This window comes from Cavia porcellus, unplaced genomic scaffold (genome assembly GCF_034190915.1).
Source record: "Cavia porcellus strain 051 isolate PalLab524CR breed Dunkin Hartley unplaced genomic scaffold, mCavPor4.1 scaffold_16, whole genome shotgun sequence".
NCBI lineage: Eukaryota > Metazoa > Chordata > Mammalia > Rodentia > Caviidae > Cavia > Cavia porcellus.
In genome coordinates, this window is record NW_026947499.1 from 88515 (window position 1) to 232693 (window position 144179).

The 144179-nt window shown below is 38.3% G+C and overlaps 4 protein-coding genes and 1 non-coding gene across 20 annotated transcripts; 2 read left to right on the plus strand and 3 right to left on the minus strand.

The window, feature by feature from the left end:
- Window positions 1-21785: 21785 nt before the first annotated feature.
- LOC111755705 (small nucleolar RNA SNORA1) lies at window positions 21786-21916 on the plus strand. The gene has a single exon (XR_002790253.1). It is a non-coding gene; the product is annotated as a small nucleolar RNA SNORA1 (small nucleolar RNA).
- Window positions 21917-22223: 307 nt separating this feature from the next.
- On the minus strand, window positions 22224-71329 carry Znf10 (zinc finger protein 10). Of its 3 annotated transcripts, XM_003461127.4 has the most exons (6): window positions 71105-71326; window positions 68104-68180; window positions 47743-47818; window positions 36233-36359; window positions 35813-35908; window positions 22224-24688 (listed from the first exon to the last, which is right to left on the minus strand). In XM_003461127.4, exons 3-6 carry the CDS (start codon window positions 47773-47775, stop codon window positions 23223-23225), a joined length of 1722 nt encoding a protein of 573 aa, XP_003461175.2. In that variant the 5' UTR covers window positions 47776-47818; window positions 68104-68180; window positions 71105-71326; the 3' UTR covers window positions 22224-23222. The 3 variants fall into 3 exon arrangements, with proteins under 3 accessions (XP_003461175.2, XP_063081457.1, XP_063081456.1); XM_063225387.1 differs by lacking the exon at window positions 47743-47818 and having other exon boundaries at window positions 71105-71329; XM_063225386.1 differs by lacking the exons at window positions 68104-68180; window positions 71105-71326 and adding an exon at window positions 65296-68082.
- Window positions 71330-71334: 5 nt separating this feature from the next.
- Window positions 71335-84941, plus strand: Znf891 (zinc finger protein 891). 2 transcript variants are annotated; one of them, XM_013148543.3, is made up of 2 exons: window positions 71335-71518; window positions 80715-84941. In XM_013148543.3, exon 2 carries the CDS (start codon window positions 80741-80743, stop codon window positions 82337-82339), a length of 1599 nt encoding a protein of 532 aa, XP_013003997.2. In that variant the 5' UTR covers window positions 71335-71518; window positions 80715-80740; the 3' UTR covers window positions 82340-84941. The 2 variants fall into 2 exon arrangements, with proteins under 2 accessions (XP_013003997.2, XP_004999425.2); XM_004999368.4 differs by lacking the exon at window positions 71335-71518 and adding an exon at window positions 71526-71750.
- A 4156-nt stretch (window positions 84942-89097) lies between these two features.
- Window positions 89098-104444, minus strand: Znf140 (zinc finger protein 140). The gene is given in 7 exon segments (XM_063227056.1): window positions 89098-90290; window positions 90293-91324; window positions 101886-101972; window positions 102334-102460; window positions 103166-103205; window positions 103917-104146; window positions 104361-104444. Coding segments are annotated over 7 exon segments (1716 nt in total). The 3' UTR covers window positions 89098-90174.
- A 12122-nt stretch (window positions 104445-116566) lies between these two features.
- Window positions 116567-139295, minus strand: LOC101789267 (zinc finger protein 84). 13 transcript variants are annotated; one of them, XM_023563398.2, is made up of 6 exons: window positions 138239-138831; window positions 137737-137842; window positions 132427-132624; window positions 127581-127707; window positions 126554-126646; window positions 116567-122700 (listed from the first exon to the last, which is right to left on the minus strand). In XM_023563398.2, the coding sequence occupies exons 3-6, from the start codon at window positions 132439-132441 to the stop codon at window positions 120719-120721; spliced, it is 2217 nt and encodes a 738-aa protein (XP_023419166.2). In that variant the 5' UTR covers window positions 132442-132624; window positions 137737-137842; window positions 138239-138831; the 3' UTR covers window positions 116567-120718. The 13 variants fall into 13 exon arrangements, with proteins under 13 accessions (XP_023419166.2, XP_063081451.1, XP_063081449.1 ...); XM_063225381.1 differs by having other exon boundaries at window positions 132427-134832; XM_063225379.1 differs by having other exon boundaries at window positions 132427-134842.
- Between the last annotated feature and the right edge of the window lie 4884 nt (window positions 139296-144179).

Sequence of the window (144179 nt, forward strand, 5' to 3'; positions counted from 1 at the left end):
CTTGTCATTGAGAAAAGTGGAGGCAAATACCATAAGAAAGAATTAAGAGACATCAGTGGCTGATTCTAAGGGCAATGGAAAATAGAGGGCACACAATGGACAGGCTTTTAATGGCTTTACTAGAAATACAGACAAAAAGCATGTAAAGGGCTGTTTGTGTAGCTCAGTGGTGTAGTATCTAAAACATAAATCAATAGAGAATAAAACAGATCAATGGAAGACAATAGAGTTATAAACCCCAACCACACAGGTACTGTTCACAAATATAAACTCAATCCCAAATGCATGATCAATCTAAATAGCAATAAAATACCAAAGGCAATTTTTATGGAGTTTAATATAAGAAAAACTTATTCACCTGGACAAAAATTCATTAGCAATAAAAGAACAAGTTATAAACCAGAGTAAGTTAATGTTAGAAATATGTCCTCATCAAGCTGGGTGTGGTGGCACACACTGGAATCCCAGCACTCTGGAGGCTAACACAGGAGGATCACTGAGTTTGAGGCCAGCCTGTGCTATATAGTGAATTCAAGGCCAGCCTCAACTGCAGGGCGAGACCCTGTCTCCAAAAAAGCAAAAAAAGGATAAATATCTTCTCATCAAAAGTAAGCCTTACTGAAGTAGGAGTATCATGAGTTTTAGGCCTGCCTGGGCAATTTAACAAGACTATTTTAAGATAAAGATGGCTGGTGGTGTAGTTCAGTGGCAAAATGTCACTGGGTTTGATATCCCCAGTACTTAACAAAAATAAAAGCAACCAGTATGCTGGGAATGGTGGCACATGCCTATAATCCCAGAACTCAGGAGGCTGAGTCAGGATGACTGCCATGAGTTTGATGCCAGCCCGAACTGCATAGTAAGACACTCACAAAAAAAGCAACAATAACAACAAAAAATAAGAAAATAAGCATTAAAAGGGACTAGGGTGTAACTCAGTAGTAAAGTACTTGCCTAGTGTGCACAAAGCCTTGATTTCAACTCCCAGTACTAAAATAAGGAAGAAAGAAAAAAGTAAACATTAACAGAGTGGAAAAGCTAAGGCAAAAAAATGAATAGAAAATTACAAATACTGAACACTAGTTAATGTTACACATACTGAACTATTTAAAGAAGGATGTTCTGATGTCTAAAGTATATTATGAAATTTTAAAAATTATAAAGTATACCAAAAATAAGATTGACTACTGTATGCACAGAGGGAGCGATAATGTGGTAAAACGAGGGTAGTAAAATGCTAATAGTAAATACTAGGTGGTAGACAAACAGATGTGCACTGATAAAAATCCTTTCAGTTCTACCCTGTACATCAAAACTTTCACAACAAAAAAAGTTTACACTAGAAGAAGCACCCCAGGTAAAATCTAAATATGAACTTTGCACCCATGAATGAAAGACTTTCATATCCACATATATAAGAATCTCATAAAGATAATCTGATATTAACTCTTGTTAAAATGAAGAGTCTAACATGTTAGAGCAGTAAGCAGCAGAGAAAACAGCCTCTCCAAGAATCACTGCCCAAGAACCTCAAGAGCCATGCCTCATAGCAGACCTGGAGGGAGAATAAGGGGATGGGGAGGAAAAGGCATTGAGATAAATTGGTACAGGTACAAAGTCCCATGATGAAAATGACCATTACGTATATTTAAAATATACCAATAAACAATCAAAAGAATGGACTAGCTCACTTATGGATTCATAGCTTAATGGGTTTAGGGGAGGCACTTTGTTACAGATGCCGTCTCTGATTCGTGGCCTCCAAGATGTGAGGCACCCTCTCCCCCATCATCCTTTCACTACGATTTGCTGCCTCACCATAGCCTGAAAGCAGTGAGGCCAACAAGCTGTTGACTAAGACTCCTGGAACTGAGTCAAAATAAATCTTCTGTCCTTTTCTCCTGTGTTTTTTTGTTTTACAGTGATACAAAGCTAACACAACCCTTTAGGCAAACTCTTGCCTGCTCTGCAGTTCTCCTTTTTCTTTAATGACCATTAAACTCTCCACTCACCTCTATCTCAAGCTATCTGGAAAGCTGGCCTCTTAAAACTTACCTGTCATCAAGGCCTGGCAGCACACACCTGTAATCCCAGCACTGAGGAGGCTGAAGCAGGAGACTCTTGAGTTCCAGGATAGCCTGGGCTATGTAGCAAGTTCAAGGTTCACCTGGATGACACAAGGGGACTCTGTCTCAAACAAAACAAAATAGAGGGAAAGAACCCACATTGATACTATCCCATCGATCTGAAGAGTTAACCTTTTCTTCTTTCTCTTCTATTTTTCAAAAAAAAAATGTATTTTTTGTAGTACTGGGGGTCAAACCTACAGGGTCACTATGCCACTGGGTTAGGTATCCAACACCTTGATTTTTAGTTTGAAATAGGGGCTTGTTAATTTTCCCAAGTGTTGAATGAATTTGAAATCCTGCTGCCACAGCCTTCCAAAGTGCTAGGATTACAGGAAAGTACTCATATATCTAGCTCAAATATGTACTTTTGATTGTAACATGCAAGACATTACAGAAGTATAAGTAAATAAAATTCTTTCAATAAGTGAACAACAAAATAATCTTTTCCCCTGGGATGCACAAAAGACTTGAACAAAAGAAGATAATTGAATGGCTAGCAAATATATGAAATTTTTCTATGTATCTGTAGTCATCAAGAAAATGCAACTTAAAGCTACAAGATATACTTCATAATCACTAGAATAACTAAAATTTAAAAAGAAACCTAATACTATGTAGGTTAAGGTCAGAAGCAAGTGACACTTTCATTCTTGCTGGCAGAATGTGCAATGATACAACCAATTTGCAGAATGACTTGGCCATTTCTAAAAAAGTTAAAGTGTATGATATAGTAATGTCACTCTTAAGCATATACCCAGGAAAATTAAAAGGTACATACACAAAACTTGTAGAATGTCTGAAGTAGCCTTATAAATAGAAAAGTACTGAAAACAGCCCAGGTGTTTCCCTAGGAAGATAAATGTTATTATCTTGATAATATGTAGCACTCACAATGAACAGGGTAAAAACCACTGATAGATGCACCAAGAAAGGCAAAGAAGCTAATGTCAATGTTAAATTAAAAAGATAAATCTGAAATAAGATGGTTTATTCTGAGCCAACTCATACGGAGAGGAGTGTGTGGAAGATGTTCCTGTTGTTCTCTTTGTAACTCCATATTGTTTTGCAATACTACAGATTTATTCCAAGGCCTTGAATATCCTAGGTGTGAACACTGTTGGGTCCTGACCTAGATATCATCTCCCAAATGAGTGTACAACAGAGGTTCAAATAAAATAAGACAAGTGGTATGGTTTTAGGGCTCTACGAGGGTCAAAACCCTTTAGCTGAGCATGAGACTCTGAGGGCTAAGATAAAGACTTCTTTGGACCAGCCCACTTTTATTAGGTCCAACAATAAGGGGTGGGGAAACTGAGGAAAGCATGGGAAATGAACAGGACCTTTGGAGTTACTTCAAAGACTTCTCCAAGTAGTAAATTATGCCAATTTAGGAGAACCATCTTATCTCCAAGATGACATTTATGGTAGGATTCAGACTATAGGAATGAAATTCCTTCAGCAGAAGTCTCAACTTACGTAATTAGTGTTGGAGCCAAGGTGTCTTCAGCTGTGGCCTTATCTTGACTTTTGAGGTATCTGGCCTCACGGGCCACTATAGGCCTCAGGCAGGACCAGTGATTCCTAAGAGGTTCACTTACTATGAATCAGCTCCCATTGCCAGACAAGGGGCCGAGGCCTAGGACAGACTCACAGATAAACATAGAAAGCCAATTTGTTAATTTTAAATCCTGCCTTGAGCCACTGGATACTGGTCTCCAAGAAACTCTACCACTAACTTACACCAAGATACATTCCCGATGTAGACATTTTTGAGATAGGGTCTCACTAAATTGCCCATACTAGCTTCAAATTTGCAATCCTCTTGGCTCAGTCTCCCAGGTACCTGGGAATACTGATGTATACCACTGTGCCCAGATTCTGTGTACAGAATTTTAATGTCTTTATATATTCCATTACATAATTATGCCACAAATAATAATCATTCTAGTGTAAATTCTGCTTTGTACAACATGCACTATTATGAGTAATTCTTCAGTGATCATCCAAGTATCTCTCTGCCTGCATTGCAGATAAAGGCCTCAGAGTATTAACAGTTCACAGCTCATGCACATAGCACCGTGTTCCAGCACTGCTTTAGGTGCTTCATATGTATCATTAACCTAACTACACCGTAAGCCTCTGAGCTAGACATTAATGTTACTCTCTTTGAGCAGTTAATGAAAATGTGCTAAAACTTACTAAAAATTTTGAGTTCTACTTTTATAAGGGGGCACTGCTGAGCCTGGCTCAGTGACCCATACCTGTGATCCCAGCAATGAAAGAAGCTATGACAATAAAGTTCCAAGTCCAAATTCCACCTGGGTGATTTGGTAAGAACTTGTCTCAAAATTTAAAAATTAAAAAATTACCAGAGATTTAGCTCAGTGGTAGAATTTCTCTAGGCTTGATCCTCAGTACTGAAAAAACAGCTAATAATGAAAACTATCTCAAAAAAACTACATGATATCTGTGAATAGCATGATCCCTAGATCTTCATAGATATCAAGATCTCTGTCTCAACAGTATTCATTTATCATTCAGCAATCACCAATAAGAACTTTCTGTATTATAAAATGGCACATTTCTGATGTTGAAACACAAAAGAGAAATCCAGGGACCTGGGGCTGTGCAAGGTGAGTTCCAGAACACCTGCAGAGGCCTGAGGAGAGTTTAAGATCATCACTCTCAGTGATTAAGTGCCCACCCAGCTTCCAACCACACTAGACTAGGCTCAGCAGGTTTTGCGGGCCTAAATGTACTATCCCTAGCAACCTTCTTTCAACCCAGGAGCTGAGGCTGTGCAAGGTAAGTTCCAGTGCAGTGGTGTGGACCCAGAGAGAGTCTAAGACCATCGCTTCCAGCAGTTAAGTGCCTTCCCAGCTTCCAGACACACTGGACTAAGCTCAGGAGGTTTTGTGGGCCCAACTAGACCATGCCCACCAACCTTCTTCAATCGGAAGATGAGGGCACATGAGATGAGTTCCAGTGCATCTGTGCTATCGCGGGGAGAGCTTTGGACCATCACCCACAGTGGTTAGGAGCCTTCCCAGCTTCGTGGAACACCGGAGGTGGTACGGGAGGTCCTGTGGACCTGACTGGACCACGTTTAGCAACCTCCTTTCAGTCCCAGGAGCTGAAGGCATAGGAAGCAATTTCCAAAATGCCCAGGGGAAGCTTTGGAAAATCACTTGAAACATGGAAATATATGAAAATGACAAGACAGAACAGCAAAATACAATCACAAACCTCCAGCCCAACCCAAGAAAGCCTAGGAGTCATGTACATAGAAGAAAATATATGCCATACACTTGAAATACCTGAAATGATAGCAACTTAAATAAAGAAGCAACTCCAAGAAGCTGTAAAGGAATTCAAGTTAGAATTCATAGCAAGGATTCATAGTAAGTGAACCTCTTAGGAATCACTGGTCCTGCCTGAGGCCTATAGTGGCCCATGAGGCCAGATACCTCAAAAGTCAAGATAAGGCCACAGCTGAAGAATTCCTTCTCCCAAGTAAAAGAAGAAATGATAGATGTAATGAAATAAATGCTGTTGGACTTCTGGGAGAACACAGTGGACAGATAACAGCAGCTACGGAGGCTCTCTGAGATTGCCAGCTTAGAATCCAGGAATGGTGCAGTGTGAGGAGTCCTAAGCAAGGGGAGATATATCCAGCCGACCTAAGAACAAACTAAGCTGAGAGAAACCAACTGGAAATGCAATCACAGTGCTATAACAGGAACAGATAAAATCTCAGTGCGGAAGCTGGAACCCACGCCACTGGAAGCCACCATTTGAATTTCCTGCCACCGCTACTGCGTCTGAATCAGCACAGCAGGGAGAGAGACATGCAAAAGCTCTGAGAGTGGGAATCAGCGAACAGAGTTGAGAACAGGACGAGCGGAGAGCCCTGCATTGACCTGCGGTGAGTGAGAGGAATGGGTACGCTTCCATAACTAGGAGGCTCCAACAGAGGACATTCTGGGACAGGGCAGACTAGCCGAAACAGGATGCTGCAGTGACTTTAGTTGCATATTCCTCTCTCAAGCGGGATTGGTGGGGAGTGCTTGGCCTGGGTGATGCCGCGGACTAAGATCCAGTAGGCTAGCCCAAACTAGGTCCCAGCACCTGGCGGTGCACCCTAGCAGTGAAGCCTCCAGTAGACTGACCTGGAGGGGTGGGCCCAGCATAGGCTGCCCAGGTCTGTGTCTCCCTACTACACTGCAGTGGGCGGGAACACTTAGCCAGGGTGATTCAAACAAACTGTAACCGACAAAGAAATAAAAACTGGGCCTCCTATATATGTTTGTATGGAAGGAACAAAAAGTATGGGAAGAGCAATAAGAAAGGGTCCTCAGTACCCAATCCTGAGAACACTGATCCGGGAAAGGTAAATGCAAAGGAAAATGAGGACAGAAAATATGCAATATCAGGCACGGCACCAATAGACACAAAGCGATATTTCCAGAGCCTCATAGACGAGTTCAAAAGTGAAGTATTTAATGAAATAAAGCAAGATTTAAGTAGAATAGTTAGAGAAATGCTAAGCACTGCCCAAGAAAAAAACAGATGGTGGAATGAAAGAACAGAAAAAAAAGGGAGAATTGTTTGATGGAGAAAATAGAGAAAACATAGAATACGTGAAGCAGATTCAAAGAGATTACCAGGAAACTAAAAACTCTATTGAAAGCTGGCATAACAGCTTGAAAGAAACTAAGGATAGATTATCTGAACTGGAAGACAAATATGTAAGGTGGGAGCATGAAATGAAAAACTTCTTAAAAATAACAAAGAAACAAACAGCAATAATACAAAGGCTAGAAGATGATAACAGGGTCTATAACTTAACAGAATTAAGAATGTAAAGGAAGAAGCAGGGATACAAACAAACAAACTGCAAAGAAATGAGGCAGAGAAGGTTAGATGGTAGGAACAGCTATTTTGGAGAAAACAAGACATCATAATAGTTAGTGCTGATTCAATATCATCTTGAATCCCATCAAGCTTTTGTTCTTCTGTTTCCATCGGTCTTAACATGTTGTATCTTACTGGATTTTATTGTGATAATATAAACAAAACTTTTATAGACAAGATTATACAGAAGCCATTACTTATTCATTTTCTATTAGTTGATTCTAAATACCCTGTAATACTGTCATTCCCTTGAACAGTTTTACATTGTCTTGATATGTTTTATGCTACAGTATACAAAGTTATACTCAAAGATTTCAAGGAAAGAGACACTATGGTAACTACTTTTATGTCAAGATTATCTTGTGGTGAAACACTATTTTGCTTAAATGGTTATGTTTTGACCTGTACTGTTTTGTTGTTAGGCCCTCTTTTATCTCAATCTCTTTTATTATTTTTTTTATTTTTATCCTAAGGGAAAAATAAATTAAAAATAGCAGGATATATTATAGTAACCCACTTTGATTTCCTATTAACTTGATTTTGAAACCCTGTATTGCTCTCACCATCTTGTTTTGACTGATTTTTCTCTATTCTGTTTTGCTTGATAGTACCAAGTTCAAAAGTATAGGCAACAGCTGTGAAGACAGTAAGATTCATTATGATGCCCATACTGGTTGACTATTATTTTCTTCTGAAGACCTGTAATGTCTCCAATGTTTTGGTTTTATTGGTTTTGTTCTTTACGGTTTTATTCAATTTTATTATAACTGATAATATAGGCAATTCTTTTTAAGATAGTAAGAGGCATTATGGTAACCATTGTTGATCACCTTGTATTATGTTTTTACATTATATATTATGTCCATCCTTTTGATTTGACTGACTCTGTTACATTTGCTTTTACTCTCTTCAAAAAAAAGTAATAACTGTGGGAGTAATAAAACCCAAAATGTGTAATTGTCATTGTACAAAAGAGAGGAAAAGAAAGGGCTCTAAAGGATATAACTGCATGAATATTTAAGTGTATAAGATAGATAATCATATTACTGAGTTTTGTTGGATCATTGAACAGAACTGTTTGCAGTCTGTTTGAATGTCCACTTTATATGCTTTAATTTTGTAACTTGAACAACTATTTCTAAGATGACAATATATAATCTATTAGTGATTTCCTACTGTTTATTTTTTCTGAAATTCTGTATAACTTGTACCCTTTTTCTGCTTTTTTTTCTCCTTAAATAAAATAAAAAGTGCTAAACACATCTAAAGAAGACACAGTTAAAAAAATTAGACGGAGAATACAAAAACGTAGAATCCCTGGATGAACAATTTAAGAAACAAACAATACATGAAACAGATTCGAAGAGATATACAGGTAATCAAAAATTCCATTGAAAGTTGGCAAAACTGCCTCAAAAAAAGTGTAGATTTCAGACGACATGATTGCAGCTAGTGAACAGAAAAGGAAAGCTCTTTTAAAAATAACAAGGAACCAGGAAATTACAATTCAACAGCTGCAAGATGATGAAAAGAAAAACAACGTAAGATTGATAGGGATAAATGAAAAAGAAGGGGACAACACAAATGGTATCAAGAGGCTATTTATAGAAGTAATACCTGAAAATTTCCCAAACATGAGAATGGAAACTAACATACAGATTAGTGAAGCATATAGAACTCCAAATAACCATAACAAAAATAAAACTACACCCAGACATATAATAATCACCATCCCAGAAATAAAACATAAGAATAGAATATTAAAAGCTGCAAGAGAAAAGGGACAGATCGCCGATAAAGGAAAGCCTATCAGAATTACAGCAGGCTTCTCAACACAAACAATGAAGTCAAGAAGAGCATGGAGTGAAGTATTTCAGATCTTAAAGGAAAATGACTTCCAACCCAGAGAGATGTACCCTATAAAACTGTCCTTCAAAATGAATGGAGAAATAAGATACTTCCATGACAAAGAACAGCTGAAGAACTTCATGATCACCAAACCAACCCAGCAAAGAATACTGAAAAACATTCTAGATACACACAGGAAAAAACCACTAAGCAAGGCAGACAATTAAACAGAATGGAAAAGTAAAGATGTAACAGCAGAAAGATAATATGTCAACCATAAACCAATGTATAACAGTTATAACCATTAATGTAAATGGTCCCAATTCACTACTTAAAAGAAACAGACAGGCAGAATGGATCAAGAAAGAACATCCAACCATATGATATCTACAAGAAACCAATCTAATCCAAAAGGAAACTCAATAGACTGAAAGTAAAAGGATGGAAAAACAATACTTCATGCAACAGGAACACCCCCCCACAAAAAAGTGGGGTAGATATTGTGTTTAAATGTGAACTTCAAACCAAGAATGATCTGAACAGATAAAGAAGATCATTACATGCTAGTTAGGGGAAAACTTCCAAGAGGGAAGAGATAACAACCTTAAATATACATGCACCAAATTCCAGAGCACCCAGCTATACAAAGCAAATATTAACAGAAATGAAAAATCAAATAAGCAATAATTGTAACAGGAAATCTTAACACACCATTAATACAAAGGAACAGATCAACCAGACAGAAAATCAGCAAAGAAATCAGAAAACTGAATCACACCTGTGAACAATGGACTTGATAGATATATACAGTGTTCCATCCAACATCAGAATATACATTCTTCTCAGCAGTAAATGAGACATTCTCTAAAACAGACCATATCTTAGCCCACAGAACATATTTAAGTAAATGCAAAAGAACTGAAACTTTCCCATTCATGTTATTGGATCATAGCATGATAAAACTAGAAATTAATGATAAAAACTGCAAAAACCCCACAAAGACATGTAAATTAAATAATGCACTCTTCAACAATCAGTGGTTCACAGAGGAAATTAAAGAAGAAATTAGCAATAGCTATAAGCAAATGAAAATATAAATACAACTTACTGGAATCTGTGAGATGCAATGAAAGCAGTCCTCAGAGGAAAATTTATTGCACTGAGTTCCCGCATCAGGAAAACAGAACAAAATCAAATAAACAACTTGATGCTACACCTCAAACATCTAGAAAAAGAACAGGAAGTCAAGCCCAAAGCCAAAAGAAGGGAGTAAATTATAAAAATCAGAGCAGAAATTAATGTAATACAGGCTAAGAAAACAATCCAAAGAATCAATAAATCAAAGAGTTGGTACTTTGAAAGAATAAAAAAATTGGGGCTGGGGATTTAGCTCAGTGGCAAAAGCACCTGCCTTGCAAGCAGGCAGTCATGAGTTTGATCCCTAGTACTGATAAAAAGACAAAAAAAGAGTAAAAAAATTGATAAGCCCCTAAGCAACCTTATTTAAAAAAGGAAAGTAAAAGTTCAAATTCATGTAATAAGGAATGAAAAAGCTGAAATCACTACAGACTGTGTGTAAATACAGAAGATCATCAACACCTAGTTCAACAACTTCTACTCTCATAGGTTTGATAACATGAAGAAATGGACAGGTTCCTAGAAACATATGAACTACCAAAGCTGGGTTAAGAAGATGTAAAACTGCTGAATAATCCAATTTCTATTAAAAAATTTGAAAATGTAATTGTCCTTACCTACAAAGAAGAGCCCAGGCCCAGACGGATTCACTGAGGAATTCTACAAGAAATACAAAGAAGACTTAATGCTGACAGTCCTCAAACTCTTCAATGAAATCAAAATGGAAAAAATTCTTCCTAAGTCATTCCTGGAGGCAAATATTACTCTAGTACCAAACTTGAGAAAGACACAACTAAAAAAGAGAATTACAGGCCAATCTCCATAATGAACACAGATGCAAAAATTCTCAATAAAATATTGGCAAACAGGATGCAGTAACTCAAGAAGATTATATACCACGACCAAATAGGATTCATCCCAGGCATACAGGTATGGTTCAACGTATATAAAGTAATAAATGTAATCCACCATATCAATAGAGCCAAAATTAAGAATCACATGAAAATTTCTATAGATGCAGAAAAAAGCTTTTGATATGGTCCAACAGTCACTCATAAGAACCTTACAGAAAACTGGAATAGATCATCTTCACCTCAATATAATAAAGGCCATCTACAACAAACCAACAGCCAGCATCATATTAAATGGCCAAAAACTGAAAGCCTTTACTTTAAAATCAGGTACAAGACAAGGATGTCCCTTATCACGGTTCCTATTTAACATAGTACTGGAAATACTAGCCAGAGAAATTAGACGGGAGAGAAATAAAAGGAGTAAAGATAGGAAAAGAGAAAGTTAAACTATCATTATTTGCAGAAGACATGATACTCTTCATAGAAGACCCCCAAACTCCATTGAAAGACTCCTAGGTGTAATAAATAAATTCAGCAATGTAGCTGGATACAAAGTCAATACTCAAAAAAACCAATAGCATTCCTATACACTAACAATAACATCACTGAGGGAGAAATAAGAGAAGCCACACCCTTCACACTAGCACCCAAAACTTGAAATACTTAGGAATAATCTCACAAAAGGAGTAAAGGATCTATACAGGGAAAATTTCGTACCCTGAAAAAAGAAATCAAAGAGAATCTCAGAAAATGGAAAGACACCCCTTGTTCATGGATAGGAAGAATAAATATTGTGAAAATGGCTATTCTCCCAAAACTGTTACACAGATTCAATGCCATCCCAATGAAAATACCATTAACATACCTCATAGATCTAGAGAAATCACTCCTAAAATTCATCTGGAACCAAAAGAGACCTAAAATAGCAAAGACAATTCTGAGCAACAAAGGCAAGGCAGGAGTTGAATCATGACTTGAAGTTGTAGTATAACTTCTACTGTAATAAAATCTAAGCTGCAATAAAATACAAAGCTACTGTAATAAAATCAAAATGGTACTGGAATAAAAACAGATCTGAAGATCAATGGAATAGTTAGAGGATACAATCACAACTACAAACACACTCACCAACCTTACCTTGATAAAGGGGCCAAATATGTTCACTGGAAGAACGATAGTCTGTTTAATAAATGTGCTGGAAAAACTGGCTCTCCATATGCCAAAAACTAAAATTAGACCCATGCCTGTCACCATGTATCAAACTAAAATCTAAATGGATCAAAGATCTGAATATTAAAACAGAAACATTAAATCTTTTGAAAGACAAATTAGGTAGAAATCTCGAAGACATAGGGGTAGGTAGAGCATTCACGTAAAGGAATCAAACTGCACAGGAAATACTTCCCAGAATCAATAACTGGGATCACGTCTTATTAAAGAGTTTCTGCATGTCAAAAGAAATCTCCAGCATAGTGAAAAGAAAACCTACAAACTGGGAAAAAAACTTAGTGAACTCTCCCTCAGACAAAAGACTTCTCTCTAAAACAAAGAATTAAAAAAGATCATACCCCTGAAATTCAAAGACCCAATCCAAAAATGGGCATCTGAAATGAATACACACTTCTCAGATGAAGAAATACAAATGGCAAATAAATACATAAAAAAATTTCATCATCACTAGTCATTAGAGAAATGCAAATTAAAACAGTACTGAGATTCCATCTCAACTCCAGAAAGAATGACCAAGATCAAGAAAACTACCAACAACAAATGCTGGAGAGGCTGTGGGGAAAAGGAACTCTTCTACACTGTTGCTGGGAGTGTAGACTGGTGCAACCAGTGTGGTCAGTCTGAAGAGTCCTCAAAAAAGCTGGGATTGGAAGTCCCATTTGACCCAACTATTCCACTTCTAGGCATATTCCCTGAAAACCATACCACAGTGATATATGTGTACCCATGTTTTTTTTTAATTTTTAATTTTTTTTGCACCCATGTTTATAGCAGCACAATTTGTAATAGCCAGACCATGGAAACAAGTAAGTGTCCATCAACTGAGGAATGGATAAAAAAGTTGTGGTATTTTTATACAGTGGAGTACTACTCAGCTCAGATCACATTGAGATGTTTATAAATAAACGGGTTCAACTTGAGACTATACTCATAAGTGAAATAAACTCACATGTATAAATACCATATAGTATCCATATGTAAGAAATGATGAGTACATAAGATTTTATGGTAATCATGATTCCCCATTACATTGCTTTGAAGCCTTATTTTCATTCATTAGTTGGAATTTTATTGCTTTGTTTGATTTTATTATGTGTGATGGTATAAACAGCTATTTTGAAGAAAACAAGACATTACGGCAGCCATTGATGATTTAATATCATCTTGCTTTGAAGTCCTGCCCTGCTTTTTTTCTGTTTCCATTGGTTCTATCATGTTATATCTTAGTGGATTTTAATATGTGATAGTATAAACAAAATTTATGGAAAATGAGACAAGATAGTAGCCATTGTTCATTTTCTGTTATTTGGTTCTGAGTGCCCTGTAATACTTTCATTCTCTTGAATGGTTTTATACTATTTTGTTATACTTTCTTTGAAATAGTTGAGCATACCTTCACATACAATAAATCATTGTATGTGAAGGTATGCTCAACTATTTCAAAGATACCTTCACATACAATAAATCATTGTATGTGAAGGTATGCTCAACTATTTCAAAGAAAGACATTATGGTAGCTACTGTTAATATCCAGTTGTCTTGTGGTGAAGTGCTGTGTTGCTTACATTGTTCTGTTCTGATCTGCTTTGTTCTGTCCTCTTTTGTCTTAGTCTCTTTAAAATAAAATTTGAAAATTAAAAAAAAAACACAAAAGAGGTTATAACTGAAGCGAAATCAACTTTGATTTCCCACAGAATCACAATAAGAATAGTGTAGCATTCTGATGGAAACTTGTAAACTATGGACCAATTCAAAGAGGTGGAGACGGGGGAGTTTTTATAAGCTAAAATGAGGAACACTCTGTCAGATTATTTTGATGACCCTCAGCCATAATGATGACAAGGGTGATATCAGTGTAAGTTTGAGCAGACAGTTGCTGAGCAGATTGCATCTACAAAAGCACAGCTGTACAGTCTGCAGTGTCTTTGTGTAAACTGTGTTTTTCGCAGTCTTCTATGGCAGTTACTCTCAGGCAATCATGCCTGATATACCATGATATACCTTTATATACTATGGCTTTTTTTTGTTGAAGTTGACACAAACTACTCCATTTTATTTTGACAATTTACACATTACACACTCAATTAGAGAATGAAACAAACCTGAAAAATATCCTCTTCTTGAATCATTTTTGAATCATTTTGGATCTAAGGGTTGAGATCTTCTCTAGACGGGAAGACCCTTGTACAAATAAAGTAATTTTCTACACAGCATGGAAAATTATTTACTGATCTTCAGATATGCAACCATATGCTCACTATTTGCTATTAATTTTCCCATGCTATACTCCAACTGAGATAAAAGAAAAATGTGTATGATTAGAAAGCAAGAACTCAGTAAACACAAGCAGATTTGAGATAAAGGACAGACTTCAGGGTGGACAAGAATATGAATAATCTCAGCTAATAATGATAAGGAATTTGACAGCCAAGCTGTTTATGCTTACACATTTGACACTGGCCACAATCATATAACATAAATGCTACCATTACCTCTAATGCTCAGAGGAGCTTATCTCCAATTCAGGACAGACAGAGAAGCCTAGCAGATGTGCATGATCACTTGGCTACCAAGTTATCAAAGTAATATTTCCACTGGGTGGTCAAGCTCAGATCTATGTTCTAAGCTGCAAAATTTTCTTTATAAAGATCAAAGACCGATAGGTCTGCAGAGGAGGAGCTGGGCAGATCTGGGGTGCCCACACCGGCCTCTCTGCGTGTCTGGAGGACTCTGGATATCTCCACCCAGACTGCTGGAGTTCCCCCAGGCTTCCAGGTGCAGTAAAGGGGTGAGGTGGGTTTGAGGCTTTCACATCAGCCTCCCCATTCCGGCTTCACTTGGAGACCTGCTGAGCTGCCGACGGATGGGCGGGCCCACACTATCAGCCTAGCCCAGCCTGTTTAGCTGCCGCACCTGGCCATAGGTCTGCAGAGGAGGAGCTGGGCAGATCTGGGGTGCCCTCACCGGCCTCTCTAGGTGTCTGGAGGACTCTGGATATCTCCGCCCAGACTGCTGGAGTTCCCCCAGGCTTCCAGGTGCAGTGAAGGAGAGAGGTGGTTTTGAGGCTTCCACATCAGCCTCCCCATTCCGCCTTCACTTGGAGACCTGCTGAGCTGCCGACGGATGGGCGGGCCCACACTATCAGCCTAGCCCAGCCTGTTTAGCTGCCGCACCTGGCCATAGGTCTGCAGAGGAGGAGCTGGGCAGATCTGGGGTGCCCTCACCGGCCTCTCTGCGTGTCTGGAGGACTCTGGATATCTCTGCAACCAGGGAGGGTCCACAGGTTCCTGAAGCACTGCGGCCTGTGGTGAGTACCCTAACCCGGCTGCGATTGAAGAACTGTGGAGCTTCCAAGGGGCAGGTGGGCGCACAGTGTCCCTGAGGCCCAGCTTGTCTGGAACTGCGGAGTTCTGAGCAGGCAGAGGAGAGACACCGGTTCTGTAGGCCCAATGACTTGGGGTAGCGCGGTGCCAGAGTCTCAGTAGCTCCAAACATAGAAGGGGATTTTCAACAGATCCTGAGGAAGCTTTCAAATAACACTTGAAACACAGAAATATAGGAAAATGACAAAACGAAAGACCAAATTACAACCTCAAACCTCCAGCCCATCTCAAGAAACCCTAGGAGCGATGTATATAGAAGAAAATATATACCATCCACCGCATATATCGGACATAATAGCCACTGAAATTGACAAGCAACTTCAGGAAGCTTTAAAGAAATTCAAACTCGAAATAATCTCCCAGATAAAAGAAGAAATGATAAAAGAAATGAAAGAGATTCTAAATATATCTAAAGAAAACACAGATAAAAAATTGGAGGAACTAAACAAAAAGATAGAATACCTAGACGAGCAATATAAGAAACAAACAGAATACATAATGCAGATGCACAGAGATATACAGGAAATAAAAAACTCCACTGAAAGTTGTAAAAACCGCCTTAATGAAAGTGAAGATAGAATTTCAGACCTTGAAGACAGGATTGCAGCTAGTGAACAGGAAAGGAAAGATCTTTTGAAAATAACAAGGAATCAGGAAACAACAATTCAACAACTGCAAGACGATGCAAAGAAGAATAACATAAGAATGATAGGGATTAATGAAAGAGAGGGAGACAACATGAAGGATGTCAGGAGGATATTTAGAGAAGTAATAGCTGAAAATTTCCCAAGCATGAGATCAGAAACTGACATCAGGATCAGTGAAGCATATAGAACTCCAAACAGTCATAACCAAAATAAAACTACACCCAGACATATAATAATCACCATCCCAGAAATCCAACACAAGAATAGATTATTAAAAGCTTTCAGAGAGAAAAGACAGATCACTTATAAAGGAAAACCTATCAGAATCACAGCAGACTTCTCAGCACAAACGATAAAGTCAAGAAGAGCATGGAGTGAAGTATTCCAGATCCTAAAGCAAAATGATTTCCAACCAAGACTGATATATCCTGCAAAACTATCATTCAAAATAGACGGTGCAATATGATACTTCCATGACAAAGAACAGCTGAAGAACTTCATGAACACCAAACCAACCCTGCAAAAAATATTGAAAGACAGTTTAGATACACAAAGGAAAAAACCACTAAGCAAAGCAAATAATTAAACAGAACAGAAAGATAAAGATGCAACAGCAGAGAGATAACATTCCTACAATTAACCAGCATTTAACAGTAATAACCATTAATGTAAATGGTCTCAATGCACCAATCAAAAGAAACAGACTAGCAGAATGGATCAAGAAACAAAATCCAACCATATGCTGTTTACAGGAAACCCATCTAACCCAGAAGGATACTCACAGACTGAAAGTCAAAGGATAGAAAACAATTCTCCATGCAGCAGGAATCCAAAAAAAGGCAGGAGTAGCCATTCTGTTTGCAGACAATGTGAACTTTAAACCAACAATGACCATAAAGGACAAAGAAGGTCACTACATACTCGTAAGGGGAAAACTCCAAGAGGAAGAGATAACCATCTTAAATATATACGCACCAAACTCCAGAGCACCCAGTTATATAAAACAATTATTAACAGAAATGAAAACTCAAATTATCAGTAACACAATTGTAACAGGAGACCTTAATACACCACTGACACCAAGGGACAGATCAACCAGACAGAAAATGAGCAAAGAAATAACAGAACTGAATCACACCTGTGAACAAATGGGTTTGACAGACATATACAGAATGTTCCACCCAACAACATCAGAATACACATTCTTCTCAGCAGTACATGGATCATTTTCTAAAATAGACCATATATTAGCTCACAGAACATATTTAAGCAAATGCAAAAAAGTTGAAATCATCCCTTGCATATTATCGGATCATAGCGCTCTGAAATTAGAAATTAATGACAAAAGATACTGCAAAAATTCCACAAACACATGGAAACTAACACACTCTTGAGTAATCAGTGGGTCACAGAAGAAATTAAAGAAGAAATTAAACAATACCTAAAAGAAAATGAAAATGCAGATACAACTTACCGGAATCTGTGGGATGCAATGAAAGCCGTTCTGAGAGGAAAATTTATTGCACTGAGTTCCCACATCAGGAAAACAGAACGAATACAAATAAATAACTTGATGCTACACCTCAAACAGCTAGAAAAAGAAGAGCAAGTCAAGCCCAAAGCCAAAAGAAGAGAGGAAATTATAAAAATCAGAGCAGAAATCAATGCAATAGAGACTAAGAAAACAATCCAAAGAATCAACGAATCAAAGAGTTGGTTTTTTGAAAGAATAAATAAAATCGATATGCCCCTAGCCAACCTTATTAAAAAAAGGGAAGAAAAAGCTCAAATTCATGCAATAAGAAATGAAAAAGGAGAAAACACTACAGACCCAATAGAAATACAGAGGATCATCAACACCTATTTCGAAAACCTCTACTCTCAAAAGTTTGATAACACAGAAGAAATAGACAGATTCTTAGAAGCATATGAAGTACCAAAGCTAGATCAAGAGGATATAAAACTGTTGAATAACCCAATCTCTGCTAATGAACTTGAAAATGTAATTAAGGCCTTACCCACCAAGAAGAGCCCAGGCCCAGATGGATTCACTGCAGAATTCTACAAGAAATATAAAGAAGACCTAATGCCGACACTCCTCAAACTATTCAATGAAATTGAAAGGGAAGCAATCCTTCCTAAGTCATTCCTGGAAGCAAATATTACTCTAGTACCAAAACCTGAGAAAGACCCAACTATAAAAGAGAACTATAGACCGATCTCCCTAATGAACACATATGCAAAAATCCTCAATAAAATTTTGGTAAATAGGATCCAGCAAATCATCAAGAAGATTATACACCATGACCAAGTGGGATTCATCCCAGGAATGCAAGGATGGTTCAACATACGCAAATCAATAAATGTAATCCACCATATCATTAAAGCCAAAAATAAGAATCACATGATCATTTCTATAGATGCAGAAAAAGCCTTCGATAAGGTCCAACACTTATTCATGATAAGAACTTTACAGAAAATTGGAATAAATGGTCTTTACCTCAATATAATAAAGGCCATTTATGACAAACCAACAGCCAGCATCATACTAAATGGCCAAAAGTTGAAAGCCTTTACTTTAAAATCAGGCACAAGACAAGGATGTCCTTTATCACCACTCCTATTTAATATAGTACTGGAAGTACTAGCCAGAGCAATTAGGCAAGAAAGAGAAATAAAAGGGGTAAAGATAGGAAAAGAAGAAGTTAAATTATCATTGTTTGCAGATGACATGATACTCTACATAGAAGACCCCCTAAACTCCATTGAAATACTCTTAGATACAATAAATAAATTCAGTAATGTGGCTGGATACAAAATCAATACTCAGAAATCAATAGCATTCCTATACACGAACAACAAAATTACAGAGAGGGAAGTAAGAGAAACTGGACTATTCACATTAGCAAGCAAAAAAATGAAATATTTAGGAATTACTCTTACAAAAGAAGTGAAAGACTTATACAGTGAAAATTATAATACACTGAAAAAGGAAATTGAAGATGATCTCAGAAAATGGAAAGACATCCCTTGCTCATGGATAGGAAGAACAAACATTGTGAAAATGGCCATTCTCCCAAAACTGTTATACAGATTCAATGCAATCCCAATAGAAATTCCATCAACATACCTTATAGATCTAGAGAAATCACTCCTAAATTTCATCTGGAACCAGAAGAGACCTAGAATCGCAAAGGCAATTCTAAGCAGCAAAGACAAAGCAGGAGGCATCACAATCCCTGACTTGAAGTTATACTACAAAGCAACAGTAGTAAAATCAACATGGTATTGGAATCAAAACAGAGCCGAAGATCAGTGGAATAGATTAGAAGATACAACCACAACTACGAACACACTCAACCACCTTATCTTTGATAAAGGAGCCAAGCAGGTTCACTGGAAGAACGACAGTCTCTTTAATAAATGGTGCTGGAAAAACTGGCTCTCCATTTGTCGAAAACTAAAGCTAGACCCATGTCTATCACCATGTACTAAATTAAAATCTAAATGGGTCAAAGATCTGAATATTAAAACAGAAACACTAAATCTATTGGAAGACAAATTAGGTAGAAACCTTGGAGACATAGGAGTAGGTAAAGAATTCATGAACAGGACTCAAACCGCACGGGAAATACTTCCCAGAATCAATAACTGGGACCACTTCTTATTAAAAAGTTTCTGCATGTCAAAAGAAATCTCTAGCATAGTGAAAAGAAAACCCACAAACTGGGAAAAGATTTTAGTGAACTCTCTCTCAGACAAGGGCCTCTTGTCTAAAACATATAAAGAATTAAAGAAACTCAGACCTCCAAAATGCAAAGATCCAATCCAAAAATGGGCATCTGAGATGAATACGCAATTCTCAGATGAAGAAATGCAAACGGCAAATAAATACATGAAAAAATGCTCATCATCATTGGTCATTAGAGAAATGCAAATGAAAACCACACTGAGATACCATCTCACTCCTGAAAGAATGGCCAGGATCAAGAAAACCGACAACAAATGCTGGAGAGGTTGTGGGGAAAAAGGAACTCTCCTGCACTGCTGGTGGGAGTGTAGACTGGTACAGCCTTTGTGGAGATCTGTCTGGAGATTTCTCAAAAAGTTGGGACTGGAAATCCCATTTATTCCAGCTATTCCACTTCTAGGCATATTCCCAGAAGAAATGAAAGCATCATACCACAGTGATATATGTGCACCTATGTTTATAGCAGCACAATTTGTAATCGCCAGATCTTGGAAACAACCCAAGTGTCCATCAACTGAGGAATGGATAAAAAAGTTGTGGTATTTCTATACAATGGAGTATTATTCAGCTATAAAGAAGGATCACATTGAGATATTTATCAATAAATGGGCGCAGCTTGAGACCATACTCATAAGTGAAATAAATCAATCTCGCATGTGTGAATACCGAATAGTTTCCCTAATGTAAGTAATGAATCAAATATATAAAAATATGTGGTAATCATGATTCCCCATTAGGTGGCCTTGGAGCCTTATAAAGTTTTCACTCATTAATTAGAAAGGCTTTATTCTGGGCTTCTTGATTTGAAAATATTTGAAGCTAGACTATATGAAGTTTTATCCAAATATTTCAAGGAAAAAGACACTATGGTAACTACTATTAAGTCAGGTTATATGGTGGTGAAGTACTAGGTTGTTAAAACAGTCATGCTGGGACCTCTATTGTTATATTGTTATGTCCTGTTTTATCTCAATCTCCCCCTTATTGTTTTTAAAAAAATTATTTAGTCATTTCTTATGTTTGTCTTAAAGAAAAAATTCAAAAAATTAGGATATATAAATAGTAACTCTTTTTGATTTCCTATTAACTTGTTTTGAAGTCCTGTAGTACTCCCACAATCTTGTTTTGACTGATTAGACTCTGTTCCATTCTATATGGTAGTATCAAGTTTGAAGACATAGGCAACTACTTTGAAGACAATAAGATTCACTAAGATACCCATTCTGGTTTGACTATTGTCTTCTTTGGAAGTCCTGTAATGTTTACAATGCCTAAGTTTTATTGGTCTTGTTCTCTACTGTTTTGTCCAACTTTATAATATCTAATGAGATAGACAATTCTTTTTAAGGAAACAAGGGACAACGTTGATAACCATTGTTGATAAACTTGTACTCTGTTCTACACCATGTGCTATGTCTATCCTTGGTATTGACTGACAGCTTTGTTTTGCCATATTTGACTGTATTCTTCCCCCCCCCCCAAAAAAAGTAATAAGCACTAAGGAGTAATGAAATTTAAAGTGTGTGAATTTTGTTGTAAAAAAGAGAGGGAAAAAAAAAAAAGAAAAAGAGCTCTAACGGATATAACAGCAAGTGTGTTTAAGGGTGTTAAATAGCTGACTGTATCAATGTTTTTGGATCATTGAACACAGCTGTTTGCAGTCTACCTGTTTGAATGTCCACCTTGTATTCTTTGATACTGTGATTTGAGGAACTATTTTCAAGATGATAATATGTAATATACTAACAGGTGATTTCTTACTGTTATGTTTTGTTTTGTTTTGTTTTGTTTTGTAGTTCTGTATTACGTGTACCCTTACACCGCTTTGGTTTGTTTTGTGTTTTTCTCTTTTTCCTCTTAAATTAAAAAAAAAAAAAAAGATCAAAGACCACTGCCTCATTCTAGATTAGAATGGGCACTGTTGATTGGTGTCCAAAACTGGTCAATGTGGCTGAAATTGTCACAGGTCATGCTTCCATCACAGTAAATGTTTACAGTAGTGACAAAGAGACCTGTAACATCTTTCCTACTACTGAAAAATACTTTCAATATTATAAATGAATGGTTATAGCATCTAGATCCTGTGACAAAATACCAATACTATGTATACTTCAAATTTTAGACTCCTAAAATACAGATTGTCAGCAGACATTGGATGATAAGATCCCAGGAGTTCTGATGTTGTCACTGTCCATAATTCAACTGGAGATAAAAGAATTGTGGACAGATGGAATGAGTGGATTAAGCAGTAAATGCCTTTAAAAAGGGTTATCTTAAAGATGACAATTTCATTGAGTGATCTTAAGGAATATTACAGAAATCACCTGAAATTTCCTAAATAAAAATTTATTTAATGTCCAAAAAAAAAAAAATCAAAGACCATCCTAAGAAGATACTGTCCTTGGATAGTGCTGTGTTAACTCATGAGCATATGTGTTCCAAATACAACACAAGGTCCTGGTCTCAAATGGATCCCATCCAACCATGTGTCCAAATGCCCAACATTTCCCTTATTTTCCACTTACAGAGAACTTTATTTTCAAATTCTCTTTAGCCTCATCTCTCAAAAGTAGAACTCTATGACACCAAACAATTTTCTTTGAAAGTAGGAAAGAGAAACCAAGCATTCTTGTTGAGCATTTTAAAATATCTGAATTGTTTTATCAACACTAAATATGCTTGAAAACTCACAGTCCCATTCTCTACCAGTTTGATTTATCTATACTTTCTAGTTATTCTTCAATTCTTGCCCACATGCAAATATACTTTAAAAATGAGTATTACTAGTAGTTTAGATGTGTGAAGGGTTTTACATTATTAAGATTATCCTTGTAGCTGACCAAAATGTGGTTTATATAAGAAACAAAGAACACACTAAACTCCATAAAGTGTCTAGAAGACAAGTACAATCAACTAGACAATGACATATTAACTCACTGGAATATTATTATCTCTTGTTGCTGTTTTATTCTCAGCAACAAATTTGATTTCAGTGTCATATTCATTTAACTCTATAATAAAGCTGCATTATTTCTCAACAACTCACCTACTTAACAATTCCTTCTCAGAATCTAGCATTTAAGGCTTAGTCAAGAATGCATTCAGGCCAATTACTTTTGTAAGTATTTGTGGAAAGACAATCTTATATTTCTGTACAGGAATGAAATGTGTGTGCCCACCCCCAGCTAATTCAATAGCGTACAATAGAGTAGCAAGACTGAAAGCATTTCCACACTGATTCCATTTGCACAGCTTCTCTCCATGAGTTCTCCAATGTAAAATTATTATTCTTAGTGAAGCATTCTTACATTACATTAGTATTCCTTACATTAATAAGTGGCCTCTCTCATGTGATTTGCCTGGTATCTAATAAGGGAGGGACTACTAACCAATTCTGTCCCACACTGATTACACATGAGAAATTGCTCCCCAGTATGTGCAACCTGATGGACAATAAATGGAGATTGCTCGCTAAAGGTAATATCACACTGATTACACTTATAGATTTCCTCTCCAATATGAATTCTCTGGTGCTTAATGAGGTCATTCTTCCGAATGAAGGCTTTCGCACACTGACAACACCCATAGGGCTTCTCTCCAGTATGAATTCTCTGATGCACAATGAGGGCAGAGCTCTGGCTGAAGGATTTCCCACAATCATGACATTCATATGGTTTTTCTCCAGTGTGGATTCTCTGATGTGAGAAAAGATGAGAGCTTCGACTAAAACATTTTCCACAATCTTTACACTCAAAAGGCTTCAGTCCAGTGTGAATTCTGTGGTGCACAACAAGGTGAGACCTCTGGCTATAAGACTTCCCACACTGATTACATTCATATGGCCTCACCCTGACATGTGTTCTCTGATGCAGAATGAGATGTGTGCTCTGTCGGAAAGACTTCCCACACTCAGGACACTCATAGGGTTTCTCTCCAGTGTGAGTCCTCTGATGTCGTATAAGTCGAGAGCTATGAACAAAGGCTTTCCCACACTGATTGCATGTGTACAGTTTGTCTCCTGTGTGAGTTCTCTGATGGGTAACAAGATGGGAGAACCAGCTGAAGGACTTCCCACAGTCTTTGCATTCATATGGCTCCTCACCAGTGTGAGTCTTTTGATGTCCAATGAGGTGGGAACTCCGGCTGAAAGATTTTCCACATTCCTTACATTCATAGGGCTTTTCTCCGGTGTGAATAAGTTGATGCCTGGTAAGATTAGAGCGCCAACTAAAGAATTTTCCACATTCCTTACATTCATAGGGTTTCTCTCTGTGTATACCCTTTGATGCATCAAGGGATGCACCAGGAAGAAGAGAAATGTCATTATCAGGGCACTTGTAGGATTTATCTCCAATGTGAGTTTGTGCAAATTGAATAAGATGAATATTTTGACAGAAAGTTTGGCCACATTCATTACTGCTACCTGTACCACTTTCCTGGTGCCCCGTGAACAATAAATCATGCTTTAAACTTTTAGAATGTGAGCTTCGCCTATGGAAATACTCTCTCAGTACTAGCTGAGCAGGGAGAAAACAGCTTTCCTCATATTTAGCACTTTCACAAGCCTTCTCTTGAATAAGCACTTTCTTCTGGGTGAAAGTCACTTGCCTCATACGTCTTTCTTGGCTGTCATGATATTTGCCCAACTGGTTGTCGCATTTCCAGATGTCTTCCAGTGACAAATACCAAAGATCATTCCTCGACATTCCTTCTATTTTAATGCCAAAGGATTGTCTGTCTTTAGAAATGCTTTTTCTGGAAACTGATGATTTAATTTCAGCTGCAGTCTCTAAATCTAAAAGAAAGGAAAAAGCTTTGTATAACTAAACAAACAATTAAGGTAAGCATGACAAAATGTATGTGTCTAAAGTCTAAAAGTCTAAAAAACCCATGCAGGGTTGCTTTCAAATACGTTTGATAATCTCAGTAGGTAAGGATAAAGGAAAAGATGAAAGAGTAAAAGTAAGTGCATAAAGCTATGTACACAGAAGGAACAAAAATAGTAAACAGAGGACACAGTGCTGAGCATGACCAAAGAGATCAAAAGAACCAATGAAGGGTAACAATAAGGGATATCTCACAGAAAGGCTGCACTCTCATTTCCAAATCCCAAACAGGAACGATGTGAGATGCTAACTTGTATATTTGTTGCCAGGCCTTCCCTCACATATATTCTTCAGACTATTGCCAATTTAAAATTCTTAATCATGACTGGCCACATGCGAGGCAATGTCTTCTGTCCGTACCACCAAAGCATTACAAATGAAGCTCAGCCAGATGGCTGATACAAAGCCCTCTAAGGAAGCTGCATAAGATGGAAGAACAACATGAAACTGAGCTGTTACAGGTTCTCACCTAAACTCTGTTACTACTAGTCATAAATTTAAACAAGTTCCCTAAAATTCATTTTGCTATCCAGAGTCCAAGATCCTAGTTACTACTGTGTAACATTATTATAATCATTATATAAAGTATGAAGCTATTATACTCTGTCACATATATAGCACAAGCTATTATAGTCTGTCACTTCACAGACTCTTATGATATGGCCTTTGGAAGTAAAGTTACTGTAGATGCTGTAGGTAGCCCTAAAGTCCAACAGGATTGGTGTCCTTATAATAAAAGAAAAGATACGGAAACAGACATACGTGGTGCCACCTGAAGATGGGGGCTGAGACATGTGATACATCAACAAGCCAAGAGTGTGGGTCACCAGACACTCTCCTAGAGACTTAGCATGGCCTTAGTTTTGAACTTTTAGCCTCCAGAAATATGAGACAATGAATTTCTATTATTTTAAACTATCTGTTTTCTGTCCTGGTTGAATATGCCTTACCCAAAATCATTGAGGCTGGAAATTTCTGATAAATTTTTTATGTTTTGAAATATGTGCATATAATAATAAGATTATCTTGGAAATGGGAACAAAAATCTAAACACAAAACTCACTGATGTCTCATTTATATGTTTTATATATATATATATATATATATATAGCCTTAATAAAACTTTACAGTGCATTTTTACTAATTCTATACTTGACAAAGATTGCATCTACTAAACCATGAGAAAGCAAAGTGTGACACTCAGCCATTTATGCAGGCTATTGATCCATGTTGCCCTGTATTCTTGATTGTGAATTTATAAGCTTCTGAAAAGCAATCATTTTCTTGCACGTAAGCACTTAGCAGTATACATTACTACGTTGAAAAACAGCACAAAAAGTTGGGATTTAGCTCAGTGGCATAAGCACCTGGCAAGCAGGAGGTTATTAGTTTGATCCCCAGTAACAACAACAACAAAAAACAGCATATAAAAAAACCCAGCATATATCATTTTGTCCAAATCCTCTGAAAACATTCTACACCCATATGTCTAATCATTATTGATGGTCTGCTGCTTGAGAGTCGTTTTATAAATACTCTTCAGTAATGGTAGATTACCCTGCTCACATAACTGAGTTAATGAACTGGACATGAGGAAAGTACATGGCATAAACACTATTGCTGATGAGTTTCAGCTGGAGGGTGAACTGATCACCTTCCGCCAACGTCTGGTCCAGCTTTCCTGTAGTGACTCAAGCCACTGGTACAAAATGTGGGTGAAGCCAATTAGCAAAGATGTTCCTGGCAATCTATGTTCTTTAACATAGCAATAATCTGGCAAGAAATATACTCCTTTAAAATAGGGAAGGCTGGGGCTGGGGATTTAGCTCAGCAGCATAAGCACCTGCCTTGCAAGCAGGCAGTCATGAGTTCGATCCCCCGTACCGATAAAAATGAAAAAGACAAAAAAAAAATGACTAAAATAGGGAAGGCTCAAACTCTTGCCTGTCAGAGCAAGTTTACACTTTCACAAGCCTATCCCAGCAATTGTTGTCTTTAGAACCTTAATTCCTGCACAGGCCTCTCATCAGCTCTAGTTAGTGTCTTTCTGGGGCAAAGATGCCAAAATAGTGATGTTCCTTTAACCAGTAACACAGACATACTCTGCCATCAGATTTTCATCTTCTTCAATTGACAAGATCTTCAGTGTATTTCTTCACAATCAGTTTTCCATGATCAGCAAACCATTTAGTGGCACATGTTCAGTGAGGGTGATTCATCCTTTTGATATGCCATGGTACTCTTCATTTTTAGCTTTTCTACTTTTCATTAACTTTTGTCCACTACTTCAACAGTTAAACCTTGTGTTTCTACAGGTCATTTCAACTCCAGACTTTTGTGTAAGATGTTTCATACTTACATTTTCATTCGGTTTCTTATTCAGCTTGACTTTATGTGTTGTAGGTACATGTGCTTCCTCTTTTCTTCCTCTTTCTCACCATCATCCACAGGGGTATCTGCAGGCTTTTTTTTTTTTGTATATATTTTCAGTATCGTGTACCACAGAACAAAAAATAAGCAAAAACACAGGAACTTACATAGGTCTTGGTGGCCCCATGTGGAGAAGAATTCTCTTCTACACCCTAACCAAAGTAACTTCAACTTGTGATACATATCTAGCTATTTAGGGGACCGCTGGGCCTCTATCAGGTGCTGAAACAGTTTGCCAGACTGCAGCACAAGGTTATTCACCAGTGCCTCTTGACACAACTTACTAAGACTAAGAGGGTTCCTACTAGGCCAGGACAGGAGCACAGAACAAACAACTTTCCCCAAGGACCCCTCTTGCTTTTGCTTCCAGTTTTGCTGTTTTAATAAGGGGTCTATAAGGGTACACATCTATCACAGGGGAGTTGGCGGCCTCAGCAGTGCTTCAACCTAAAAGTGCACCACTGCACTCTGTATGTCACACCTGATGAACCAAATCATTTGCCAAGTCAAACCTTGTCTGAGTCATTTTGTACTGTCAGCACCTTCTCGGATTGGAGAAAAATATTTACTTTAAGTCTCTCCAGGAAAATATATGCCACACTGCTATCAGTGTACACAGAGTGGATTATCATTATGAGTGTATCGGTGAAGGGCAATATGGGCATGTGTAGAAAAGACATTATCACAGCTGAAGGGGCCTGGGTCTTCTTTTTCCATTGGAGATGGAAAAAATGTGTGTTGTGCACCTTCATTTAGACTTCAACCTGTCACATGAAGTCAGGTGTGAACTTCTCCACTTGCGGCATAACAGTGCTCAGTTTCAGATTTTGTAGCATTCTGGATTTCAGATTTTCCATAGAGATGCTCAATACTTTTTTCTTTTTTTGGTACCAGGAATCAAACTCAGGATCTTGTACTAGCCAGGCAGGTGCTGTGCCCAGTACTTATGGCAGCTCCAGGAAATCAATACATCTGATGACTAAGCTCTTTGCCAGGCCAGGTTCCTGACTTCGTGGTACAATTGGACCCCAGGAGCCCTAATTTTTATTCCTAAATTTGTTAGTTCCTTTTTTCTACAATATTCTAATGATTTTCCCCCTTTTCTCTTCTGTCCTAAGGAACAGAGAATTCCATAAAGAAGTTTTTGAGCTACAAATCCAATGTAGAAAATTTAAAATAACTATGATAAGGAGAGGTTGTGCAAGTTCTAGAGGCATGAGTGGGTGCTTTCCTTCAATAGAATCCAAAAATCTCCATTTGCCATAAAACACAAACAGAAAAATATGCTGTTGTTAAACTACAGCACCCATCAATCAACTCATTGCCTTTCTCCTGTTCATTCAGAAGTTCACAGGGACTTGTGAATTTCTTTAAACTCCATAGATTTAAACACTTGGGGTTTCATTATGTTTTTTGACCACAAAGCTTCAGTAAAAATATAAACTGCTAGATCTAGTTAATGATTGTTACTTTTAAAGACTAGTCATCTGACATCCAGGAAAGTCTGCTGAATGAATAAAACACAAAATAGAAAAAAGGAAGGAAAGGAGGGAGGAACAAAGGGAGAGAGAGAGGGAGGAAGGGAAGGAGGGAGGGAGGGAAAGAGGGAGGGAGGAAGGAAGGAAGGAAAAATAAAACAATCTTTTCTCAGGATTTAAAGCAGTCGACAGACCATGTTCTCATTAGTATACTGAAAGACCTGTTCTTGAGACAAAATTTTAATACAATCTCCCATCTGCAAATCAAATGTAAAAATATCAAAAATGTTCTATGATATTTCAAAGTAGAAACACCCAAAGTAGAAGCTCTGAAAAGGAAGCTCTGAAGGCCTGCATTTGAGGTGATAAAAGGCAGCTGGCAGGGGCCTGAACTGAGTCCCAGGTCCAGACTGCACGTGCCTTGAAACCCAACACATAGGGAAGCCTTAGAACATTGTTCCCAGGCGGTTAAGACCACACCCTGAGTCTGAAATCACAGGAGATGCCACAGGAGTCCCAGGAAGCCTAACTGGCCCACGCCCAGAGAACTCCAAGCAGCAAGCTGTGCCTGCTATCTGCTCTGGGAGACAAACATGGGCCAGGTGATTCTTAGGACATGGCGGAAGCCTTGAAACATTGCAAAAAAACCCAGAAATATAGGAAAGTGACAAAACAAAAGAGCAAATGTAATCTCAACCTTCCAGCCCAGACACAGAAAAAAATATAAGTCATACACCTGAAATGCCTGAAATGATATCAACTGAAGTAAAGAAACAACTCCAGGAAGCTATAAAAGAACTCAAATCAGGAAGAATCTCCCAGGTAAAAGAAGAAATGATAAATGTAATGAAAGAAATGTGAATACATCTAAAGAAGACACAGTTAAAAAATTAGAGGAACAATGCAAAAAGATGGAAACTCTGAATGAAAAATATAAGAAACAGAATGCATGAAACAGATTCAAAGAGATATATAGGTAATCAAAAATTCCATCGAAAGTTGGCAAAACCGCCTCAACAAAAGTGAAGATAGAATTTCAGACCTTGATGACATGATTGCAGCTAGTGAACAGAAAAGGAAAGATCTTTTAAAAATAACAAGGAACCAGGAAATTACAATTCAACAACTGCAAGATGATGCAAAGAAAAATACCAAAGGATTAATAGGGATAAACAAAAAGGAAGGTGACAACACAAAGGATATGAAGAGGTTATTTACAGAAGTAATAGCTGAAAATTTCCCAAACATAAGAATGGAAACTGATATACACATCAGTGATGCATACAGCACTCCAAATAACCATAACCAAAATAAAACTATGCCCAGATATATAATAATCACCATCCCATAAATCCAACATAAGAACAATATTAAAAGCTGCAAGAGAAAAGGGACAGATCACCGAAAAAGGAAAGCCTATCAGAATTACAGCAGACTTCTCAACACAGCAGACTTCTCAACACAAACAATGAGGTCAAGAAGAGAATGGAGTGAAGTATTTCAGATCCTAAAGGAAAATGACTTCCAACCCATAGAGATGTACCCTATAAAACTGTCCTGCAAAATCGATGGAGAAATAAAATACTTCTATGACAAAGAACAGTTAAAGAACTTCATGACCACCAAACCAACCCTAGAAAGAATACTGAAAAACATTCTAGACAGACATAGGAAAAAACCACTAAACAAGGCAAACAATTAAACAGAGTAGAAAGGTAAAAAATCAACAGCAGAAAGATAACATGTCAAAAGTAAACCAATATGTATCAGTTATAACCATTAATATAAGTGGCCTCAATTCACCAATTAAAAGAAACAGACTGGCTGAATGGATCGAGAAACAACATCCAACCATATGCTGCATACAGAAAACCCATCTAACCCAAAAGGAAGCTCACAGACTGAAACTCAAAGGATGGAAAACAATACTCCATGCAATAGGATCCAAAAAAAAAAAAAAAAAAAAAAAAAAAAAAAAAAAAACCATGGGAAGCTATTCTGTTTGCAGACAATATGAACTTCAAACCAAGAATGATCCAAAGAGATAAAGAAGGCCACTACATACTAGTTAGAGGAAAACTTCAAGAGGAAGAGATAAAAATCTTACATATATATGCACCAAGTTTGGGAGTACCTTCTATACAAAACAAATATTAACAAAAATGAAAAATCAAATAAGCAATAATACAATTATAGCAGGAGACCTTAACATGCCATTGACACAAAGGGACAGATCAACCAGACAGAAATAAGAGAACTGAATCACACCTGTGAACAAATGTACTTAGTAGATGTATACAGAGTGTTCCAACCAACAACATCGAATATACATTCTTCTCAGCAGCACATGGAACATTCTCTAAAACAGACCATATACTAGCCCACAGAATATGCTTAAGTAAATGCAAAACAATTGAAATTATCCCCTTCATGTTATCAGATCATAGCGCCATGAAACTAGAAATTAATGACAAAAGAAACTGCAAAAATCCCACAAACACATGGAAATTGAATAATACACTCTTGAGCAATCAGTGGGTCACAGAGGAAATTAAAGAAGAAATTAAACAGCATTTGCAGGCAAACAAAAATACAAATACATCTTACTGGAACCTGTGGGATACAATGAAAGCAGTCCTCAATTGTGATGAATAACCATATCAGGAAAACAGAACAAACACAAATAAGCAACCTGATGCTATTCCTCAAACATCTAAAAAAAGAAGAGCAAGCCAAGCCCAAAGCTAAAAGAAGGGGGAAATTATAAAGTTCAGAGCAGAATTCAATGCAACAGACATTAAGAAAACAATGCAAAAATCAATGAATTAAAAAGTTGGTTCTTTGAAAGAATAAATAAAATTGATAGGCCTCTAGCCAACCTTATTTTAAAATGGAAAGAAAAAACTCAAATTCATGCAATAAGGAATGAAAAGGGTGAAATCATTACAAACCCTGTGGAAATACAGAATATCATCAACACCTATTTTGAAAACTTCTACTCTCATAAGCTTGATAACACAGAAGAAATAGAAACATATGAATTACCAAAGCTGGGTCAAGAAGATGTAAAACTGCTGAATAACCAAATTTCAATTAACAAAACGGAAAATGTAATTAAATCCCAACCAACAAAGAAAAGCCCAGGTCCAGATGGATTCACTGCAGAATTCTACAAGAAATTCAAAGATTTAATGCCAACACTCCTCAAACTCTTCAATGAAATTGAAAGGGAAACAATTCTCCCTAACACATTCCTGGAAGCAAACATTACTCTAATGCCAAAACCTGAGAAAGACCCAACCAAAAAGAACTACAGGCCAATCTCTCTAATAAATATAGATGCAAAAATTCTCAATAAAATTTTGTCAAATAGAATGTAGCAAATCAGCAAGAAGATTACACACCATGACCAAGTGGGATTCATCCCAGGAATGCAGGGATGGTTCAATATACACAAATCAATAAATGTAATACACCGTATCAACAGAGCCAAAAATAAGAATCACATGATCATTTCTATAGATGCAGAAAAAGCTTTTGATAAGGTTCAACACTTATTCATGATAAAAACCTTACAGAAAACTGGAATAGATGGTCTTTACCTCAATACAATAAAACCCATCTATGACAAACCAACAGCCAGCATCATATTAAACAGCCAAAAACTGAAAGCTTTTATCTTAAAATCAGGAATAAGACAAGGATGTCCATTATCACCACTCCTATTCAATATAGTGCTAGAAATACTAACCAGAGCTATTAGACAAGAGAGAGAAATAAAAAGAATAAGGATAGGAAAAGTAGAAGTTAAATTATCATTATTTGCAGATGACATGATACTCTACATAGAAGACCCCCAAAAATCCACTGAAAGACTCCTAGGTATAATAAATAAATTCAGAATGTAGCTGGATACAAAGTCAACACTCAAAAATCAATAGCATTCCTATACACTAACAACAAAACCACTGAGAGAGAAATACAAGAAATCACACCCTTTACAATAGCATCTAACAAAATGAAATACTTAGGAATTAATTTAACAAAAGAAGTAAAAGATCTATTCAGGGAAAAGTGTAATATTCTGAAAAAAGAAATTGAAGAGGACTGCAGAAAATGGAAAGACATCCCTTGTTCATGGATAGGAAAAACAAACGTGAAAATGGCTATTCTTCCAAAATTCTAGACTTAATGCAATCCTAATCAAAATACCACTAGCATACCTCACATATCTAAAGAAATCACTCCTAAAAATCATCTGGAACCAGAAGAGCCAGAATAGCAATTCTAAGCAACAAAGGCAAGGCAGGAGGCATCACAATCCCTGACTTGAAGTTTTACTACAAAGCTACTGTAATAAAATCAACATGGTACTGGAATAAAAACAGATCTGAAGATCAATGGAATAGTCAGAGATACAACCACAACTACAAACACACTCACCCACCTTACCTTGATAAAGGGGCCAAGTATGTTCACTGGAAGAACGATAGTCTGTTTAACAAATGGTGCTGGAAAAACTGGCTCTCCATATGCCAAAAACTAAAACTAGACCTATACCTATCACCATATACTAAACTAAAATCTAAATGGATCAAAGATCTGAATATTAAAACAGAAACATTAAATCTTTTGAAAGACAAATTAGGTAGAAATCTTGAAGACATAGGGGCAGGTTGAGAATTCATAAACAAGAATCAAACCGCACGTGAAATACAGAATCAGTAACTGGGATTGTGTCCTATTTAGAGTTTCTGCATGTCAAGAGAAATCTCTAGCATAGCCAAAAGAAAACTCACAAATTGGGAAAAAATCTTAGTCTCTCAGACAAAGGACTTCTGTCCAGGATATATAAAGAATTTTAGAAAATCAGATCCCTAAAATGGGCTTCTGAGATGAATACACAGTTCTCAGATAAAGAAATGCAAATGGCAAATAAATACATGACAAAATGTTCAGCATCATTGGTCATTAGAGAAATGCATACTAAGAAAACACTGAAGTTCCATCTTACTCCAGAAAGAATGGCCAGGATAAAGAAAACTACCAATAACAAATGCTGGAGAGGCTGCGGGGAAAAAGGAACTCTTCTGCACGTTTTGTGGGAGTGTAGACTGATGCAACCACTGTGGAGGTCAGTCTGGAGGTTCCTCAAAAAGCTGGGTTTGGAAGTCCTATTTGACCCAGCTATTCCACTTCTGGGCATATTCCCAGAACTGAAAACATCATACCACAGTGATATATGTGCACCCATGTTTATAGCAGCACAATTTGTAATAGCCAGATCTTGGAAACAACCTAAATGCCCATCTAACTGAGGAATGGGTAAAAAAAATGTGGTATTTTTATACAATGGAGTGCTATTCTGCTATAAAGAATGATCACATTCAGATATTTATAAGTAAATGGAAGGAACTCGAGACCATACTCATAAGTGAAATAAATTAAACTTACATATGTAAATACCATATAGTCTCCCTAGTGTAAGAAATGGTAAAGTACGTAAGATACAAAAAACTCAATAATTACAGTGAAAGGATAAGAATCTGCTTAAAGGGAAAAAAATAATATCTCAGGGAAAATGAGGAAAAAGAAAAAGGAAGGGAAATAAAAAAATGTTCAAAATTATGTAAACACACTTAGGATAAGTAATATGATTACGCTACAAATTCTGTAAGTTCTTGAAACAAAATAGTTAACATTCATAGGACTGGAACAATTGTGCATACTATCTTATAGTGATCTGAGGAACTCTTGAAGATCATTATATAAAATAACCACGCTAGTTATGCTCATACCACCATGTTTTGATATTGTTAAGTATTCCGGCCTCTTTGCTATTGTTGTTTATACGTCTTTTTCATTTCCTGTTTTTCTAGGAATTTGTTTTGTTTTGTCTTGGTTTGTTTTTCCCTCTAATACAGAAAGGATAGGTAAACATGTAGAGACTCATGCATGTGTAGAACTTCTAAAAAGTTTATGAGAATTGATAATATAATGCACAATGAAATGACCAGTTTCTTTGAAGAAAAAGAGACACTAAGGAACCCAGTGCTGATTCCACAGCATCATGATATGAAATCCAGCAATACTATTATTCTTTGTTCAGAGTGATTTCAGTCTGTTTTGTTTTCTTTAATTTCAACATATATGAAAGTATGGACAGCTATTTCGAAGAGAATGAGAGACATTATGGCAGCCATTGTTAACTTCCTTATTGTCTGGTCTTGAAGACCTAAAATGCCTTCATCATCCTGTTCTGGTCAGTTCTATACTATTTTGTTTTGTATGAATTCACTGTATGTGAAGATGTGGACAACTATTTGGAAGAAAACAAGAGACAACATGATAGACAGTGAAGATCTCCAGTTGTCTTGCTTTGAAATCTTTGTCTCTTACACTGTTATCTTATGATGTTCTGTTCTGTTTTATTAGGTTTAATTTTACCCTCTTTAAAAAAAATATATAAAAAAAAAGAAACCAAAAACAAAGACAGGAAAGTAATAAATATCAGAAAACACAATCTCTTACCAAACTGCCAACATCATTGTTCAAGGATGTAATATTAAAAAGAAATACGAATAGTGAAAAAATATTAAATGAAGAGCTACAGTGGGAAAGCAGGTATTTTTGAGAGTTACAATTCTAGAATAGAAGAATTCAGCCAATAGGAACCTGCAGACTGCGGTTTTACAAAGAACAGAGCAAGTGGTACAAGTTCCACTGCTGAACTTCCAGGAATGAGCTGAGCTATGGGAAAGGGACACCTGAAAACGAAAGAGAAGCAAAGACACCAGAATTGACTCTCTTAAGTACTCTTCATAAATGAGACAGTGAGGATGCTAAAATTCATAGTAATAATCAGGGATGAAATAATGCTAGCAAAGCATATCAACAGAAAGACAATTTTAATAAAGAGGTAAAATATATTTGTCTCTGCATGCAAATATGTTACAAGAATGCAGAAAGGAGACTGGTGACCCAGAAACAGAAGATAGATAAGCTCACCTCTCCGTCAGAAACAAGGAACTATGAGAAGAGCTGTAATCCTGTCACCAGAGACTCTAGCCAGCCCATCATGGTCCATGTGGGCCACTCCCCAGGGTAGCTCCTATCTGGTCTCACCTGGATGTGTCCTGTGGTAAAACCCTTTCTGCATCAGCCAGGGCTCCTCCCCTTTCTCCAGCCGCAGGATCACATCTGGCTTAGGAAGCTGATGCCCTGTTCACAATGAAAGACCATGGTTAAGAGCAGGAGCGGTTTCAGGAAACATCCAATCCCTCCCAACCCTTTGCAACACAGGGATTACTCAGAAAGTGGACAATGTGAGGATGCAGAGTATCAAAAAGCAGCACATATTTTTAAAAATTCAACGAATTTTCCCCAGAAGCAGGAGTATCAAAACCCTGCTCTATACCCAAATAAACTAAATCACTAAACCCCATGCCCATACTCTGATACATGCTTCAAGATCTATACCTGCTGAGCCATGAAGAGCCCAAGTTCCATAGTAAGCACAGCTACAAAAACAAATGTTAGTCTTACCCAAGGAAACCAGGTTCTTATAGTTCTCCAACATAACATCTTTGTACATGATCTGCTGAGCAGCATCTAGCAGCTTCCATTCCTCCCTGGTGAAGTCCACGAGCACATCCTTGAAGGTCACACGTATCTGCAATACCAAACACACATGCACCATGCCAGATGCACATCTCTGCCCTCCCTTTCCCAGATCCCAACAGGAAAGACTGGAGACAGAGCACAAACCAGAACTTACTGAAAAAGTAAGGAGTATCCTCCTTGATGGCCAAACCTTAAGTACCTATTACCCAAAACTGAGGTCTACATTGTGCTTTAGGTTCAGAAGTGCCAGATGCATTTTTACTCAAATCAAGCTTATTTTAAACTGCCCCGGTAAGGAAAACAGATACCAAAATTTACTCCATGTTTATAGCACACCTCATTCAAGGCAGGAAAATTGGGGGGAAGTTGATAAGTACTACTTAAAATTTAAGACTTTACACTGAAGCAGGTATTATGACAAGATAATTAAAAACATTTTCTCTCAAAAATGGAGAAATCAGAAGATTATACTTTAGTACAACACAACAATTTGATAAAGAAACAAGATACAGATGTAAGGCCTTTATATGCTATTATCAAAATGGACTGATCATACATAGAAGAAAACCTTTTTGGGTGATGAGGGTATCTCATCAAAGACCACGAAGGTCTTTGGTATACTTGTTTTACCGTGGGAAAATGTATACTTGTTTCTAAATGCTGAAATGTAGAAGATGAGGAGTCACTTTGAGGCCCTGGCCCCTTTGTGACCTACAGTAAACAATAGCCCCCAATATACAAAACAGAGAAGACAAAAATGCCCAATCCCCAGCGGGGAAAATGTTCCCCCCTCTAAACCCATGCTGTGTGACTTGGCTTTGTTTACAGAGTCATAAGGAGGTGGCCGACCACCATTGTGACACTAAAAAACAAATAAAACTATAAACATTCTTGGGCTAATAAAGTTCCTCCTGGGTTAGTGGGGCTAAAAAAACTGGTTTTGCTTGTTTGCTTAACTTAGATAGTTTAGATAAACATTATAGTTTGTCACAAAGCTTGTCACAAAAAATACTTTTTCAAGATAATCGTCTATGCTCTGTAAGTTGATCTGGTTTACTATATAAAAACCCTAAAATAAAGACTTGACATACAATACAGTACAATACAGTTACAATTGCCGTGTCTGCTGTTTCTTTTCTTCGCGCTACACCCCCCGTGTCCTGATTTGGTGTGTGTGTGCCTCTTCCCGGGGTTCAGAGTACACTAGACACTCACAACAAGTGGCGCCCGAACAGGGACCCCGACGGTCGCTTAGGAGAGGTGAGTGTATATATTTATTATGGGGAAATGGGACAATCTTTCTCTTCTCCTTTCTTAAAAATTCTTAAACATTTACTTTCTATGTATGGCATATCGCTCAGGTCGGCTGACTTGGATATGTCTGTTCATACAATTAAAAAATATAATCCTTGGTTCCCAGATGAAGAAACTTTAGATATAAAATTATGGAGGAGGGCGAGAGCTAATATAGAGAAGGCTATGCGACAGGATAAAAAAATTCCTTTACGTTTTTGGGCTATCTGGTCGGTTGTGTACTCTTTATTAAAAGCTATGGAAGATAAACATATTGTAAAAAATTTCCAATAAGAAATTAAACCAGTTATTCAGAAATTACCCCTCACAGAGGAGGAGCAAACTATAGTCCAAAATGATGCTATCGCTTTAACTAGTGAAAAAGCGTCCAAACCGAAAGTGAAACTCGCCGCGGCTGATTCGGCTTTAGCTGCCGCAACAATGTCAACTTCTAATGATTGCCCACTATTACAGGCTATACAACGCCTAACACAGGCGATGGAACAGCTCTCCATTAAGCAGAGCCTTCCTATATGTCCCTCCACGCCTCCCCCATCTAACCCTGACTAAAAAAAGGCTAAACTAGCTTTGGCCGATATGCCAGGAACAGGGGATTCTAAAGACGATAAAACGTCTGTCTTTGCTTTCCCTATTATTAGGCCACAACATGTGGATGGAGTGGCACTTCCCCCTAGATGGAAAGGATTTAATATAGATGATTTAGCAAAATTAAAAAAGGCCGTGACACTTTATGGCCCTCAAGCTCATTATACTAAAAAATTGTTATTAGCGATGTCAGATCATTATAAAAATTTTGCTCATGACTGGGGAACGTTATACTCTAAAAAAATAGCTTCGTTATATGTGTATTATAACAAACCTGTAAAGTAGCTTACTAAATGTGTTTGTTTTACCCTTTTTCCCTAACTGATATGTTAAACAACACTCTCCTCTGTAAAAAATTACAAAAATCTCACCTAATTAATATGTTAACCATTGTTGCCTTCTACAAACTACAAAAGCTGTGCTAAAACAAGCTAACAAGGGCTGTTAATCACTGCTAAGTGCCTCTGTTCTCCGCTAAAGAGCTAAAAAAAAAAAAAAAACTAAAATGACAATTAATTTACATTTGTTTAAAATAACCTGGTTGTGTACAGAGAGATTTGCGTGTGAGTTTGGCCCTTTACCCTAACCATTCAAAGAGATAAATTATCTACTTTAAATGATTTTCAACGTTTACTAGGGGACATTAATTGGCTCCGTCCCAAACTAGATATTCCTACTCATACATTACAACATTTGTTTGCTACTTTACAGGGCTCTTCAGACCCATCTAGCCCTCATACATTAACAACAAAAACAGAACAAAAATTACAATTTATAAAACAACAAATTAAGGATGCCTTTTTAATTAGGATTGATCCTCAATTGCCTCTAACTTTATATATTATTAATACTTTTCAATATCCCTCTACAGTTTTGGGTCAAAATGCTATGCCAATAAAATGGGTATTCGCTAAAACTAAGCAATCTAAAAATGTTATGCCTTATATTGATATGGTTGCCTCTTTAATTATGAATGGTAGGGCTCATTCTATAACTTTAATAAAAAAAGATATAAACAATATATTTATCCCGTTAACTAAAAAACAATAAAAATATTTGTTATTAATTACTAAAACCTTACAAATTGCCTTAACAGATTTCATAAAAACCTTTTCATATCATTTTCGTAAAAGTAAATTATAAAACTTTTTTAGACGTCAACAATTTGTGGTTAATACTTCATTAGCTATACAACCAATTCCACAAGCTTTAACTATATTTACAAATAGATCTAAAAATAAAGTTACATATTAAACTCAAAAATCCTATTGGGTACGTCAGACAAATTTTAATTCTATACAACAAAATAAACTTTTTGCTATATTACAAGTGTTTTTAGATTTTCCTGATCAACCTATTAATATTATAGCTGATTCAGCCTATTCTGTTAGAATAGTGACAAATATCTATTCAGCTGTGTTATATTCTAATAAACCTACCTTACTGTCTTTATTTCAAAAATTACAAATACATGTTCAAAAAAAAATCATTCCAGGGGGCTGGGGATTTAGCTCAGCAGCATAAGCACCTGCCTTGTAAGCAGGCGGTCGTGAGTTCGATCCCTGGTACCAGTAAAAATGAAAAAGACAAGAAAAAAAAATCATTCTTATTTCATTACTCATTTACGTTCTCATTCTCAGTTACCTAGACCATTAATATCAGGTAATAAAACAATATATTCTTTAGTTATGTTTACTACACCTGTTAAAAAACATCAATTTAATCATGCTAATGCTAGACATTTACATTTTAAATATAAGATACCCTTCACAAAAGCTAAACAAATTATAAAAGCCTGCCCTATTTATAGGCCATTACATTTAAAAATCATTCCCTCTGATGTTAATCCTAGAGGAACTCAACCCAATGAGTTATGACAAATAGATGTTACACATTTGCCCTCTTTTGGCCGGCTTTCTTATATACATATAACTATTAATACTTATTCTTCATTTCTATGGGCCACTGCCCAACAAAAAAAATCCACTAAAAATGTTATTATACATTTATTAGAGACTTTTACAGTTACAAAAATTCCCTCTAAAATCAAAACAGATAATAAACCCGCTTATATTAACAAAACATTTAAATAATTTTGTGATCTCCATAATATCACAGAGATTAAATATAATCCCCAGGGTCAAGCTATTGTTAAAAGGGCACATGACACTCTTAAATTACAAATTAAAAAATTAAAAAGGAGGAGTCAGGAAGATATTCAGATACCAATACTGTTTAAATTGCAAAACAGTCCAAAAACATTGCTACATCAGATACTGTTTATTTTAAATTTTCTCAATTTACCACAAAGTAAAATATTAACAAGGGCTAAAAGACATTTCAAACAGCAACAACAACCATAAGTGATTAATAAGCCTATTTAGACTAAAACAGCCCCAGAGACAAAATGAGAAAAGGGCACATTGCTTTATAAGGGGAGAGGTTTTGGTTATATCTCCACAAAACATAAAATTCAACAATGGGTCCCTAGACAATAAATCAAGATCCACGCCTCAAGGCCCTCTTCGCCAATCCCAGAGACAACTCCCCAAAAAACCATATCTTCCGAGGCGAGCTCAAAACCAGCTAAAAGATAAAGATAATAAACCTGTCCCTATTGCCGCCATGGCCAGATTACAACTAAAAAATTCCCGCCGCCATTCACGGCAACCAAATTTAAACCCTCTCCCTACATGGGGACAAATAAAAAAAATTGACTCAAAAAGGACAACGGCTTGTCCTTCAAGCAGGGAAGCCTTTAAACCCTAAAAATTTGTTTTTAGCTTTATGTGCCTTGCTCACCGTAACATCGGGGACTGAGGTACCCCAACATTCTTATTGGGCTTATATTCCAAATCCCCCTTTACTAAAACCTGTAGTATGGAAAACTATTGATATATCACTATATACAACACCAAAAAAAAAAATTTTTGTCAACACCATGGGCCGATTTAACCCCCCATAATCAAGATAATAAAACATTGTTCAATTTTACTTATTATGACAATCAACGGCCTATTTGTATTGGGGAACCGCCTTGCATCCCTCTGGGATGACAATATTAGATTCAACATAAAATAAAAGCAGGCAACAAAAGGACAAGGCTTCAAGCTTTGGCTGCTCAAACTTTTAATGTTACCTAAAAAAATTTAACAGCTCCTAATAAAAACACATATCCTGTATGCCCTGATTTCACTTATAATAATATTTCTTATAATCCCATAATTTGACAACAATATATGGAAAAGTTTGCTAAAAATATTGATAGATATATTATTTGGGGACCATTTAAAAAATTTGTTAATAGATGTGCTAAATAAAATAAGACAAGATATAATCTCTCTGTTATATATAGTCTTCCAGATCCAAAAAACATAACTGATAGAGCTCCCATCTTCCCTCAAAAGACACATCTCCTGTGGTGGGGAGACGATAAAATCGCCAATCCTGCTGTTACAGCTAAAAAATATCCTCATAATCTCCAAAATCACATTTAAAAGATTCCAGCAGCTATAAAACCTATAACCTTATACAATGTTTCCTATTCAAAAACTAGTCAATCTATATCTACTACTTATAATTTTACTAAGTTTATAATATATAATATTACTGTTTGTACACCTCTGCCTTATATCTTTTTAGTGAAAACTTTTAATTTTACACACTTTTCTTATACTTGTTTAAATTGTCAATTGTTTACCTGTTTAAATAACACATTAAGTTTCACTAAACCTTATACAGTTATGCTTTTACAACAAAAAACTCATATTTAGTTACCTATAAATCTAACTCGACCATGGTCTCAAGACCCAATAATTTCTGTTACTACTAAATTTTTTCAACATCTGTTAAAACATACAAAAAGATTTATTAAAATAGTGGTCGCTATATTGTTAAGTCTGATAACTATGACATCTTTAACAACAGTCTCAAAAATAACTTTACAAACCTCTTCACAAAAAAAACATGTTATAAAACAATGACATAAAAATTCTCATAAACTTTGGTTAACCCAATGACAAATAAATGCTAAACTACAACAACAAATAAACCTTCTTAAACAAACAGTTAAATAGATAAAAAATATTGGCTCTTCAACATCAAGTGTTTTTAAAATGTGATTAAAATTCAACTACTTTCTATATAACACAACAACCATATAATCAAACAAAACATAAATAAAAAATGATTAAAATATATCTAAATAAAAACACTTCTGCCCAAAAAAAAAATAAAATCTTTACATAATCAAATTAACAAAGATTTTACAAAACATAATAATGATAAATCCCTGACACAATTTGCTCAATTACTTGCTCAATCCTTAAAAGGGCTAGACCCTAAAAAAATTTAACAAAGCTTTACCCACACTTTAAGCAACATGAGACTTAACTTAATTATAGCTCTCATTGCCATAGTTCTTATATATTTTTACTATATAAAACAAAATACTACAAATAATCTGGTCTTATAAAAACTGTTCTTAAAAAATAAAAAGGAAGGAAATGTAGAAGATGAGGAGTCACTTTGAGGCCCTGGCCCCTTCGTGACCTACAGTAAACAATAGCCCCCGGTATACAGGACAGAGACGGGGCGAGAATGCCTGATCCCCAGCGAGAAAAATGTTCCCCCCTCTAAACCCATGCTGTGTGACTTGGCTTTGTTTACAGAGTCATTAAGAGGTGGCCAACCACCACTGTGACACTAAAAAACAAACAAAACTATAAACATTCTTGGGCTAATAAAGTTCCTCCTGGGTTAGTGGGGCTAAAAAAACTAGTTTTACTTATTTGCTTAACTTAGATAGTTTAGATAAACATTATACAAAAAATACTTTTTCAAGATAATCGTCTATGCTCTATAAGTTGATCTAATTTACTATATAAAAACCCTAAAATAAAGACTTGACATACAATACAATACAATACAGTTACAATTACCATGTCTGCTGTATCTTTTCTTCGCGCTACACCCCCCGTGTCCCAATTTGATATATATATATACCTCTTCCCAAGGTTCAAAATACACTAGACACTCACAACACTGAAATAAAACAACTTTCAAGCCAGGATAGCTTTATTCAGTGAGAATATCCTTCAAAACTGATACAAAGTGAAACTGACACTTTGCTGTAAGATTTGGTCTGAAATATCAGCTATAGGAAGTTCCTGAGGCAGAAGGGAAAGAATCTAAAAAGAAGTTGAAATCTTAGGAATGAAGGAAGAACAGCAAAAGAGCCGAAATTTGGGGAAGTATAATGGCACAGTATTCTCTTGAACTCTTCAAAATTATACAGTACATAGGAGCAAGAAGCTCTGGAGCACGACTGCACAACAGAGTAACTACAGACAATGATACGTACCGTACATCCAAAAAGCTAGAAGGAATTAGTTTGCAGGTTTTCACCATAAGGAATGATGTTTCAAGAGACAAATATGTTGAACCTCATTTAAGAATCAAACATTACATGGCACTTCAATTAATATATACTTTTAAGTTTTATGTATCAATTTTAAATTAGTTAAAGACACATTAAACTTATAGAACAGCTAAAAGTAAACACTGACACATTTTCTGGTGGAGCTTTTCAATATATGCACATACACGTAATATATGTGTATACCTGTAGGGCAGAAAAGGGTTCCAGATTTTACCTACCCTAACCCCTGAAGCAACCATTTAAAATGCAAAAATGTGTATCTAAAAAGCCAAGATATAACTTTAAATGAAATAAAAATTAACACGAAGCTAATACAGTGAGAACAGAAGCTGAGGATGGGGCACATATAGAAACATAGAGTAAAATGACACATTCAATTCTAATCATATAATTAATTACATTCTAATCTACATTCACCTAAAAGAAAAAGACTGCCAAACTAGATTTAGGAGACACAAACCACAAACCTGAATTATCTGCTGCCTAAAAGAAAACCATGCTGTATAAAACAAACCAGAGGTTAAAAATAAAATGACAGAACCAGATATACAATGGAAACACTAATTATATAAATTTACTGTGAAATATGATTTGATTTGACACATTAGAAAGTATAAACTTTTAAATCAAACACTCAAGATACAGAATAAATACTACTCATGTTCACTACTATGGGAATACAAAAGCTACAGTCACTCTGGAACATACTGCGTGTTTTTCAAAAAATTAAGTATAGTTTTACCATATGACTCACGTTGGTCAGTTTTTTGTTACTAAGACAAAATACCTAGTAATAACATTAAAAATAGAAAAGTTTATTTGCTCATAGTTTTAGAGGCTTCAGTCCATGGTAAGTTAGCCCTGTTGCTTTTGGGCCTGTGCAGCACAGTGTGTGCTGGAACAGTACATCATGGAGTGTGTGAAGGGATGCTATTCACCTTTCGGCTGGTTCCCAAATGTAAAAGGCCAGGGTCCTATAGTCCCCGTAAGGACACAGCCTCAATGACCTAAGGATCTTCCACCATCCTTCCTCTCTTCAAAGTTCACTGCCTCCCAAAAGTGCCAAACTGGAGATCATGCCTTGAATATATGAGTCTTGAGGGATACTGCAGCAGGACCTGACATTCCTTTGCAAAACATCTGAGAGTCTGAAAACTTATGTTCATACCAAAACTGGTAGGCAAGTGTATAAAACTGATAAGGGGCCTTAACTGTAGCTGCCCAAACTAGAGGGAACCCAAAGATCTTTCAGCACAGAATGCAAAACAAGTGTGCTACATCACACAATAGAAGTTTACTTAGCCATGGAAAGTACAGGCTACTGACCAGCATGACACATGGATTACAAAGACATTATGCTATATGAAAAGCTGTAGGCTGCATAACATGCAACTCTGATCAGGGGACATTCTGAAAAGGAAAATTCCAGGAATGGAGACTAACCACCAGTTGCAAGGGGCTGCGGAAGAGGGGAAAGCAAACAAGGCTGGGGTGATGGATCTGTTCTGCACCTTGAATGAAGTGGTGCTTATACAACTATTTGCATTTGTCAAAATGAGAATTGAGTCTAATGTGGAGGTGTCTGTCTGTAATCTTAGCACGCTGGGAGGTTAAGGCAGGAGGATTGCAAGTTCTAGTACTGCCTTGGCAACTTACCAGGATCCTGTCTCAAAAAAAAGTTTTTAAAGGGTTAGGGATATAGCTCAGTGTGAAGGCCCTGGGTTCAGTCCCCAAGACTGTGTAAGAAAAGGAGAGGATTTTACTGTATAGAAGTTTGAAAATCAATGCAAAGCCCTTTAAGGAATGCTCTGTGAGGTTTTATGTGCTGAATGTCTCTTTTTCCCTTTGGGTCCCTCTCATTCCGTCATTCCCAGGCACAGAGAAAGGTTCTGGAAACCAGACTAGATCTATAGAGGCTATGACTGTCAAGGAGACACACACCACCACCATGCTGGCAACTTTCTTTCAGTTTCCAGTTGGCTATCTCCATTGGAAATAAATGAGAGAGGCAAAGAACAGCCAACTTCTGATGGCAAACATTGTATCAGCTGAAAAATAGTTTGTGAAAGGAGAAATCAATGTTTTCACCCATTCAGGCCCAAAGGTAATGATGCCCTTCCCCACCTCACTCTCACAAGGTGCTCTCTCTGAGTCCTTGACTTGTTTGCTAGTGCCAGCTGTTCCTAAGACACTTGACCATGTTTCATGTAACTCATCTGATCTTTACCTCTTGTGCGTTCCCCTGAAGAGGCACTGTATTTCTCTGACAGCACAGGTGGTAGGACATCACTGAAAGGAAACATGTCTGAAAGGGGAGTTGAAAACTGCATTTGAAACCAGACAGGCCCGAGCTCCGACTTGGATATCTTTAATTTGGAGTTGGTTAATCCTTGTTTGGTTTAACTTCAAAAAATTCATTTCCTTAGCTGTAAAGTATACCGTAGAGCATATTTACTCCCAAACAATACAGTAATGTGTTAAAGATAGCAGAGGTAAAAAGCAGTCAGTGTGTAGAGACACAAAGATGGGTATAATGTAATGTTACTCTGAAGCATGACTTCAATAGCATTGCAGCAATCTCTTCAGTGTATCTCCCCTCCCTGGAAGATTATAGGTCATGTTGTTTATTGACTTTTTAAAAATATTTTTATATCATATATGAACATACCTATAAAACAATGCAATTTGAATTTAATCTGTTCCTGATGTTTTCTTATATTTTGTGGTACTAGGGATTGAACCCAAGGCCTACATGCTGGGCAAGAGCTCTACCACTAAGCCTTATACCCAGTGCTTTTTATTGCTTTTATTTTGAGACAGTCTTAAATTGCCCAGGGTAATCTTGAACTTGTAATCATCCCACCTCAGCCTCCTTGGTAGCTGAAATTATAGGCATGTGCCAGTGTGCCCAGCTGTCTCTGAACATTTTCATCAGCAGACATTGCTCATTTACTGTAGGTATTAGACTTAATCCACTTTAGATATATTATTTATCTCCTTCTACTCTGACATATCAAACTACTTTTACAATTTTGTGTATCTTTGAGAATTTCCATAATGAAACAGTAGTAAAGACTAAAGCCTAGTGATTTCTGATGAACTCACCTTTTAGCCATTACAGCCTGACTTCTCAGCAGCACCCAGTTTATACTCTTGCCTCCCAGGAGCTCTGCTTGCCTCCTTTGCAATCTCCTAGTCTTTACTGACGTCGTCAGTTACAGCTGTTTCATTTCTGCTGCCTGTTACCCTATCTACCCTGTGGGACACTTTACTAAGCCCACAGATACAGCACTCAAGCTGCAGTCAGTCAAACCTGCTGAGGAATCCTGTGCTGCCCACACCTCCCCTCCCTTCTGATGGAATTGCCTTAATTCTTCAAACACACTATGCTCTCTCAGAAATCTAGTTCTCTCATGTTTATTTGGACAACCACAAGTTATCCTTAATATCCTTGCACAAATGTCATTTTGTGCAAGTTCTCTCCTGAACTTTAAAATTAAGTCTCCTGGTTTTCAATGCAAAAACATAACAGCTGCCTGAACCATCCTGGTGTGGAGTTGGGCCCTGAAGACAGCAGTAACATTTGCTCTGCTCGCAGTCAGCCTCCCTGGGTCACTTGCATGCAAGACTCTCCTGAGGAAGAGCTTGGGCAGCGTATACATCCTTGGCACTACAGGTCACCCTGCCACTAAACAACCTGTCCTCAGAGCTCTCTGCTTTGGTTGCAATCACCCTTGGATAGCTTTCCAAATTTTTCCCACACTCCTCCAAACCAGAGCTCTCTATGGAGGAATTCACACAACCAGCACCACACCAAGGACAACCAAGGCCAAGGCAGCCCATGAGATGCACCAGCACTTCCAATTCCCACATCCCTTGTTCTGGGTTAACTGCCTTAGTACAGATGCAACTCATTCATCAGGATCTTGAGCTGGCCACCCAACTTCCCTGCAGTACTGATAAAGAAACTACTATTACAAATGAAGAAACATTATAGACTGCTCTTCTGGAACACCCCTGAGGCACAATTTCTTAAGTTCCTCTGGCCAGCAAAAAAAGATTCCCAGTTGGATAACAAGAACAGCCAATGTACCTGGGACCTGGCCATCAGCACCACAGCTTCCATGGCCACCTCCTTCTCAGGACACTTCCTCGAGTAACAGACAGTCCTGAGAAGCAAAGTTGCAAAAGAGAAACAAAGTTACAAAATTGTACTTTCATATCCTACATCTCTGGTATTCCTGCTAAATGTCATTTGGAATTCTCCTGCATTGGTGGGAATGCAAACTAGAACCACCATTATGGAAGTCAGCATGCAAAGTTCTCAAAGAAATGAAATTAAAACTCCATGTGATGCAGCTATCCCCTTGCTAGGTAACTTCCCCAAAGAGCTTAAGTCATCACACTACATCAGTATTTGGGTACCATGTTTACAGCAGCAATTATGAATTATAATGCACAACAGGTAAATCCTGAAAGCAGTCTACCTATCAACAGATAATTGGATAAACAAAATGTGGTAACCACGTATCTTAGTTACTTTTTCTCATTGCTGAGACAAAATACCTGACACCCAAAGTTAAATGGGAAGAGGTTTATTTAGATCACATTTTGTAGATGTTTCAGTCCTCTAAGGCTGGGTAACTAGGCAAAGAATCATTCATGGCAGGCAGACAGTAGGAAAACAAGCAAGAGAAGGGAGAAAAAAAAGCCTCTTTCTGTCCCTTAGGTCATACCCAGGCTATGAGGATTAGGGCAGTACTTAACCAATCAGTGGACTAATTGAGTAATCATCCACCCTTAATCCTAGTGAGGCAGAAATCCTGACCTAACTACAGCCATTTTATTCAACAAAACCGCAGTTATTCTGTTCTGCCACTGAACTCAGCTAAATCATATTTGTCATCAAACTTGTTTCCTATATGCAACAATGCTCACCATAAAATATCCATTGTACCATAACCTTCAGCTAAAAGCTTATCTCGTTCCTGTAACTTCCATTTGCCACCCTATAAATATATAATCAGGGCCTCAGACTTTGGAGATTAACTCTTCTTGGATCTGCTAAAATTTCCTTTTTTCTCCTGAATCCCCAGCCACTGTTGGCTCAATTTTTCCCTCAAGATTAGCTCCTTTAGTCCTAGCAGAATACCATCACACACTCTAGAATCAGCTGTCTCTCAATAAGCCCCAATTATGACTGCACGAGGCTTTGGGGGCGGGGACATCTTGACAGAACCATAACACTAAATATAATGAAATACTACTCAGCAATAAAGAAAGTCAAACATGAGGCATTTAGGAAAATGGAAAATATAATGTGAAATAAGTCAGATACACAAGTTTAAATATTACATGATATTTCTCATTTGAATGAAGTATGAATAAAGAAAATGATGAGACAAAAATGGATAGAAAGGAATAAGGGGATGTATCTCATTCAACAGGAAAGGGGTTCAAGGAAAGGGATGAGGAGGAAGGGAAGAGGAAGAGGAAATGAGAGGAATAAAGATGCGCCATGTATGAGATCCTAATAACTCCAATCAATAACACCATATGCCATAACATAAGCTAAGACAAATAATACCAACAAGTGCAAAAACAAAAAAAAAAGTGATAGTGATGGGAAGAAGAAAGGAAAGGAAGGAAAGGGAATTAGAAAAAAAGCTGTAGCATGTATGTTTAGCTTCTCCCTGACTGTACATTGCATGACTTGCAAACATGTACTAATAACATAAATTTTTAGAAGCCTACTAAAATTGGCCTTAAGAAGTTCAATTGTTCTCCATGTTCAACTGTTCCTGATGGGCTTTTTATCCCTAATCTGCCTGACAGGACTAAGACAAGCCTAGGCCATGTCCGATACCAACTATAACTAAAAAAATGACAGAAGCTTAGCTTTTTGGATCTCTTAGTAGAAAGTTTATGACCACTGCAGTCTTTGTTCCTGTAATTCATGTATTTGGACCATGTATAATAAACTGTCTCCTAAACTTTAAAAAAAAAAAAAAAACAGCTACCATGTAGGTATGGAATGATAGTTCATTGTTTTATATTTGCATTCTCCTAATTACTAACAATACTGAGTATATTTTTGTATGCTTACTGGTCATTTGCAAACCTTTAGTTGTTTATTGTTTTGACCATTTTCTAAATTGGGTTATCTGTATTACTGTTCGAGTTGAATCCTCTATATCTTCTACCTACTAAACCTTTACCAGACCTATGATTTATAGATATTTTCTCCCATACTAGGTTGTCATCATTTTTGAATGATCTTTTGCTAAATATAAAATTTATAAGGTTTTTAGCATCTCATAAATGTAATTCCACTTTTATTTGTATTATTTAAGAAAAATAGTATCACCCTTTCTCCTCTGTACATAGCATGTACTTTTCCTCTGGCTGCTTTTAGGATTTTCTCTTTTAACATAATCTGATTTTAATTCTCCTTGGTCTAGTTTTATGTATTTAGGTTTCCTCTTGTTTCTTGATGTGTGGGATTAGTTTCATGGAATTTTGTGTTTTCAGCATATGTATGTATGTGTATATATACATACATATATACATAGATATATATGTATATACATATATATGTTTGTGTATATATGTACATATACACATCCTTCAAAATTCCATATATACACCACATATATATACTTTTACTCTTCTCTTCTGCTATTTCAGTTACCACCATGCACGTGTCACTTATCAACGGGGATTAGGGATTGGTCTAAGAACTGCATCACTAGGTGATTTCATTGCTGTGGGAACCCGTTTACTTAGGCAAAACTTAACGGTACTGATCAATCTTCACCACTGCCTCTGATACCACTGAGATGTGGTAAACAAGATGAATGAGGTTGTTGCCAGTTTACCATGGGATACTGTTTAACAGGAAACCTTTTTATAGGGAGTACTCTCTATACTACGATTAAAAATAAACTAGTAATGCAGCCATTTATTAACAAGTGTTATACACTGTTCATAACTGTACTTGCTATTACACTTTTTATGTGATGCTATGGATCAAACCCAAGGCCATCTGCATTCTAGGCAAATGCTCTAGGATACAGGCCACTCAGCTAAGCACCAATCTTCTTTTTATTTTGATATAGGGTCTCAGTAAACTGCCCAGGCTGGTTTCAAACTTGCAATCTCCCAGGCTCAACCTCAACATTGCTGAGATATCAGGTGTGCATCACTATACTCAGCTATAACATACTTTTATATGACTGGCATTACATGTTTGTTTTATGTAATGCACTGTGCAATAATAGTATAATGGTTACATATTTAGATCACCAATAGGGGCTGTTCAGCTCCATCATTTTATGAGACCATTGTGATATGTTCAGTCTGTCAATGATCAAAATGTTTATGCAGAACAGGACTGTACTAATATGGTAAGGACCTGAAGTTGTCCACAACTCACTACAGCTCTATTTCTTACTTTTGTAAAGTTTTATTTTCTTCTGGAAGGGTAATCTGCCGTTAATCCAGTGTATTTTCATTTCAGACATGTTTTTCTCTCTAGAATTTCAATTTTGTTCTATTTCCTATTCCTTTACTTGACAATATGAAATAATTTTTATTGTCCTCCTCTGTAAATTCTGGTACTATTGTTCTCACTGTGGGTCATATTCTCTGGCCTCTTTGCATATCTGTAAGGTCTGACTGACCAGTTGCTCAGTATAGTGATTTTTATCATGTTGATGGATATGTTTGTATTCCTATATACCTTGACCTTGGAAAAAGCTTCATCTTTTTGGCCTTATTCTTATAACTTATTAAGTGGACTTACAAGTACTTAGCTAATGGGGCAGGAAACTTCTGGTCACTAGTACATTTTCTTTTTTTTTTTTTTTTTTTTTTTTTTTTTTTGTCTTTTTCCTTTTTATCGGTACCGGGGATTGAACTCATGACGGCCTGCTTGCAAGGCAGGCGCTTATGCCACTGAGCTAAATCCCCAGCCCGACTAGTACATTTTCAATAGGTCTTACTCTAAAACCTGCACTCTATTAAACTGCCTTTAAAAGACAAGCAAGGTACATCTCAATGCCTCTCCCACTTTTATTTAAAATAAAAATTAGCTTGCAGCAGGCCTGACTTCATCCTAATTTCCCTGGACAGCCACTTCTGGGTAAATGAGACCATTATCTAATCCAGTAGTTCTCAACCCTGGCTGCACATGGGAACTGCCAGGTGTTTGTTTGTCCCACACTGAGACCTATTTCATGCGGAGAGGCGGGATATTTTCACAAGTGCCCCATTATTCAAATGTGTAGCTACTGATGAGAACCACTGATCTAAGCCATTATTCTCTTAATCTTTACTTTCTACCACTTCTTGGGAGTAATGAGATCCAGTTACCAGTTACACAGGAATCCTTTTATTCAGGTGGCCAGTGCAGACTCTCTGGAGTTCTGAGACTCATCCAAGGACAGAGGCACTGGGGGAAGTTGTTTGCTCCTGGGGGAACCATTGGCATGTTGATAATTATCTCAATGTTAGAAATCTGAATAGTCCTCTCCCATTTTAATAAATAATTACTAGATACTATATGCCTCGATGTGTACCAGAACTTGAGGATAAAAATGTGAAAACTGACATATGCCTTTGTAGGAGGCCCAACTAGAACACAGAGACACAAGACAGCTGGTCCAGGTCTTGCCACACACACACACACTCCTTTGGTAGGTGGAGTAATTAGAGAAGAGCAAGGTGGAACTGCCTGAAGCCACAGCAGGGAGAAAGCCAGCTGTTGTGCTCTGGAAAACAGTGGACTACCAGTCACAGCCCCCAAAATCCAGAGGCCAACACTAGCTCCATCTCCAGAACCTTTCTGGATTCTAACATAGACACTATCACAGAACTCTAAACACCAGAGGTATTTTATTACTTTTATTCTCCTCCACTTCTCTGATTGGGTTTTTCCTATCTGGGTGGATGTCAATCTGGTTTTCTTTGTATTTTGTGGGATTGGGTTTTTTTTTAAGTTTTGCTTTGTTTCTCCTCTCCTTTCTCTGGTCTTTTTCTTTTCTTCTTTTCATTCCCTTTCTTTGTTCCTTCTTTTTTCACTGTTTAGGTATGTTACCTTTCTTTTTCATTTCCTTCTATTGATCCTCTTTCTTTCCTTGACCAATTCTTGAATTTAAACTTTCAAGTGAGTAAACACGGTCTCTCACTTTCTAATTTACTCCTTCGTATTCTATTTCATTCTTTCCTTCCTGCGTCCTCAAGTTTCCCAAAACTCAGGTGATCATCCTTGGACCTCCACCTTTGACTCTACTATACTTGACCTCATTCATCACTTTATCCTGTCCCCTATCCATCTTAAGCTCTCTCCCTAAACAAAAGAGAGAAATCACACCACTACAGGGAAAAATCACTGCATTCAAGTGCATGGTAAGTATTTGATTTTGTTATATAATTTTAGAGTTTGCTCCTGTGGTTGGAGGTAGCAGGTTAATGGTTACCATAGTTTCTCGGTAGCTAAGCTGTACTTGAAATTACTGTTATTACTAACTGTACTACTTTAGCCAGGATGTAATATATGTTTTAATCATTTTTCCCCTGTATGATAAGACTGTGATTATATGGGACCATAATCATCACCACAGCCCAATACCAAAGGACTGGGTGATGAGGCAAATAGTAACTTTGCATCCCTTCCAAATTGGGAAGGTAGGTTCTTGGGATACTTATAAAGAACCACCTATATCTAGAGGACATCCCTGAAGAACAGACATCACCTAGGGAAACCTCAATACTAGTGATAAAGTTATTTATTGTAAGAAATTGGCAAGCAACAACATAGAAAATGAAATAAAATTTAAAAATAGAAAATAGAAAATAACAAGATGCAGAAGTAAAATACAACTTCAGATCCACAGCCCACCCAGGACAAGCCTGTAACACAATAAGGAAGATGAAACTGGAAGCCAAACAGAGGAACTTTCTGAACTGATAGCAACACAAGTGGAAAAACAAGTGGAAAACCCTACAGAGAAAACAACCTCTCAGGAACAAGAAGAAATCATGCTTAAAATCAAAGCTATTAGAGAAGACACAGATAACAGAATAGATGAGCTTGTAAAAATGATGGAAACAAAAACGCCCAACATAGGAAGGAAATGGTATCCATGAAACAGATCCAAAAAGAAATCCAAGACAATATATGCAACAGACTGAAGGAAGAAGAGGATAGAGTATCAGATATTAAACACAGAATTGTAGCTAATGATCATGAAAAGAAAGATATCTTAAAATAGCAAGATACTATGAAAGATCAACCCAACAGCTACAAGATGAAGCAAAGAAAAACAATGTAAGATTGACTGGCATCATTGAGAAAGGCCTTCAAATACCATTGAACACAACAACAACAACAACAAATAACTTCACAGAAATAATGACAGAAAAATCCCAAGTGTGTAAAAAGAATCTGACATACAAATAAATGAAGCATAAGAAATCCAAACAGTCATGACCAAAATAAAACTACACCAAGATATATAATAATCAAGATTCCAGAAATTCAGCACAAGAACAGAATATTAAAAGCTATTAGAGAAAAGAAACAGGTCACCTACAAAGGAAAGCATATCAGAATCACGGCAGACTTCTCAACACAAACCCTCTCATTAAGAAGAGCTTGAAGATTTCAAGGCCTGAAAGAAAAATAATTTTCAAGCCAGATTGCTGTGCCCTATAAAACTATCTTTCAAAACTAATGGAGAAATAAAATACTTCCATAACAAAGAACTGAAGAAATTTATGACCCCCAAACAAATCCTACAAAGAGTACTGCAAGATATTCTAGACAGAAATAAAAATGACAATTCCAAGACAATTCCAACAACAGAAACAAGGCAGGGAAAGCAATTAAAAAGAGGGGAAAAGCCAGGAACCAACAACAGGAAAATAATCATGAAAAAAGATAAGCCAATACATATCAGTTATAACCAACAATGTAAATGGTCTCAGTCCACCAATCAAAAGACAGACAAGAAGAATGGATCAAGAAACAAGATCCAAGATGCTGTATACAAGAAACACATTTAACTCAAAAGGAAGTTCATTGACTGATAGTCAAAGGATGGAAAACAATCTCCCATGCAACAGGAACCCAGGAAAAAGCAGGGGAAACTACTCTAGTTTTAAATAGTGTAAACATCAACTAAGAATTATCAAAAGACATAAAGAAGGTCACTACATACTTGTTAGCAAAAAACTTTCAAAAGGAAGAGATAATAATCATAAATATATATGCACCAAATATGGAGCACCCAACTATTTAAGACAATTATTAGTAGACATGAAAAATCAAATAAGTAATAAAAATTGTAATGGAGACCTTAATACTCCATTGTCACAAAAAGATAGATCAACTAGACCAAAATTTCAGCAAAGAAGTATCAGAACTGAACCAAACCTGCGAACAAATGAACTTAGTAGGTGTTTTCAGTGTTCCACCCAATATCATCAGAATACACATTCTTCTCAGCTGCACATAGTACATTCTCTAAAAAAGATCATGTACTAGCCCACAAAATATGCGTAAGTAAATACAAAGGAGTTGAAATTATCCCATGCATATTATCTGATCATAGTCCAATGAAATTGGAAATTAATGGCAAAAGACATTGCAAAAAATCCATAAGTACATGGAAATTAAATAACACTCTTCTAAACAACCAATGGGTCACAGGTGAAATTAAAGAAGAAATTAAATAATATTTACAACTAAATAAGAATGCAGATACAACATACCAGAAGTTATGGGACATAATGAAAGCAGTCCTAAGAGGGAAATTTATAGCAGTAAATTGTCACATCAGGAAAACAGAATGATCACAAGTAACCTTATACTGCACCTCAAGCTTGGAAAAGAAGGAACAAGACAAGCCCAAAGCACATACAAGAGGAAAAAATAATGAAGATCAGAGCAGAAATTAACACAATGGACAATAAGAAAACAATACAAAGAATTAATGAGTTGAAGAATTGGTTCTTTGTAAGAATGGATAAAACTGATAAACACTTAGCTGACCTTATCAAAAAACAGAGATTCAAATTCATGCATTGAGAAATAAAAAGAATGAAATTACTACAAATATTATGGAAATTCATAAGGTCATCAACACCTACTTCAAAAGTCTTTACTTTTGGCGCATCTAGCTGAGCGGAGGCCAGCCCTGCTGCCGCCTCTCCCGCCCGGGACCCATACTACCACCGCTGGGGACTGGAAGGTGCACATCCAGCTGAGCAGAGGCCGGCCCTGCTGCCACCTCTCCCGCCCGGGACCCATACTACCACCGCTGGGGACTGGAAGGTGCGCATCCAGCTGAGCAGAGGCCGGCCCTGCTGCCGCCTCTCCTGCCAGGGACCCATACTACCACCGCTGGGGACTGGAAGGTGCGCATCCAGCTGAGCAGAGGCCGGCCCTGCTGCCGCCTCTCCGGCCCGGGACCCATACTACCACCGCTGGGGACTGGAAGGTGTGCATCAGCTGAGCAGAGGCCGGCCCTGCTGCCGCCTCTCCCACCCGGGACCCATACTACCACCGCTGGGGACTGGAAGGTGCGCATCCAGCTGAGCGGAGGCCAGCCCTGCTGCCGCCTCTCCCGCCCGGGACCCATACTACCACCTACCACCGCTGGGGACTGGAAGGTGCGCATCCAGCTGAGCAGAGGCCGGCCCTGCTGCCGCCTCTCCCGCCAGGGGCCCATACTACCACCGCTGGGGACTGGAAGGTGCCCATCCAGCTGAGCGGAGGCCAGCCCTGCTGCCGCCTCTCCCGCCCGGGGACCATACTACCACCTCTGGAGACCGGAAGGTGCACATCCAGCTGAGCAGAGGCGACTCCGGTCCCGCCCTGAAACTGTGCAAATTAAGGTAGCTTTAGGTCTACCTGAGAGGAGCCTGGCAAGCCTCTTTTAATCCAGGGGCTCCGCTGCCAAAGGAGGGAGCTACTACAAGAGGAGTTCCAAGAGCCCAGGGCATGAGTCAACTTACAACACGACCAGGGGAAACTCTGGAACACTTGAAACACAGTAATATAGGAAAATGACAAAATGAAAGACCAAAATGCAATCTCAAACATCCAACCCATCCCAAGAAAGCCTAGGAGTCATGTACATAGAAGAAAATACATGCCATATACCTGAAATACCTGAAACAATAGTAACAGAAATAAAGAAGCAGCTCCGGGAAGCTTTGAAGAAATTCAAACTAGAAATAATATATCAGGTAAAAGAAGAAATAATAAAAGAAATGAAGGAGATGCTGAACATATCTAAAGAAGACACAGCTAAAAAATTGGAGGAACTAAACAAAAGGATAGAATCTCTGGGTGAACAATATAAGAAACAAACAGAATATATAAAACAGATGCAAAGAGATATACAGGAAATCAAAAGCAACACTGAAAGTTGTAAGAACCGCCTGAATGAATGCGAAGATAGAGTTTCGGACCTCAAAGACAAGATTGCAGCTAGTGAACAGGAAAGGAAAGATCTTTTAAAAATAACAAGAAATCAAGAAATAACAATACAACACCTGCAAGATGACACAAAGAAAAACAACATAAGGTTGATAGGGATATATCAACCTTGATAGGGATAAAAAAGGAGACAATACAAAGGATGTCAAGAGGATATTTAGAGAAGTAATTACTGAAAACTTCCCAAACATGAAATTGGAAACTGATATCAGGATCAATGAGGCATATAGAACTCCAAATAGCCATAACCAAAATAAAACTACACCCAGACATATAATAATCACCATTCCAGAAATCGAACAAAAGAATAGAATATTAAAAGCTGTCAGAGAGAAAAGACAGATCACCTATAAAGGAAAACCTATCAGAATCACAGCAGACTTCTCAACACAAACAATAAAGGCAAGAAGAGCATGGAGTGAAGTATTTCAGACCCTAAAGGAAAATGATTTCCAACCTAGACTGATGTACCCTGAAAAACTGTCCTTCAAAATTGATGGAGAAATAAGATACTTGTATGACAAAGAACAGGTGAAGAACTTCATGACCACCAAGCCAACCTTGCAAAGAATACTGAAAGACAGTCTAATACACTTAAGAAAAAACCACTTAACAAAGCAGACAATTAAATAGAACAGAAAGATAAAGATGCAACACCAGAAATATAACATGTCACTAATAAACCAATATATAACACTTATAACCATTAACGTAAATGGTCTCAATGCACTAATTAGAAGAAATAGACTAGCAGAATGGATCAAGAAACAAAGTTTAATCATATGCTGTCTACAAGAAACCCATCTAACCCAAAAAGATACTCACAGACTGAAAGTCAAAGGATGGAAAACAATACTTCATACAACAGGAACCCAAAAAAAAAAAAGTGGGGGTAGCTATTCTGTTTGCAGACAATGTGAACTTCAAACCAATAACCATCAGAAGAGACAAAGCAGGTCACTACATACTGGTTATGGGAAAACTTCAAGAGGAAGAGATAACTATCTTAAATATATATGCACCAAATTCCAAAGCACCCAGTTATATAAAACAAGTAATATCAGAAATGAAAAACCAGATTAGCAGTAATACAATTATAACAGGAGATTTTAACACACCATTGAAACCAATGGACAGATCAACAGGACAGAAAATCAGCAAAGAGATAAAAGAACTGAATCACACCTGTGAACAAATGGAATTGATAGACATATAGAGCATTCCGCCCAACAACAACAGAATACACATTTTTCTCAGCAGTACATGGGTCATTCTCTAAAACAGACCATATATTAACTCATAGAACATATTTAAAGAAATGCAAAAGAGTTGAAATCATCCCCTGCATGTTATCAGATCGTAGCGCTATGAAATTAGTAATTAATGATAAAAGATACTGCAAAAATCCCATAAACACATGGAAACTGAATAACATACTCTTGAGTAATCAGTGGGTCACAGAGGAAATTAAAGAAGAAATTAAACAATACCTACAAACAAATGAAAACACAAATACAACTTACCGGAATCTGTGGTATGCAATGAAAGCTGTCCTCAGAGGGAAATTTATTGCACTGAGTTCCCACATCGGGAAAACAGAACAAATACAAATAAATAACTTGATGCTACACCTCAAACATCTAGAAAAACAAGAGCAAGTCAAGCCCAAAGCCAAAACAAGAGAGGAAATAATAAAAATCAGAGCAGAAATCAATGCAATAGAGACTAAGAAGACAATACAAAGAATCAATGAATCCAAGAGTTGGTTCTTTGAAAGAATAAATAAAACTGATAAGCCCCTAGCCAACCTTATTTTAAAAAGGGAAGAAAAAGCTCAAATTCATGCAATAAGGAATGAAAAAGGTGAAATCACTACAGACCCAATAGAAATACAGATATCATCAACACCTATATCAAAAACATCTACTCTCAAAGGTTAGATAACAAAGAAATAGACAGATTTCTAGAAGCATATGAAGTACCAAAGCTGGGTCAAGAAGAAGTAAAACTGCTGAATAACCCAATTTCTATTCATGAAATCGAAAATGTAATTAAGTCATTACCTACAAAGAAGAGCCCAGGCCCAGATGGATTCACTGCAGAATTCTACAAGAAATACAAAGAGGACCTAATGCTGACACTCCTCAAACTCTTCAATGACATTGAAAGGGAAGCAATCCTTCCTAAGTCATTCCTGGAAGCAAATATTACTCTAGTACCAAAACCTGAGAAAGACCTAACTGAAAAAGAGAACTACAGACGAATCTCCCTAATGAACACAGATGCAAAGATCCTCAATAAAATATTGGCAAATAGGATGCAGCAAGTCATCAAGAAGATTATACACCATGACCAAGTGGGATCCATTCCAGGTATGCAGGGATGGTTCAATATACGTAAATCAATAAATGTAATCCACCATATCAATAGAGTCAAAAGTAAGAATCACATGATCATTTCTATAGATGCAGAAAAAGCTTTTGATAAGGTACAACATTCATTTATGATAAGAACCTTACAGAAAATTGGAATAGATGGTCTTTACCTCAACATAATAAAAGCCATCTATGACAAACCAACAGTCAGTATCATACTAAATGGCCAAAAATTGAAGGCCTTTACTTTAAAATCAGGCACAAGACAAGGATGTCACCTGTCACCGCTCCTATTTAATATAGTACTGGAAATACTAGCCAGAGCAATTAGACATGAAAGAAAAATAAAAGGCATAAAGATAGGAAAAGAAGAAGTTAAATTATCACTATTTGCAGACGATATGATACTCTACATAGAAGACTCCCAAAACTCCATTGAAAGACTAGATATAATAAATAAATTCAGCAATGTGGCTGGATACAAAATCAATACTCAAAAATCAATAGCACTCTTATATACTAACAACAAAATCACAGAGAGAGAAATAAGAGAAGCCACACCCTTCACACTAGCAACCAAGAAAATGAAATATTTAGGAATTACTCTCACGAAAGAAGTGAAAGACCTATACAGGGAAAATTATAATATACTGAAAAATGAAATTGAAGATGATCTCAGGAAATGGAAAGACATCCCTTGCTCATGGATAGGAAGAATAAATATTGTGAAAATGGCCATTCTCCCAAAACTGTTATACAGATTCAATGCAATCCCGATAAAAATACCGTCAACATACCTCATAGATCTCGAGAAATCAATCCTAAAATTCATCTAGAACCAGAAGAGACCTAGAATAGCAAGGACAGTTCTAAGCAGCAAAGGCAAGGCAGGAGGCATTACAATCCCTGACTTGAAGTTATACTACAAAGCAACTGTAGTAAAATCAACATGGTATTGGAATCAAACAGAGCCGAAGACCAATGGAATAGATTAGAAGATACAACCACAACTACAAACACACTCAACCACCTCATCTTTGATAAAGGGGCCAAACAGGTTCACTGGAAGAATGATAGTCTCTTTAATAAATGGTGTTGGAAAAACTGGCTCTCCATATGCCGAAAACTAAAACTAGACCCATGCCTGTCATCATATACTAAAATAAAATCTAAATGGATCGAAGATCTAAATATTAAAATAGAAACACTGAATCTATTGGAAGACAAATTGGGTAAAAACCTTGAAGACATAGGGGTAGGTAGAGAATTCATGAACAAGACCCAAACCGCACGGGAAATACTTCCCAGAATCAATAACTGAGATCACATCTTATTAAAAAGTTTCTGCACATCAAAAGAAATCTCTAACATAGTGAAAAGAAGACCCACAAACTGGGAAAAAATCCTAGTGAACTGTCCTCAGACAAAGGACTTCTGTCTAACACATACAAAGAATTAAAAAAATCAGACCCCCAAAATTCAAAGACCCCATCCAAAAATGGGCATCGGAGATGAATAAACAATTTTCAGATGAAGAAATATGAACGGCAAATAAATATATGAAAAAATGTTCAGCATCACTAGTCATTAGAGAAATGCAAATTAAAACCACATTGAGATTTCATCTCACTCCTGAAAGAATGGCCAAGATCAAGAAAACCACCAACAACAAATGCTGGAGAGGTTGTGGGGAAAAAGGAACTCTCCTGCACTGTTGGTGGGAATGTAGACTGGTGCAACCATTGTGGAGGTCAGTCTGGAGATTTCTCAGAAAGCTGGGACTGGAAGCACCATTTGACCCAGCTATTCCACTCCTAGGCATATTCCCAGAAGAACTGAAAGCATCATACCAGTGATATATGTGCACCCATGTTTACAGCAGCACAATTTGTAATAGCCAGATCTTGGAAACAACCTAAGTGTCCATCAACTGAGGAATGGATAAAAAAAGTTGTGGTATTTTTATACAATGGAGTATTACTCAGCTATAAAGAATGATCACATTGAGACATTTATAAATAAATGGACACAGCTCGAGACCATACTTATAAGTGAAATAAATCAAACTCACCTGTATAAATACCAAATAGTTTCCCTAGTGTAAGAAACGATAAGAATACATCAAAGTACATGGTAATCATGATTCCCAGTCACACTGGTTTGAAGCCATATAATGTTTTCACTCATTACTCGGAATGGTTTTAATTTGGGTGGTTTTATTTTATTGTCTGTGATACTACAAATAACTATTTTGAAGAGAATAAGAGCGTAATAGCTAGCGCTGATTTAATATCATCCTGTTTTGAAGCCCCATCAAGTTTTTGTTCATTTGTTTCCATTGGTTCTAACATGTGGTACCTTATTATATCTTAATGTATGCAATAGTATAATCAAGTTTTTTATAGACAAAGAGATAATATAGAAATTGATGTTTGGTTTCTGCTGGCTGGTTCTAAATACCCTGAAATAATTTCATTCTCTTAAACGGTCTCACACTGTCTTGATAAATTTGATGCTATAGTATACGAAGTTAGACTCAAATATTTCAAGGAAAGAGTCACTATGGTAACTACTATTAATGTCAAGCTATCTGGGGGTAAAACACAATGATGGTTAAATTTTTTTATTCTGACCGGTGTTGTTATATTGATATGTTTTTTTTTATTAATCTCAGTCTCCCCCCCTTTTTCTTTCCTTTTTTTTAAAAATTAATTTATTTCTTAGTATCTTTTAACTAAGGGAAAACTAAATTAAAAATAGTGTGATAGATTATAGTAATTTTTTTTGTTTCCCTATTAACCTGATTTGAACCCCTGTAGTGTTCTCCATATGTTGTTCTGACTGATTTTATTATATTCTGTTTCACTTAATAGTATCAAGTTTGAGGGTATAGGCAACCATTTGGAAGGCAACCAGATATTCTATGATGCCCGTTATTATTTGACTATTATCTTCTTTGGAATCCTGTAAGCTCTCCAATGTGGTTTTATTGGTCTTATGTATAGTTTTGTTCAATTCTTTTATACTAGCTGATATAGGCTACTCTTTTTAGAATAACAAGAGGCATAATGGTAACCACTGTTGATCACCTAGTAATCCCCCCCCCTTTTTTTTTTTCATTTTATGCTATGTCCATCCTCCTCATCTAAATGACTCTGTTTTGCTTTGTCACATTGGGTTTTTCTTTGGTCCGTCTTGGTTTTTTTTTTTTTTTTTTTTTTTTTTTGGACTTTTTTTCAATCTTTTTTCTTTTCCTCTTCAAAGACAAAGTTTAAAAAAAGTGTGGAAGTAATGGAAACTAAAATGCGCGATTGTTAGTGTAAAAACGAGAGGAAGGAAAGTGATCTCAAGGATATAACTGCAAGTTTATTTAAATGTGTAGGAAAGAGAACCATATTGCTGAATTTTTCTTGGATCATTGAACAGAACTGACTGCAATCTCACTGTATTAATCTCCACTTTGTATGCTTTAATTTTGTAATCTGGGCAGCTGTTTGTAAGCTGACAATGTGTGATCTGTTAACTGGTGAATGCTTACTGTATGTTTTTTCTCTTGAAATTCTGTGTTGCTTCTAGCCTTTTAATGTCTTGCTTCATTTAGTTTTGTCTCTTTAAATTAAAAAAAAATCTTTACTACTTTTATAGATGGAAAACACAGAAAAAATGGACAGATACCTACATACATATGAATTACTAAAGCTAAATCACAAGACATTAGACTTCTGAAGAGCCCATTATCAGTTAATGAGATTTAAAATGTAATTAAAAACAAAACAACAAAGAGAAACCCAGGTCCTAATGGATTCACTGCTGAATTCTATAAGCAATTTAGAGACAATTTAATTCCAATACTCCTCAAACTCTTTAATGAAATTGAAGTGAAGCAGTATTTCCTAACTCATTCTTGGAGACAAGTATTATCCCGATACCAAAACCAGAGAAAGACCCAACCAATAAAGAGAACTACTGGCCAATGTCTCTAATCAACATAGATGTAAAAATTCTCAGTAAGATGCTGGCAAACAGAATGCAGAAAATCACTAAGATTATATACCATGACCAAGTGGGAATTCATCCCAGGAATGCAGAGATGGTTCAATATACACAAATCAATAAATGTGATACACCATATCAACAAAGCCAAAGACAAAAATCACATGATCATTTCACCAGATGCAGAAAAAGCTTCCTAAAAAGTCCAACACTTATTCATAAAAACCCGACAGAAAATTGGAACAGATGGTCTTTTATCTCAACTTAATAAAAGCCATCTACAACAAAACAACAGCCAGCATCATTAATAAATGGACAAAAAGTGAAAGTTTTCAGTCTAAATCAGGAACAGGACAAGCATGTCCACTAGCATTATTCCTATTCAATATAGCTCTGGAAACATTAGCCAGAGTAATTAGACAAGAAAAAAAGGAGTAAGAATAGGAAAGAAAAAGTTAAATTATCATTATCTGCAGATGACATGATACTTTACGTAGAAGACTCCAAAAACTCCACCAAAAGACTTCTAGATTTATTTATTATTTTTTTGGTACCGAGGATCGAACTCATGACCTTACGCTTGCCAAGCAGGCACTTATGCCATTGAGCTAAATCCCCATGACTTCTAGATTTAATAACCAAATTCAGTAACATAGCTAGATACAAAGTCTATGCTCAAAAATCAATAGAATTCCTGTACACCAACAATAAACTCACTGAGAGAGAAATTAGGGAAACCACATCTTTCACAACAGCATCCAAGAAAATGAAATATTTAGGAATCAATCTAACAAAGGAAGCAAAAGATACATGCATTGAAAATTAAAGTACTCTAAAAAAGGAGACTGAAAAGGGTATCAGAAAATGAAAAGGCATTCCTTGCTCATAGATAGAAGAACCAACATAGTGAAAATGACCATACTTAGAAATCATTATACAGATTTAATGCAATCCCTATCAAAATACCATTAGCATACCTCACAGACTAAAGGAAACATTCCTAAAATTCATTTGGAACCAGACAAGACCTAGAATAGCAAAGGCAACCCTGGGCAACAAAGACAAGACAGAGGGCATCACAATCCTGACTTGAAATTACACTACAAAGCTACTGTGATAAAAATAGCATGGTACTGACAAAAAAAGACCCAAAGATCAATGGAACAGATTAGAAGATGCAGAAGCAACTTCAGACACACTAAGCCACCTTATCTTTGACAAAAGTGCCAAACACATTCACTGGAAGAAAGATAGCCTCTTTAATAAACGGTGTTTGAAAAACTGGCTTTACATGCTTAAGACTAAAACTAGACCTATGTCTATTACCATGCACTAAACTTAAGTCAAAATGGATCAAAGATATTTAAAATAAAACACTAAACCTACTAGAAGGGAAAGTTGGTAGAAATCTTGAAGACGTAGATGTAGGCAGACTACATGAACAAAACCCAAAGTGCATATGAAATATTGCAAAAAAATCAGTAACTGGGATGTCATCTTATTAAAAACTTTTGCACATCAAAAGAAATCACTAACGGAGTGAAAACACAACCCACAGAGTGGGAAAAAATTTTACCCTATGTCCCTCAGACAAAGGACATCTAGAACATACAAACAATTGAAAAAAATCAACCCCCTAAATTCAAAGATCAAATCCAAAAATGGGCATCTAAGATGAAGAAATACAAACAGTAAATAAATATATGAAAAAATGTTCATCATTGGTATTTCAAGAGATGCAAATTAAAACAATACTGAGATTCCATCTCACCCTGGAAAGAAAGGCTACCATCAAGAAATCAACCAGTCACTGGATTGATGTGCTTTGAAATTATGTTGTAGTTTTTTCTTCTTCTTCTTCTTCTTCTTCTTCTTCTTCTTCTTCTTCTTCTTCTTCTTCTTTTTCTACTTATTTTTGAATAAAATAGATTGGGGAAAAAAAAAACAAGTAAAAAAAAAAGAAATTAATCAGTAACAAATGCTGGAGGGGCTGCAGGAAAAAAGGAACTCCTCTCCATTACTAGTGGTAGTGCAGACTGGTGCAACCACTGTGGAAATCAGTGTAGAGACTCCTCAAAAAACTAAGATCAGAGGTTCCATTAAGCTCAGCTAGTCCCCTTCTGGGTATTTTTCCACAAGAATTAAAAACATACAATGACATATGTGCACCCATGTTTATACAGCAACGCAATTTGTAACAGTTAAATCTTAGAAACAACCCAAATGCCCACCAACTGAGGAATGGATAAAAAGATGTAGTATTTTTAAATAATGGAGTACTACCCAGCTGTAAAGAAGGATAAATGGATGCAATTTGAGAACATATTCATAAGTGCCATAAATCAGATTCACATGTGTAAACATCATATTGTCTCCCTAGTGAAGAAGCTGAAAGAGGAAATAGGATCCAAAATGCACAGAAAATATTGGAAAATGGAAAGAAATTGTTCAAAAGGAAAGAGAAACTGAGATGAGGATAAGGAGAAGAGAAAAAAAAATATATATATACACACACACAAACAACACAGTTAAGATAGTTATACTACTAATTTCTACTAGTTCATTGAAAAGAAAGGTTTGTGCTTATATTATCTGATCAATTTTTCATCCTATTATCCTGTAATGTGAGCAACTACTTTGAAGATAACAATGCACAATATATTAACCATTATTACTCTCTTACTATCTTGCTTTGATTGGTTTTTTCCTCTTTAAAATAAAAAAATAAAAAAGGGGAAATTTATCCCTGCCCTCAAGCAGCAGAGTAGAAACTGAGAATAGACACCAAAGAACAAATCACTGCTATTACAGCTCCACACCGGAGCAGCCACAGCAGTACACAAGATGCCCAGCAGACTAATGCTTTATAGGACCAGCCCACATCTCGGCGCTGGCTGGGTAGGTGAAGCTGCCTGGTAACCACTGTGAGCAAAGACACCACCCAGAAGATGTGTCAGGGGAAGAGGCTCAATGCTGCAGCAGCGTGGAGCACAGACACGAAACAGCAAGAAAACAAAGACAGAGGTGTGTACAGCCAGACACAGGCTTTGGGCATGAAGCCTAACAGGGCATTCTCAGAAGTGGGACTCTTCTTGATGAGAACAACAGTACAGTCCTAAAAATGCCATTCTAGGGATAGTTGAGTGGCAGGCTACAGGAAAACATAAGGCAGCAAAGAAGCTAGGCAGGAGCCTGACAGTCATCCAAAAGATGGGCACAAAGGGTTATCGCAGGGGCCAGGAGCAGCGCTTCTAGGAGGCAAGTATATCCTAGACACTGACGCATAGGGCTGTGGGGAAGGGCCAGTGGCTTCCACATGACAAAGAATAGCCTATGGGAAGGAGTTAGCATGACAGGAACTATGAGATGGGCCTGGCAACTAGGGGTACACACAGAGAGGGCACAGCCAGGAATGTCACTTGGATATGAAGTTACCAAACTGTGCCATCTCCTTCCTGGTTTCTCTTGTCTGTACCCACTCACACTGCTTTTCAACAGATGCACATAGGCCCACCTTTTCCAGACTCTTGTCACAGATTTAAGAGACACAGGTGAAGCAGACGGATAGAGAAGACCCTAAAGGAGACCATATAATCTCACCAACAACCCCACAACATCATTCACATAAGCCTCCTAAAAATCAGTGCTTATTTAATAAAGCTAGAAAACAGCCCTATCAGATAAAAATATGGCAAAGATAACTTGAAAAATAAATTAAACTATAAGGCCAGGATTAGATTGTTGAGAAAATCAATATGGAGGAAAAAAGACCAGATGCTAGCATAAAATCAACAGACAAGAACAAGATCCACAAGAGGGACTTTCTAGAAGGGCAGCATCAAAACAGAGCAGATGAATACCATGGTAAGTATGAAGCTGGAGATGGCAAAGAAAAAGAACAGAGCTAGAAGAGATGATAGACTCCAATGGAGAAAAGCATGTCTGTGCACAGCAAGGAATGGCACCAGTGGAGACTCAGGGGGAGGCTGGGGTGCAGAAATAGGCTTGTGAAGGAGAAGGAAATGCCTCGTTTGCTCCTGCACTGTACAAATCAGGATAGGTGGAATCCTGACAGTTCAATAAAAATGTCAGTGAAGGCTGGCCATCAGCTCCAAGGACAGTATGGGTCTGCATACCAAATAACTGACTGAGAAGATGTGACAAAACACAGGTCAAGATTACAGAGGGTACACTCCTCACATCCATCTGCTCGCTATGTTCTCCTCTGGCAGCATTTGCTGCTTAGCACAGGTAAAGGGAATGAACCTGGATTGGAGTTTGTGTTTACGTTATGGACATCCTTCATAGTTTTCCCTATCTTGCTGGGAAAGTTACTGGATACCAGAACACCTGTCACCTATCTTTTGTTTCCTAAACTACAGTGACCAAATAGGAAGATGGGCTCCAAGCTCTCTGCTATGACCCAGGAAACGAGTCAGGAGACAGGGCAAACTATGAAGGACGTCCATAATGTAAACAGGCTCCAGACAGTAAAGGAAGAGAAGGCACTAGAATGACAGAATCAACTGATAATCTGGCACAAATATAAGAGGATCCAGCTAGGTTTGACAGTACGCACCTGTAATCCCAGTACTCTGAGACGCTGATGCAGGAGAATCACAAGTTCAGGCACATCTTCAACAACTTAGCAAAACCCTGTATAAAAATAAAAAATAAAAGGGCTGGGGGTTATAGCTCAATATGAACAAGCTAGGTTCAATCACCAGTACTAGAGAGACAGTGACAGAAAGGGAGGGAGACAGACAGAGAGAACAAATAAAAATATGAACTGAGGAAGGAGCTAGACTTAAGAGAAGCATCAAAGCACAAATACAGTGACAACCAAGGTACAAAGGAGCCAGGAGCCCAGAGGCAACAGTCAAGAGGAAGGACACTGGGAGAGGTGAACTGAAGGATGCTTTACAACCACACAGCTGGAAATCTGTTTAAATAACAAACTATATGTTATAAGGCTTTGGTGCTTAAATTACTTGATGAAAATCAAGGAAATCAAGCTGGGCATTGTGGTGCACACCTCAGATTTCAGCATGCTGAGGCTGAGGTAGAAGTATCACAAGTTCATCCAAATCTGGACAATTCAGTAACTTAGACTTGTCTTCAATATAAAAAATTAAAAAGGGGTGGAGGATGTAGCTCAGTGTAAAGGCCCTGGGTTCAATCCTCAGTACCACCCCAAAAAGGAAATCTATTATTTCTATTTCTCCCTAACAGACTGTTTTCCAGTCAAACTGGAAAGAATGAACCACTTCCAGAGCCAGACATAGTGGTGCATGTCTGTAATCCTAGCACTCAAGAGACTGAGGTAGGAGGATTATTGCAAGTTCGAGACCAGCCTGAGCCACAAAGTGATTTCAAGGTCAGCCCAAACTGCATAGGGAGACCCTGTCTGAAAAAGATCAAAAGAAAAAAAAAAAAAAAAAAAACCAAGAACCACTTCCAAATAATTTTACAAGGCATGAATATAGGGTGCACTGGAGTTCTTTAAAAAATTGTTGGATTCACTTGACAACTGAAAACCAAACTTACTTATCCTTTATTCTTATTTTACATCTTCTAGAAAGGCTTTTAAGTGCTTTCATAAAATTCACACATATATGCCGAGAGAGGCAGTGGACACCTATAATCTTAGCACCTGGAAGGCTGAGGCAAGAGGTTTGCCTGAGTTCAAGGCCAGCCTGAACTACAGAATGACCTTGTGTCAAATAAACAAAAATAAGTAAGTAAATATAAACACACAGAGTCAAATTCACACAAATATCTCATTAAAATTAATATTTGGGGGCTGGGGATTTAGCTCAGCGGCATAAGTACCTGCCTTGCAAGCAGGCGGTCGTGAGTTCAATCCCTGGTTCTGATAAAAATGATAAAGACCAAAAAAAATTAATATTTGGCATCTCCCTATTGTGAATAAACATTTTCATAAAGGTATGTGCTAACATCATTGAGGACAGTAAGGAAATCTGTATCATCTATCAGTCACTTCTCTGAAAAACTTTACAACTGTTAACTCTTACACAAGTTAGTGACTTAATAAACTTAATAAAAAGGCAGTTTTATAATCTCTGTTCCAGAAGGTTAAGTCTCATATCTAAATATTATTCTAAACAGAACTTTGAGGTAATGCTTACGTACAATACTGACAAGCAGATACCCTGCTTTAATTTGTCCATTGTATTGTGACTCCTTGCCCTTACATCTGGCAAATGGGAAGAGCTCAAGAAACTGCCACTAAGAGGAAGAACGAAAGAACGGAAGGGCATTTTTTGAAGAGGCAGAAACCTCACGGTTAAGGAGGCTCTGCAAAATGGAGTAACAATTCTCAAACAGAAGAGGAGTTCTGTCATAAAAATAGTTCACTGCTGAGGCGGTTAAAAAGTGGGTGGAAGTTGTGCGGTGTAATTCTCAGTTTACCAGCCACAGTGAACATCTCTAACGCTTACTGACTGGCATTCTGTATGACACATTTTCTCTCTCTCGCCTCTTTCTGCTATTTATAGATCTGAGATTCTTTACCTCCATACATACAATGGTACACATCATTGGTACTAAGTTTATCTTGGACACATTCGATGTTAGATGACATAATAATCGTGTCATTATTAACGAACCTAGTATCAAAATATAAAAATTAAACTTACAAGCTGTCCCTGAAAGTAAAAGCAGTTCAAGCACACACGTTCAGTAAATCTGTTTATAAAAAGCTGAAGATGAGGCAGCTAATAACTACAGACACGAACTTTTTTTAAGATCATATAACCCTGCTTGACATTACCTGAAAGTATTAATGAGGTCAATTTTGAGGAGATTCGTGTAAATACAATAAAAAGCAAAAAAGACCTTTAAAATATGTTTTTTAAGATTAAACCAAGAAATAGAAATCCATCCTTCCCGTTTCTGCAATCAAACTTATTAAAAGTAGAACTGTTTAAAGCAACGTAATACGCAACTACAAACAATCTGATAATGTATTTTCTTTTACTTTTTGTCTTTGGCTTAGTGGGACTGAACCCAAAATCTTTGCACTGAGCTGTATCTTCAGCACTTTTTTATTTTCAAACGAAGTCTCCCTAAGTCTGGGTTCTAACTTGCGACCCTCCTGCCTCTGCCTGAGGCCCAGTGTGGGCTCTAACTTAAGATCCTACTGACTCAGCGTGCATTAGCCTTCCAGAGGGCTGGGATTCCCGCGTGCCCCACCATGCTCAGTCAATAATGTGTATTTTTCTAAAACCACATTGGACTTCTTCCAGCAACGTGACTCTCACTATTAAGAAATGTCCTATTCTAACAAAGAGACCATCCTTTCAATTGATACTAGCGAGGCCTTTTAGAAACTTCAAGGTCAGCTCGCAGTGGGACGCAAGCCTGGGAGGAAAGCGGGACCTCAAAGTAAGCTCAGCCCATGCCTGCCACCGACCGCACGGCCCCGTCCCCGCCCGCAGCACCCAGGAGAGCTCGGGGACAGCCGCCCAGATACGCCTGCCCCGGTGGAGCACAGCCGCCCAAGAACACCATCGCCTGTGTGACAGCTAACCCGTAACAGCGCTGGGCCACGCGTGTACCTGCAGCGCGCTCCACGAGGTCTGGCGAATGGCCCGGGACCGAGGCAGCCGCCGCGGCGAAGCCGGCGAAAACCACGATAACGCCCAGGATGCGCGCAGCTCGCCAGGGCCACGCCAGGTCGCCACAAGGGGCGCACAAAACCCCAACACACGTCAAGCCCGCTACCCATTCCGTCCAGGCGGCGCGCAGTGACGTCACCACGCACTGCCCCTACCGCTTACGCACTCACGCGTGCACTAACGCCGTCTCGCCCCCGCGCACCTCTCCCAGCTGCGGATCACGGGTCCCGCCTACTGAGGGTCCCGGTACGCAAACCTGCGCGCCTCACGAGGCATCTTGGGAAATGTAGTACCGCCTGCGCCGTCCTCCTTCTGCCGCACAGTTAATAGCGTTCGGGCGCGGGCTGTTTACTGGTGAGTCCGTGTTTGTCTTGCCCTGGAGGGGGCCGCGCGGAAGGGTAGCGACTCGCCCTGGCGAAGCAGAAGAACCGATGGGCTGGAACGGGCGGAGGGTTGACTGAGGCTCGGGCTCTGGGAGGAGCTAGTCGCCCCTCGGTTTCCACGACCACGCCTGGTGGGTACGCTGTGTGCCTGCTGCTGCCTTCAGCTCCGCTGGTGTCCCGGTTGCACTGCTTCAGCACCATCGGTATTGTTTCTTTCATTCTCTTCTGTACTCAGGTGTCATCGCTGGCTTTGGATTCTGCGGGTGGTAAGGGAATTCGCTCAAAGTCAACGTGGGGAAGCGAAGCGCTCCTTGCCCTGCGGGAACGCCGCGTCTTAGGGAGGGCTGGGGGTTAGGTTTGGTGTCAGCAGGGGAGGGCTTCTGAGCGTAGCCTAGGACACTGTCCCGGGCCAAGTGGCCCGATCGACCTCTTAAGGCTAAGGACGCCAAGTGCTGTTGTAGACGACATTGATGGCCTTGTTCTACAGGCCCAGTGCCATTGGCGCTGCCAGAAACTGGCATTTCGGGCAAAATGAATGAACAAATATGTAAGATTAATGTTAATGGTCAAGGGGATCAGATAAAATACATGTATGTTGGGTTTTTTCCCTTGAAAGAGACTTCTGAGGAATTTTCTTTAGGATGTGTCAAGCAGTTTGGTGATGTATGCTGTTTTCTGTGCAAAACTCACAGGGATTTATTAGATAGATAATGTTATACCACAGGCTCACCACCCAACTGTAGTGTGGCTTTTAAGAAACTGAAGGAAGATAACCATAACTTAACAGTTTTTTTATTTATGCTGAAAATAAAGATAGCATTTTACTCTTTCTTTGTACCATTCAGCCGAGTTACACCAATAAGATTCTATAACATTCAAAAGTAATTTGGAGCCAGACAGCGATGCACACTTGTAATCCCAGCACTCTGGGAGGCTGAAAAAAAGGATAGTAATTTTGAGTCCCACCCTGGGCAATTTAGCGAGATCCTGTCTCAAAATAAAAAATGAGAGTATAGCTCAGTGTAAAAGCTCTGGGTTCAATCCTCAGACTGGTATAAAAGTAAAAAAAAAAAAAAAAAAAATTAGACGGCATAGTGTTTTTCTTTACTCAGGAAGACAGTTTTTCCCTTGAAAGTTTATACAGTCGGCATTCAAAACCTTTGGTCTCAAAATCTCCAGTACATAGTTAACCTGAGACTCAATCTTTTTAAACGTGTTGGTTAAGTTAGGCTTTGTAGTTCTTACAGAGACAGTTTTGGACACCTGTATTTTTCTACTTTTAAAAATATTTTTATCTCAATTTTAAATTTGTCAGCAAAAGTTCACAGTGATCACACTAAGTAATTTTATGGTGATTTAAAAATCATTGCTCTTCTTTGTGTGAGACAAGGTCTCACTGTACATTTCAGACTGGCCTTGAACCCCCTACAGAACCCAGGCTGTCCTCCAACTCACAGTGATCCTCCTGCCTCAGTGTCCCAACTGCTAGGGTTACAGGCGTTTGCCACCATGCCCAGGATATCATTGCTTTTGTTTTTTTGTTGTTGTTGTTTTTTTTTTTTTAAGGAGAAAAAGGAAAAAAACAGAAAAAGGGTACAAGTAATACAAAATTTAAAAAATAAAAAGCAAGAAATCACTAGTTAATAGATTACATATTCTCATCTTAGAAATAGTTGTTCAAGTTACAAAATTGAAGCATATAAAGTGGACTTTCAGACAGTGAGAGTGCAAACAGTTTTGTTCAATAATCCAAAAAACACTCAGTAATATGGTTATCTATCTTATACACTTAAACATATATGCAGTTATAACCTTTAGAGAACTTTCTTTTCTTTTCTTTTGTACAATGACAATTACAAATTTTGGGTTTTATTACTCCCACAGTTCTTATTACTTTTTTTGAAGAGAGTAAAACCAAATGTGACATATCAGAACAGAGTCAGTCAAATCAAAAGGATGGACATAAGAGATAATGTAAAAACAAAATACTAGGTGATCAACAATGGTTACCATACTGCCTCTTGCTATTTTAAGAAGAATTGTCAGTTATAATAAAATTGAACTAAATAGTAAAGAATAAAGCCAAAGCATTGGAGACATTACAGGATTTTAAAAGAAAATAATAGTCAACTGGAATGGGCGTCATAATGATTCTTATTGTCTTCACAGTTATGCCTATACTTTTGAATTTGGTACTATCAAGCAAAGCAGAATAGAGGAAAATCAGTCAAAACAAGATGGTGAGGGCAATACAGGATTTCAAATCAAGTTAATAGGAAATCAAAGTAGGTTACTATAATGTATCCTGCTATTTTTTATTTATTTTTCCCTTAATTAAAAAAAGAAAAAGAAAAAAGTAAATAATTTTTAAAAAGGGGATTGAGATAAAAGAGGGCATAACAACAGAACAGCGCAGGTCAAAACAAAACCATTTAAGCAAAATAGTGTTTCACCACAAGATATCCTGACATAAAAATAGTTACCATAGTGTCTCTTTCCTTGAAATCTTTGAGTATAACTTCGTATACTATAGCACCAAACATATTAAGACACTATAAAACCATTCAAAAGAATGACATTATTACAGGGTATTTAGAACCAATTAACAGAAAATGAACAATGGTTTCTATAGAAAATCCTTGTCTATAAAAGTTTTTGCTTATATTATATATAATAAAATCCAATAAGATACAACCTTTTAAGACCAATGGAGACAGAAGAATACAAGTTTGATGGGACTTCAAAACAAGATGATACTAAATGAGCACTAGCTATTATGATGTCTTGTTTTCTCCAAAATAGCTGTTCCTACCTTCCAATCTTCTCTGCCTCATTTCTGTTGAGCTCTTTTTCTGTCGTTTGTTGTCAGTTTGTCTTCTTCATTTTGTTTTCTGCTCCATTCATTGTGGCCTCTCTGCCACTATTTCCAGAATCTTGGTATTTTCCTTTTTTAGACTATCCCTGTAGAGTTGAATTAGTGGTTACAAATTCCCCTAGTTCCTCTTTATCCTGGGAGCACCTTGTTTTTCCATCAATTTCTAGGGACAGTTGTGCAGGATATATCAATCTTGGCTGGAGGTTATTATCTTTCAAAGCTTGAATTATTTCCCCCCACGCTCTTCATGATTTGATGGTTTGTGCTGAGAAGTCTGCTGTAATTTTGATGGGTGTTCCCTTATAAGTGATCTGTTTCTGGTCTCTGATGGCTTTTAATATTCTGTTCTTATATTGGATTTCTGGAATTTTGATTATTATATGCCTGGGTGTAGCTCTGTTTGGGTTGTAAGTGGCTGGAGTCCTGTATGCCTCATACATCTGAGTTTCTTTACCATTTGCTAAATTAGGGAATTCTCTTGGATTATTTCTGTGAATAGCTTTTGTAGTCCATTTGTTTGTGTCCCCACTTCTTCTTTTATGTTCTTAATTCTTAAGTTATAGATCCTCTTATCATCTTAGCTTTTGTATTGTTGCTGTTTGTTTTTTTGTTATTTTTAAGAAGTTTTTCATTTCATGCTCCCATATTACAAATCTGCCCTCCAGTTCAGATAATCTATCCTTAATTTCTTTCAAGCTGTTATGCCAGTTTTCTATAGAGTTTTTAGTTTCCTGGTAATCTCTTTGAATCTGCTTCATGTATTCTATGTTTTCTCTATCTTCTCCATGAAACAATTCTCCCCTTTTTTTTCTGTTCTTCATTCCACCATCTGTTTATTCTTGGGCGGTACTTAGCATTTCTCTAACTATTCTGCTTATGTCTTGCTTCAGGTCATTAATAACTTAATTCCTGAACTCGTCTATGAGGCTCTGGAGATAGCGCTTTATGTCTATTGGTGCCATGTCTGCTATTGCATGTTTCTCAGGATTGGGGGCCGAGGACCCTTTCTTGTTGCTTCCTCTTCCCATATTCTTTGTTCCTTATATATAAGCATATATAGAAGGCCCAGCTTCCTTCCTGTTGGCCACAGTCTGTTTGAATTGCGCCGGCTAGGTGTTCCCGCCCACCACAGCACACCAGGGAGACCCAGACCTGGGCAGTCTATGCTGGGCCCCTCCAGGTCAACCTACCGAAGGCTTCACCGCTAGGGTGCACCTCCAGGCGCTGGGACCTGGGTTGGGCTAGCCTATTAAATCTCAGCCACGGGGTCTCGCAGGCCAGGCACTTCCCACCAGTCCCACTTGAGAGGGGGATATGTGACTGAAGTCATGGCAGCATCTAGTTCCGGGTAGTCTGCCCAGTCCGAGTATGTCCTCTGCTGAAGCCTCCTTCTCTATCGAAGGGTCCCAATCCGCTCACTCACCGCGGGTCAATGCAGGGCACCCAGCCAGTCCTGCTCCCAACTCCATTCAATGCTTCCCACTCTCCGAGCTTTCATGCCTCTCTCCCCGCTGTCAAATCTTTGCTTTTGTAATAGTATTTTAAATCACTGCTAAAGTTATACTTATTTTTTTCTTTTTTAAACCCCATACTCATCCATTCACACATTTTTTTCTTTTTAGTCCTGCAAGATGCCTAATGAGACTAGTCTCCAAAAATGCAGATTTGGGTGGTTTATCTTTTTTCTTTACTTTGCTGTTTTTTAAAATTTCTTGATTATGTAATTTGCTCATTTCCCATCTAGTTTCCAAGAAATGTGTACATATTTTTTAAAAAGTCAAAAATACTATTGTTACAAAGCTCTAAATAACAATAAGAAACCTCTTTTTCTCTTGACAGCAGTGGCTGCCACTTTTAAATATTTGAGCACTTCTGACTTTTGATTGCCTTTGATATTTTTTATTCATCCATTTAAGACATTATTTTTAAACTTATTATGTTCATTGAAAATTTTTGCTTCCTTCCCACATTAATGAATCACAATACAGTTATATTACATTTCTCTCTCAAATTTTGGTTACATTGGGGCCAGGATTTTAGCTCAGCGGTGTAAGTGCCTGCTTGGCAAACACAAGATCATGAGTTTGATGAATTTGATCCCCAGTACAAAAAAAAAATTTCTGGTTACATTGTTCTCATTGTGATAACTATGTAGTCTTTATTGCTGAGCCAGAATCAGTTTCTTATATAAATTTTACCTTTTTTAGGTAATTGTCTTGTATGATTTGGTTTTCCCTAAGTCTGTGTAAAATGCCCCTGAATCCTGTTTTCCTCTAAATCTAATCTGTCACGCAATGTATTTTTGTCTGATCCTGGACATCTACACTCTAGAGCAGGGATGTCAAATCTTTTAGAGGTGAGTCCCCAAACTGCAACCCAAAAGCGACTTATTTATTGCAGACTGCCAACACTGCAAGTAAACCTGAATATTGAGGTCTCAGTTTAGAAAAAACAACTCATACATTGTCTTTTGTCTCAAAAGAAAAAAACACACTGCCCACTGATCTAGACAAATAATCAGATATCCTGTAGGCAAACAGCACACCAGTATGCTGAGACATCCCTCTACCCTCATCAATTTCCTCTTCTCTGTTAGTGCTCCAATTTCCTGGAAACTTCCATTCCTTTTTGGAAGTTTTTAATTATACTACTTTCCTGGAAATGGGTCTATATGATTAATATATATTAAGATTGTATGTGATGATAAGTTATTTTGTCCTCGCATTTACATGGTATTGGCCATGTATAGAGGCTCCTGGTAAAAATATTGTCTGTTAGAACTTTGAAACACTGCAAAGCCAAGAAAGAAATGCAGCAATGTTAATGTGGAAGTTTTGTTTCATACCCCTTACTGATCCCTTGTATGTAACCTTTTTATCATTTCTTTAGGCTCATCAGCTTTTTTTGGCAAAATTTTATGGTGTTATGCTTTAGTTCCAGTCATGTTAAAACATTACCTACTTTAATAGATCAATCCTGAGATATTCTATCATTTCTAGGAATTTTTCTCTGTATCTATTTGAGTCTCTCTCTCCCGTTTTCTCTGTTTAGTCCTCCAAATAATCAGGATTTGGACCTTTGACACTTATTACATAATTGTCTTAATTGTATAAAATCTTGTATCTTTTCAAAAAGGTTTCCTTAATTTTAGCTTTGAATTCTTTTACGTTTTGGGGAGTCATGAGTGAAGGAAGAGTTATAGTTTTTAATTTCCTAAGACCGCCTATTTTAGTTAATAAATATACAAAAAACCCCAAATACATTCTTCTTGTGAGGGTAAAATATCCCTCTGATGGTTTTTAAATTTTATTATGAAAATTTCAAACACATACAAAATCAAGTATAATAACATTCTTATGTCATCACTATTTTGAAGCCAATGTCAGATATTTCTTATATTTCAGAATTTATCTCTGAATGATTAGGATTCCTTTAAAAATCCTAACCAGAATATTATATCCACAAAGTTAACTTTAAATTTTTCATCTCAGATGTATGGGCCATGTTCACATTGTCCTGTTTTCCTATATGTTTTTAAATTTATGTTCCATATAAGGTTCATACAATTTCAAGACTCTTATTCTAACGTTTCTCTTAGAGAAACTACCTCAGTATTGTCTCAATTTAGTTTTCTTTACTATAAGCACCTTTTAAGATGTTATTGTTGCCTTGCTTGAATTTTTCCGTTTCATTACATAAACAGAATTTTTCTGTTTCATTCCTCATTTAATGACCTACCTGTTAAATGACTGTTTGGACTTAATGATGAAGGTGTGCTGTTTGGACTTATAATCTGCTTCTCAGACTTACAGCCTATCTTTTTCTTGATATAATTCTGTACATCTTCTTGATAGAGCCACAATGTCCTTTTTTTTATACAGTATACCTTGACTAGACTTGAATTGTTATACATTACAGTACCACATGTAAGAGTTATGCAATTAAAACACAAAGACAAAACTGGAGTTTCCTTTGATCATTTCTTCATTCTGTATATACAGTTCCTCATTTGGTGACTAATTCATTTAACAGTCTAGTCTCAGGAACTGAACTTGGTTGTTAAATAAGGAATGTGTGTATTACTCTTTAACGCCTCCTGTTTTTTAGTTTTACATACTACTGCTTTCTTTGGAGTTCATTCTTCTTATTTTTTTAGAGCTGGGTGTGGTGGTGCACACCTGTAATCATAGCACTCAGGAGGCTGAGGCAGGAGGATTGTTGCAAGTTCAAGGCCGTCCTGAGCTACAAAGTGAGTTGAACTGAACTTCATAGTGAGACCCTGTCTCAAAAAGACAAAAAAGAAATAAAGAACATTCTTTTAGTAGTTCTTTTAGGAACTAGAACTGGTGGATTACATATAGGATTACAGATATGTACCTTAATCCCATCACTCAGGAGGCTGAGGTAGAATTGCCACAAGCTGAAAGCCAGGCCTAAGCTACAAGACCCTGTCTCAAAAAAAAGTTCCTTTAAGAACTGAGTGGTAAACACTCATATATGTCATTGTCTGTTATACTGGTCTTGCTTCACTCTGTAACATACTACTGAATTCTAGATTCATGTTTTTCCTTAATATTTTTAAGATTTCATTGTATATCTTCCAGTGTCTCATTTTATAGCTGAGAAGTTTGGTTAGTACAACCGATCTTCCTTTGAGGATAACTGCCTTTTTTACCTCTATTATCCTTGATATTGTAGAGTTCCCCTTCACAGTATCTCATAGATTTAAAATTATTCTCTATGAAATGTGGTATATATACTTTTAGATCAAGGATTTATGTATCTTGCTTTGAGCTAGAGGTAAAAACAATAATATCTAACATTTGTTTTCCTCTACCCACTTCTGGAATTCCTGCTAAACACACTTTGTTGTCTTTATCTGAAATGTGTGAATAATGTGTAGGTAGGATTTATATTTTTCACAATGCTATAATACCATTTATTGACTTAAAGAGCAGATGGGGGACAGTAGTAGGAATTGAATATGGGGGCATTTTGCCACTGAGTTATATTGCCAGTTCTTTTCTATTCTGAGATGGGGTCCTATAAGTTTGCCCAGATTGGCATCAAATTTATGATCCTCCTGCCTCAATCTCCTACATAGCTCAGGTATAGGTGTGTGCCTGATCTGGTCCTTGTTTTTCTTGGGGATACCTAATTTTTCTTTTTCTTTTCCTGCTTTAAAAAAAGTATGAGTATGAAAAAATACACCCCCATCATAAAATCATTCTGATTACTGAGTTTCTGCTGTAAACTGGGGGCTATTCTAAGTACCATAAATATATCAGTGAACAAATCAGACAAAAATTTATATGAATTCTGTCAAAGTGACATATATACTCAGATATATACTTCTAGGTTAAAAACATAAAATCTGTTTGTCAAAGATCTTTGTCTAAAATGCCAATTCTATAATTTAGTCCATTAAAATTGAGCTCCATTGAAGCCCAGAACTGACAGAAAAGCTTTGCATTTGACAGTTATTAGCTAAAAAAGTGAGACCTTAAATAACTGTTAGTGTAATACATTGTCTTGTCATGTGTTGATCTTTAACATTGCCATATATTGTCTTTGTATTCACAGTAAATGCTGTTACTTCTATTAAAGCCATTGTAAGAATTAGTCAACAAAGAATAATACCATTGTTAACATTGGTAAGATGTCGCTTTTAGGTTTTAGGTGGTATACCTTTTCATTGTGAAATACAGACTTTGGGAGGAATCGATGAGTTACATTCCTTAGAATCATCTGTCCTATTCATATATGGAAGATTATACAGGTAAACACAAAGCTGTAGAACAAATAAGTTTTCATGAAACCTTTGTGTTTAAAATAAATGAGACAGTGATATTTACCAAGAAAACTATTTTTTCCATTCCAGTTAACTAACAAAAGTAGTAAAATTTGTATGACATTTAGTTAAACAAATTTGGTTATTGTTCAGTGGTTCTTGCTGGCATTAACTTTTTTGAATAAGGCATGCTCCTTTCCTGCAGGGCTGAGAAATAATCTACATGAAAGGCCAGAACAGACGGATGGTAGTTCTAGAAGGGGGTCTTCCTACTGCATGTAGTATACCAATCCTGATAAAGATTTTGAGCTGGTTAGACTTTGTGGAGAGATGGGGGAAGGGTCCACAGATTTGTTTGTTCACCTTGCCCATAATGAGTCCCCATTTCCACTTCTTTTACTGGAATCTGTCTTGTTGGCTGGAAAAAGAATATGTGGTGAAATACAGCCATGCTCTGAATGGACCAAAGAAACATCCTGATCCCTGTACCTTGTTTTACAGGTTTATATTACTTTCAGACTCAAAAGATGGCAGTCACTGACCTATACTCCACATCAGCTCTACCTGTACAGGATTTTACCTGCTTCTGTATGAGAAAAATGGAGGAAGAAAGAATAGTTGCTGAACTGCTGACAATCTGGTTACAAGAACCAGTGACCATCAGGGATATAATTGTGGAATTCACCCCAGAGGAGTGGTTGATGCTGGACTCTGCTCAGAGAAATCTGTACAAAGATGTAATGTTTGAAAACTATAGAAATCTTACTGCAGTGGAGGATCAGTTGTGCACACTTTCTGTGAACTCCTTCTTAGATCAAGAAGAGATAAGTATGAAAAGAATTTCCCAAGCTCTCTGTCCAGACTGGATGATTGAATTTAAAACCAAAGAGTCAATTCCTACACATAATATCTCTGGGGAGAAATCATCCACTGGAGTAAAAATACGATTCATAATGAACAGCAGGTTCTCCACATTAAGAGAAAACTGGGAATGCCATAAGATACGAACGCAGCACAAAATCCCAAAGAGATGTTTCAGGCAAGTGACACATACACAAAAGAAAACAGCATCTGAGGAGAATGTCTCTAACTATCATGAATTACAGGAAAGCTCTAAACTTAGGTCAGAACTTACATTTTCACAGAGAGTTTCCACCAGTAAACATAAATGTAACTCAGCACTAAACAGTTACAAGAAAAATTCTATGAATGAAAAGACCTGTGAAAGTCATGAATATGATCATTCTCTATGGCATCGTGCAAGAACTTCAGCAACACAAAAACATGCATGCTGTCAATATGGTATGCCCTTCAAATACAATAGTATGCTTCCTATACATAATAATCTTCATGTAGTGGGAAGTTCCTGTAAATATGTTAAAAATAAGCCCTTTTTTCATCATTCATCTCTTAAGCAACGAGAGCAAATTCATACTGAAGACAAAGAGTATGAATGTAATCAATGTGGAAAAGCCTGCAGAAGGATCTCTAATTTTATTTTGCACAAAAAAAGTCATACGGGTGAGAAACAATATGAGTGTAAAGAATGTGGGAAAATATTCGGTGATTCCTCAACTTTAAGAAGACATGAAAGAACTCACACTGGAGAAAAACCCTATGAATGCAATCTGTGTGGAAAAGCTTTCAGTCAAAAAACAACTCTTAAAGCTCATATGAGAACTCACACTGGAGAGAAACCTTATCAGTGTAATCAGTGTGGAAAGTCCTTTGGCACGGGCTCTTACCTTATAGTGCACAAGCGAATACACACTGGAGAGAAACTCTATGACTGTAGTGACTGTGGAAAAGCCTTCAACACAAGCTCCCACCTTAAGGCTCATAAGAAAATACACACTAGAGAGAATCTTTTTGACTGCAGCAACTATGGGAGGGCTTTTAGTGGTCTCTCTTCCCTTAGAATGCACATCAGAACTCACACTGGAGAAAAGCCTTATGAATGTATGGAATGTAGGAAAGCTTTCCGCGTTTCCTCTTCCCTTAGGAGACATGTGAGAATTCACACTGGAGAGAAGCCCTATGAATGTATTCAATGTGGAAAGGCTTTCATTCAGAGCTCTTCACTTACTATACACAAGAGAATTCATAAAGGGCCAGAAACTGTATAAGTGCTATAAATGTAGAATTGACTTTTTCAATATCTTATAGGTACCTTCAAGTTTTTTTTTATTTCCACTTAAGGGTATTAATGGCCTTGAAAAACATTCATGTAGTTTTCTTCTATGGTAATTTATATTTAGTTCTGAGTACTGTCTTTTGTCATTTGATTCTGGCTATTATTGAATATGTGTGATAAGATTTTCAGTTGCCTTCTGATTAAGAATTTTGTTTGTTGCATTGTTTTCATGGCACCTAGCCTGGTACTATATTGGTACTGTATTTTCCTCAGAGTTTTGTTATATCCCAGTGAGGTGGATACTGTAACTAAGCTAACAACACTCAGCCTTCCTTACTAGTAAGTCCTGTTTTAGTTAAGTGTACTGATTTGCCTAGTTATAAAAGCTTTCTCAGATTCTTTGTTCACAAGGATGGCCATCTCCGTAACTCCTTACCAGTCAAAAATAGACTAATATCATTGGGAACTGAATTGTTTATTCTTTCTGCCTTTCACACAGTGCCTTTCTACCTTGTCCATTCTTCTCTCCCTTGGAATTTTCCAGTCTTGGAGCTGAAAGTTCCACCTTGGGACATAAAAAGGACAATCTTTGCCTAAGGATAATATACAAGAGATCCTAGTCCCCAAAGACACCTTTAAAGAGCTCTGTTAGCTTTCCACTGCTTGTTTCAAGATTTCTTTTTATGTGCAACAACAACAAAAGCTTACTGTTTTTACAGCACTACACAAGTACAGTCAATACTTAGACCTTAACTTTTAAAAACCATGGGAAAATGGAGTTAAGTGTGTTAAAGATACGCATTTGAAAAGGAACCTATAAACCGAGTTTAGGAGTGCTAACAGCATTTTTTTGCTTATGCGGGAGATGAAGATAGCTGGCATTACTGGAAACAGCTCATCAGAGAAGCAAGAAAGAAATCTCAGCGTTTTAGCACCAGAAATGCTGAAAGTTTTAGATAGAAGGGAAATTACTAACTTGAAAAAGTGGAGCTTGAGATTTCACCTCCTGGCCTTTCAGACACTGCCCAGAGATTGGCTCTAATATATAGTTTGAAACAAAATGTGGAAAAACGCATATGACAGGATAGTAGTTGTATGTTTAGTCATGTTAATTTTGTAGCACAGAGACATTAAACAGCTAAATAATACAGCTCTAGACTTGACGAAGTATCTAGAATAAAGGTGCATTTTAATGATCCTTGGGATAGACTAATAGCATTTGTGAAAGTGACTAAGATTGGCCAGGGGAAATGGAGTGAAGAGAGGGTATCTGCCATCGACCATGAGGAATATTTAAAAGAAAAGGAATAAACCACAGTAGACAATGGGGAAACCAGAGATAGGAGCAGTTCACCAAAGCAAGACAAATCAAATGAATGTGAAGTTAACTGTTTTCAGTGTTACATACGGGTCCAATTGGATGAAGTCTTAAAAAGTGAACCCAAATGGAGTATAAAGAAGGTAGAAAAATTTGAATATTCACTTAAAACAACTTTCATTTCTGAAACACTAGTTTGTCTTGGTGAAACTCTATTCCTCTTAAGAAAGAAACTACAACATTCTGGGAAGCTGAGACAGAAAGATCACAAGTTGGAGTACACCCTCAGTAGCAGCAGCTTAGCAAGACCCTGTCCCAGAAAGGGATATGGAGTAGATTCATTCCCTAGTACCACCAAAAAAAAAAAAAAAAGCTGTTTGAGGTGGAGGTAGTAGAGGCCACAACCCCACCGCTTTGTAACCTTAGTGAGACTTGGGTCTTACTGAGTCACTGAGTTGCCAGGCTGGGCCTTAAACTTCCAACTGTCCTGCCTTAGCCTCCCAGAGCTCTGAAATTACAGTGGTGCACTACACAGCCACCCTTTATACCTCTAGTCTCTCCCTACCTGAACCTGGCATATTCATCCTTATGCATTGTATCCTTTGCTGTAACCGCTTGTGTACCTTGGTTCTGTCAATTTTGGTGAGGTAGAAATTCACTGTTTTACTACTTATTTTGTGGCCCAAAGTGTTCTGTATTCAACAAACTTTATAGCTTTTATTTTATTTTGTTTCTCAGTAGAAGTTTAACTTAAGGGTATTTAAGTGATTGTTCAAGGCAGCAATCACTGAATCAGTATCTTATTTTCTCCAAGCACTGGAATCACCTCTCCCAGAGCAGGTGTTGCAGCAGTACCTATGGAAAGATAATGACCGTTCAGAGAACAGCAGCTCAGTGTTTGTTTGGTCTCACCCCTCACCCAACATACGGATTATTTTCAGCGTGGTCATTGTTCATGTCACTCTACTGTGTATTACATTAAAAAACAGGGGGCTGGGGATTTAGCTCAGCGGCATAAGCGCCTGCTTTGTAAGCAGGCAGTCGTGAGTTCGATCCCTGGTACCGATAAAAAGGAAAAAGGCAAAATAAAAAATAAAAAACAGATTGACCCAGAATAGGTGAGCAGCAGTGTCCTCCATTAAACTAGCAATATAAGTACAGATTAATGGAACGGCCCTCCTTTGTCTGCAGTTTTGCTTTCCATTATTTTAGTTACCCACATGAGCTGGAAATATTAAATGGAAAATTACAAAAATAAAGAACTCTTTAAGTTTTGTTTTTTGTTTTGTCTTGAGACAGGATCTCACTGTATAGTTCAGGCTACCTTTGAACTCAGCATGTAGCCCAGACTGGCCTCAAACTTAAGGTGACACTCCTGCCTCAGCCTCCAAAGTATTACGATTATGGGCATTGCCATCACACCTGGCTTTAAGTTTTGAATCAGTAATGATTCAACACTGTTCTGTGCAGCCTAATGAAGTCTGCAGCACCTACCCTGGGAAGTAAACCATCCTGTTGTGCATGATATCCATGCAGAGTATGCTGTCCATGTACTAATCAGCCTTCCCAGTCATCAAATCGTAACATTTAACCTAGAAAAACTTTCCTGAACATTTTTGAAACAATTCTTTATACAAGCCTGTATAATACCATTCACCTCAGTTTCACACTAGGAAATAATTGGAAATTCCTAAATTTCCAGTAACAGCTAATTGGTTTCTTATAAATGTTAATAAAATGCAGTCATTAGACAGTGATTGTATATGATTGACATCCGGAGACAGATGTTTTGGGCTCTGTTTTGCTTCCTTTTTATATTTATAATTTTAAAATGTTATAACATTTTACATTCACCTTAGGGGAGGGGTACATATACATGATATAGCTTCTTTTTTAATTCCCTTCACATTTACCTTTCTGGTTGTAAATTCCCTCCCCAATATACATTCTTGATGTCACTAATCTTAGCTCATGTTCATGACATATGCTTACATTCATCAAGGTTATCAGATTCCTGTACATAGCATCTCTTCTGGTTCCTCTGCTCCCTTCCTTAGCCCTCCTGTACCCTATTTGCAAGAGTTCTATCCCTTTGGTTTCTATTCATCCTTTATTGTGCTCTTCATACTCTGCCTTACTCAGATGAGACGTACTATATGGTATTTAGGTTTGTGTCTGATCAGCATATTTCCCAGGAACATGCAGTCTCCTACAGATGTCTCACGTCTGTCCTTTACAGCTAAGTAGTGTTCCATTATATATAGATAGCACACTTTCTTTATTCATTAGTCTAGTGATGGAGATACAGGCTGCTCCCAAAATTCAGAAATTATAAATTGGGGTGCTGTAAACACTAGTATGCATGTATTGCTATACTATGAGGTCTTTAGCACTTTGGGGAAGATACCTACCAACAGAAGAGAAATAGGTGGGTGTTTCTTTTTGGTTTTTTGTACTGAGATTTGAATTCATTCAACTATAGTAATAATCTACCTCAGTTCATATCTGAACCATTTGGTTCACAAACAGAAGTGTTCCATAAAATTTTGCTTCCTTCACAAACTTAGGGGATAAACAACTGTGACCATCTTCCCCAGAATTGTGAAACAAATTGAGTTCATGAACCCAGACAGTACTGCCTTTTCAAAGGGACCTTAGCTTTTCCTCAACTGAGGAACTTTAGGGCTGTGAGCTGGCTTTACTCTGGAAATTGAGCCAAGGATGTGAACATTACTTACAGTGATTTTAGTTTCATTTCTGTCTCAAAGGTGTAGCTACCTATATATGATATAGGACTTTGGAAACACACACATCTATTTTATCTCTGGGACTACTGTGATTATTTATCTGTTGACACAGAAATACATGATTAAAACTTTTTAAAATCAGATTGTATTGGTACATTTTAGATATAATCATCACATTCATCAGAGTATATATGACTTTTTTTCCACCAAGCCCCTACCCACCTTTCATTCCCTCTTCCCCTTCGCATTTACAAGAGCTTACTTTTCCTGATTTCCTTCTCTTCTCATTTCTTTACTTCTTTATCCTTTCCCTCTCCATTGTTCCCCTTCCCATTTGAACATTTTCTTCCTATTTCACAATATTGATTATATATTTGGTCTTTAAACTGTTTTTCATACCAGAGAATATATGTCCAGTTTATTTCAGTTAAGAGTATTGACTCCAGGTGCATCTAATTCCCTAGAAATGTCTTAAGCAATATGCTTTATGGCAGAGTAGTACTCCACGGTATTAAAAAAAAACACATCTTTTTATCCATTTAACAACTAATGGACACATTGGTTGTTTCAAGATTGAGCTATTACAAAACAAACTATGTCCCTAAAAACATGGGTGTGCCTATATTGCTGTTATGCTTTTAATTCTTTGGGGAAGATACCTGGGAGGGAAATAGCTAAATCAACTGGAAACTCTGGTCCTAGTTTTTGGAAGAATCTGTACACAAATTTCCAGTGGTTGCACCAGTCAACACTCCCACCAAACAGTCTCACAGTACCTCCAGTGTTTATTACTGGTTGAACTCTTGATAACAGCCCTTCTTTTCAGGGTGAGATACAATCTCAGTGTTGTTTTAATTTGCATCTCCCCAGTGACCAGTGATGTTAAATGTTTTTTCATATATTTATTTGCTATTTGTATTTCTTCACCTGGGAAGTGTGTATTCATCTCAGATGCCCATTTTTGGATTGGACCTTTAAATTTGTGAGGTCTCTGAGTTCTTTATATGTTCTCAATAGTGATGCTTTGTCTGAGGAACAGCTGGCTAACATTTTTCCACCCTGTGAGTTGTCTCTTCACTTTCTTGGTTTTTCTTGCTGTGTAAAAGCTTTTTAATAAGATGAGATCCCAGTTGATGATTCTTTGTGATAGTTCCTGTGTGAACAGGATTTTATTCAGTCTTTGACTATACCAATCTCTTCAAGAGTTTCGCCTATTTTATCTTCCTGCAGATTTAATGTTTCTATTTTAATGTAATTAAAACTATTAACACTCCATACCTTACTTTTTTTTCTTATTGTGTCCCACCTCTACCATGCAAGATTCCATGCCATCATCATCACTGAAACTGGGATCTTCCTTTATAGAAGCTCTGACCATCATTTACAATCTAGAGTTCTTCTAAGGATGATCATGCATACACTAATACGACTTCTTACTTCTTTAAAGTTTCTTACAACGCTTCCCAGGCTTGATTATAGCCAAATATTTAAAAGATTCATTCTTGGGCTGGGGATTTAGCTCAGCGGCATAAGTGCCTGCCTTACAAGCAGGCAGTCGTGAGTTCGATCCCCGGTACCGATAAAAAGGAAAAAGACAAAAAAAAAAAAAAAAAAAGATCCATTCTTAAGAGTGACAGTACATGCTTATAGTTCTGTGACTCTAGAGGCTGAAGCAAGAGAATATCAACTTTGAACTCTTGCTGAGCCAACTTAGTGAGACTTTGTCTTCAAGATCTAAACGAAAGGCTGAGAAAATAGCTAAATGCAAAGGCCCTGAGTTCAGTCTCCAGTACTATCAAAAACAATCCATTACGATACTCCTATATCCCTCAAGAAATATTTAAATGTTCAAATAGCCACTCTAGGCCTTGGAATGTGTTCCCTGTGGATGATGGAGGACACATCCCACTGAGTGGTTAGGAGGACAGGGCTAGATCAAAAATAGAGGTACTTGGTAAGTGCTAATTAATATTGAGTAATTTTTCACTCCTCCAATATTTTTGACTGTTCAGGGTAACCTGAACAGTCTTTACTGTGGTAGAGACCACCACCACCTTAGAAAAGTGAATCAGATGCTGAATACCCAAATCTTTCGAGGCATGTTTCTCAGTAGTGTTTGTGACCAAATTATATGGTTTTAAAATTAAGCATCCTTTCCTAATCAACTTTTACACTGTTTGGGGAAGCTTCACAAATATGTATACAAAATTGGCATATCTAATGCAGGTTTGTGGAAATACAACACTTCCGGTAGTGAAGGCATGTACATCTAATACCTGATTGTCCATTGATTCATGAAATGAGAGTTACCTAATAACTTCAACAGACATGTTCTCAATACACTTACTACAATATCAGTGCTTAACACTAACCTCTGTTCATCCTATAATTGTATAAAATGGTTTATTTTCTCTATCAAAGCAAACTTAATCTGATGGTGTTGAGTTCACCAGGTGGGCAACTGATAATGCCAATAGTTTTTTTTTTTTTTTGTCTTTTTCATTTTTATTGGTACCAAGGATCAAACTCACGACCGCCTGCTTGCAAGGCAGGTGCTTATGCGGCTGAGCTAAATCCCCAGCCCTGCCAATACAGTTTTTATGCGCTTACAAAAACTCTTCTCATGGTAAAAGGGACAAAAGAAAAACTGCCAAACCATAAAACAGAAGAAAAAACTACAAGAAATTTTCCTGTGGTATAGCTTACATTTATTTTAGACAGTCTGTATAGTCAGGTTCAAACATGTCCATGGGTTAGGGTAACTTTAAATCCAAATCCTCCTGTCAAAATCACATGATGAAGGGCTGGGGATGTAAGCACCTGCCTGACAGGCACTAGCTCATGAGTTTGATCCCTGGTAGCAAAAAAAGAAAAAAACCAAAAAAACCACATGACACCCAAAAGTATTTCTATGTGGGTATCTTTACATGAAAAAAGCAAAGTAGTATTCATTGTTGATGTCAAAATTGTGGTAGTTAAATTTCCAACATGACACCTGCTGTGGAAGAAATTAGCAAGTACAAGATTAGTACAACCCAAAAGATTTATTCATAACTGCCTTTTCAGAATTCACTTTTAATTCCCCTCCCCCAACAAAAAGACCATTTCCTACATCAATTCTGTCCATCGATCTGATTTTTGTTACATGCATCACAATGAGTTCTCAGTATACTTCTCCCATGTAAATTTGACATTCTGCATGAAGTTACCCTACACCTAGTGCTTTCTCTCCTTCAAAAGTATTTAAAATATTACATGACAAGACTTTCTCACTGTATCATTTTATTAATTTTCCAATAACCAGAGTACACTTTTTATGTTTTTCCTTACCATGTAATTCTGTCCTGCTTGAGCTGATAGATGTAGAGTGAGGGCTAATCTATAAAAGCTTCCTAAGGCTTGTTTGATATGTACTTTTTCTTGGAAGGAAATACAGAATGGATATTATCAGATGAAAAATCTTAATACTGATTTTGTCTTACGTTGCAAAAGAATGAACAGCTACTAAGTTGCCTCATGTATTACTGGGGATTTTTCCAGGAGTAGTAAAATACAGGCCACATTTCCTCACATTCAACACATTTATGTAACACTTTTTCCAAGAGTCTGAAGTGAAAGTAAAGCATTGTTTATATTTTTGGTTTTTTGGTGCCAGAAATCACTCATGACCATGCATTTGCCAGGCAGGTGCTTATGCCATTGAGCTATATCCTCAGCCTCTGTGTTTAACTAACCCAAACACTTAGGTTTTTAGAGTGTGTTTCACTGCTGTTCAATAAAAAATGAGTGGTAACTAAATGAATTTTCATATTCATATTCATAGGGGTTCTCTAAGGTATGTGTTCTCTGATGCTTAGCAAGGTTTGAGCTCCAGCTACTTTACATACATAAGGCTTTTCTCCAGAATGAGTTATCTTATGTAAAATGAGGGAAAAGCTCCTACTGAAAGCTTTGTCGCATCCAGCACATTCATAGGGTTTCTCGCCAGAATGAATTTTCATGTGTTGTATAAGGGATGCATGCCAAGTGAACACTTTCCCACATTCATCACATTCATAGAGCTTTTCTCCAGCATGAATTCTCTGATGTTTAATAAGGAAGGAGTGGCAACGGAAAGCCTTCCTGCATTCTTGACACTCATATGAGATTTTGGTTGTATGGACGCTCTTATGTCGAATAAGGTATGAAGAACGGCGAAATGCTTTCCCACACTCAGTGCATTCATAAGGTTTCTCCCTAGTATGTGTCACCTGGTGGTGAATGAGTTCTGAACCACTAATAAAGGCTTTTCTACATTTCCTACAGATGTACTGTTTCTTTCCTGTATGAATTCTCTGATGTCGGGTAAGGTTAGAGGCACGGCTAAAGGCCTTTCCACACTCTGTACATCTGTAAGGCTTTTCCCCAGTGTGTGTTCTCTGGTGTTCAATAAGGAAGGAAAGGTAGCTGAATGTTTTATTACAGTCTTTACACTCATGAGGTTTCTTACTAGTATGTATCATTTGATGTTTCACAAGGTTTGAAATCTGGCTAAAGGTTTTGCCACAATCCTTACATATATATGGCTTCTCTCCAGTATGAGTTCTCTGGTGTAATACAAGGGAAAAGCGCCGACTGAACATTTTTCCACATTCTTGGCATCCATAGGGCCTCTCTACTGCAGTCATACTTGTATGCTGAGTCAAAACTTCTTGCTGAGACTTGCCTGGCACAACTTGCATGACACAATCTTGTTTCCCTGGCAGCACCTCAGTGCCATCCTCAATTTGCCAGTTTCTTTTCAAGTTGGAACTTACGGAGTGTTGGCTTACAATTCTTTCCCTTATCAAACACTGGAATGGATCATCTTCGTAAGTGACATTTTTTGGAGAAAAGCCACTGATCTCACCATTTGATTCTAACACTGAAAAAAACAAAAAACAGAAAACACCAAATGTTTTTCTTTTTTTCCTTGAGTTTACACTACCTTTGAATTCACATAGCCAAGGCTGGCCTCAAACTTACAAGGATGTGTGCATCCATGTGTGTATGTTACTAGGGACTGAATCCAGGGCCTCATACATCTGAGGCAAATGTCCTGTCACTGAGGTGTATCTCAGCACTTTTACTTTTTGTCTTGAAACATGGTCTTACTAAATTGCTCAAGCTGGACTTTAACTTGTGATCCTCCTGCTTCAGCCTCCTCAGTAAAAGGGATCACAAGTATATAACATGGTGTTTCGCATACTACTCCCTTCTGTCTTTTTTTTTTTTTTTTTTTGGTACCAGGAATTGAACTCACAACCTCCCACTTGGCAGGCAGGGGCTTATGCTGCTGAGCTAAATCCCTGAACCACTACTCCCTTCTTAATGAAACAATTAAATTTAAAAATAATTTAGCAATGGCTTTCTTACCTGCTACTTATGACTGTGCAATTTGAGCGGTACACCTAGTAATTGAGAAGAGATGTGAATACATAAGGGGAAAGAGTACATATAAATAACAAAGGAGAAGAAACATCAGGAAAACAATAAATATGAAGAACAGGTTGTTAATCTTCCTTGCTCCTATTAAAGTATATGTGCTGCCGTAATTCTCCAAAAATAGTAGTTTCATAATACATTTAATAAACTGCAAGTATTCCTCAGGTCCCACAAAGACACCAAATTCTGTTAGCTTAGTGCTTTTTGTAACAGCTTACAATAATCCATGCTAAAGGAAGGAAAGAAGATGTCTCTGAAAACTGCTGTCCATCACCCTCACTTTAACCTCATCCTTTGAACACAGGGTTTTCCCATTAAATGCTTCCGATACACAATCATACGCTTAATTATTCTTGAGGCTGAATTTTAGGAATTTCATCACAGTTTTAATTAAAACAATTTTTCTAATATAGCTTTAATATTTTTCTTAAGAAATATAAAGTAAGGATAAAAGGCTATGACAGATAATTTATAATATTTGCAAATGTTTCAGAAAAACATAAACTAAATTTTAAGGTAACATGTTAGTAGTATGGGTAAAGGGGATGTGGATCCTCTTTGTGCTATTTTCTGTAAGTTTAAAATTATTTTTCAATAAAACACTTAAAAATTCATTTTTCTCAGCCAGGTGTCATGGCAAATGTTTGTAATCCCAGCATGGGAGGCTATAGCAGAAGTATTGCAAGTTCAAACCTAGCCTGGACAATTTTTTTTCTTTTAAGGGGAAAAAAAAACAAAATTTCAAAACAAGATAATTAGTAACAATGGTTAATACATTGAGTACTGTTATCTTTAAATTACCCAGGGTGTAAGATATCTACATTTAACTGTCCAAACATTAGCACATTTTATTTAATGCATTTAATTATCCAAACAATATTCTTTTCAATGAAATAAGACACATTAGTAGTATAGCTATCTTAACTATCTTTTTTTTTTTTTGTCTTTCATTTTTATCGGTACCAGGGATCGAACTCACGACTGCCTGCTTGCAAGGCAGGCACTTATGCCACTGAGCTAAAACCCCAGTCCCTATTAACTATCTTTTTTATATATTATTTCTTTCATCTTCTCATACTAGGGACACAATATGATATTTACACAGGCAAATCTGATTTATTTTACTTGTGAATATGGTCTCTAGTGGTAGCCAGTTACCTATAAAGTCTCACATTTATCGTCCTTTGTTACACAATAGTACTCCACTGTTAAAAAAAAAAATCACATCTTCATCCATTCACCAAGTGACGGCACTTGTTTCAAGACTGGGCTGTAATAAACTATGTCTCTATAAACATGGGTGTGCATATATTGCTATGGTATGCTTTTAATTCTTTTGGAATCTCGAGTCCTAGTTTTTTGAGGACGTCCACAGTGGTTACACCAGTCTACACTCCCACCAACAGTGGAGAGGGGTTCTTCTGTCCCAACAGGACCTCCAGTGTTTGTTATTGGTTGAATTCTTGATAACAGCCCTTCTTTTCAGAGTGAGATACAATGTCAGTGTTGTTTTAATTTGCATCTCTCCAGTGACCAGTGATGTTGAACATTTTTTCATATATTTATTTGCTATCTATATTTCTTCATCTGTGAAGTGTATATTTATCTTAGGCCCCCTTTTTTGGACTGGGTCTTTACACTTGGGGGTCTGACTTTTTTAGCTCATTATACGTCCTTAATAGTGATCCTCTGAAGAACACACCCTGTGGATTCTCTTCATTTTGTTGGTGGTTTCTCTTGCTGTGTAAAAGCTTTTCAGTAAGATGAGATCCCAGTTGGTGATTCTTTGTGATAGTTCCTGCACAACTGGGGTTTTATTTATACTCTGCCTACACCAATGTCTTCAAGAGTTTTACCTATTTTATCTCCCAGCAGACTTAATATTTGTTTTAATATTTAGATCTTTGATCCCTTTCAAATTTAGATTAGTGCATGGTGAAAGATATGGGTCCAATTTTAATCTCGGATGTGCACAGCCAGTTTTTCCAGCACCATTTATTAAAGAGGCTACTTTTCTTCCATTGAATGTATTTGGCACCTTTGTCAAAAATAAGGTGGGTTTCTATTTATGGAGTAGTTTCTGTATATTCTAATGTATTCCGTTGACCTTTTTGCCAGTGCCATGCTGTTTTTTGTCACAGTAGCTTTATAGCATAATTTTAAGTCAGGGATTGTGATGATCCTATCTTGCCTTTGTTGCCCAGGACTGCCTTTGCTATTCTAGGTCTCTTCTGGTTCCAGATAGATTTTGAAATTATTTTCTCTGATTCTGTGAAATATGCATTTGGAATTTTGATTGGGATTGCACTGAATTGGCTTAACAGTTTTGGAAGTATGGCCATTTTCAATATATTGGTTTTTCCTACCTAAGAACATGGGATGTATTTCCATTTTCTAATAGCCTCTTCAGTCTCCTTTTTCAGAGTACTACAGTTTTCAATGTAGAGGTCTTTTATTTTCTTCATTAGATTGATTCCTAGCTATTTCATTTTTTGCATGCTACTATGAAAGGTGGTGTTTCCCTGATTTCTCTTCAGTGAGTTTGTCATTCATCTATAGAAAGGCTACTGCTTTTTGAATGTTGTTCTTCCATAAAATACAGTCAGCTCTCAGGGATCATTTATCCTATATCCATGGATTCAACCAAGTACACACTGAAAATATTATGGAGAAAACTGTACTGAACATGTGAGTGCATTTTTCTTGCTATCCTTAAGCAATACAGTACAACAAATATATAGGTGCACATTAAATTAGATATTATAATTAATCTAAAAATAAAGTACATAGATTTACACAGATTATATGTGAATATTATGTTAACTATATAAAGGGTTAAGCATGTGCAGATTTTGTTATCTATGGACATTTCTGGGATCCACTCTCTAGATTCGAAGGGACAACTGTTTAAGTAAATCAAACGCAATGATGTATATAAAAAGAATTGTACCTCAGGAATATGTGGAGTTCATCATGGATATGCAGGGATAGTTCCGCATTTGAAAATCAATGTATTCTATCATATTAACAAGCTTTTAAAAAGTAAAATTATCCCTCTTGGTAAGCGCCCCCAATACAGGCCAGGAGGAAAACCAGCACTCCCGAGATCCAGCCATGGTGGGACTTAAGCAACTTATTCTTCTGCCGTCTTGATAAGCGCCCCTGGCATGGGCCAAGAGGAGAACCAGCAGCTCCTGTGAACCTACCAGTGTGTGGGCTGATAATCAAACACACACACACACACACACACACACACAGTACTGGGGGTAGATGTCTCAGCATCTCTTGGGAGGGTGACTAAATGTAATATAGCAAATATGGGGGATTTCCTTCTATCTTCTGTTTGAAGGTAAAAGTTGTTTTCACTGTTTTGTTTTGTTATGTTTCTTTTGCTCTATTCAGTACTCTCAATTGGTTTTATAATATTCTATTTTTGGTCTGATTTTGCTATACTTAATTGACTGCACAACTATTGTGAAGATAACAAGATATAGCATAGTACCTATTACTACCATCCCAGTATCCTGCTGTCAAGTTCTGTACTAGTTTCACTGCTTTGTTCTGTCTTGTTGTTATATTTTTACTTTCAAAATTAAATTTTTTTAAAAAGTAAAATCATGATACAATATATACAGAAAAAGCATTTGCAAAATCCAACACCCATTCTGATTTTTAAAATCTCAGCAAAACAAGAAAAGGAACTTCCTCAACTTAAAAAACATGAAACACTCTTTAGGTAGCATAGTTAATGGTAAGAAATTTGAAGCTTTTCTAAAGTTAGGAAACAGGACAATTAAGAACAAAGCAAGTATGATCTCTTTACAACTGCTTTTCAACAAGATACTTAACATAACAAGAAAGAGAAATACAACTGTCCTCCAGTATCTATAGGGAACTGGTTCCAGGACACTCATAATACTAATATTCATGGATACCTACATCCTTTATATAAAATGTACTACTGTAGTGGAATATTATCAATAGTAGGGTAGTTGTTGTATGTGGTACAAGAAATACTTGAGAACTATACTTGCTCCAAAATATGATACTTATTTGCCTAGTAGTATTGTTTAGTTTAAGGGTGTTTTGCTTTTTGTTTTGTTTGTGGTACTTGGGACTGAATCTAAGGCCTTCACACAGAGATACTTTGCTTTTCCAATCATTTTTTACTTCTTACTTCGAGAGAAGGTCTTGCTAAGTCACTAAGTTGCCCAGACTGGCCCAGAACATACAATCCTCCTGCTTTAGCCTCCCAGAGTATTGGAATTACAGGCATCTGCCACCACACCTGGCACCTGGTAGATTTATAGACTGATATGTCCCACAGACACTAAAACTTAACAGGTCTCACATTAATACAAATTTGGCTCCCCTCCATAAACTGCTTCCTTCTTTTTTTTCTTAGGAAATAATACCAACCAAGAGAGCGATGTCAAACATAATTCCCCAACCTTCTTCATGTCTATCATGTAGTCACCCACTATGTAATTACACTCTATTTCCTTGATTTTTTTACCAGTATGTCTGTCTATCTCTACTACCCAGACATCTCCACACTTCAGGTAATTATTAGATCTGGACTAGATGATGGCATTAACTTTAAATTCTATTTAAATTAAATAGTTGCCTTAGTTACTTTTCTCATTGCTCAGACAAAATACCCAACACCCAAAGTTAAGGGAGGAAAGGTTTATTTGGCTCATGGTTTGCTGAGATTTCAATCCACAGTCAGCTTACTTCAAGGCAAGGTGGCATGGCACACAAGCATCAAAGAGAAACAATTGATAGCAGGCAGAAGGCAGCAAAGCAATGGACAGGACAAGGTTCTTTCTGGCCCTTATATTGTATCCAGGATTAGGGTAGGCCACATCAATCAATGGGCTAATTTAGTAGTCACTCATGCTTAATCTTGGCACCATTTTCCTAGCATTGGATCAGTCACACTCGATTCATCTGCCTCCGGAAAAGTCCCACCTATCACTGCATGAAGTTCTCAGGTCATATCTAGACACAAGCCGTAACATTCTGCCTCTGGCCTCCCAAAGACTCATGGACAGCACTTTATGAAAAAGTTACCTGCAAAAGCCTATAGAAATAAAAAGAAATTACAACACTCTCAGCACTCAAAAATGCAAGATAGACATTTCCATTCTAAAAGTTACAAATGAGCATACAAAAGAATGGGACAAAAGCAGGCCCAAAATCCAGCAGGGCAATGAGTCCTGTAGTACCATGTCTTTCATCTAAGGCAATCTGTGAAAGATCTGAATTCCAAAGGGGACTCTACAGCCCTGCCAGCGGTTATAACTCCCATAGCTTCTCGTGGGCTAGCTCTGCTCCCTCCTTGCAGCTTTTCTTGGATGATCCACATTCCTGACTTCTCCAAACTTCTGGGATCCTGTTGCACTTCTGGTTTCACTCATAGCTTCACATACTGCCCTCTCAAGGGCACACTGCCTGGTCTCCCAGGCCTCCTTCTGAAATCAGAGTAAAAGCCTTCCTGACCCCATAACTCTTGCATTCTGCATGCTAAAACCAGCACCATGTCGATAATGCCAAAGTGTGCCACCAGCTAGAAGAGTAGCCAGGCTTCCTTCTCTCTTGGCTGTAAGGGACGAGTACCTAGATTACTGAGAACTCTGAAACTAATCCTGAGGAATGAATTATTAGGCCACTGCCATTTTGCAAAATGGTATTCTGGGGCTCTCTTTCAAAGCAAATTCCTTTACCTCTGCAACGCTGAGGCTACAAAGGCTGGAGTCCTGTTGGTTCTTGTGATATACTCAGGTCCTCTTTTCTGTTGTCTTCTTTTGAAATACTTGGTTTTTTCTTGCTAGTCTTTTCAGTGACTGTCACAACCCATGTGGCTCATGAGGTTCTTGGGATTAAGGACCGCAAAAGGATGACAAAAAGACAAAGCTGGGGTCAGGTGGAGTCTTTATTTTCCTGATGGGAGTCTTTATTTTCCTGGGTCTTCACTGCAGGGTTGTTTATTTATACCTTTTAGCAACTTAGTATCACATGATACCCTGTTGTCCTAGCAACCCACTGTTTAGATTGTCTTGGGGGTAGGTGTTCTCTGGGCTGAAGCAGCTTCTTCAGGTGGCTTGCCCCAGGCACTCTTTATTCTTAAAATGGTCATGCTCAGCCTTACATATGTGGTCAATTTCCAGCTTGAATGGCTCCCAACAAGTGACCAGTTCCTCCTCAGTTCCATCTTTGCAGGTTGCAACTTTATTGAAGCTTCTTTTCTGGCCAAATTTAAAATGTTTCATATCATTCTGCTAGGTTCTTTCCTCTTGATTCTTAACATAAATCTGGCTAAAAGCTCCCAACCTAGCCATGCCACTACCTCAACATTAGACAGCCTTTAAATTTCTTCTGTAAGATTAGTCTGCTGCCCTGAATCTCAGCCTCAAGCAAAGTCTCTGGACACGAGCAAAATGCAGACAATCTTTATGCCAATTCATAACACATATGTTCTAGAGTCCAACAGCCAGTGCACTCCTTCTTCCCAAGCCTAGTCTAGGTTCAAACTTGCCACAGTCCTGCCTCAGCCTCCCAGAGTGCGGAGATTATGAGCACGTCTAACTTGAAAGATTTTCAAGTGAGAACCCAACAAATAAATGAGGAAAAATCTTTGAGATGTACTTCACAGAGGAGGATAGCTAAATGTTTCATAAATATATGATGAGATGCCAATCTAATGAGAAATCAGAGAAATTCAAGTATAAAACACAACCAACTCTGAGTGAGGTGGCACATCCCTATAATCCCAGTATTCAGTAGGCTGAAGCAGGGGCTGACCATCAATCAGTTCAAGGCTACCTAGGATACATACTGAGTTCAAGGAGAGTGCAAACTACACAGTGAGACCCTGCCTCAAAAAAAAAAAAAAGCCACACACACACACACAAAACCATAAGCTCCCACAGTATAACCTTCTGATAGTGAAAATTATGACCCTTCATCATAGATTATGATGTCTATCAGAAAACTTTTATTGTTAATGGAAACACATGTTAGGAAAAGTATTTTAGAAAGCATCTTATCATTATCTATTAAAATGAAAGAGGTAGGGCCAGAGTTTTAGCTCAGTGTTGACCCCCAGTACCAAAAAAAAAGGCCCAGGGTTTAGCTTAGCAGCACAAGTGCCTGCCTGGCAAGTATGAAGTCTTAAGTCTGATTCCCAGTAAACAAACAAACAAAAAAAATGAAATGAAAGAGATGCCTTACCCTCTAAACCCAACAATTCCAGTCCTATGTATATACCACAGAGAAACCTGAGCCAGTATACCAAGATATAAATACAACAGCAATAAAATGCAATAATAATATCTCTATTGCAATAGTAATATCTCTAAAACTGAGAACAGCCTAAGAAGCCCTCAACACCAGACTGGGAAAACTGTGTTGTGCCTCCTTACACAATAAAACAAGTAAGTATAGCAACATGCATAAATCTTTTTTTAAAAATTGAGAAGCAGTCACAATAAATTATGAATACTATATAAAGCTTACAAACTTACAAATCTAAACTATAGTGAACAGATGCATACATAAGGGAAGAAACTATACAGAACCAAGGAAGTTACTGCACATTGAGTATCACTAGTTGAAATATCATGACAAGTTTCAGATTTTGCATTTTCAGATTAGAGGTACTTAATCAATAATGTCTGTGCAAATATTTCAAACTCTGAATAGTATGTGCTGCTTGTAAATATTCTGGATAAGATACTCAACTGTACCACAAAAGCAGAAACATACCTCCAGTTTGGAACTGGTATAGGCAGACACACCTCAGGGATGTGGCAGTAAGTGTCTATTTACTATCTTGGTTACCTGGGTATTATCTGGTAATAAACCCGTTAGGCTCCACATCTATGTGAATGCATTATAAGATGCTTCCAATAAAAGAGATTTTTTAAACACAAAAGCTGCAAGAGCTATATTTAAAAAGTAGGAGTTGATGTAGTGTTTCCAGGTCCTTTTTTTGCTTTCCTTGTACATGGTTTAATAGGTTTTGTTACTTTAAAAAAAAAAATTAGAAGAAAAGCTAGGCACAGTGCCCATGCCTATAGTCCCAGCTACTCAGGAAACCAAGCAGAGGCAGTAGAACTACTTGACCCCCTCGCTCCAAGTTCAAAACCCTACCTCATTTTCATTCTCATTCTCAACAACATTTAGAAAAGAACATTTTTCTTGTTTATCTCACACTTAAATGAAGTCTCCCTGTACTTGCTGCACCTCATGACTTTAGCCATACCGGTATCTTCTTCCCAAATCCTCTGCAGCCTCCTAGATAGTGCACCAGTTTCGGTCGTGTATGATACTAATGACACACTGGCCCTGTGGGCTGAGCTCAGTTTTTTTTGTCTTTTTCCTTTTTATCGGTACCAGGGATCGAACTCACGACTGCCTACTTGCAAGGCAGGCGCTTATGCTGCTGAGCTAAATCCCTAGCCCCCTGAGCTCAGTTTTTACAGCATCTGTTTCCTGTTCCTTCATCAGGACTTACAATCTACTGCTTATTGAATACACATATTTCTCCTTTTTTCTCAACAGGAGCACTTTCTAACCACAGACCTTTGCTTCAGAACCAACTATAAAAGTAACAGAAATTTTTGTATTTTATATATATATTTAAGCTCAGAATCTACAAGGGTAAGGCATGGCCATACTTATTTTTAAAGAGTCTCACCAGCAATGCCAGTATCAAGCAAAGATAAAGAAAGCTTTCAGAGCAATTCTAACTTAATGTATGGTTTCAGTTTTTACTTAAGATTCCCACCCTGAATGTTTTCCTAACGTATATTACAGTTTATTGCTAGACACATTCTCTTGGAAATACCATCCTCTACCAACACCAAGCAAATGTCAAACTAATTTGTCTTTTTTCTCTAAAATTGACCATTTTCTTTTTATTTTACTATTCTTAGCCAAATTATCCACACCCAAAATACCAACTTAAAATAAATTTTTTCTCTCATTGCAAAACTACTAATCTCTAACTTAAACTATACACACATTTTATCCCACATCATAAATTCCTTGGTAGCTATTATAGTTTATTTATTACACTAAATGACTCAGTACAGTATGTCAGTTAAGACTCTGTATTAAAAGAAAGTCTTAGAGGATTTAGCTCAGTGGCACTGTGCCTGCCTGGCAAGTGTGAGGTCATGAGTTCAATCCCTGGCTCCAAAAATAAATACAATGCATTGCAATACAATGCAATACAATACGAGAAAGTCTTAACAAGATTTCAATATGTTAAACAGTGGTAGGAGACAATATGAATAAATGAATAGATTATCAACTACCCAAAAAAATGGGCAGGGGATGTAGCTCAATGGTAAAGTGCTTGCCTAAAATATGTGAGGCCCTGGGTTCAATTCCCACTACCACCAAAAAATAGCTGAAGAATGAATTAATCTTTCTAAGATAATTAAATGTAACACTACCACTGAGATTCATAAATAAATATATATATATGCACTGGAAACATACATATACATACACATGTATATGTACTAGGAACACGCCAATGTGAAGGAAAAAAAAACATAACATGGGGCAGAGACATAACAGGATGTATCTATTTGTGTAAAAGTGGGGGCAAAATATAAGAACCGGGTATGACATTGTCCCTTGTGGAGCTATACTCAAGACTTCATAGTTTCTGTATCTCTCCTATCTTTAAGGGAACATTTTCCAACTAGTGTATTAAAAAGTAGAGCTTTCTCATTGACTAGTTGGGTTGTTATTTTTAAAACTTCCCCTCCAAGGTACGTATGGTATAACTCCAGCACTAGTAGGAATTCCAGCACTAGGCATGCCTATAATTCCAGCCGTAGGAGGCTGAGGCAGGAGGAGCACCAAGAGTTCGAGACTAGCCTGGAGTACATAGTGAATTCAAGGTCAGCTGTGTATAGCAAAACCCTGTCTCAAAAAAACAAAGTACTTTTTTAAATTTCCCTTACTATCACCTAACTCATCTGAAAAGTGATCTCTGTTCATTTCTCCTTTCCCCAGCCAGGGCTCTTTGCCTTGTTCCAACAAGGAAACAACATCTGGCTTAGAAATGGAAAGACCTGCTTGCAGAAAATGAAATAAATTCAAAATCAGTCCTTAAATTATAAGAAAAGAGAGGCCATTAAAATAAATGTTAGAGGGGCTGGGGATTTAGCTCAGCGGCATAAGCACCTGCCTTGCAAGCAGGCAGTCGTGAGTTCGATCCCTGGTACCGAAAAAGACCAAAAAAAAAATAAATAAATAAATGTTAGATGGAAGTATGAAGAATATCTGGACATTAGCTAAAGTTGCAACCCCCAATTTAAAACATTTTTAAAAAGCCATACCTCCCTTATGTCTGTTCAACCAGACAATCAAACTTTTCAACAACTGTTCTAAAGATAAAATTATATCTTGAAGGAAATGAGGAGGACTACTTACCCAGTGAAACCAGATGACCATAGTTCTCTAACATTACACATTTATACAAATCTCTCTGAGCAGGCTGCAGCCATTTCCACTCCTCCTGGGAGAAGTCTATGGCTACATCTCTGTATGTCACTGATCCCTGCAATTACATACAGATATGTGTATAAATAGCATCCATGCCCCAAAGACCCTGAACATGGAATGAAATAAGTCTCACTGTGGAGAGTTTGTAAGTGGTGGCTATGAGAATTTCTCGAATGCTAAGTAATTACACAACTAAGAGGAAAAGGAGGAAAAATAAAGCAATTTGTCCTGAAATAATTTAGTTTTGCTCAAGATTTAGGACTATATATGTGAACAACTTGGATTTCTCACTCTGGTTGCAAAAGTCTTAAAATCTTCTGTACCACAAGTAGTGCATTTAATAAGCAGTATGTTTTCCTTAGTATCAGCCCATTTGCAGGGGCTATAGCTTGGCGGCACAAGCGCCAGCCTGGCAAGTGCGAAGGCATGAGTTCAATCCCTGGTACCAAAAGTTAAAAGTTTTAGTATTTGTGCTGCCGAGTCCAGCGCAAAATTAGCCTATTTTAATATGAGTTTCTTCACGATAATAGTTGGCTGCAACAGATAACAGCAGCACCCTTAAAATGGGTCATGCAAAGTCAAATCTGTCAACGTCATCCCAAAGAAACTTAGCTACAATGAAATACAGCAGAAATTGTATCAATGTCACACAAGGAAAGTAAGCAATGTAGTACACAGACCCCCAAAGTAGGAAATGTAATCCTTCCCAGGATAAAACCTAAGCTCTTTTCCACAGGGTAAAAAAATAATAAGACCCTACTTTGAAGCTTGGTTTAATTCCACTTGAGGAATCCATACAGCTATAACGTATGGACAGGAATTAAAAATATCACTAATAGCAATCATTAAATATACGGAAAGTTATATTTTACAGTTTTAAAGTTTAAGACACGGTAAAACATTGTTCACTAATAAATGAAGCTGTTTCGTAGACTACACAGAGCTGCAGCAGTGGTGGAAACTGGATTCCACAACAAAACACACAAGTCTCTGGATTTGGAGACAAGACGAAAAGTAGGCCAGGAAAAACAAGAGGTGATTTGTAATGGTCGATGTTGTTTATGCCCACCTCTGTGAAGGACAATCACCAGCAGTTAGTTCCAACCAAAATGAAAACATCACTGTTCCTAGGTAAGGAAACGTACAGTCATATCTGCAAAACGGGTATTGTCAATTTAAGTTTTGTTCATGGCTGCACCCCTAACAGCATCAGAATCTCTCGAGGGACGGCGTTCCCAGCACTTCCGACTCGGGTCCAGGACTGAGCCCAGCATCCTTGCCTCAAGTTCCTCGCAAGTTCCGCGCGATCCTGGCCTTCCAAGGATCTGCACCACTGACGCAAATGCTTAAGGATTCTCAGTAAGAAAAAGTGAAGAGCTGCCAAGGAGGGCATTTGGAGCAGTCCCGGCGGCCTTGAAAAAGGGACTGTACCACTGCGTCGGGGAGGTGACACCAGCTAAGGAGAAGCTGACAAGCGGGCATCCAGGAAGGGGACAGAGACACCCACTTACCAATCGGCCATGGCGGGAAAAAGGAGCCCGAGCGCCCATACGCCGCCACGCTCCGCCCGACGCTGCGCGTCCCTGCACCACCACGGGCTCTGGCGCTGGCCTGGGCAACGCGGTCTCTCCGCTAACAGGCGCTGGGGTGGCGTCTTCCGAGGTAGGAACGCTCCCAGCCACCCTTGGACAGTTAGCACCCTAAGAGCAGCCCTGTACCCATCTGCATCCTTGACTTCGAGCTGAACGAGGCATCGCGTAATTTCGCCTTTCATAGGATTTCAGACTTGCAACCTTGACCACACCATGCCGCCAACAACTACACTTCCTGGGGGACACAGTCACGAGGGAAGACGGAGGGTTTTTCCCTACTACAGATCCCAGTGAGCCACGTGGCCAAGGCTACAACGACTGGAAACAAAAACGGCTAGACTCAGACAATTTCCTAGAGGATACCAGGCAGACTGGGCGTCTCCGCCACTCTACAGTTCCAGGATGCCCCGCAAACACGTCCTCCAGCATACATTTCCCAGAGACCATCGCGGCGAGTAAAGGAAAGGGAGTTTGAGCTCTACTACAGCTCCCAGCGTTCTCCGCGGCCACACCCACCACGCCACAAAATAAAGTCCGCTTGATGCAGATAACTACTCTTCCCAGGACCACCTGCGGCCCGCCTGAACCGCCCCCATGATGAACTACAAGTCCCAGAATTGACTTCGGACTCTGCGACTGGTCAGCGCCCTCGGGCCTCTGGAACGGTGGGAAGCAGACATCAAAACTTCAAGATCAGGGACAAAGACTTAAAGATGACCTCGCCTCCAGTCACCACCGCAGCCTGCTAAATATCCCCCACTCTCCAGAGTCGTGGACCGCGATGGTGATCTACTGTGTCCGGGGATAGTTAGCAAGGAACAGAGCAGCTGACTGCCCTAGACTCTCGGAGGCTCCTCTCGGTCACGCTGAAGCGCTGGGGAAAGGGGAGCCTAGCTAACTCCTTTTTTGGGGAGCCAGAACAGCATCGGGACCCAGAGGAGCTGAGTCTGTCCGCAGAAGGGAAGGAAAAGGCCCAGTGTTGGAGTCTGAGGGCTCAGGGAGGGTCCATGCCCAGAATCAAGGTTTGGGAATATGGTGTCTGAAAGAGGCAAGAGAGACACTGTGCTGTACAAAATGAAAAAAGGGATACATCCACTGGCTCAGTGAAAAAGACAGGAGACTAAGCAGGATTTCGTGAAGGAAATCTGAATGTTGTGCAATGAACAGTAATTGGGAAAACCCGAGAATTTTGAGAAGAAATATGATCATTTGCATTCTAGAGCCTTACTTTAAGGATGACTTGAGGGATTAAGGTTTGAGCTTGGAAGGCCAGATGATGGGTGCATAAGGTGGAGACTTATCTACACTGGTACAGAAGGAATAGGATTATCCAAGCTAATTCAAAAAATTTAAAGGAAGAATCTAAAGGGCCGGGTTATGAATTAGGTGTGGTAGTTAGAAGACTTTAGTTTCTTGCGTGGGTGGTGTTTCTAGAGGTTCATTCTTTTTTTTTTTTTTTTTTTTTTTTTTTTTTGTCTTTTTCATTTTTATCGGTACCGGGGATCGAACTCACGACCGCCTGCTAGCAAGGCAGGTACTTATGCCGCTGAGCTAAATCCCCAGCCCTAGAGGTTCATTCTTTAAAGTCTCTTCCACCACAGTGTCATCCACTCTCATGACTTCATTTTGTACTCACCACAGATGCCTTGGCTAGACCTCTTAGGTAATCACTTTGTTTCATTAAATTGATAACATAAGAAAATGACAGAAAAGTTTTATTTTGGAAACTTGAGCAGTAGTATGTGCCTGTTTAATCAGAACTACTAGTCCTGTCCAAACTATCATTTTTGACCTACAGTCTCACTATAACTTCACTACATCCATTTCCCAAGTCTTTTCTTTACACACAATCAGCCTGTTTATGAAGACAATTCAAATCCTAGTACTCTGACATAATTTAAGGGTTGTTACTTGCTCTTAAATCAAAAATTATTTAAAATGGACCTTTGAAAAGCTGCATAATCTTACTTTGACTCTTCTATTTTCCTGCTCTGCTTAAGCTTTTTTTCTCCAGATGACATGAACTATAGAAACTTTAACCATGTTAATTTGCCCTTACAAAAAAGAAAGAAAAAAACCTGTTTTGCCACACAATAACTTCATTAGTTCATTTTAACTCGTTTATCATCATGAGTTTGAGACCAGCCTAGGCTACATAGTGAGTTCAAGGCCAACCTGAACTACACAGCAAGATACAGTCTCAAAAGGCAAACAAAATTACCATAAGTTAGTCAAATGTATTACTGACTTAAAAATAGGAAGCCAAGTGTGGTGGCACATGTCTGTAGCCCAACAATCTCTGGGAGGGTGATGTAGAGAGATTCCAAATTCAAGCCCAGTCTGGGCAATACAGCAATGTAGTGAGGACCTGTTTCAAAATTTTAAGGACTGAGAGCCAGGCATGGTGGTGCCTGCCTATAATTCCAGCGGAGGATTGTTGAGTTCACATCAAGCCTGGGTTATATAGTGAGCTCAAGGCCACCCTGAAATGCATTAGGATACCATGTCTCAAAAATCAAACAAATAAGGACTAGGAATGTACCTCATTGGTTAAATGATTACCTAGCATACATGGGATCTGTCTCTTATACAGAAAAAAAAAATGGTCAAACTTCTGCCAAGATGTAACAAGTGAAAATTACAAATATTGATAAAAAAGCAAAACTACTGTAGGGAGCCATTGAAGCTGGAGATTGAACTCATGTGTGGGGCTAAAGCAAGGCCAACCCAGAAAAAACAGAAAGACCAAAACAAGCTTGTAAACAAGTTGTTCCAGCGCCAAGAAGGCAATGGTTGGTAGGCAGAGGGGCTGAAATTGACATCATCTTTCCCAGTATATAAATAAAGGTGCTACAGGGGCTGAGCAGTTCCTTTCCTCCCATCAGGAGGATAAGTAGTCCACTTGACTCCAGCTTTGTCTCTTTATTTTTCTCATCCTCAGCTTCTTATAGTAATAACTCATGATTATCCTGAGCTATGTTCCCATTTCACCAATGTCCATTTCACTATGAAAAGCCCTGGGTTCAATCCACAATACCATGGAAGAGATGAGTGATGAATGCCCCTGTCGCCTCCCAACTGTTCCCAGGCAGTGGAGTAGGTTGCTCGGAGCTCAAAGAAAATACCTGGTGAAAGCTTGTGGGAAATAAAGTTTACAGCTTAGTAAGAGGAACTAACAGGGAAGATAAGAATTAATTGATATTGACAGGAAAGGTCCAGAGAAGCATAAGGGTCCAATGGCTCTACTAAGCTCCATAAGGGGGATATACTTTTCTAAATCACTATTTGGCAAAGTCTCCACAAGGAGGAGATACTCTATGACAGTGCTGCATAGGAGGTCAGTGGCAGCTGGATGGATAAATCCATACAAGGTCACATGGGGACAGGTTTCATGGACTCAACTACACAGCAAGGACATCACTGACTCCCTGGGAATAGCTGACACAGCATAGGGGTAACAAAGCAGATTCTAGGTAAAACAGTAGTTTGCCCTGTTCCCAAAATACCTCAGCCAGTACATATCTGGACAGTCTGGTCCAGGCATACTTACAACGTCCCCTTGACTTCAAGTCTTAGGAACTTTGCACAAAAAATACATTGTAAAGACATAGTGCTTCAAATCAAATTGATTTAAGAGGATACATTTATATGTTCAAAAGTTTATCTGATTCATCTGTGCCATAGATTGCTTATTTCCATGTTGAACATCCCTACCACACAACCTAGGCTCTTAAAGGAGTCCTTAGCCTGCTGCTTTCCATCTGAATGTCTACCATGCAGCATTTACAAGTTATTGTTTTAAAAAATACATTGACTTGGTTGATGAAAGACTATTTGCTACTGTAAGAGATGGTTTCATTCTAGAGCATGGAATTTCAGATGATGTACGGCTGCCTGACAGAGACAGCTGAAGATGTCTCTATTCAAGTTCATCTTGCCAGGGTGCATTTGGTAGCTGAATGAGGGTGGACACAAAGACATGTTCCTGATGTTCTGAATCCTGGCCCGGCAAGTCTGTTTAGGGTCTGGAGAGGTTCTGTAGGATATGCATTGCAACCCAACCTGTCCTACTTATTCCTACTTCCGTCTTTTCACAAAAATTTATCCCCAGTGAATGCCTCCCACTCCAGTCTAGCTCAGAGGCTGCTTCCAGAAGTTCCAAATGATTTCAGTTGGTACCAGAAGAGAAGCATTCTAACATTGCAAGAGCTAAAGCTGGATTTTTGAAGCTGGGTCACACTTTATCCAATTGCCACTACAAACCTATGCAGTGGTGGGTACAGTACAGATGGCCCTGGCCAAAAAAGAATGCAACACATGGTGTTATGTGTTAGGTGTTTGAACCTCAGGAAAGAAAGAGAATATCAAAGTTAATAGGACTGGGTGACAGTTGCTAAAGGCCACTGATGCTCTATAAGAAGGTAACAACAATTGAGTCCAAAACATAAGCACTGAAATTCAGGACTGAACATCAGAGGACCTTTGGTTACATACAAAGCTCTAATATCCTGCAACAGCAAAAAGAATGTCTAAGCATCTTAACTTCAAAGAAGGCTAAACACTAAGCAGGGCAGGACTGATGTGAGAAGGTGCAGACCTGGAAAACCTGAGGCCTTGATATAGTATATGCAATAGAGACCTCAGAACAATGACCATGAATATTTTGCCTTTCTGGAATTTTCTGATCCCATTGAGCCTGAAGAAGAGAGGTCCCCATCGTGTCTTAGTAAGAGCTAACACCCCCACTACTCACCTTGCTGAAATACAATGCAGCAGCCTCTGCTCTCTAAGACAACAGCCCCCTAAGTACATATCACTAGTCATGACATCCCTCATTTGGTTCCATGCCTAAACAGGGAAGGAAGAGACTACATCCCAAAGGTGCAGAATTTTCCATTTGGGTCATCAATACCAAGAGGAGGACCTGTGGCTCTGGACTCAGGAAGGATCCGAGGACTGTAGTAGGGAACTGTACAAAGAAAAGATTTATTTTGGATGCTTTCCTGAGAGCTTGCCTTTAACCATCTAGTAGAAACCCCCAAGAGAGGAAACAAGTTCAATACAGATACTCCTAAGAATGGGACAAAGGTGACAGCCAACTGGGACAAACTGAAGTGCTAGAAAGCATACGGAAGATGGGAGGAACAGAGTCTCAGGGGAGTAAAGAATCTGGGGTATTAGGATCCACAAGAGGAGAGGTGTGCCACCTACAATGACCAGGCCCAAAGGACCATCAAGAAGGCACTGGCAAATAGAAGCCCCATGGCAGGTCCTCCCCACAGGCAGGCTAAAGATAGGCCAAACTCATAGAACACAGAACTAGAGTTCTCAATTATAATGGAGATGACAGAACCCTAACAGGCCAGGGACTAGGTAGCATGCTTGCTTGTGGAGACCAGTGTTAAAAACAGTGTGATGGCTGGCAATGTGGGCATAGCAGTGGGGACATCTCCAGAGAGTCATCAAAGTGGTGAGCAGAACACCACATCCAAAAAGAAAAACAAATGTACAGGCATATGCATGCCCTTCAGCTTATGCAACAAGAAAAAATATCAAAGAAAAATGACTGAACATGATCAGTTAAAAAGTTACAATCTTAGAGACCGGGGATTTATCTGGGTGGGCATAAGTGCCTACCTGGTAAGCCTGAGGCTGTGAGTTTGGTCCCCGGTACCAACAAACAAACAAAACTAGTTACAATCTTGTCTGAAGTCCTAAGCTGTCACAGTTTATGTCAGTGAACCCCACCCCCTGGCCAAGACTCATACAATCACTGACACAGCCAAATCTAGTGTTTGTGATTGGTTTGTTATCTAGTACTCAGGCTGGTGGTGGGCTACATGTGCCCAGGGGTGGAGCCAGTATACAGTGTAATGGTGAGAAGTTGTCTTTCTTGCTTGCAGTTTACAGTAGTTCCACCATGCCACCTTGCCACTTGAAGCCAATTGATTATGAACTAAAACCTCCAAGGACAAAAAATAAACCTTTCCTTACCTCATTTTGGGCATGAGGTATTTTGTCTCAGCAACATAAGGAACCACAACAGAATTTGATACCAAGCAGTGGGAATGTTGCTGTGACTGTACCTGACCATGCTGTTCAAGAACCTTTGGAAATGGCTTGTAGGAAAAGTTTGGAAAGGTTCGGAGATGTTGCCTAAATGCATAGAGCTGGAACAGTTTAGGCTGTTCTACAGGGGAGATTCTGGTGTCAGAGCTCAGGAGACCAAAGGCTGATAGAAAGCCTACTGGTAAAGACCAGGTTCAGGAGGTTTCTGCAGGGAAGGACTGCATTGGCTGTTGTTGGACTCCACGTGATGTGTGTTATGGCTTATCAGAAATTTGTCTGCATTTTGCTCATGTCCAGAGACTTTGCCTGAGACTAAGATTAAGGGTGACAGACTGATTAATCTGGCAAAGGAAATTTCAAGGCAGTCAAATGTTGAGGCAGTGGCATGGCTATTGTTCGGGGCTTTTAGCCAGGTTTCTGTTGCAAATCAAGGGCAAAGAGCCTAGCAGGATGATTTAAAACATTGTGAGTTTTTTCCAGAAAGCTGTGAACTGTAAAGATAGAGCCGAGACATTGATTGCTAAGAAGGAACAGAGAAATAAAAAAGATGGTCTAGGAGCATCCTGGGAAGCAGTGGGTCTCCACCCTTTGCAGCCTCAAAACTGCAAAGATGAAAGACTGCTTGGAGGAGAAAGCTGCAGAGCACCAGATTCCAGAGTGATGACAGCGGCCACAGGAGATTCCAAGATGGCAGTGGCTGCACCAGATTTCACAATGGTGGTGACACAGAAAAGTTGTTCCTCACAATCAGGTTTAGAGTACTCAGCAGTCCAGGCACTTGACACTTATGGTCAAGAGAGAGGAAAGCCTGGCTAATGCTTCAGCTGCTAGCAAACCTCTGCAGCATCCATATGGCACTGGTTTTAGATGAATGGAAGATGCGTGAGTTCTGAGGTTAAAAAGGCTTCCACCTCAATTTCAAAGAGCCTGAAAGCCCAGGAAGTGTACCCCTGAGCAGGCAATATGTGAACCTGCAAGTGTGAAGCCACAGGTGCAGTGGGGGCCCCAGAAGTTTGGAAAAGCCAGAAACATGGATCATCCAAGGAAAGCTGCAATTGAGCAGAGGGGGATTAAGAGAGAAGGTGTAGGAGTTGAAATCCTGGGAAGTACAGTGGGGATGGAGTCACCCAAGCATTTTGGGGCTTGCAAACAATTTGCTTCAGATGCTGAGCACAGAACTCCAGGACTTAATGTTTGCTCCTGCTGGGCTTTGGACTTGCTTTGGTTCCAATGCTTTGTGTTTCTATTTGTAACTTTCTGAATGGTAATGTTTATCTTGTGCCACTGCATATTGCAAGTGTTTAACTTTGTTTTCATTTGTACAAGGGCTTGCAGCTAAGAGTTTGCCTTAGATCTTGGAGGAGACTTGGGACTTAAGATTTTTCAGTAATGTTGAAACTGTTAGGACTTTGGAAATTCTTGAAGATGGACTAAATAGCTTTCATATAAAGGACGTGCAAGAGCCTTTGGGGGGGACAGAGGTAGAATGTGATGATGGTTTATGTCAGATAGCCAAGCCAGGCTTCATGCAATCATGGATGCAGCCAAATTAGCATTTGTGATTGGTTGTTGTAGTCTGGGGTTGTACACAGAGAACAATTCAGGTCAGGACATGGAGTTTATAATATTTTTATAATGGTCACTGAAAGTTAACACAGGAGAATGCAGGAAATCTATCCACAACACCAACGACATCGATTATTTAAGTCAAGAGCCTAATCCCCACGGCAATGTCCCACATGAGTCCAGATAAAAACCCAGAGCTCAGAACAACACCTCCATGAGTCCAACTGGAAGTCCAGAGCCCACAAGAACTCACGCCAGTCTCTTTTACGGATTCGTGCCGGGAAGACCCAAGGGTCAGCGGTGGAAGCCAGAAAGTCCATGCCAGCAGGATGAAGGAGCTGTGCTAGTGGGATGAGGGTTCTACACTGGAGCTGAGAAGTCACACTCACAACAAAGAGCGGGGCTGTCCTGAAAGGAACCACAGCTGTCCTCAGTGACACGGAGGCCCCGAGCTCCTCCGACAAGCACAGTCGGGAACGTGCCAGGAAGCAGCGTGACGAGTTCACCCTGGAGACCAGGCAGCACATGTCTTCCCCTCCGGAGCCAGGAAGCAATGCTTGATGTGAAGACCAAAGCTTCTCCAGGAGAACCAACAGCTCAGACAGTAACTCGTAGGAGAACCAACAGTGCCTCCATAACGCCTCCATCCCTCTCTACACCTCTCTTCTTCTCCACCTATTTATCCTGGCAACCCTCCTCAGGTGGAGCATCTTCTCTCAATACATGCTGATGTAATCCAGCTGGTGTTAAGTTGACCACTAGCTATCGAACCATAACATTGGTTCATTGTCTAGTGCTTGGATTGGTGATATAAGTGCTACACTCACCCTGGGGTGAAGTTAGCATACAGTGTAATGGCAGGAAGATGGCAGGTCTCTCTCTTTTGCTGTCCATGCTTGCTGTTTGCAGCCACCATGAACTGCTGGCCGTCAGCCATGTCATTTTGCCTTGGAGCCAACTGAGTATGGACTGAAACCTGTAAGAAATAAACCTTCCTTTCCCTAACTATGGTCATCATGTATTTTGTCTCAACAAGGACAGAAAAGTAACCAAGGCAGAAGAGATGGTAAGGTCTCAGATATAATGTATTTAACTACTGGTGTGTTAATGCACTGTTTTATAGTGCATTGCTATCACAAATTACAATTAATAATGTGAGCTCACATGAAATAAAATGGGTAATGGAATAAACAATTATATACCTGAAATGAACAAAGATCTATTTTTCCTCCAGGACAGTATTAACTCTCCTGACCTGTTTTATAAGTTAGAAGTTTACAGAAAAACTTCATTGGTTCACTCCACTGGCAATCTCAGGCAGAAGCATGTTTCTCTCCAGGGTTAAAAGATAAGCCTCCTACAAATGTAGATGTGAAGTGCCCTGGAACATAGGTTCTACATTTGTAGGAGTTTATTCAGGGGCCTACAGAGGCATCCCTTTCAAAGATGACAATCAATTGCCTCTTCAGTGTTCTTTCATTAAGAATAAAACATGATCGTGAGAAATAATCTTTCATTTCTGGGAGCAGCATAATCCTTGGCATGACACACATAAGGCTGTTTATTTCTATCAAGGTTTGGAGCAAGAAAAAGCTTGGTAGCAGGTTCACCCTTCACTAAAAGCATCCCTGAAGCTTAGGACATGCCATCTGGCAGACCCTGAGGGTTTGAGGTGTCTATAAGACACCACAGAGCTTATGGAACTAACACACCTCTGCTGCCTAGTGCCTCATGGTTCTTTTAGATGATTCTGATGGAAATCATGAAGCAGTAAAGTGCAGCTCTGCTAGCTGGCAGTGATGTCACCAGATGACACTATAACGCTGGATGCCAACACCTGACCAAACTGGTGACTGATTGATGCTATCATTCTTTGGTGACTTGTGCAAGACACCATAAATTGACCCCACTAGGTGCTGGTCTTTGCTATTGCCACTCACTGCCATCCAGTGCCAGTTTGTGGTCAACTGCCAGGAGATGGTCTCTGAGGGTGATCTTCATTTGCTGGTCCCTGGAGCTCTACATTCATAACAGCTCTGAATTTTTGTTTATTTCTCTTTTGAGATGATTGTTCTGTCCATTCTATTTAGGTTAAGAACCCTAGGGCTTACAGGACTTCAGAGACCAAAGTACATGACAAACAAATCACAAGTTTGTAGGATCATGGAAATAAGTCTATTTCAAAAAGGCCTGTGCTGCAGCATAGAAGGGAACCCTCCAGATAGTATGAGAGCAATACTGACCATATAGCAACTGAAGGCCTGATTGGTCCAAGTAGGTGTAGGGATTCAGAACAGCTGCAGCTGTCATGGTGGGAATAATATGGTGAGACTGAAACCAGAGAATATTCTGGGCAGCTGAGAGGGAGAGGCATTATAGAGTCCAGATCCCTCCTTCCCTGATTTTGGCCATGCCAGGGTATTCTTTCCCTTTGTCAAAAAGGCAATGGTGGGGCTGGAGGTTTAGCACAGTGGTGTAAGTGCCTGCTTTGCAAGCAGGCAGTCATGAGTTCGATCCCTGGTCCCGATAAAAAGGAAAAAGGCAAAAAAAAAAAAAAAAAAAAAAAAAAAAAGGCAATGGCAGCACCTGAAGTGGCAGGAGGCAGGGAGGGGCACCTTGACAACGGAGTTGTACTTATGTTGGTGTAAACCAGAGGTGCATGGTCACTAGATGGTCAAGGAGGCCTTAAAGCAAGTTGTTCCAGTTCGTGGCTAGGTAGGGGATGGATAACAGTCTTTAGCCAAGCAACAACCTCCCAACTTTGGCGGCATTAGAAAAACAGGAGTCAGTCACATCTTTCTCACCTCAGTTTTGCTGGAAGATTATCTTGTGGTAAATAATCATTTTGTCCATCTGTCTTTGTTACCATGACAATGCTTGAGCCCAGTAAATTATAAAGAAAAGAGGTTTGTCCTCCTCTGGAGGACCGTGCTTATGACAGTTCAAGTCCCTGGTGGGGCAGCTCTAACTAGTGAGAGTTCACAGTGAGTTATACCATGGTAGAAAACAGCAGGGGGGCAATCAGGTTTATGTGGAAGGGAAGCATGAGAGAGGAGGAGGAGGAACCAGAGGTGTCAGCTCCCTTTATACTATCCCACCCCAGTAGTCACAATCCAGTCCTGCAAGAACAAGAACTTATTCCTAGAGAAAAGCACTAATTTCTCGTAGCAGCAACACCTCTTGAAGGCCCCAACATTGTTCCACAATGCTGCAATGCGGACCAAACCTCACGAATTTTGATGGAAACAAACATGTTCAGACCATAGCACATGTGGCTCTTGAAAGATGTATGGTATATTGTTGGGTCCTTGTAAATGTGAAATGCCCAGTTACAGTGCACCAGAACTTCCCATGGAAGGCTGGGTCATGTTGGGCCCACAAGACAAACTTGGGCAATGAAAAGTAATTATGCATCATAGAATGTAAGAAATACGTCCAGGATCAAGTAGGACAAGTATTTAGGCTAGCCAAATAGGCTGTGTGAGGAACATACCTCTGTACAAGCATTCCTCTAATAGCTTCTTACCTACAGCTATCAGAGAGAGACTACAACCAGCCTAAAGAAGAGGGAAAAGCCCAAGTTCTATTAGAATTGAATCAGCTCAGCATTAGTACTGGACATTATATCCCAAATAACATTCTACAGGATACAAAATTATGCTTACAACATAAGGACTGTACTACATATACTAGGCAGTGGCTGCTGGTGCAATAGAGGTCTCTAGTAGTCTAGCAAAAGCCAGACTGAAGCCACAATTCAGGAGCAACATCCTATCATGATAGGCACCATCTTCCTGAATGGGAGAACACAAATGGGTCAAAGACCTTAACATAGTGCTATGTCCTCAAAGAACATATGGGTGTTCCCTGATCAAAGCAGCAACAGCCTCATCTATCACCACTACCAAAGACCCTCTGGAGGACCATGCTTATGACAACCCTGAATTCTGTAGGGCCAGAGGTCCAGATCCCTGAAGGAGCACATTTTTGTTGTGGGACAGAGAAGTATTCTAAATTGTTGGGTCAAGGATTTAGCTCAGTGGCACAAGTGCCTGCCTGGCAGGCTCAAGGTCATGAGTTCAATCCCCAGTATGGGAAAAAAAAAACCCACTAAAGTATAAGCTACAACATGGAAACTCTGTGCCCCTGTGTGGAGACCAGCATACCAGAAAAAGACTTGGTCTTCTGGGGTATTTGACATGGATCCTTAGGAGGTAGAGCTGTTGATAAACAGAGCAGGAACAGAGGAGGAACTCAGTTGGTCTCCTGGTTTATACTTCCGTGTAAAAATGTGATAGAAAATGGGCAGACATAGCAACTTGGGTGTGAGAAGGAATTGATGACGGGAGCGCAAACCCTCTTGGGACACCACTCCATCAGCCAGGGGTGCCAGCAGAGGTGCTGATTAAGTGTGAGAATTCAGATGATAACAGGAGAAACAGCACAACTCCAGTGGAAAAGTGAAGGAAAAGCGGGGAGAAGTGAGGGTGAAGCTATAGCTCAAACGACTCATTTCTTTGGTCTCTGCTCACTAAAAAAGGCATCAGCAGCTTTTGAATAATTAAGAAAAGGTGTGTGTAATACCAGAGATGCGGCATCCAAGTCCTTCCTCAGGGAATCCTTTGCTGCCCAGTGGCAGAGGGAGCTGTCAGCAGTCTCAACGGCTGGCTGTCCCAGTTTACCAACGATGTTAACTCACTCCCAAGGCAGCCCGCATCCTGGCTGACAAGGGATAGTCTCATGAGCAATTTGCTCCAGAGCTCCTCTGGCTTGGAATAGCCTAGTGCGATCTCACTTCTTCTACTTAATTCTTTCCTATTCATTTGTACTTGTTGCTTTCAATACATACCTAGCACTCTGAGAAACCAGAGAACCCAACTTGGCAGCCTGATTCTTCTTAGTAGGAATACTCAGGTTGTAAGTAACAAACACAATTTAAGAAAGCTGAAACAAATGTGAGAATTTATTAGATGATATTTCAAATATCTCACAGAAGAGCTCAACAGTCCAGGAATAGAAAGGGCAGAGATAAATATGGACAGGCAGACAAGGTGAACCAGACATCAACACAAAATTAGCCCTTTCTAGACAACGATTCCATGACAGATTAACTCTTGTCACTGCAGATCATGTTTCATTCCATGGGGCTGGAAATAAAGCCACCGAAAGCACCCACATTCAAAAATACTCCCAGCTTCTAAAATTATATAGAGGCCCAGCTTCTTCTAGTATATACATAGGAGACTTCTAATAGAAAACATGCAATGATTATGTTACCATAGTGACAAACACATGTTGTCATGAACAGACTTATAGTACTGGACAAGCAGTAACAAATAACAAGGGCGTTTCACTGCAGATTTGCAAAAACATGAGATGAAACTATTGAAATCTTAAGAAACTGCAAGTAGGTCACAAAGGTGAGAAAATATTCCATAGGTGGAAACATAAGGTACTTACAAATTATCAATATGCATGACATAGAAGTCCTGGCATACAAGGAGGTTACTACATTTTAAGTGCACAATAAGTCACACAGTATTTCATCATGGAAGTGTGTGAGAAGAGTTGATAATCACTATGAAAATGAAGTAAAAACAAAGGGAAAGTACACAAAATACACTAGTAGCTACACGGATGAGCCTGTGAACACTTAGGACATGGCAGATACTGCAAATGTGAAAGACTGCTGGAACTGTATCTATAGATTAACAAGCACAGAGGAATGATGACCTGGACATATACTGATGGATAATGATTAAATCACCTAGGAGGCCTCAAGTATGTATCCAAATGTTTGCAGATCTATGTCTGCTACTCAATAAAGATACTGTTACATAAAGCTGATATTCTTCCAATTTATTTCATTTCATGATTCTAAAGTATTATTCTTGAAATCAAATTTTTAAAAACATAGATTCACAGATAACCATATCAAGGCCTCAAAGAAAACCAGAGCAGAAAGGACATTAGAGACAGGTCTCAAACTCCAGAGACTGGACCTCCAAAAATCCCCGTAACTTAGTAAATGGATTACAATGGAACCATCCTTGGTGTACAATTCCAGGGGAAACCTAGTGGGGAAAAGGAAAAGAATGCTTCCTCTATTTAGCATTCCACATGGTATGCCTTGTGGTGCTCTATGAAACCACAGGGACAAATGGTCTACAACCATCTTTTTTTCAGTGTGGAGTCTGTGGTAGAAACCCATGAGAGAAACAGACACATTCCTATAGTTTATTAAGATTATTTTAAAAACAAACACCAAAGGTTTATATTTTTAGAATCTGAGCTCCTTCAGAACAAGGTATCACTCTGGGAGCCTGAAAGCCACATGGGTTCACATGAGGTGTTAAATGATACGGACTTCTCTGTGGTCTGCATATGCACACCCTACAATTGCAACCTGACTGTTACAGGTCCTTTTTTTTGGACACTGAGTAAATATGCTAGTGCAGAGGTTCTACTGTCTCCTGAAGGCTATATTAAGGTTAACTCATTAACAGTCAATGGAGTATCCTAGAATCACAATAAGCAAAATTATGACATTCTTAGATAAGACTGTTGACCCAGTCCAATATCTAATGCCTCATTTCTGTTACTAGTAAAGAAAAATCATGATGGATGGATGGGAGAAATGAGTAGAGTCACAAAGTATAACATCATCCTGTTAATGTTTGTTCATTTACAAAGGTTTGTCACCCTTATCTGGCAAAACAACTTTCAGGTATTAAGAAGAAAAGTAGGAAGTCCACAAATTTGAGTATGAATCTAAAAATTGAGAAACTAGATGCTTTAGAAATTACTATTAAAAGAAATGAACATTACTATGAGGAAAGATAGGGTTATAAATATATGGAAATACTGGTATCTTCATTTAGAACAGTGATGAACCTTTTAGAACTTTCAGTGGTACCAGCCCACTGCAGCCTGTGTCCTGTAGGTTCACAACCATTGGTTTATTCTTATTAAGAATTCCAACTTTCCAACAAAGCTGCATGCTTGTAATTAAAGGAAAAAATACTGTTGGAATCAAAGATAAAATATATCATTTTGAAAAAATTTTTGTGCATAAGAGAAATCTTGAAAAAAAATTGTGCATAAAAGAAATCTACATTTCTAAACTTTGGAATCAAGCTTAATGTCAGATTCTTGTCAGTTTCATTACAATACAAAAATGTCAACTTCAAGCACTATCACAGAGAGAAAAACTACAAAATTCTAACTTACCTAAGAGCTGCTTCATGTCTTTTAAAAGGAAAACTAACAGTAAAACAGTAGTAGGTTGCCAGCCAGTTTTCCACTTGGCTGAGGCAACAAGTAAAAGATGGTAAAACAAATATTCTTTCAAAGAAAGAAAAAGGGGAATTGTATTTCCTAACACTTGTCAGTAACCCCAAAAATACAGAAAGGCAAAACACATCCCTGAATATGTCAAGAATTTTCACATTTTTTGAGCAGTTCCTGGGACAAAGCCCATGACATTCTGCATGGTAGGCTAGCACTCTACCTCTGGGCTTCCCACTCCCCAGTCCAGTCATTTTTTAATCACAAAATTCTCAGTATTTCACATCTTCTGAAAAGTAACTTGTCAATAGTTGGTTTCTCCATCTCTAAGTTTTTACAAGGTATTTTATCAAACACCACAAAACAACAGCAGCACAATATATTCATGTATCATAGGAAATTGAAGTACAGTGCACTGTTGGGTATATAGCACTTAAGATATACACGCAAGACAAATGGGAAAGGCTCAACAAATGAGAGAATTAATTTTACAGCAAGACATCCTTTCATGTAGGTGAGTGCTAAGGAGAACATAGTTCACATACCCTTCTGCTCACTCAAACATCAATATTGCTACTGTGGTTCTAGTCTTTGAAAACTTAACAGAATTTCTCAGATTCTGTGAGTGTAGGAAACTAATAAATGTTCAACTCTTTACTAAACAGAGAGTAAAAACATATGCAAACAAATATTAAGGATAAAAGAATTGTGGTATTATTTAATCTACTTATTCAGCAACTGGTTATGAGTTTTTCTTTTCATATAATTAAAGTAGAAACAGTAGAGATAGACAATATGTCTTGACTTACCAAAAGACACTATAAGGCATACACATTTCATGCTCCCAATTACACTGTTTCAAGATTTTTTTTTTTTTTTGGTCTTTTTCGTTTCTATCGGTACCAACAATTACACTGTTTCAACTGCAAAGTGAAATCAAAATATGTAATATGTTACAATGGAAAATAAATCACAAACACTAATAGGAATTTTCTTCTTTGGATTTTTCAATGATTCAATTTATTCATGTTTTAAAACTTCACATTTCAGAGTGAACACTCATTAGCCATTTGGAATTGAGATTGAACTCATGTCTATAAGAAGAGTATTGAGTCACAATAGTTTATGCCTGTAACCCAAGCACTCAAGAGGATGAGTCAGGAGGAATGCTGTGAGTTCGAGGTCATCCTGGATGACATAGTTGATAAAAGGCCAGTTTGAACTACATAGTAACGCTTCACCTCAAAAAGACAAACCTGTATTGCTTACCCTCGTAGCATTGTTTCTACAAATAAACCGTTCCAATATGTTTGTTAGGTTTACCGGCAATATGAACTTTCCAAAATGCAGTGCAGTTAGGTCACTTAATGAAGATTCTTCCACATTTAATTTTTTCATATAATTTCATTCCTCAGGTCATTTTCTAAAGAACAATGAGCTGTCATTTCTGAATAAAAGTATAGCACACTAGCTATGCCGTGGGAAAATTTCTAATGGCTAATGAGACTGAACTCTGAAAACTTTTCTGACACAGGGTTCCTCCTTGATCTGTCCAAGAAATAAGGCTCAACTGCTTTGGAAGGTTCCTGAGACCCACTGCACTCACAGGATCTCTCTCTTCCATGCATTCTGATAGGAAAGTATGCTTGCCTACAGAAATGTGCCCTCCAACACTTCATTTAAATAATCTTAAGGTACAGTCTGACATACAACAGGATATTGACTATTATGACAAGATTTACCATAACTGCATTTTCTGAAGCAAATGAGGTGTACGTGTTAGGCTCACTTATGAACTCCTAGGACTTTGGTCCTGTGTGAGTTCTATGGTGGTTAATGAGCTGTGACTTCTGGGAAAATGCCCTCCCACACTCACTGCACTGATAAGGTTTCTCTCCTGTGTGAATCCTTTGATGGTTCACAAGTTGTGACTTTTGCGAGAAGGCTTTCCTACACTCACCGCAGCCATAAGGCCTCTCACCTGTGTGTGTCCTTTGATGCGGAATGAGGTGTGACTTCCGAGAGAAGGCTTTGCCACACTCCCTACATTTGAAGGGTTTCTCTCCTGTGTGTATTCTTCGATGGTTGATGAGACTTGACTTCTCTCTGAAGGCTTTTCTGCACTCACTGCATTCATAAGGTTTTTCTCCTGTATGAGTTCTCTGATGTCTAATTAACTCTGATTTCTCAAAGAAGGCCTTCCTACAAAGACTGCACTCATAGGGTTTCTCTCCAGTGTGAATCCTCCGATGAGTGTTTAACTGTGACTTCTGGGAAAAGGCTCTGTCACAGTCCCTGCATTCATAGGGTTTTTCTCCCGTGTGAGTCCTCTGATGAGTTGCTAGACTTGACTTCTCACCAAACGCTTTCCCACATTCAGTGCATTCATATGGTTTCTCTCCCGTGTGAGTCCTCTGATGAGATATGAGATGAGACTTCTGACAAAAAGCTTTCTCACATTCACTGCACACATAGGGTTTTTCTCCTGTATGAATTCTCTGATGATTAGTAAGACTTAACTTTTCACTGAAGGCTTTCCCACATTCACTGCACTCATAGGGTTTTTCCCCTGTGTGAGTTCTCTGATGTCTAACAAGCTGGGACTTTCTGCTAAAGGCCTTTCCACATTTACTGCATACAAAAGGCTTCTCTCCTGTGTGTGTCATCTGATGGGATATGAGGTGCGACTTCTGGGAGAACGCTTTCCCACACTGCAGACATTCATGGGGCTTCTCTCCCGTGTGGGTTCTCTGATGATTGATGAGGCTTGATCTCTCTCTGAAAGCTTTCCCACATTCCCTGCATTCATAAGGTTTCTCTCCAGTGTGAATTGTCTGATGCCTAATGAGTTCTGATTTCTCAAAGAAGGCTTTTCTGCAATCACTACATCCATAGGGCTTTGTTCCTGTGTGAGTCCTGTGATGTGTCACAAGCTGTGACTTCCTGCTAAAGGCTCGCCCACATTCCCTGCATCCAAATGGTTTCTCTCCTGTATGAATTCTCTGATGATTAATGAGATTTGACTTTTCACTGAAGGCTCTCCCACAATCACTGCATCCATAAGGCTTCTCTCCAGTGTGTGTCCTCCAATGTGATATGAGATGTGACTTCCGGGAAAATGCTTTACCACACTTACCACACTCATAGGGCTTCTCTCCTGTGTGTGTCCTCTGATGGGATGTGAGCTGTGACTTTTGAGAGAAGGCTTTCCCACACTGGCCACAGTCATAAGGTTTCTCTCCGGTATGAGTTCTGTGGTGTGTGATGAATTGTGACTTTTGGGGAAAGGTTTTCCCACATTTACCACAGCCATAAGCTATTTCTCTTATGTGTCTGCTTTGATGTTTAATGAGGCTTGATTTCTTGCTGAAACGTTTTCTACATTCACTGCATTCATAGAGTTTCTCCCCTAGACGAGTTCGGTGATAAATGACAATCTGGGATTTCTTATAGTTAATACTATCACATTTATCACACTGATAGTATTTTAACCAAGTATCCGCTTCCTGAGGCTTGGTATTGAGAAATAATTTATTGAATACATTAAAGTCATCTGACTCTCTTCTTTCACAGTCTGCTTCTGGGATAAGCAAATTTAAATTATCTTCCAAAATCAACCCATGTAAGTCACCTTCATTGTTTGATTTTCTTAAAGGAACAAAATCCACACTGAGAGTGAAATTTTTTCCAAGTGCATCCCATTCATGACATCTTTTCAAACTTCTAGGCTGGTCTTGGCTGTCCTGTTGCCATGTCACGTGATCCTCTACTTGCCAGACTTCTATAATGGAAACAGAAAACCTATTTGGCTGTGGTTCATGGAAAAAAACACTACAAATGCCATGTTGAGGATGTGACTGCTTGTTAGGGATTAGCTTCTGAGCAGAAAATAAATCAAGTATCTTCCACATATTGAAAACAAGCAGAAACTTGGCTGTGGGTAAATCTTGTCAGACTGTTAACAAACACTTATCAAAGGATATAAAACTGCATAATGAGCAATGAGGAGTACAAGAAGGAGGCAGGAGGCGGCACTGGTCCAAGGTTCTAGGATGTTCTAACCCAGCATCAACCAGGCACACAGACACTCCAGGAAACACAACTACTGCAGAAAACAGGAAAGAACTTATATTTCAGTGGAGAAGACTGAGAACAGAATATTCATAAAAAAATAAGAAAAAGCGACATTACAGTAAGGACTAGGGAGAAAATGAACAGACTGGACAGACTAAAACCACTTCAAGTTTGAAGGATAACAAGCATTTGTGTATTTTTGTCATGCTTAGGTTATATGAAAGTTTTATTTAAACTGGATCCTATGCATCTCCAACATCTATTACCAAGAAAGCACTTACTTCATGCAACACACTATCAAAATATATTCTCTGTCACGGTAACTGTCCGGGCATAGAATTTCTAAATCCAGGTGAGCACTCACTGAAAGGACCCAAGACCCAAGTTCCCATGGGGTAGAGCAGATATGGTCATTTCTCATCCATCTATTTCCACCGTCCTCACAACATAACCACTTCTTTTCATGTTATATAAGTGCTCTTCAAAAGCACTGCTTTCTAATAAAAACTAGTATTTGTGTTTTGTGAAGTCATGCAAGATAACTGGTATGTGAGAACTTCCACAGATTTCAAGGTCCATGGAAGCAATATATTTTTGGGAAATGCTTAACTCATTGTGAGTCATAAATGCCCTCATAAAGGTACAATCAGCAAGACTTGATGATGATCTGATGTGTACAGGACATGGAAAGAAAGGAATCAAAAATGATCCCTAGGTCTGAGACTGAACAATTCAGTGGATCATGGTGTTAATTACTGAGCTGGATCAGAAAGAAGTCTAGAAGTTAAACTGAGACTCCACTAGAGATTCATTAGTCTTAGAATGTATGTAAAAGCTATGAACTTAAAAATATATATATCAAGAAATATGGGAGAACTAGGCACGGTGGCACACACCTGTAATCCTAGCACTCAGAAGGCTGAGGCAAAAGGACTGTTCCAAGTTCAAGACCAGGCTACTGAGGCTGAGGCAAAAAAAATTCACATCTTCAAAGGCAGCTTGGGAAATTTAGTGAAGTCCTGTCTCAAAATTTAAAGAAAGAGTGTATGGGGGCACTTAGGGATGTAGCCCAGGTAGTGGTAGAATGTTCATGGGTTCAATAACTAGTACTGTGAGAGACACAAAGAGAGCGTGAGACAGACAAAGGAAGAAAGAAAGAGGGATAAAAAGAAAGGAAATAAAGAGAAAACAAGATGAGTTTGCCGTATGCTTGGTCATCTTTGACCTACCCCAATACCTGTCTTCCTTACTGTCTTCATTACTCTTCTTACTATAGTCTAATCTATCATATCACGTAAATTATCTTTTTTTATTCTTTTGTCGTCCGAGGGATTGAACCCGGGTCCTTCATACTGAGCTATATCCTTGGATTCTTTCTTTTCAGTACACAGTCTCACTAAACTTCTAAATTCCCAAGCTGGGCTCCAACTACCAATCCTCCTGCCTCACTGCCCTAGAGTGCTGAAATCACAGATACATGACATCATGCCCAGCCTAAATAGATGACACACCCTTCTAATTAGTTTACTGGCTTCCATTAAATGTTATACTCTGTATCAGAACTTTTAAAAGTACAAACCAGAAATTCTGCTTTTATTTAAATTACTTCAAGTAATCCTAACCATTTCTGTTGCCTACAAGTAGAGATACAATCAGTTCCTGCCCTCTACCTTTTCTTGGGCTCCCTCTATTAATTTGTGTTGGGCATCACATCTGTGATGAGCTCCTCTGGGCAGACACTCAGACAGGTGTCACAATGCCTCACTGCAGGAGCATGAGAAGCTGCTACACTGGTTCTTCTAAATAGTCTGGGCCGCTCCTATAATACAGCTGAGTGACCTCACTGGTGAGTGGAAATAAATCCATAGCCACAACAACATCTACATGCTGAATCCCAGAAATTCTTCTTGTCACACTTTGGATATGAGGATGATCTTGGGGACCTGACATACATACAATTCCAGTTTGTGTAACTAATTCTGACTTTGTACTTCTTTGCATGCTTTGCAATGAAACATGAATGCTCAACAAGTTTAAAACTACATGTATATCATTTTACTCAATCAGCTTTTGGTATCAGACCTGTGACAGCAAAAGCCAGAGAAAAATCCTCAGGTAACATGATGCATGCCATTGGCTATAAAAATCTTTGCTTAAAAAACTGCTGCAGAGAAAAACTGCAAAAAAAAAAAATACTATATGCTCCATAAATAAAGCACAGATGTGAAATCCTAAGTCTTTGCATCTGTGTGTGCAAATAAAGCTCAGGGAAAACCAACTAAAAATATTATAAACAGTGTGATCAGGTCTGGGATGAAACTTAAGAAAAGTGGGAGAACAATTAGGGCGGAGTGTTCAAGGAATAGCTCATGAGGAGTATCTTCATAGCACATAGAGCACAATCAGAAGGTTAGGCAGAGAAAAAATGTTAAATGTTTGAAAACAATAAGAAATTTTTAAACGCAGGCATCTGTCTTTCCTACCTTTAGTAGGCTGCATGCAGCAACACTGGCCATCCTGAGAATTTGCCGTACCCCAACCTAGGATAGGTGATGGGGATAAATCCCAGGAGGATAAAGGCAAGAATGTCCTCCCACAGTGCCTTAGAGAGCTCTCAGCAGCACTGAGTCCCCATGGCCCACAGCAATGCAATCTAGTCCCAATTTTCCCAATGTACTTTCAGGAACTACATCCCAGTAAGTTTCTGCACTCAGAAATATGTCCAGGATCTGTTTCTGAAGGAACCTGGAGTAAATCAGTATAAGGATTTACTTGGTTTAAGAAATCAGTGTGTGTTGGACAATTTAGAAAATCAACTATGGTGCATATTGTTTAACTTATGAAAGATTAGAATCTAACAAGTCCTGAGAAACTTAAGAAATGAGAAATCATGGACATAGTTTTCTGGGCTTTTTTTTTTTTTTTTTTTTTTGAGACAGTGGGGATGAGAGGGTCATATATAGTTCAAGCAGGCCTTGAACTCACTGTGTAGCCCAGGCTGGCCTCAAACTCATGACAAACCTCCTGCCTCAGCCTCCTTAATGTTGGAATTACAGGCATGTGCTACCAGAAAGAACAGTAGTAACAGATTACTCTTACACTTCAATGTGTCTAAACTATGGAAAAACAGCAGAACCTAGATTAAAAGGAATGGTATCTGAGAGAAATGATGGTTTCATTTTCTGTTATAGAGAGAATGAACACAAAGGCTTTGCACGGTGTTCCTAATTTGAAGAAAAACTAGAATCCCAGCATTTACAAGTAGGGATGTCTTTGACCCACGGGAAGGAGATCAAACAGGAAGCCCAACACTAGAAAAATTCTCAGGCAGACATATTTCGTTTTAAACTAAAGACGATTTTATTCATCTTTATTCGTTTAAATAAAAGACAACTAAAATTGATTTACCTGAGTAGCTGATGTCAACTGCTCTGAATCAGCACAACGGTTTAAAGATTCTGAAAAGAGATCCTAAGGCACATTTCACAGACAACACTCATCACTGCCCAGCAGAGATCAGGCCTTTTTGTCTTCCATCCGCCTGACTCTCCCACACTCACCTGAACAGTTTGAATGTTGAACTTCATCTCTGCTCCAAGGTTCTTCACCTTGCTCCAACTTGAAGATGACATCTGGTTTCATAACTATATACCCTGTTTGGGGAAAAAATCACGTAAGCTGTGGACATAAATACACAGGCTTTAGGGCCTCTAGAGGAAAAGCAAGGTTTGGCCTCAGAGTCCACTGAACAAAGCTAGGTCACAATATAACAAATAACTTGAGTCAGGATAATGGCTTCCTAATAGCCAACAAGGCCTAGAAGTCTTTAATTTCTATGATTTAAGTCCCAAACCATCCAACACTTCAAAACTCTGAAGCCAAGCTCCCAAGTTCAGCTCCAGGATCCCCAATATTAGCTGTCATTCCTAGAAAAGTTACTTTACCTGTCTTGATTTTCACACCAGGAAAAAAGGATAATCATTGTACCTACCGTATAGAACTGTCCAAAGACTATGTAGCCTTGTGATACAGCATGTGTTATACTGTAATTCATCTGCAGTATATGCCAACACCACCACCACCACCTCCACTACTACCACATAGATTCAAAGATAACCAACAACCTACAGCTGCCATTACTGGAGGGTGAGAGCCAAATTACTTTTGTGGGTGTGGCATTGGAGACTAAACTCAGGGCTTCAAGCACAACACGCAAGTACTCAACCACTGAGTTATGCTCTCAGCCTTTTGTGTTTGAGTCAGTCTCCTGAAGTCACTCAGGCGAATTTTTCATCCTCCTCCCTTAGTCCCCTAAAGAGATGAAAGTATAGGTGTGTACAACTATGCCTGGCTCCAAATACACAAAGTATTTGAAACAGAAACTATAAAGAAATTCTCCAGTTCTAAAAAGGAAAAAAAAAAAAGCAAGAAAAAGAAACTTTCCAAGTCCAAGGAACTTTGATCTCCTAAATTTCAACCCAAGTTCACCTAAAATTTGCAGAATCCTGCAGAATTAATTCACTCAAAAAACAAAAACAAAAACACTGCCATTTGGCACAACATGGTACTCACAAGAGCCTTTCTTACCCAGCGACACAAGGCTGCTATAGTTCTCCAACATGACATCCCTATACAAGTTCTTCTGGTGTGGTTCCAGGAGCTGCCACTCCTTCTGAGTAAAGTCCACAGACAAATCGTCAAATGAGAATGACTCCTGCAAGAACACAGCTATAGTAAATCTAAAACAGCACTTACTGCATTCTAGGGAAAGACAGATCAGAGCTCAGAGCCATGCTCTTTACTGTGACCTACAAAGCACCCAGATCACTACCTCTGCTGAGTGTTGGGCGATGAAAGGCCACTGTGCATCTTTCCATTCAAACATGATTCACATAAACCAAAATGGGTGGATTGTTTTCTGTGCTACTGAGAATAGAACACAGAACCTTTGCACTGATCTGCTTCTCTAGCCCAAGTCAGGTTGGGCTTTAATTTGCAATCCTCTTGCTTCAGCCTCCTCCTGTGCTTGGATTATAAGTGTGTGACACCACACCCAGCCATGACCATTTATTGTGGTACTGGTTGATTAAACCCAGGCTCTCACGCATGCTAGGCCTAGAATAGGTGACTAAATTCCTTGAACCATCACCAAAATATTTTCCTAATTCACATTTGCCAATAAATAACAAGGAGACAACAAAAGCATATTCAAAAACTGCTTATCATAAAAAGACTACATATTACATGAATTCATTTACATGCAATGTTCCAAAAAGGCAAATCATAGTAAGCAAATTAAGAGCTTCCTCAGGCAGAGCATGAGAAGAGGAACTGATTACAGTGTCACAGATTCCTACAGAGTAGTATCTTCTAAAGCCAGATTGTGCTGAGGGTTATACGATATAAATTCACTTAAAAATCACTGCATTATACATTAAATAAGTGGATCTTACTGAGGTTGTAATTACTAAAACTGATAAAAAAGATATTACTATGAATAAATTTATGTCAACATTTGACATTTTAGATGAAGTATCTATAGTCTCTGAAAACCAATGAACCCAAACTGACATAAAACTGTGAGCCAGGTGTGATGGCATATGCCTGTAATCCCAGCACTCAGGAGGCTAAGGCAGAAAGATTACTGAGGATTCAAGGCCAGCCAAGGCAACATAGTGAGTTCAAGAGCACCCAGTCTCAAAAAACAAAAAATCTGAATTGATCTGGTAACTGTTAAAGAACTGACAGTTTAAAAACTTCCTTCAAGATCTAGATGGCTTCAGTAATAAATTCTTCCAATCATTTAAGGGACAAATAAAACGATCTTACACAAATTCTTTTAGAAAAATAAAAGTACAAATCTCAATCATTTTATAAGGCCAGCAGACCCCTGATACCAAACCTGATGAGGACATAAGAAGGGAGCTTTCAGGAAAATAACAAAGACTCAAAATGCCTAACTAGCCATGCATGGTGATGCACACCTCTGATACCAGCACTCAGAAGGTTGAGACAGGAGAATCACCTCAAGCCAGTTTGAGGCCAATTTAGGCTAGATAGTGAGTTCAAAGCCAGCTTGGGATTCATAGCAAGACTGTCTCAAAAAGTAAAACAAAACAAAAACAAAGCCTGACAAAAATAGCAACATCCAAGCACATCAGAAGTCCCACCTCTTCAGATGACTTGGGAAGATCATCTGAGACAAGCAACTAAGACCAGCCTGGGGAAAATAGTAAGATCGTGTCTCAAAAATAAAACATATTAGCAAAATGATCCAGACCATATGAAAAAACATCATGGTCTAATGAAATGAGTTTTCTTTTTGTAAAGCAAGCTAAATTCAATATTCAAAAATCAACATAAACCAGGCATGGTGGTGCATGCCTGTAATCCCAGCACTCAGGAAACTGCGGCAGGAAGATCACTGAGAGTTCAAGGCCAGCCTGCACCACATAGCAAGACCTTGTCACAAAACAATACAAAACAAAACAAAACAAAAGTTTAACATAATTAACCACATAATGTAATAAAGGAGAAAAATGTGGTTATCATTTTTGTTTCAGAAAGGATCTTATCATGTAGTTCAGGCTGGCCTTGAACTCTGTAGCCCAGGCTAGCCTCAAATCCACAGCAATCATCCTGCCTCAACCTTCCCAGTGTTGGGATTATAGGTGTGAGCTACCACACTCTGCCTAATCATTTCAAGAGGTGCATAAAAGATAGGTGATAAAATGCCACTAACAGACTAGCTGTCAGAAGAAATGCAATCTGCTAACCCTAAACCACAGATCACCTACTTCAAGCTCCAGCCTGAGCGGTAAAATGATGCTGTCTGAGGTCTGAAGAATAGTATCTATTGGACTGCTTGGTAGTTACTGATATGTCTGTCCCCACGATGCCCAACACTGTAACCCTAGCTGGACACATCAAAGGCAGCTGGGAAATGACTTTTAAATTTATTTTAACTAATTTAAATTTCAAGTTCACATGCAACTAATAATAGAATCACACTGCTGTGAGGTCAAAAATGTATATGGTGTTTGTCCTAAGTTCTGAGGACCAGTCCAAGTGGCAGGAGTACCTTCTTATTCACAGCAGCCCTTCTGGGTTGATGCTAAGAAGGTGATGCTGACTGCTCCAAGTCATGTCAGAATAAGAACAATTGTACCAGGAAGACAATCCATGTGACGAGAGGGTAGAGCTTTGAGCCAGCTGATATCAGCCCAATTTCCAGGGTGGGGAGGGCCTGGAGAGTGAGTTCAGTCACACAGTTCAATCAATCATGCCTACCACTAAAGCCTAACAAAGACCCTGACACCAAGTGTTGGCAGCTTCCTGACTGGTAAACACATCACTGTATCCCAGGAACATGATGTATCCTTTTCCATGGTGACAGGACATGGAAGCTCCACATTCAGGACCCTCCCAGTCTCTTACCACTGCATCTCTTCATCTGACTGATCATATTTGTAACCTCTATAATAAAACAACTATTAAATACAGTGCTATCCTGAGTTTTCCAAATTACCTACTTCTAGTAAATTATCCAACCAGAGAAATCACAAGATTGCCCTGAATTTCTAGCCAAATGGTCCAAAGTGCAGATGACCTGGAGATCCCTAAACCTGCCTCACAACTGAAGTGTGATGCAGTCCTGTCGGGGTCTGTACCTGCAAACTGCGGTCAGCAGCACACCTGAGCTGCCATATAGCCTGGTTATTCTAGACAGAGCAGGTAAAAGCAAGTCAAGACACTCCCTAACTTTTCCTCTACCCCACATTGCCCTAGAGGTCCAGGCCAGTATATAAAACACAAGGAAAGAATGCCAATACTTAAAGAAAATGTGAAGCTGTCCAAACAGCAGGACTACGGAAAAAAACAAAAAGACCCAGAAAACTACTAGCATAATGATGGATACTATTCCTTGCTGGCACCCAGAACCAACAATCAGGCAGTCTCCTAAGGATGAGGGGCAATGTAGAACCTTCAACTTCACTAGTGAATTTTTCATACTAGTTTCGTTTCTTTGGTTTTTTGTTTTGTATGGTTTGGTTTGGGGTTTTGGTCTTTTTGTGGCAGGATTTCAGTACAGGTTGGGCTGGCCTTGAACTTACTTTGTAGCCCAGGCTGGCCTCAAACTCAGCAATCCTCCTATCTTGGCCTCCCAAGTGCTGGGATATGAGGGTATATTACCATGCTCAACTCCCATAAGCGTTTTGATACCAATATAATCTCAATACCAAAACCCACTAAAGTTCATTATAAAAAAAGAAAACAAACAGCCAGCATACACATGAACATTAATATGAAACTGTAAACTACACTGAGCAATATATAAAGAAAATATATAAACACTAACTTGGAGTTTCACCAGTACTTCAAAGTTAAGTTTAACAATTAAAATATCAATCATATTCAGACTGAAGAGAAAAACAATCTTTTATTAACAAATTAATAAAAAGAAAAATGTATGATCATCTCAACCTGATGCAGATAATGCACTGGATAACAGCGCAGCATTTGTCAATGGAGGAAAGTACATCACAAGAATCACAACAGCAAAGTCTAATTCATAGATCTTTTAAAAGATGGGTTGGATTTTTTCAAAATAAAAATGAGACATTATAAGGAAGAAATATAAAAGCATGAAAAAGAATGAATTAACAAAGTAAAAATTCAGAAGGACAGTATGGTATTGCACACCTGTAATCCTGACACTAGGGAAGATGAGGCACGAGGATTGCTACAAGTTTGAAGCCAGCCTGGGCTACAAAGCGTTCAAGTCAGCAAAACCTTGTCTCAAAAAGACAACAACAACAACAACAAAAAAAAAAAATCAGAAGGAAGAAAAAATAAAATGCTGGTATGGTAGCCCATTATTGTAGTTCCAGCTACTCCAAAAGCTTAAATAGGGGATCATCTGAGCCTATACTTTTTAAGAAAAGCTTGGCACCATAATGAGACCTTATCTCAAAAAATAAAAGTTCTGCTCTGGCATTCTACCTTTGGGTCACAATGTTTCTTTTATCACTGATAAAATGATATCACTCATTGGAAGATTTCATTCGAGGAGAAAAAAATGAATACTTAATGCTCAAGATTTATTTATTTACTATGGGCAATCAGTTTGCTTCTTTCTTCAAACTGTGCAACTCAAACATATTTCAAAAATGTGAGAACCAAGTTTGCAGCTCAAATGCAATGCAATAATCACACAGGATACTATGATTTTCATGTAGTATTTAAACTTTAAGAACTTTCTGAGGTCCTATAATTACTGTATCATTGTTCCAAATTCACCCCAATCCTGATAATCTGGTCTGACATTATTTTCCCAATTTCTTAACTTCTCATATACTTTTCTTTTTTACTGGAACATTTATTTATCTCTACTAATCCCCTGTATAATGATGAGGAAGAACAACCAACTTACTTGTAATGTGGTCATTTCTGTTGCCTGCACAAGATGATTAGCAAATATGAGATGTGCTGTATTCTGGGTCTCTTCTGCTTCTTCCCCTAAGATGTGAGGTGAGGTCTTAGCTAGGTCTTCTCCACTGTGGATGAATTTTTGGTCCCAGGAACCCCGTTCTCATCTCACGTAAGCAGGCTTACTTGTAAGAACCCAGATCTGTGGGCATAGGACAAATACCTTCAACTGGTATGTTTGCATCACACTCAAATCTTTTCCTCCCTTGCCAGGGACCTTGGAATTTATGATCATCTAAAGCCAGGGTGGACTTACTATATAATTAAAACTGGCCTTTCAGGAACAGAAGCAAGACACAATAAAATACAACCCAAATCCCTACTTCTGTAAACCGAGAAACAATTACCACAAATAATTCTATGATTTATTCCATATTTACAGTGGGCTGTATTCTATATTTAATAAGTGTTATGAAGAAAAAGTACCAAGTTTATTTTAAGCCAATTAAATTTTTCAAAGCTTATATGATTTAGGGGCTGGGGATTTAGCTCAGCGGCATAAGCGCCTGCCTTGCAAGCAGGCAGTCGTGAGTTCGATCCCTGGTACCGATAAAAATGAAAAAGACAAAAAAAAAAAAAAAAAGCTTACATGATTTGATTTAAAAGATCTGAGTTTCAGTCAACTTTTTTCCTTTATTGCCTTTTTTTTTTTCATTCAGACTGACATTCGTATTGAAAAGAAAAACAATATACTAGACACAGGCCCTTCTTATAGGACTATATCCTTGCCACCACCACTCCCCCTTTTTTTGAGAGTCTTGCTAAATTGCCCAGGCTGGGCTCAAGCTTGTCATCCACCTCCCTCAGCCTCCTATAATGCTGGAATTATAGGAATACACTACTGTACCGAGCTTTGGTTATGTGGTTTTTGGCAAAAATAAACAAAATTTCACTTTTCTGAGCATAAGATACCTACTAAAATCTATATCCTTCCTATTTTTGTTTGCCAGCTTTATCTATTTCTAAACAACTTTATCTATTTCTAAAGGAAATAAGGTTTGTTTTTTTTTTTTTTTTACCGGTACCAGGGATCGAACTCATGACCACACGCTTGCAAGGCAGGTGCTTATGCCGCTGAGTTAAATCCCCAGCCCCAGGAAATAAGATTTGAATCTTCTATATGATTATACTTGGTCAGTTCTTCCTTATAATTCTGTGGATATGTGGACTATGTACTTAGGGCCAACTTACTAAAGGATTACTTTTTCCTCTGTATGTAATGACACTCCAAACCTCAAATGCTTTCTGCCTTAAAATCTGTTTCATCTAGGATAAAGCTGGCAACATGAGCATCCTTTTAGTATTTGTCCCAAGTAGCAGCCACCATGCACCTGCACTTAAAATTAAGCTTCATTATGTTTATCTCTTAGAAGCAGCTCAGAGCTCAAATTTGTTTTTGATCCAAAGTAATAACCTGTCTTTGCCTCACAAATTCTATATACTCATAGTTATTGTGGTTACTACACCATTTACTATTCTTTTTCCTCTTTTCTTGCCTCCTAATCTTCTTTGTTTTTGTTAAAATGGTGATAATAAAGTGGACCTCAGAGTGGGATCTGGAGGGGAAAATGACATAGTTTACAGTGAGGTGACTGGTGCCTTATAACAACTGTAACAGATAGGTAATACAGCAAGTACTTTTATCATCATACACATCACAAATACTTTAACACAATAGCCATTTTACAGAGAGATAATTTGAAAACTAGTAATTTAGTGTGCCCATGATACACGGCTATTAAGAAACAAAACTGTGTTATTTCTTTTCCTGCTGTGTGCAAGGTATTTGCTAACAAAACCATTGTAATGTCCTTTGTGTATTTATACATAGACATGCACACACAACACAAATTCTAGAATTAGCTCTCATTTCCATGTACATACTCTGCCACTGATGCCAGAATAACAACAAATAAAGATCAGCCTCTCTAACCCATTATCATCTTAAAGAGTACCACTTAACCAAGTTCTTCCCTTAGAAGCCTTTTTGTGATCCAAATCTCAGTGCTATCTTAGAAACATACAGCAAGGTTTCTCCCAGTTATACAAATAACATTTTTGTAGCCTAGATTTTGATAATATCTGCACTTTAAAACAGCCAGTAGCATAATCATCATTTGAAAAATACTTAACAGTAATAATTATAAAACTAAAACACCATGGTAGATTGATAACTGGTAGTCAACTTACAATACCAGCTGAACTGAATCAGCATGGTGCTGAATGCGGATGGCCACCTGAGGACTGCTGCCAGCACAGAAAGGAGACCTGGAGAGTAGTGTTGTTGTTTGGTGCTGCTGGTGCTCCTGTTGCCATGGGTTCTCCTGGAGGAGCTTGTCGAGCTTCCTTCCTGATATGAACTTAGGGTGAGAACATCATCGGAAGAGCTAGGTATCTTGTTGCTGAGAATGACTACTGTTCACTTTGGGGAAGCTCTAGTCCTTGTGTTGAGCACTACTTCCTGGCTCTGGAGAGGAAGATGTGCACTGCTCAATCTCCAGGAGAAGGGTGGCTTCCTGATATGAACTTCGCTGTTCTCATCGTTAGAGGAGCTAGGGATCTTGTTGTCACTGAGGATAGCTGTGGTACTTTTCTGGGAAGCCCTGATCCTTATATTGAGCATTGCTTCTTGGCTCCAGTGAACCCTCAACCTACTGGCACAGATCCTTCACCCTGCTGGCACAGACTTTCTAGCTTCTACTGCTGACCTTGGGGCCTTCCTGCTGCAGATCTGTGAAACACTCTCATGAGTGATTGCCAAGGGCTCTAGGCCTCTAGTTGGATGTGTAGGAGGCACTATCATGGGCTCTAGGTCTTGAGCTGAACTCAAGCAGGATATTGCCATAGGATCCAGGCCCCTGACTGGATTCTCTAGGACTTTAGTATGTAGACAGATTTCCTGAACTTTCTTTGTATTTGACTCTTGGGATGATTATCATAAATAATACTATAAATTATGTGTCCTGTATTGTCTTGTCCTCCTTGCAATCCCTGAGTACAACAAACACTTATAACATTTTCAAATGTATACAAGGTAAATAAGAAGTCTTACTGCTAATCTCACTACCTCATATACATCTTATTACTTTAAGATAATACTTAAGAGATGCTGGAAGCTATTCTGATATAGTAAATGTGCTCAGTGGCAGATGCTATAATCCCATCATTCTGGGGCTGAGGCAGGAAGACTGAAAGTACAACCCCAACCTGGGCAACTTAATGACTAAGATCCTATCTCAAAATAAAGAACTGGGGGGCCAGGGATATAGCTTAGTAACCCAGCACCTGCCCGGCAAGTATGAGTTCCTGAGTTTGATTCCCCATATAGAATAAATACCATACCAGAATAAATAAGCTGGTAATGTAGCTCAGTATGAAGACCCTGGGTTCAATCCCTAGTATCAAGAAAAGAAAAAAACAAAAACCAAAAAAGCCAGAACTATACAGTCACTGTCTTACTTTTTCTCATTACTGAGAAAATACACTCAATGCCCCAGGTTAAAGGAGGAAAGGTCTATTTTGGCTCACAGTTTGTAGAGGTTTCAGTCTATAGTCAGCTGGCTCCAAGCCAGGCTGGTATGGCAGCATAGTACAGAGGAGAAAGAGTTCACAGAAGGCAGCAAAAGCAACCAGCAGCCCTTAAGGCAGGTAGCACTCTCATCCAGGGTGGGGCACCATAAACCTACCCAGAACTATGAAAAACCAATCAGTGTACTAATTTAGTAATCACACACCCTTGATCTCAGTATCACGCACTAGATCAAGACACCTCTGAAAAGCCCAATCCATGATGACATGACTCTTTCGAAGGAACGCCTAGACACAAGCCATAACAATCACACTGAAAAGCAAGGAGTTTTTTTCTATATGACATAAAAAAAATCTCTGCTGGGCATGGTGGCACACGCTTGTAATCCTAAGACTCTGGGAGGCTGAAGCAAGAGAATCCAAATTCAAGCCCAGCCTTGACAACTTAACTTAGCAAATTGGCAAGACTTTATGTCAAAATTTTAACATGGGTGTGAGAGATTGCTAGAGATACAGTTCACTGAGAAAGACCTGAGTTCAATCTCCACTACTTCAAAAATTGAAAGAATTATAGAAGGAGGAAAAGAAGAAGTAAAAGAAAAAATATTCTGGGGTCATAAACATGTCTAGAGCATCACCAGCTTTTTCTTTCTTTTTCATAGTGCAAAGGAGTAAACCTTGAGCGTGTACACACTACCCAAGCACTCTACTATTGAACTATATCTAAAGCTCTATAGCTTTCTTGAACACAACAATAAAAAGCTAGAAAATAGGCAGCATGGGGTGTGTACCTTTTAATTCCAGCTACTCAGGGTGCTCACGCAAGAGGATTACAAATCTAGAGATTTTTTTTTCCAGTTTTTCAAGACAGAATCTCAGTATGTAGTTCAGACTGACATTGGATTCACTATGTTGCCCAGGCTAGCCTTGAATTTGAGGTAATCCTCCTGCCTCAGCCTCCCAAGTGTTGAGAACACAGGTGTGTACCACCATCCCCAGCATGTAGGGAATTTAGCAAAACCTTGCCTCAAAAAGTCTAGAGATGTAATTCCTGGGTTTTATTCCAACTACCACCAAAACCATAAAAAAAACAACAAAAACAAGTATATACATACATATATATTACATATATATTTACATACAAATAAAACATACACAAAAGACCAAAAAGTATCTACAAATGTCATTCCATTTGTATTATTTTTTCGTTTCATCTCACAGAAGGAAAAATATGGTACTATAAACAATAAAACTTTAGCATTCAAAATATTTACTACAACAAATAGCCAAATTCACAGTATAACTCTAAAATTTCTTTTATAATCTACTTGGTGATCATCTGGGCATAACACATTCCTTTTGAGATCCTCTCTCAAAAACAAGCACCACCTCAAGGTGTTACATTTCAGTGAAAACTTGTCAAGAGGAAAGATTTATGTGGAAACAAGGGAGATTTATTGCACAGAACACCAGCGGTTGAGAATCTCAGGTGAAACAAATGTGATAAAACAATCAGCATAGTTTAAAAATATTTTTGATGCTTTTAGGTTTGTTACTAAGAACACTTATGCCTGACTTCACTAAACAACTGTTTCTGGAAGTTGAGCCCTGAGGCAAATGCCCTGGATTGTCTTCTGTTCAGGCTCACAGGGCCCCACAGCAAACAGAAACCCAAGTCCTTACCATACAATTTGGCCTATTTTAACTTTGTTGTTTTGTATTTTACCTTGGCAGGTTTCTGTACAGCACTGTAGCTCTCCTAGAAACGAGTTTTTCAATTTATCTTCAGAAGAAAAAGAAAACTTTCACTCACATCCCAATGTTCAACTTATCTTCAGATTCCACAGAATATTTGAGAAGAGCAGAGAATAAAAACATTTACTTTGTAGCTGTCAGATGTTAAACACTCTACATTTTGGTGGGGGGGGGGGGTGTCTGTAGTGAGGATTGAATCTAGGGGTAGAGACCAAGCACTCTACTATTGAACTATATCTAAAGCTCTATAGCTTTGTGAGTTTCATTCCCAGTTTTTTTGTTTTTTAATACAGGGGCTTATTAAGTTGCCCAGGTGGAACTCAAATCTCCTTCAATGCTGAGATTTACAGGTGTGCACCATCACACTGAGTTCCCTTTTTTAAAAACATACTAACACCCAGCAAAGAAAACCAGTAAAATGTAATAGATTGGGCCATTTCCAACATCTGTAACAAATTCTGGAAGTGCCATACCTGGACCCCTGGACTTATGATGTTCTCCCCAGAACCTGTGACCACATTACTTTGCAGGACTACAGTTTGGAGTGTGCAAAGGCTTCCAGTGTTCCCGTTTACATTTTGAATACAGCTGCAACACAGTTCCTTCCAGAACTGATGACTACAGGATAGTTTAAACATAAACCCAAGAGAGAAAGATGTCATTAGGAACCAGGTGAAAAAAGTCTCCAGGTGAGCTTAAACTTTAAATATTTCAAGTTAAGAAACGATAATAATAATGCAATATAATGAATGTAAGCAGCATATTCCTAATTTTTTAAAGGAAATATGAAAAGGTAAAATTCATTTAAAAACACACGTATTTTGACAAAGAGGATGGTACCAAATGCTGTGAAACCTCCTGTCACTGCATCATAAGTGACGTCTATTTTAATCTGTTCATGAAAGTGCTGCACACTAAACACATTTTAATTGTCCCAACAGGCAACAGTATAATTCTGCTTTTTAAATTAAGGCCTTAACCTACGAGAAAAAAAAAAAAAAAAGTGTCAGATCAACACCAAGTGGTTGAAACGAAGTAAAAAAGTAACATGAAATAAACTACGTTTTAACATCAAAATGCTTTCCCCATTTTCCGCATTCAGGCCTACGCTGGCTCCAGCCAGGTTTATTAGCTTTTTGGTCGCACAACCGGGAGGGAGCACGAGGCAGCTGCGCGGCCCGCGGACCCAGGAGAGCACCGAGCCCCGCTGGGCCACAACTTGCCATCCGTCACCCTGACCCGCCGCCAAGCGGTGCCTCGCAGTTCGGCCTCAGCCAGAACCTCACTGCCACCCTTGGGCAGCCCCGCAGCCAGAACCTCACTGCCACCCTTGGGCAGCCCCGCCCGCCAAACGAGAGGCGTTCGCAAACAGGCTGACCCGAACCCCAACCCGCACCCGCAACCGGACAAGCTCACCAGCGGGATGGAAGACAAAGACCCGGACAGCCGCGTGCGCGCGCGTGACAGAAGAAAGGCGCCTAGGAACTACAGCTCCCGGCGCTCCCAGAGGCGTCGCGGCCGGATGACGCGATCGGCCTGACGTCATAAACTAGCAAGTAAAGAGTGCCGGAGGAGCCCGATTCCGAGGCTGTCCTGTATTAGCGCGTGGTGTGTATAAATCGAGGCTTTTGTGGAAAGCAGGTAACAGCAAATGCGCAGAAAAAAATAAAATGAAGTTGATATGTAACTCAGATGCTGGGGGAGGAACATAAATCACCATCCTAATGAAAGAGGAGAAGGAGAGGAACCACAGACCATAGGAAATTGAAGGAAAATCCAATAATCTTTTATTTTGTTAAATGTCCCTTTTCATTTAATGTCTTTTTCATTTAGTTAGTATGACTCTTTTAAAACGGGCTCCGGGGCGCGGTGGCACACCACTGTAATCTCATCAGTCTGGGAGGCTGAGGCAGGAGTATTATAAATTCGAGGCCAAACTGGGCAATTTAGGAAGCCCTATCTGAAAATTACCAAAAGAGTGGAGGGTGTAGCTCAGTGATAGAGCTTCCCTGAGCTCCATCCCAGTACTAGGAGAGTGAAAAACAGATATTTTTTTGAGACAAAATTTTGCTTTGTTGATGCAAACTCACTGCTACCCTCCCGCGTCAGCCTCCCCAGTACTGGGATTACAGGCATGCACTACCACACATGGAATGGGTTTTTATTTGTTAATGTACAATCCACGTTATTAGGCAAAAGTTACTCATAAATCTCTTGAACATAAGATTTGCTCAGCCTCAGGAGGCTCCCTGAAACCCAAATGCATTCTTACTAACATCTACTCTAAACGAACACAGAAAAGCTGTTTTCAAGGTGCCTCCCACCAACCATTCTGAGAGAGGAGTGGTCTTTCTACAAGAATTACTTCCATGTGGGAAAATACCGTTAGCCCTGTAAAGAGAAAAAACAAGAAAAAAAAAGGAGGTGGAGTGAGAGTTGGCACTGCGCCTAAAAGGTTAACTGCTCTTTTGTGGAGACTTCAAGCAATGTGAGTCCATAACCTTGAACGAAATCACCCTTCACCAGTTTTGAGAAAAGCTCCATATGACCAAAGAAGAACCAAATAAGGAAGTGAGGAAGGAAAAGTTCCAAGGCAATTGATTAAATATCTCTCCATAGAATACTCAGGACAAGATATGTAAGAAACTGTAAGGAATACAGCAAAGAGCCTCTGCAGCTCTGTGGGGGAATAGTTAGGATCTTCCCGGTGATTTCTGTTCAGCTGCTGCTTGTTTTTTCACACACTTTAAAATTGCAATTGTTTACCAGGGAGGTGCTTGAGCCGTTGAAGTAAACCTCTGGCAGGAGGATTGTTGCGAGTTCGAGACCAGCCTGAGTTACATAGCAAGACCATGTCTCAAAAAGACAAAAAAAAAAAACCTGTAATAATTTAATTATTAGATAATTTTAAGACCTGGCATGTAATAAACACTGAATCATGTAATTTTTTAAATTTTATTTAAGGAGAAAAAAAACAGAAAAAGGGTACAAGTTATACAAAATTTCAGAAAAAATAAACAGGAAATCACTAGTTAGTTACATAGTGTCATCTTAGAAATAGTTGTTGAAGTTACAAAATTAAAGCATATAGAGGGGACTTTATAACAGTGAGACTGCAAACAGTTTTGTTCAATGATCCAACAAAACTCAGTAATATGGTTATCTATCTTAAACACTTAAATATATATGCAGTTATATCTTTTAGAGAACTTTCTTTTCCTTTCTTTTGTACAATGACAACTACACATTTTGGGTTTTATTACTCCCACAGTTCTTATTACTTTTTTTTTTTTTAAGAAAGTAAAACCAAATGTGACATACCAGGACAGAGTCAGTCAAATCAAAAGGATGGACATAATGCATAATGTAAAAACAAAATAGAAGGTGATCAACAATGGTTACCATAATGCCTCTTGTTATCTTAAAAACAGTTGCGTATATCATCAGTTATAATAAAATTGAACAAAACAGTAAAGAATAAGAACAATAAAACCAAAACATTGGAGACATTAGAGGACTACAAAAGAAGATAATAGTCAACCAGAATGGACATCACAATGAATCTTATTGTCTTCATAGTTGTTGCCTATACTTTCAAACTTGGTACTATCAAGCATAACAGAATAGAGGAAAATCAGTCAAAATAAGATGGTGAGAGCAATACAGAGTTTCAAATCAAGTTAATAGGAAATCAAAGTGGGTTACTATAATATATCCTATTTTTTATTTATTTTTCACTTAATTAAAAGGATAAAAATGAAAAAGTAGATAATAAAAAGGAGATTGAGATAAAAAGGAGGGCACAACAACAAAACAGCGCAGGTCAAAACATAGCCATTTAAGCAAAATAGTGTTTCACCACAAGATAATCTCGACATAATAGTAGTTACCATAGTGTCTCTTCCCTTAAAATCTTTGGGTATAACTTTGTATACTGTAGCATCAAACATATCAGTATTACAGGATAGTTAGAATCAACTAACAGAAAATGAACAATGGTTTCTGTATAATCTCCTTGTCTATAAAAGTTTTTGTTTATATTATCACATATAATAAAATCCAATAAGATACAACACGTTAAAACCGATGGAGACAGAAGAACAAAAGCTTGATGGGACTTCAAAATAAGAGGATATTAAATCAGCACTACCTATTATGATGTCTTGTTTTCTCCAAAATGGCTGTTCCTACCATCCAACCTTCTCTGCCTCATTTCTGTTGAGCTCTTTTTCTCTCATTAGTTGTCAGTTTGTCCTCTTCATTTCGCTTTCTGCTCCATTCATTGTGGCCGCTCTGCCACTGTTTCTGGAATCTTGGTATTTTTCATTTTTAGAATATCCTGTAGTATTCTCTGTTGAGTTGAATTGGTAGTTTCAAATTCCCCTAGTTCCTCTTTATCCTGGAAGCATCTTGTTTCTCCATTAATTTCTAGAGACAGTTGTGCAGGATATATCAATCTTGGCTGGAGGTTATTGTCTTTCAAAGCTTGAATTACTTAGCCCCATGCTCTTCGTGATTTGATGGTTTGTGCCGAGAAGTCTGCTGTAATTCTGATCGGTGTTCCCTTGTAAGTGATCTGTTTCTTGTCTTTGACAGCTTTTAATATTCTTTGCTTATATTGGATTTCTGGAATTTTGATTATTATATGCCTGGGTGTAGCTCTGTTTGGGTTGTGGGGTGGCTGGGGTCCTGTATGCCTCATATATCTGAGTATCTTTACCTTTTGCTAAATTAGGGAAATTCTCCTGGATTATTTCTGTGAATAGCTTTTGTAGTTCATTTGTTTGAGTCCCTACTTCTTCTTTTATGTTCTTAATTCTTAAGTTATAGAACCTCTTATCATCTTCTAGTCTTTGTATTATTGCTGTTTGTTTTCTTGTTATTTTTAAGAAGTTTTTCATTTCATGCTCCCACCTTACAAATCTGTCCTCCAGTTCTGATCATCTATCCTTAGTTTCTTTCAAGCTGTTATGCCAGCTTTCAATAGAGTTTTTAGTTTCTTGGTAATCTCTTGGAACCTGCTTCACGTATTCTATGTTTTCTCTATTTTCTCCATCAAACAATTCTCCCCTTTTTTTCTGTTCTTCCATTCCACCATCTGTTTTTTCTTGGGCAGTGCTTAGCATTTCTCTAACTATTCTACTTATTTCTTGCTTTATTTCATTAAATACTTCATTTTTGAACTCGCCTACAAGGCTCCAGAGATACCGCTTTATGTCTGTAGGTCCTTGTTTGATAGTGCATGTTTTCTGTCTTCATTCTCTTTTGCATTTACCTTGCTTGTATCAGTATTCTCAGGATTGGGGACTGAGGACCCTTTCTTGTTGCTCCCTTTTCCCATACTTTTTGTTACTTCCATACAAACGTATGTAGGAGGCCCAGTTTTTTTTTTTTTTCTCTTTGTCTGTTACAGTTTGTTTGAATCCGCCGGCTAGGTGTTCCTGCTCACTGCAGTGTAGTAAGGAGACACAGACCTGGGCAGCCTCTGCTGGGCCCGCCCCTCCAGGTCAACCTACTGAATGCTTCACTGCTAGGGTGCACCACCAGGCGCAGGGACCTGATTTGGGCCAGCCTCCTGGATCTTAGTCCACAGCATCACCAGGCCAAGCGCTCCCCACCACTCCCTCTTGAGAGGGGAATATGTGACTAAAGTCCCTGCAGGGCCCTGTTCCAGCTAGTCTGCTCGTTCCCAGAATGTCCTCTGTTGGAGCCTCCTAATCTATGAAAGGGTCCCCATTTCTCTCTCTCACCACACATCAAAGCAGGGCTCCCTGCTAGTCCCACTCTCAATGCCGTTTTCTGAATCATGTAAATTTTAAAATTTTTTTCCCAAATCTATTTTATTTCAAGGAAAAAAAAGAAACTAAAACTAAACTTCAAAACATGTCAATCAGGGCAACAATGGTACATAAATTGCACATTGTCATCCCCAAATCACTCACCTAGAGCACATCTTCATTCAGTTATCTGAACAATACCAGCATAAATCTTCAGTGAACTCAGAGAAATCAGAAGTATAAATATTTTTAACTATTTTCATATACATATACATATACATACACATATACATATTGTTTCACTTCTCACTCTAATGAAACAATACAGTTTACACAATGAGACATGTATGTCTCATTTATTTCGCTAATGTAGTCTCAAGTTGCATCCATTTACCTATACAAATCTACAATTTATCTTTCTTTGTGGCTGTATAGTACTCCATTGTATAAAAATACCACATCTTGGGCCAAGGATTTACCTTAGCAGCATAAGGGGCTACCTGGCAAGCACAAGGTCATGAATTCAATCCTTGGTTTAAAAAAAAAAACCACATCTTTTTAATCCATTCCTCAGTCGATGGGCATTTAGGTTGTTTCCAAGATCTGGCAATTGCAAATTGTGTTGCTATAAACATAA

What these genes read in the sequence shown, in the direction of transcription:
- Znf10 (XM_003461127.4), bottom strand. Translation starts at nt 47,775, where the DNA reads ATGGAAGCTGTGGTGCTGATGGCCAGGTCCCAG. An exon ending in TAAGAACCTGGTTTCCTTGG is followed by an intron (nt 35,909 to 36,232) that starts GTAAGACTAACA and finishes CATTGTGAACAG; the next exon opens with GGCATCAGCTTCCTAAGCCA. An exon ending in TTACCACAGGACACATCCAG is followed by an intron (nt 24,689 to 35,812) that starts GTGAGACCAGAT and finishes CCTTTCTTTTAG; the next exon opens with ATTTAGAGACTGCAGCTGAA.
- Znf891 (XM_013148543.3), top strand. Translation starts at nt 80,741, where the DNA reads ATGGCAGTCACTGACCTATACTCCACATCAGCTCTACCTGTACAGGAT.
- LOC101789267 (XM_013148514.3), bottom strand. An exon ending in TAGCAGCCTTGTGTCGCTGG is followed by an intron (nt 126,647 to 127,580) that starts GTAAGAAAGGCT and finishes TTCCCCAAACAG; the next exon opens with GGTATATAGTTATGAAACCA. An exon ending in TCAACATTCAAACTGTTCAG is followed by an intron (nt 122,701 to 126,553) that starts GTGAGTGTGGGA and finishes TTTCCATTATAG; the next exon opens with AAGTCTGGCAAGTAGAGGAT.